At 46.5% G+C, this 139,160-nt stretch overlaps 18 protein-coding genes and 1 pseudogene across 19 annotated transcripts in view; 6 read left to right on the forward strand and 13 right to left on the reverse strand.

Annotated features, from left to right (window-relative positions):
* The first annotated feature begins 7,482 nt into the window (after positions 1-7,482).
* LOC108645225 (oocyte zinc finger protein XlCOF7.1-like) lies at positions 7,483-15,668 on the forward strand. Its single transcript, XM_018090163.2, has 6 exons — positions 7,483-7,585; positions 11,776-11,916; positions 12,027-12,164; positions 12,262-12,391; positions 12,835-13,013; positions 13,584-15,668. Exons 2-6 carry the CDS (start codon positions 11,800-11,802, stop codon positions 15,216-15,218), a joined length of 2,199 nt encoding a protein of 732 aa, XP_017945652.2. The 5' UTR covers positions 7,483-7,585; positions 11,776-11,799; the 3' UTR covers positions 15,219-15,668.
* Positions 15,669-24,070: 8,402 nt separating this feature from the next.
* Positions 24,071-24,842, forward strand: LOC100494727 (annotated as a pseudogene).
* Positions 24,843-25,901: 1,059 nt separating this feature from the next.
* Positions 25,902-26,740, reverse strand: LOC100494884 (histone H3). Its single transcript, XM_031893100.1, has one exon. The coding sequence runs from the start codon at positions 26,369-26,371 to the stop codon at positions 25,961-25,963; it is 411 nt and encodes a 136-aa protein (XP_031748960.1). The 5' UTR covers positions 26,372-26,740; the 3' UTR covers positions 25,902-25,960.
* A 1,807-nt stretch (positions 26,741-28,547) lies between these two features.
* LOC101730371 (histone H2A type 1) lies at positions 28,548-29,020 on the reverse strand. Its single transcript, XM_004914288.4, has one exon. It carries the CDS (start codon positions 28,995-28,997, stop codon positions 28,605-28,607), a length of 393 nt encoding a protein of 130 aa, XP_004914345.2. The 5' UTR covers positions 28,998-29,020; the 3' UTR covers positions 28,548-28,604.
* A 324-nt stretch (positions 29,021-29,344) lies between these two features.
* LOC116407589 (histone H2B 1.1-like) lies at positions 29,345-29,850 on the forward strand. Its single transcript, XM_031893110.1, has one exon. The coding sequence runs from the start codon at positions 29,404-29,406 to the stop codon at positions 29,782-29,784; it is 381 nt and encodes a 126-aa protein (XP_031748970.1). The 5' UTR covers positions 29,345-29,403; the 3' UTR covers positions 29,785-29,850.
* A 5,811-nt stretch (positions 29,851-35,661) lies between these two features.
* h1-6 (H1.6 linker histone, cluster member) lies at positions 35,662-36,426 on the forward strand. Its single transcript, XM_004913805.4, has one exon. The coding sequence runs from the start codon at positions 35,692-35,694 to the stop codon at positions 36,373-36,375; it is 684 nt and encodes a 227-aa protein (XP_004913862.2). The 5' UTR covers positions 35,662-35,691; the 3' UTR covers positions 36,376-36,426.
* A 609-nt stretch (positions 36,427-37,035) lies between these two features.
* On the reverse strand, positions 37,036-61,994 carry LOC100486653 (histone H3.v1). The gene is given in 6 exon segments (XM_031893309.1): positions 37,036-37,511; positions 39,358-39,866; positions 45,543-45,624; positions 45,749-45,815; positions 46,047-46,118; positions 61,525-61,994. Coding segments are annotated over 6 exon segments (1,596 nt in total). The 5' UTR covers positions 61,974-61,994; the 3' UTR covers positions 37,036-37,094.
* On the reverse strand, positions 39,136-39,942 carry LOC116407570 (histone H1B-like). 2 transcript variants are annotated; one of them, XM_031893073.1, is made up of 2 exons: positions 39,358-39,942; positions 39,136-39,318 (listed from the first exon to the last, which is right to left on the reverse strand). In XM_031893073.1, exons 1-2 carry the CDS (start codon positions 39,910-39,912, stop codon positions 39,187-39,189), a joined length of 687 nt encoding a protein of 228 aa, XP_031748933.1. In that variant the 5' UTR covers positions 39,913-39,942; the 3' UTR covers positions 39,136-39,186. The 2 variants fall into 2 exon arrangements, with proteins under 2 accessions (XP_031748933.1, XP_031748932.1); XM_031893072.1 differs by having other exon boundaries at positions 39,136-39,942.
* LOC116407586 (histone H2B 1.1-like) lies at positions 58,645-59,102 on the reverse strand. The gene has a single exon (XM_031893107.1). The coding sequence runs from the start codon at positions 59,038-59,040 to the stop codon at positions 58,660-58,662; it is 381 nt and encodes a 126-aa protein (XP_031748967.1). The 5' UTR covers positions 59,041-59,102; the 3' UTR covers positions 58,645-58,659.
* Positions 59,433-59,908, forward strand: LOC100493706 (histone H2A type 1). Its single transcript, XM_002945503.5, has one exon. It carries the CDS (start codon positions 59,459-59,461, stop codon positions 59,849-59,851), a length of 393 nt encoding a protein of 130 aa, XP_002945549.1. The 5' UTR covers positions 59,433-59,458; the 3' UTR covers positions 59,852-59,908.
* A 634-nt stretch (positions 61,995-62,628) lies between the features above and the next one.
* On the reverse strand, positions 62,629-63,378 carry LOC101731738 (histone H1B-like). Its single transcript, XM_004919123.3, has one exon. It carries the CDS (start codon positions 63,361-63,363, stop codon positions 62,680-62,682), a length of 684 nt encoding a protein of 227 aa, XP_004919180.1. The 5' UTR covers positions 63,364-63,378; the 3' UTR covers positions 62,629-62,679.
* Positions 63,379-68,229: 4,851 nt separating this feature from the next.
* LOC116407592 (histone H2B 1.1-like) lies at positions 68,230-69,060 on the reverse strand. The gene has a single exon (XM_031893115.1). The coding sequence runs from the start codon at positions 68,947-68,949 to the stop codon at positions 68,569-68,571; it is 381 nt and encodes a 126-aa protein (XP_031748975.1). The 5' UTR covers positions 68,950-69,060; the 3' UTR covers positions 68,230-68,568.
* A 286-nt stretch (positions 69,061-69,346) lies between these two features.
* On the forward strand, positions 69,347-70,504 carry LOC100487632 (histone H2A type 1). The gene has a single exon (XM_018089514.2). It carries the CDS (start codon positions 69,377-69,379, stop codon positions 69,767-69,769), a length of 393 nt encoding a protein of 130 aa, XP_017945003.1. The 5' UTR covers positions 69,347-69,376; the 3' UTR covers positions 69,770-70,504.
* A 10,443-nt stretch (positions 70,505-80,947) lies between these two features.
* LOC116407596 (gastrula zinc finger protein XlCGF53.1-like) lies at positions 80,948-82,076 on the reverse strand. Its single transcript, XM_031893123.1, has 3 exons — positions 81,993-82,076; positions 81,745-81,882; positions 80,948-81,647 (listed from the first exon to the last, which is right to left on the reverse strand). The coding sequence occupies exons 1-3, from the start codon at positions 82,074-82,076 to the stop codon at positions 81,507-81,509; spliced, it is 363 nt and encodes a 120-aa protein (XP_031748983.1). The 3' UTR covers positions 80,948-81,506.
* A 3,241-nt stretch (positions 82,077-85,317) lies between these two features.
* Positions 85,318-93,098, reverse strand: LOC101731620 (oocyte zinc finger protein XlCOF7.1). Its single transcript, XM_031892990.1, has 5 exons — positions 92,982-93,098; positions 92,734-92,871; positions 92,504-92,636; positions 86,216-88,448; positions 85,318-85,795 (listed from the first exon to the last, which is right to left on the reverse strand). Exons 1-5 carry the CDS (start codon positions 93,096-93,098, stop codon positions 85,648-85,650), a joined length of 2,769 nt encoding a protein of 922 aa, XP_031748850.1. The 3' UTR covers positions 85,318-85,647.
* A 6,696-nt stretch (positions 93,099-99,794) lies between these two features.
* LOC116407550 (oocyte zinc finger protein XlCOF7.1-like) lies at positions 99,795-104,278 on the reverse strand. The gene is made up of 4 exons (XM_031892992.1): positions 104,195-104,278; positions 103,947-104,084; positions 103,717-103,849; positions 99,795-102,463 (listed from the first exon to the last, which is right to left on the reverse strand). Exons 1-4 carry the CDS (start codon positions 104,276-104,278, stop codon positions 100,176-100,178), a joined length of 2,643 nt encoding a protein of 880 aa, XP_031748852.1. The 3' UTR covers positions 99,795-100,175.
* A 5,749-nt stretch (positions 104,279-110,027) lies between these two features.
* LOC105945441 (oocyte zinc finger protein XlCOF7.1) lies at positions 110,028-124,847 on the reverse strand. The gene is given in 6 exon segments (XM_031893130.1): positions 110,028-110,390; positions 110,393-111,154; positions 122,179-123,648; positions 124,256-124,385; positions 124,483-124,620; positions 124,731-124,847. Coding segments are annotated over 6 exon segments (2,820 nt in total). The 3' UTR covers positions 110,028-110,187.
* Positions 124,848-129,871: 5,024 nt separating this feature from the next.
* Positions 129,872-135,129, reverse strand: LOC116407555 (oocyte zinc finger protein XlCOF7.1-like). Its single transcript, XM_031893004.1, has 5 exons — positions 135,013-135,129; positions 134,777-134,914; positions 134,547-134,679; positions 133,204-133,435; positions 129,872-133,071 (listed from the first exon to the last, which is right to left on the reverse strand). The coding sequence occupies exons 1-5, from the start codon at positions 135,127-135,129 to the stop codon at positions 131,550-131,552; spliced, it is 2,142 nt and encodes a 713-aa protein (XP_031748864.1). The 3' UTR covers positions 129,872-131,549.
* h2ac14 (H2A clustered histone 14) overlaps positions 130,569-139,160 on the reverse strand; it is a 1,193,713-nt gene continuing 1,185,121 nt past the window's right edge. The window contains 1 exon segment of the mRNA NM_001004821.1: positions 130,569-131,595. The gene's annotated coding sequence lies outside the window, so the exon portion shown is untranslated.

Genomic DNA, 139,160 nt, shown 5'->3' on the forward strand with positions numbered 1-139,160 from the left:
GGGCTACGTCATCCCTAAGAAGAAGAGCCCAACTGTGGGTTTGGGGGCCCTGCATGCCCCTGGCTCCGTCATACAGAAGGAAAATGACAAGAAGATCCTGGAACTCATCTCCAACATCATCCAGCTGCTGACTGGAGAGGTGGGTGCGGCCCCCCAATCCCCCCTTATTGTTTAGTAACAGTGTATGATAATCCCTTTCTCTGGCTGGGGGATGACTGTAACATTGTGTGTGCCAGGTTGCCATAAGGTGTGAGGATGTTTCCATCTATTTTTCCTTGGAGGAGTGGGAGTATATAAAAGGAAACAAGGCCCTTTACAGGGAAGGGATAAAGGAGGAGGAGGAGCCCCAGCAGCTCCGCCCACTGGGTGAGTAATGGGTGCTTGAGGCATGGGGGATTTTTAACAATGAGGTTTATTTTATTTAACAGACTTCCATATAGGGTTACCACCTTTTCTGGAAAAAATAACGGCCTTCCTATATTTTTATCTTTCTCTTTATTAATAACATTGGCATTAAGCATCATCATTTTTACTGGCCAGGTGCCAACCATAAGGAGTCCATTTATTTAACACACATCAGAGACTCGCAAAGCAGACTTTGTTACCATATACTGCAGCTCTTCTTTAAGGAGACATATTGGATAAAAAACGTAATTTTGTAGGCAATTATGAATAATACATGGTGCTGGTTTCCCTTTGGGCTAAACATTAATCCTATCTGTAACAATGGCCCCTTTATTGGAGCTCCCTATAGATCCTCTCAGGTCCCTGTCTGGGTTTCACATGAGGGGTGGGCGTGTCCTAACGGTCCCTGCCAGAAGCACAGTAGGTCAATCAGGTCAGCCTAGCTGCTGATTGGTTCCTATCCTACAGTGCAGGGTACGGAGGGCCGCCGGCTCCCCAGCTCATCCAGAGAATTCAGCCAGCAGGAAGTGGAACAGATGGGCGGGGCTAGTGGGGGTTTGGGGGAATTTCTCAATAAATCAGTCAGAAACACAACTTTTTAAGCACAATCCTTCTATATCTAGAGGAGTATAATTCCCTGGTACATTCTTAATTTTTATAGGATATGTCTCCTTTAAAAACAGCACTTCCCACTTCGGTGTTGCAATTTCTGTGGTAAAAATTATTTTTAAAGCAGATAAATCTGTGATCAGCCATAAATAATAATCTCTATTCTTTGCCAGATGGTGAATATGAAGATAAGAGAGAGATTCCAGCTGATCTGGGAGGAACATTATGTTATAATAATGAGCCAAGCAAGATTGGGGCTGAAGGGGCAGATTTTTTTGCCGATGGAAATCTCACAAACCCTGATGTTTCTCCAGCGGAACAGCCGCCACCGGCCAATGGGATTAAAGAGGAGGCGGCTTCATGGGAAGAGAGAAACCAATCAGATTGCAGCATTAATCCCCTTACAGAACAGATACAGGGAACAGACACACATACTCCTATCATGGGGTGCAGCCTGGGTAGCAGCCTCTTTAAACCGAATGGAAATGAATATAATTAAAATTTCCATACGTCAACAGATAAATCTCACAGGACAAAAGATACATTGCATAGTAAATACAGCTGCAATGAGTGCCATAAAAATTTCAGTAACAAAAGAGACTTTAATAAACATCATAGAACTTGTACGGGGGGGAAACCATTTTCTTGTGAAAGATGGCATGCATATAAGTCAAGCTGCTTGGTCCATCAGGGAAAATATACTAGGAACATACAGGAACCTTTGTCTCATATTGAATCTGCTGATAGTTTTGTACTGAACTTTGACCTTATCAGACACAACAAGACTGATGCAGGTGAGAAGCCATTTTCTTGTTCTGAATGTGAGGAATATTTTCCATGTCGATCAGACCTAGGCAATCATCAGAGAATTCACTCAGGAGAGGAGAAACCATTTGCTTGTCCTGAGTGTGGGAAATGTTTTCCTTATCGTAGAAATCTCCGTTATCATCTGAACATTCATGCGGGTAAGAAACCCTTTGCTTGTTCTGAATGTGGGAAATGCTACTTCATCAAAACTCACTGTCCATCAACTAATCCACGCAGGGGAGAAACCGTTTCCTTGTTCCGAATGTGGCAAATGTTTTACTAGCTCAACAGAACTCACTGTCCATCGGAGAATCCACACAGGGGAGAAACCGTTTTCTTGTTCTGAGTGTGGGAAATGTTTTGCCTCTTCATCAGACCTTACTGTTCATCGACGAAGCCATACAGGAGAAAACCTTTTTTCTTGTTCTGAATGTGGGAAATGTTTTTTAAAGCAATATAAGCTTAAGGATCACCTCAGAACCCACACAGGGGAGAAACCTTTTTCTTGTTCTGAATGTGGCAAATGTTTTTCACATCGATTTCACCTTAATGGTCATCGAAAAACCCACACAGGGGAGAAACCATTCCCTTGTTCTATATGTGGGAAATGTTTTACACAGCAGTTTAAAAATACATTTCCAGAGTCACAAAAAAGAAAAACTATTGCTTGTTACATCTTAATATGCATTTTAGTGTTTACAAAGGAGTGGAACAGCTTTATCCAGGAGCAGAATGTATCTATAGAACAATCCTTAGACCAATCCTGTCCAGATGAAGAGTCCGGGGCCTGATGGACACTGGTGAATGACAGGTGCCCCATAATGCTCTTTTCTTTAGATCACAGGCACTGAAATATATCTCTGCCTCCCACCAACAGATAATATTCTGGGTTTTATGTGGTTGTGATGATGTGCCATACAGGGGCACAGATACGCAGGACTCTGTTATGCAGGGAACGTCACAGGGATAAACCACTGAGGAGCTTCAGTTTCCCTGTTTGCCCTGTTAAGCTCCAGAAATAACTTAAAACTATAGGTTGTGAGTAAAATAATGGCAAAATCTATGTTTAGCACAACTTCTGTAGATTGCCCTAGCCTGTGCTGAGGGGCGCTGGTCAGGAGATGGAACTGTACAAGAACTGATCTGTGGCCTCTGCCAATGATACACTGCTCTCCAGGTACTTCTACCCCCTCAGCCCAATGTTCTTTTCTTCTCCCGAGACTGATTAAACTTGGGTGAGAAACTGGCCGCACTGCCAGTATGAATCAGAGCATTCAACCAATCCCATATCATGAGGGAGATATGATCCACTCCAGGTATTTTTGAGACCTTATTTCATGTTATCATTTAATGTGAAGAGGAATTCAGGCCTAAAAAAATCAATTACCTTCCCTCTCCACCAAAGCAGCGCTATTGAATAAACCACAAGACAAGTAACCATAATAAAATATCATTTATTTAGGGACAACAACTTGCAGAAACGTCATAATTTTCAAATATATTTTACTAATTAAAACCTTTCTTCTATTGCTTTGTGAGGGATTTTAGATCATTTATCACTTTTGCATCTCACACTGTGATTGGTCTAGAACAGCGGGAACGATTTCATGAGATGATTAATGTTTATAACATTTACAAAAACTGACGTAACTTAGAAACGTTCAGATTCACTGATATTTTCTTATAAGATCTGGCTATAGAGGAATCTATAGATGCTGATTGTTATCCAGGTCTCCGTCTTTTCCTTCATGGTGAAATCTTCCCAATGGTGATTTGTATTGAACCACCACTCCCTGTTTGCTTGGCCGGTCAGTACTCGCTGCATTGGGTGCAGCTAGAAAACCATGCGGAGGATTCATGTGACCTTTACAATCCATTGTCCCCTCCCAGGTGGTCGCTGCACATAAGAACAACGCAGCTTTCTTTTTTTTCCTTTTAAGAAACCAGTTTAGTTGTCCTTGTACCTTCGGTCTATTCTGAAATAAATACCTGATAGACTTCGTGAGCCCCGGGATTCTCTGCCAGCTGCTCATTGTGCGCAATCTGCTCAGTCTCAAAGAAAGCAGCAAAAAAAACCCCAAAACTCAAAAAAAAATACAACTTTGGAAAAAATTATAAGTTGAATTACTTGGCGTGGTGAAAGCTGTCAATGAGCCTGTGATTGGTGGCTTGTGCAGGGCCATCAGTTATTGTGGCCACATGTTCAGATCTTAGTCTTCTGACGAATGTTCAGATATCGGTCGTAGGTTTAAATGCAACAATCTAAAACTCACATTCAGACTGATATTGTAGGATAAAGCCATAAACATAACCAATGGGAGGGTGTTCTGAACATGAAATAGTTACAGGCACCAATGGTAGGAAAGTGACTTTAAGGGAATACATTGTAGGTTCCCCAAGTATATCGGCAGATACACAGTAATGCGCAGATTTTATCCTTATCCGTCCGATCAACTAAACGACCGATCGCCATGGTACGAAAATTATTGTGACGATAATTCAGAGCCCACACATATTCCGAAAAGCGTATAATAGTTTTATCGGTGTGTGTATGGGCAGCTTTAATGGGAACAAGCATAAGGCAGACTTAGCCGTGCTCTCGCACAATGTACAGAAAGCAAGGATGTCAATGCCTGGTGATCGCACCCACATAATCTGTGGCCTGAATAGTACAGCCCCAAGTCCTACGTTGACAGGAGGTGAGAGTGATACTCAAAATACAGAAAGGATGTAAATAAGTTACTCACCAAACTCTTGTGGTGGTCCAGGTGCCATGAAAAAGCAATGAAATGCCAAAGGGGGGTGAGCCCCTTATATCAAATATATAAAATCACCTGAGGAGTCAAAAGTAATTCCCCCAAAAATGCACGGGATATTCACAAAGTATCAGCACCGCAAAATCAAGCAGCATGGAGACTTCATATCACAGTCAATAAATTCCCCCACAGCCCAATGGACATTTAGTCACTGCTTCCTCAAGGGCTGGGATTGAAGCAACAGAAATGTACCCCAATAAGTAGACCCTCAAATTCAAAATTCTCAGCCATTGGTCCCTTGGAATAATAATGAAGGTCATACTGGCAATGAGCTTATGGTTTGTGGCTGTGGAAGCCCTAAAATACACCTATGCAGTGTAGTGCAGATACTGAGGTGTGAGCTGTGATTGGTGGGTGCTGAACTTTTGAAATATGTTGGCCGCAGTTGGTTGGTGTATGTGGTCGGGGCCACGTGCAGCAGTGACAGTCAGACCTCCACAAACAAACAGGCCCCTGTGTCTTGGCCCTTAGGGTAACAGTATACATAATGGTGGCTGGAAAAGAGGGCTTTTGTGACTGCTGAAATTCCTCTATGCAGTTGGTTTATAAGAGTCATCGTGTAAATCATGATATTTGTCAATAAGGTGTTATTTCTGAGAACCATAATTCAGAAATACGCAGTTAGTTGCTTAGCTTTGCAATCCACAGAGGCAATATAGCACTGCAATGGCAAAATGTCAGGGCAGTGAGACAGCGCAATGTGGCACCATGGGGAGATGGTTATGGAAGTATAAAGAAGACCTATAAGGAAAACCCCTAACCCTGTAGGGTCCGGTGCCGTTATATCCGGTGCTGGTTTCCCTTTGGGCTAAACATTAACCCTATCTGTAACAATGGCCCCTTTATTGGAGCTCCCTATAGATCCTCTCAGGTCCCTGTCTGTGTTTCAAATGAGGGGTGGGCGTGTCCTAACGGTCCCTGCCAGAAGCACAGTAGGAGGGGGAGAGCCAATCACAGCCCTGCAGTCACACAAGCACAGACAGGCTTCAGTTCCCTATAAGGTCAGCCTAGCTGCTGATTGATTAAATCAGCCCAAAACACAACTTTTTAAAGCAAATCCCTTCTGGATTTAGATGAGTACAATTGATTGGTACAATCGTTTTTCACACAATATGTCCCCTTTGAAGGGGTGGTTCACCTATAAATTATCTTTTAGTAGGTTATAGAATGTCCTATTTGCAATTGGTCTTCATTGTTCATTTTTTATAATTTTTAAATTATTTGCCTACCTCTTCTGCCTCTATCCAGCTTTCAAATGGGGGTCACTGACCCCGGCAGCCAAACACTATTGCTCTGCGATCTTACAATTTTATTGTTATTGTTGCTTTTCATAACTTATCTTTCTATTCATTTCTTCTCTTCTTTCTAAACCACTTCCTGGTTGCTAAGGTAAACAAGACCCTAGCAACCGGATATCCAAACTGGAAAGCTGATGAATATCAGTATCTAAATCATACTAAAAGTTAATTGGAAGAAAGTAACAAATGGCAGCCCCCACATCTCAGTACAAAGTAGTGGTACAATCTCAAAGCAGACAGGCTGGGGCTGAGAGGTTAGAACAGCAGCAAATCAGAAAATGGATCTTTTTACTACGCCAGTCCCATTGCATGCTGGGTAATGTATTTTTACCTTAACCTTAGCTGTCGGATAATTGTGTAGGGACCCATAGGGTTAAGCTCCCTATGGTGTTATCCCTTATCTTTTCCTTATCTGTGCTGTAATAGGGCAGAGCCCTCTACACTCAGATTACAGTTATTAGGCTACCCCCTATAGGTTTAGCTCGGGTTGACCACTCCCCTTGGCAGACTATATAGTGTCTTGCACAAGGAAGTGTCTTCCTCTCTGGCTGCTGTTGTCTCAGACTTCACGTCATTGAGCCTGGAGGCATAAGGCCCCAGTAAAGAGTAACACCTATTTCTAAGTCGGGGACAGGGCCCCGTGAACGAGGAAAAGCCAGAACAGTCAGTACCATTTATAGCACCCTCTAGAAGTGGTGAGAACAGTTAGCTTATTTAGCAAGGGCAGTTAATAGCCCCATCCAGGAGATGTAAAAGGGTTTAGCCTACCCCGGCTCTGTTGTCGTTCTTTAGGGACCGGTTTTATTAGACGCCAGGTACCAGTGTTAGGAGCTCTCCCCTGGACCATAGTCGGCCGGAACACTCCCTACTGAAAGGTCTTCATCTCAGGTGTCAACTAATCCTCTGTGCATCCTCCAAGAGGGGTATTCTGTTCCTAAAGGTCACCTATGCATTCTCCATTGTGACCAACATCCTATACTGCTGTATCTGTGAGTATAAACCCTGCTGCACTATTCCATATGTGCCTTTGTCCAATAAAGTATCATCCAGTTATATCTGCAAGAGCTCCTGGCGTCCTATCAATTATTATAATGCACAACACCAGTGTGGGTTGTAGTTCAACCACACTATCTAGTCCCTGACATATAGCGGAGGCCCATCCTGGGAAAGGGGGTTGCATGTAACACATGCTCTATTGTCCACTAGCCTGGTAATAATACCCCTATTAAGCCAACTAAGTGTTACAATTGTTAAATACAAACTACATTACCCAACATGCACTGGGAGAGACATTCTAGGTACACTAGAGGAACAAAATCTTTCACTAGTTTTCAAAGTGCAAAAAAGTAGCCCAAATCCATACCTTGGTGGGATTGGGCTTCAGAAACCCGCCTGAGCTTTACATTAGTAGTTCAATTTGGTGGAAAAACCAACAACCTGGAAACCCTGTAGCAGCCATTGCTCATTTGTGCCCCAAACCTTCAATAAAGTTTTCCCTCTTCAATAAAAAAAAAAAGGCAGCAGAGAGTGGAGGGGGGCTGGGCGTGGCTTCCTGTGTGTGGGGGAGGGGCTGCTTGTGGCTGCCGGGAGGGGATTTGGAAGAGAGGAAAGTGGAAAGAGAAAGAGACAGACAGAGAGGAGGCGCAGAAGGTAATGACAGAAATGGGGAATGAAGGGATAAGCAGCACAGAATGTGCAGCAGCAGCAGCAGCAGCAGGAGAGAGAGGGGAGGAGTCTGGGAGGGAATCATGGGAAAGCATTTAGCACCAATGGCAGTGAGGGGAGAGTTGCCCATCTGCTCATATGTACAAGTGTCACACACCGTACTGTGAGGGAGACTCTGCCCTACAGGTTCCACTCAGGCTGCTGCTATTGGCTCTTTATCATTCTTATTAGTATATTCCTGCCCCACAGCCCCTCGCTGCCCCCGGGTAAGGCTCCTACTCACATGGCAGCAGCCTGTCTCCCTGTGTCCGGCCCTGAGTGGGGCCCTGAGTGGGGCCCTGAGTGGGGCCCTGAGTGGGGCTCTGAGTGGGGCCCTGAGTGGGGCCCTGAGTGGGGCCCTGAGTGGGACTCTGAGTGGGGCCCTGAGTGGGACTCTGAGTGGGGCCCTGAGTGGGGCCCTGAGTGGGGCTCTGAGTGGGGCCCTGAGTGGGGCCCTGAGTGGGGCTCTGAGTGGGGCCCTGAGTGGGGCCCTGAGTGGGGCTCTGAGTGGGGCCCTGAGTGGGGCTCATAGGCGGAGGGGAGGCTAAAGATGGCCCATACACAGACTGACCTACAGCTAATGTGACACTTAGTGGATTCGCTGCTGGTGTAAAAAATTAACCTCCCAACTACCTCTTGCCGTTCCCACTGACTCCCAGGGATACTGTGCAAAAGTGCGGGTGGGGGATTTTTTTAACCCTAAAATGCTTAGGATGTAAAAGCATTCATACATTCTGTTAGGGGTTCTCTATACATTTGTGTTCAGTTAAGTTAAAGGGGTAGTTCACCTTTAAATTAACTTTTAATATAATGTAGACATCGATATTCTGAGACAATTTGCAATTGGTCCTCTTTTATTTTTAATGGTTTTTCGGTTATTTAGCTTTTTGTTCAGCAGCTCTCCATTTGGTATTTCAGCGGCTATCTGGTTGCTAGGGTCTTATATACCAGGTAGTGGTTTAAACGAGATGGGAATATGAATAGTTAAGGGGCCTGCATGGAAAAATAAAACTGTAGCTTCACAGAGCAATACTTTTTGGTCAGTGACCCTCATTTGAAAGCTGGAAAGAGGCAGAAGAGAAAGGCAGATTATTCAAAAACTATAAAAAATTAACTAGGAAGACCAATTGCAAAGTTGCTAGGAATAGGCCATTCTATAACAAACTACGTTAACTTAAAAGTGAACCTCCCCATTAGATGTGTTTAAGTTAGCTTTATAGAAAGTGAGGCAGCAGGTACTGACATCCCAGACACGTTATATACAGCGAGATGCAGTCTTTATATACAAACCCAGCACATTATAGGCCGTGAGGAGCAGTGGGTACTGATGGCAGATATTCAGGCCCTGGCACTATTACACTGGCACTGATACACAGCATTGGCCCCACTGTAACTTACTATAAATGAAAAAAACAATGACAGAATGACAAAAGTGAAAAAAAAAATAGAATGTGCAAAAAACCATAACAAATATATAAAAGCACAATGAGCTTTGTCAGGGGGAAAAATTAACTTACCCTCCATCTGTTAGGGTAGGGCAGTGCTGTCCAACTTCTGCAGTGCCGAGGGCCGGAATTTCTCTAGCATACATGGTGGAAGGCCGCTAATGGAAGCCAGTTTGGCCACTCCCCTTTTTAACCACACCCACTTCAAACCACACCCATTTTATCACAATGGTGGTAGTGCAGCAAAAACCCAAATGCTTGGTCCTCACTGCAGGGATATCAACAGTTATTCATATATGAAAGAATTATATTATGTCATATTAAGACACACCCTAAAATCCATATGCCTCCTCCTCCCCTGTGGATAGCACAGCAACACAACTACACACCTTAGGGACCATTTAATGGCTGTTTCCAACTACTAACAAACTCCCAGAACAAACCCCTGCCAGTTCACCTCTCACAGGCAGCATAGGGCAGGTAGAGTATGGCACACACAGGCAGCACTCTGCCTCCCCTATGCTGCCTGTGTGTGCCATACTCTGCCTGCCAAATGCTGCCTGTGTGTTCCATACTTTCCCTGCCCTATACTGCCTATGTGCCATACTTTGCCTCCCCTATGCTGTCTGTGTGTGCCATATACACAGGCAGCATAGTCCAGGCACTACATACAATGTCTGAGGTGTGAACAGTTGAACAATGTGGGTGATTACAGTTTGAGCCTGAGGTGTGAACACAGCAGGGGTGAACAATGCAGAAACTAAAAGGTGTGAAAAACACAGGGGATTACATGTTTAAACAATACAGAGGGATTACAGCCTGAATCTGAGGTGAGAACCATGCAGGGGGGCAGTTAATCTCAGTACTGATACCATCTACAGCTTACACAAAGGTAAGCCATCAAAGCAGCCAGACAGGTGGGGGGCCACACAGAGGGGGGTCGCGGGCCGCAAATTGGACAGCACTGGGTTAGGGGATAGGGATATTATAAATGTCAGATGACAAAAAACAATTTTATTTCAGCTAGTGACTCAACCTTTAGAACATATACAGTATTGTACCTGTGTATAGTACCTGTGTATAGTACCTGGGTATAGTACCTGTGTATAGTACCTGTGTATAGTACCTGTGTATAGTACCTGGGTATAGTACCTGTGTATAGTACCTGTGTATAGTACCTGTGTATAGTACCTGTGTATAGTGCCTGGGTATAGTACCTGTGTATAGTACCTGGGTATAGTACCTGTGTATAGTACCTGTGTATAGTACCTGGGTATAGTACCTGGGTATAGTACCTGTGTATAGTACCTGTGTATAGTACCTGTGTATAGTACCTGTGTATAGTGCCTGTGTATAGTACCTGTGTATAGTACCTGGGTATAGTACCTGTGTATAGTACCTGTGTATAGTACCTGTGTATAGTACCTATGTATAGTACCTGGGTATAGTACCTGGGTATAGTACCTGGGTATAGTACCTGGGTATAGTACCTGGGTATAGTACCTGGGTATAGTACCTGGGTATAGTGCCTGGGTATAGTACCTGGGTATAGTACCTGTGTATAGTGCCTGTGTATAGTACCTGTGTATAGTACCTGGGTATAGTACCTGTGTATAGTACCTGTGTATAGTACCTGTGTATAGTACCTATGTATAGTACCTGGGTATAGTACCTGGGTATAGTACCTGGGTATAGTACCTGGGTATAGTACCTGGGTATAGTACCTGGGTATAGTACCTGTGTATAGTGCCTGTGTATAGTACCTGTGTATAGTACCTGGGTATAGTACCTGTGTATAGTACCTGTGTATAGTACCTGTGTATAGTACCTATGTATAGTACCTGGGTATAGTACCTGGGTATAGTACCTGGGTATAGTACCTGGGTATAGTACCTGGGTATAGTACCTGGGTATAGTACCTGGGTATAGTGCCTGGGTATAGTGCCTGCGTATAGTGCCTGGGTATAGTGCCTGTGTATAGTACCTGGGTATAGTGCCTGCGTATAGTGCCTGGGTATAGTGCCTGTGTATAGTGCCTGGGTATAGTACCTGGGTATAGTACCTGGGTATAGTACCTGGGTATAGTACCTGTGTATAGTACCTGGGTATAGTACCTGGGTATAGTACCTGTGTATAGTACCTGTGTATAGTACCTGGGTATAGTACCTGTGTATAGTACCTGTGTATAGTACCTGTGTATAGTACCTGGGTATAGTACCTGTGTATAGTACCTGTGTATAGTACCCGTGGGATGAAAACTGCAGCAAAGTTCAAAGCTGGTTCATGGGTAAACTTACAGTCTGCAGATTCTTCTTTTTTAAAGGAGACATATTGGATAAATGGGAAACCCCTAACCCTGTAGGCAATTATGAATAATATCCGGTGCTGGTTTCCCTTTGGGCTAAACATTAACCCTATCTGTAACAATGGCCCCTTTATTGGAGCTCCCTATAGATTCTCTCAGGTCCCTGTCTGGGTTTCACATGAGGGGTGGGCGTGTCCTAACGGTCCCTGCCAGAAGCACAGTAGGAGGGGGTGAGCCAATCACAGCCCTGCACTCACACAACTGGCAAGGTGACAGCTGTATTTATTATTCCCTTCCATGGTATTCAAAGGATCGGGTTTGTTTCAGGGGATGTTACTGGGAATAATCCCCTATAGAAATGTGTAAGTGCTTAATTCCACTTCCAGGCCAGTCCCTCCCACAAGGAGCCAATGGGAATGTGGGAGGAAGCGAGTGACCCAGTGATGGGGAAGAAGGATAAAAATGAGGAGCGGAAGGAGAGAATCCTGAATCTCACACTGGAGATTATCTATCTGCTGACTGGAGAGGTGAGGGGGGCACTGTGAGTGGCACAGTGAGAAGAGACTGTCTGTCTGTACAAAGGGGGTCTCTCTGCTGCGTTACACACTCATCATTCTCTCTCCCTCTCAATACATAGGGCTACGTCATCCCTAAGAAGAAGAGCCCAACTGTGGGTTTGGGGGCCCTGCATGCCCCTGGCTCCGTCATACAGAAGGAAAATGACAAGAAGATCCTGGAACTCATCTCCAACATCATCCAGCTGCTGACTGGAGAGGTGGGTGCGGCCCCCCAATCCCCCCTTATTGTTTAGTAACAGTGTATGATAATCCCTTTCTCTGGCTGGGGGATGACTGTAACATTGTGTGTGCCAGGTTGCCATAAGGTGTGAGGATGTTTCCATCTATTTTTCCTTGGAGGAGTGGGAGTATATAAAAGGAAACATGGCCCATTACAAGGAAAAGATAAAGGAGGAGGAGGAGCCCCAACAGCTCCGCCCACTGGGTGAGTAATGGGTGTGTAAAACATGGGGAATTTTTACGAACAGGATTCTTGTCTTGATACAAAAATCAGAGGTTTATTTGCAGAGCAGGGCAGGGGACTCTGTCTTTTCAATGGAAGAAATGTCAGTGTGGGAATGTATATACAGTCAGAGAGTCAGACAGCTTTTCAGTATCATTGAGATCTCTAAAAGTTGCTTGTGAGTTGTTCCTGTTTCATTGGTGCATAGCTAAAAACCATGTAATATATGTGCATTCTCACTGTTAGCCTCCTGTCTCCATAGGGGCAGTTAGTTCTACTATAATCCCTGTCTCCCACATTAGGTGTTTCCATCCCAACTTTGCCCCATATATAGGTAATTAAGGGGCAGTGTTAGAATCTCTGCAGTGAAATTACTGTTTAAAGCCGATAAACCATAAAAAAGTCTCTGTTCTGCTCTTTGCCAGACGGTGAATATGAAGATAAGAGAGAGATTCCAGCTGATCTGGGAGGAACATTATGTTATAATAATGAGCCAAGCAAGATTGGGGCTGAAGGGGCAGATTTTTGTGCCGACGGAAATATCTCAAACCCTGAAATTTCTCCAGCGGAACAGCCCCCACCGGCCTATGGGATCAACGAGGAGGTGGTTTTATGTGAAGAGGGAAACCAATCAGCTTGCAGCATTGATCTACTTACAGACCAGATACAGGGAACATACACACCTGCTCCTATCATGGGGTGCAGCCTGGTTAGCAGCCTCCTTAAACCAGCGGAACAGCCCCCACCGGCCAATGGGATTAACGAGGAATCAATGTCATGCAAAGTGGGACACCAATCAGATTGCAGCATTAATCCCCTTACAGAACAGATACAGGTAACAGACACACCTACTCCTATCATGGGGTGCAGCCTGAATAACAGCTCGGCAGAGGATTATACATCGGTTGTGGCTTCATGGGAAGGGGGAAATCACCTTGCGGAACAAAGACAAGAAGCAGAATCATCAACTCTCATGGGACAGAATTGCTTTCCTATGGATACATTAGATGTTAATAAGCAGAAATCTATTTTATTGAAAAACGACCATAATTTCAGCAACCTAAGTACAATTACAGGACAGATACAGGGAACAGATACATTAGCTCCTATCATGGGGTGCAGCCTGAATAACAACTCACCAGATGATTATGTCTCATTTGTTATTAAAGAGGAGGCGGCTTTATGTGAATGGGGAAACCAATCAGATTGCAGCATTAATCCCCTTACAGAACAGATACAGGGAACAGACACACCTACTCCTATCATGGGGTGCAGCCTGAATAACAGCTGGGCAGAGGATTATATATTTCAGAATATAAAAGAGGAGGCGGCTTCATCTGAAGAAGAAAACCTTTCTGATATCAGAATTATTACTGTTTCAGAATCAATACTGGTAACCAATACATCTGCTCCTGTGATGGGATGGAGCCTAAATACCAGCTTGTCACCATCATGTGAAGGGGGAAACCAATCAGATTGCAGCGGAACTCATGCTGAACAAGAACCTTTGTCTTGTGTTGAATCCGATGCAGGAGAGAAGCCGTTTTCTTGTTCTGAATGCGCAGAAAGTTTTTCATGTCGATCAGACCTTGACGATCATCAGAGAATTCACTCAGGAGAGGAGAAACCATTTGCTTGTCCTGAGTGCGGTAGATGTTTTCGTCATCGCAGATATCTCAGTTATCATCTTAATATTCATGCGGTAAATAATCAGGTTCCTTGTTCTGAATGTGGGGAATGTTTTGATACTCCTTTAGAACTTACTGTCCATCAACGAACCCACACAGGGGAGAACCCTTTTTCTTGTTCAGATTGTGGGAATTGCTTTACTAGCTCAGCGGATCTCACTGTCCATCAACAAATCCACATAGGGGAGAAACTTTATTCTTGTTCCGATTGTGGGAAGTGCTTCACTAGCTCAACAGAACTTATTGCCCATCAGAGAACCCACCCAGGGGAGAAACCATTTTCTTGTTCTGAATGTGGGAAATGTTTTGCCAAATCAACAGAACTTGCTGCCCATCGACAACGAATCCACACTGAGAAACCTTTTTCTTGTTCCGAATGTGGGAAGTGCTTTACTAGTGCATCAAAACTTACTGTCCATCTACGTATCCACACGGGGGAGAAACCTTTTTCTTGTTCGGAATGTGGGAAGTGCTTTACCAGCTCAACAGAACTTACTGTCCATCGACGAACACACACAGGGGAGAAACCCTATTCGTGCTCCAAATGTGGGAAATGTTTTACCACTTCATCACAACTTACTCTCCATGGACGAACCCACACAGGGGAGAAACCTTTTTCTTGTTCCGAATGTGGGAAGTGCTTTAGTTGCTCAAAAGGACTTACTGCCCATCAGAGAACTCACACAGGGGAGAAACCTTATTCTTGTTCTGAATGTGGGAAATGTTTTGTCAGATCATCAGACCTTACTGTTCATCGAAGAATCCACACAGGTGAAAAACCTTTTTCTTGTTCTGAATGTGGGAAGTGTTTTCCATGTTCATCGGACCGTAAAAATCATTACAGAATCCACACAGGCGAGAAACCATACTCTTGTTCTGAATGTGGGAAATGTTTTGGCTCTTCATCAGAACGTGCAGTCCATCGAAGAACCCACACAGGGGAGAAACCTTTTTCCTGTTCTGAATGTGGGAAATGTTTTTCATATTCATCAGACCTTAAGTATCATCGCAGAACCCACACAGGGGAGAAACCGTTGTCTTGTTCTGAATGTGGTAAACGTTTTACACAACACAGAAGTTTACGAATACATTTCCAGAGTCACACAGGAGTAAAACTATAAGCTTGGCACATCTTATTATGCATTTCAGCCTTTGCAGAGGAGAGGAACAACTTTTACACAATAGAATGTATCCATAGCACAATCCTTAGACCAATCCCGTCCAGCTGAAGACTCCGGGGCATGTGCCCCATAATGCTCTTTCCACGGCACTGGCGAGAGAGACATCATTTCATGCTTAGTTCCCAGACACTGGAATATATCTCCCCCTCCCCCCAACAGATAATATTCTGGGTTTTATTGAACAAGAAGGGACATATTCCAAGGGGTACGAGCCCCCCAGGGTATCACTTGGGCAGATGCTGTTCCCTAATGCTCACACAGTAGGTAACATAATGGGGATATACCCAGCTGGGAATGACTACTCGGTTACAAATGCTCTTACTATAACTTAGAAGGGGGGTTATAAATGTGTTCCAAGATGTACAAAGTAAATAAAAAAAATCATCTTTCTCCTGTGTCTGATCAGTTTTCTGAAAGGATGGGAGTGGCCTATTTTGAACCTGACACGCTGAGAACTTCCTATATGCTGACATCATCACTCCCAGGCTTTGCCCTTACTTGTTTCCTACGGGATATCAATACTGCCCTCCCCCTAGTAATTCATTGGTTGCTTGTGCACTTAAACCAGTTACATAGTTCAGTGGTCATTTTTCAATGTGTCCCTTCCATTGGCTGCAGTCTCTTATGCATAAGAGAATAGATAAAGACGTGGCATATCATAAATATAACATATTATTAGTATTATCTGCTGTGTGACAAATAACCACATGGTCACCTAGGCAGTCACTGATCATCCTGCAGATTAGGAAGAAGCCATCTTGTTCTTCCTTCCCCCCTCCTTGTGCTCTCATCCACCTCCTGCCTTCTGTATGGCTGAATGAACTGACATAGGTTTGCTGCTTTTTCTGGGAAAAAATACCGACCTAGGCCGTTCCACACCTGGGGCAGGAGTAGGTACTCGTGCATCTGATATAACTAGTGATGAGCGAATTTTTTCACCAGGCATGGATTCGCAGCGAATTTCCGCATTTCGCCAAATTTCTGTGAAAATTTGCATCAAAAAAATTTGTTGTGCAGAATTGTGTTTTGTTGCGCGTTAAAAAAAGGGCGCGGTTGCATAAAAAAGCAAAAAAAATTGCATTTCACAAATTTTTGGCCGGTACAGATTCGCTCATCACTAGATATAACCTAATGGGTATTATGTACAGGTGCTGAAATGTTTCACATTGAATAAATCTGTCTTTTATCGAGATAAGAACACTGTAGATCAGTGCTGTCCAACTTCTGTGGTACAGAGGGCCGGAATTTTTCTTGCCTACATGGTGGAGGGCCGATAATGGAAGCCAGTTTTGACCACTCCCCTTTTTTAAACCACACCCACTTCAAACTACACCCATGCTATCACAAGAGCTTTTAAGACCATCCCCACATTAATGGTGGCAACACAGCAAAAACCCAATGGTTGGTGCTCACTGAAGGGATATCACCCATCATTTATATATGAAAGTATTATATTATGTCATACACTTAAATTGATATGCCTCCTCCTCTTCTGTGGATAGCACAGCAACCCCCCAGCATATAATTATACCCCTTGGGGACCATATAATGACTATTTCCAAATGCCAAACTCCAGGAACAAACCCCTGCCAGGTTCACCTTCCACAGGCAGCATAGGGCAGGGAGAGTATGGCACACACAGGCAGCATAGAAAAGGCAGAGTATGGCACACACAGGCAGCATAGGGAAGGCAGAGTATGGCACACACAGGCAGCATAGGGGAGGCATAGAGCAGGCAGAGTACTGCCTGCCCTCCCCTTTCTATGTGTGCCATACTATGCTTGCCCTCCCCTGCCTATGTGTGCCATACTATGCTTGCCCTCCCCTGCCTATGTGTGCCATACTATGCTTGCCCTCCCCTGCCTATGTGTGCCATACTATGCTTGCCCTCCCCTGCCTATGTGTGCCATACTATGCTTGCCCTCCCCTGCCTATGTGTGCCATACTATGCTTGCCCTCCCCTTCCTATGTGTGCCATACTATGCTTGCCCTCCCCTGCCTATATGTGCCATACTATGCCTGCCCCCCCGCCTATGTGTGCCATACTATTCCTGCCCACCCCTGCCTATGTGTGCCATATTATTCCTGCCCTCCCCTGCCTATGTGTGCCATACTATGCTTGCCCTCCCCTGCCTATATGTGCCATACTATGCTTGCCCTCCCCTGCCTATATGTGCCATACTATGCTTGCCCTCCCCTGCCTATGTGTGCCATACTATGCTTGCCCTCCCCTGCCTATATGTGCCATACTATGCCTGCCCCCCCTGCCTATGTGTGCCATACTATTCCTGCCCACCCCTGCCTATGTGTGCCATACATTTCCTGCCCACCCCTGCCTATGTGTGCCATACTATGCCTGCCCTATTGCACACACAGGCAGCATACAGTGACACAATGCTGGATGTGTCAGAGGGAATGTCTGAGGTGTGAACAGGGGAACAATGTGGGTGATTACAGCCTGAGCCTGAGGTGTGAACACTGCAGGGGGAAAACAATGAAGGCATTAAAAGGTGTGAACACCACAGGGGATTACATGATTAAACAATACAGGGGGATTACAGCCTGAATCTGAGGTGTGAGCAATGCACGGGGGCAGTTAATCTCAGTACTGATACCATTTAAAGGTAATACACAAAGGTAAGCCATCAAAGCAGCCAGACAGGTGGGGGGCCACACAGAGGGGGGTCGCGGGCCGCATGCGGCCCGCGGACCGCCAGTTGGACAGCCCTGCTGTAGATTAAAGGTAGGTAAAGGGAGGTAAATTCAGGGATATTAGAAGACCACCGCTTTTCTGCTGCCCGAAATGGTTTTGGTTCCGTTACCATCAGATTTTGGTAGATGTTAATTTAGTGGGAGAGATCTTTTGGTTATCATAGGGCCACACTTGAAACGATCATTTAAAAGTATGATTTGTCCGTCAATGAAAACGACCATTATGAGCAAAAGCTAGGAAACCTACCTGCTTGGTCCTGCAAATGATATGACAATAGGCAAATTTCATTGTTAAGAATCAAACCTGGCCGACTGGTTTTTTTAAAAGGAGTTGTGGTTTCTGGGTCTTATCTTGGATTTGCAGATAGGTTGGAAGGGCAGAGTGGTTCAGGGAGGTCCCTTAGGTATTTAATATGATTTCTGGGCCAGAAAATAAAATCTATACTTAGGGGCTGATTTACTAAGACACGAATTCGAATTGGAAAAATTCCGATTGGAAAACGAACATTTTGCGATTTTTTCGGCGACTTTACGACTTTTCGGAAATTATCGCGACTTTTTCGTTGCCAATACGATTTGCGCGAAAAAACGCGAGTTTTTCGTAGCCATTCCGAAAGTTGCGCAAAATCTGGCGATTTTTTCGTAGAGTTAAAACTTGCGCGAAAAGTCGCGCCTTTTTTCGTAGCATTAACTTAAAAGGCGCGACGTTTCACGCAAGTTTTAACGCTACGAACAAAATCACGATTTTGCGCAACTTTCGGAATGGCTACGAAAAACTCGCGTTTTTTCGCGCAAATCGTATTGGTAACGAAAAAGTCGCGACAATTTTCCAAAAAAAAAACAGCAAAATACCGATCATTACGAAAAAAACGCAATCGGACGCATTCGGCCCGTTCATGGGTTAGTAATTGTGCCCCTTAGAGATGCCTCTGCTATAGAAACAGTTATCGTTCAGGGCTGAAACAGGCAGATAAAGAGGTAGAAACAATAAGATTTCTACCTCCTTCTGCCGATTCAGCGCTGAAGGCAGATTTTGGTCAGACGCCTTCTATGGCTCCCGATCAAAATCTTTTAACTGGCCCGATCGGCGAGTCGACCGATATCAGCAGTTTCCTGCAATATCGGTCGACTCGCCGACTTGCCATACACGCACCGAATATCGTACGAAATGAGGTTTCATGCGATATTACCGGTGCGTGTATGGCCAGCTTTAGCTGCTACTGGTAGCTCTGTGTGTCTTCACCCTTAGGTGCCTATTTATTAAAGTATGACAGGTACAAAATACAAAAAAATCTTATTTGTTCGGACTGTGAGTATTTTTTGCGACTCTTTCGTATATTTGCGCGACTTTTTCGTACTTTGCCACAAAATTTGTGCGACAAAATCGTATTGTCGGGCCGAGTAGGAAAGTTTCGGATTCATTCAAGCTTCGTTACCGTGACTTTCCTTGGGCCAGGTTGGAGCTGCAGAGTGCCATTGAGCCCTATGGAAGACTTTCCTTGGGCCGGGTTGGAGCTGCAGAGTGCCATTGAGCCCTATGGGAGACTTTCCTTGGGCCAGGTTGGAGCTGCAGAGTGCCATTGAGCCCTATGGGAGACTTTCCTTGGGCCAGGTTGGAGCTGCAGAGTGCCATTGAGCCCTATGGGAGACTTTCCTTGGGCCGGGTTGGAGCTGCAGAGTGCCATTGAGCCCTATGGGAGGCTTTCCTTGGGCCGGGTTGGAGCTGCAGAGTGCCATTGAGCCCTATGGGAGACTTTCCTTGGGCTGGGTTGGAGCTGCAGAGTGCCATTGAGCCCTATGGGAGACTTTCCTTGGGCCGGGTTGGAGCTGCAGAGTGCCATTGAGCCCTATGGGAGGCTTTCCTTGGGCCGGGTTGGAGCTGCAGAGTGCCATTGAGCCCTATGGGAGACTTTCCTTGGGCCGGGTTGGAGCTGCAGAGTGCCATTGAGCCCTATGGGAGACTTTCCTTGGGCCGGGTTGGAGCTGCAGAGTGCCATTGAGCCCTATGGGAGACTTTCCTTGGGCCGGGTTGGAGCTGCAGAGTGCCATTGAGCCCTATGGGAGACTTTCCTTGGGCCGGGTTGGAGCTGCAGAGTGCCATTGAGCCCTATGGGAGACTTTCCTTGGGCCGGGTTGGAGCTACAGAGTGCCATTGAGCCCTATGGGAGACGTTCCTTGGGCCGGGTTGGAGCTGCAGAGTGCCATTGAGCCCTATGGGAGACTTTCCTTGGGCCGGGTTGGAGCTACAGAGTGCCATTGAGCCCTATGGGAGACTTTCCTTGGGCCGGGTTGGAGCTGCAGAGTGCCATTGAGCCCTATGGGAGACTTTCCTTGGGCCGGGTTGGAGCTGCAGAGTGCCATTGAGCCCTATGGGAGACTTTCCTTGGGCCGGGTTGGAGCTACAGAGTGCCATTGAGCCCTATGGGAGACGTTCCTTGGGCCAGGTTGGAGCTGCAGAGTGCCATTGAGCCCTATGGGAGACTTTCCTTGGGCCGGGTTGGAGCTGCAGAGTGCCATTGAGCCCTATGGGAGACTTTCCTTGGGCCGGGTTGGAGCTGCAGAGTGCCATTGAGCCCTATGGGAGACTTTCCTTGGGCCGGGTTGGAGCTGCAGAGTGCCATTGAGCCCTATGGGAGGCTTCCAAAATCTGCACTGAAGGATCAAAGTCGGAAAGGTTTTCCCGGATACAAAAATTGTGTGACTTTTGGATCGCCAATACAATATTAATGTGACTAATACGATTTTTTCGTAAGCATTTTCCTGATATTTGCGATCATCAGAAATGATCAAATCTAAACTCTATGGGGCCTATTCATCAAAGTAGGAGTTTGAATCCCAAATTAGGTAAAATTCAGGATTCAAACTCGTACTTTTATGAATAGGCCCCATTGAGTTGTATGGGTAAGGAGCAAAGCACCAGTGTAGATAGTGTATTTGTGATGCTCAATAATAAATTCTTAAGTGGGGATGAGCTACGCCCCCTGCAGCAAGTGGGGCAACAAGCTTTGTCCAAGCGGCTCTGGGTGGTTTGTTGCTTCATATGAAGGGTATTAGGATTTGATTGATCTGTTTAAAAAGGAAGAGAAATCGTTTCCTGAATTGTACCGAATGTTAGGCCTCAAATCTGAGGGGAATGTCTGATGCATGTGGCAAGTGGTTCAATGGCCAAAGCAAATAAAATCAGGAATAGAGGGCATCCCTGTCTCGTGCCTCGTCAGGGGGAATGGGGGAGAAGTCAGTCCACTGGCCCTAATTCCGACTGTGGGGTTTCGGTAGAGTAGTTTAATCCAAGTTAGTGTTCTTGGGCCAAGGCCAAAGTGGCACAGGTAGCCCCATTCCTCCCAGTGAAACACCCGCAGGTAGCCCCATTCTCAGTGAAACGCCCGCAGGTAGCCCCATTCCCCCCAGTGAAACGCCCGCAGGTAGCCCCATTCCCCCCAGTGAAACGCCCGCAGGTAGCCCCATTCCCCCCAGTGAAACGCCCGCAGGTAGCCCCATTCCTCCCAGTGAAACGCCCGCAGGTAGCCCCATTCCTCCCAGTGAAACACCCGCAGGTAGCCCCATTCCTCCCAGTGAAACGCCCGCAGGTAGCCCCATTCCCCCCAGTGAAACGCCCGCAGGTAGCCCCATTCCTCCCAGTGAAACGCCCGCAGGTAGCCCCATTCCTCCCAGTGAAACGCCCGCAGGTAGCCCCATTCCTCCCAGTGAAACGCCCGCAGGTAGCCCCATTCCTCCCAGTGAAACGCCCGCAGGTAGCCCCCATTCCTCCCAGTGAAACGCCCGCAGGTAGCCCCATTCCTCCCAGTGAAACCCCCGCAGGTAGCCCCATTCCTCCCAGTGAAACGCCCGCAGGTAGCCCCATTCCTCCCAGTGAAACCCCCGCAGGTAGCCCCATTCCTCCCAGTGAAACGCCCGCAGGTAGCCCCATTCCTCCCAGTGAAACGCCCGCAGGTAGCCCCATTCCTCCCAGTGAAACGCCCGCAGGTAGCCCCATTCCTCCCAGTGAAACCCCCGCAGGTAGCCCCATTCCTCCCAGTGAAACGCCCGCAGGTAGCCCCATTCCCCCCAGTGAAACGCCCGCAGGTAGCCCCATTCCTCCCAGTGAAACGCCCGCAGGTAGCCCCATTCCTCCCAGTGAAACGCCCGCAGGTAGCCCCATTCCTCCCAGTGAAACGCCCGCAGGTAGCCCCATTCCTCCCAGTGAAACGCCCGCAGGTAGCCCCATTCCTCCCAGTGAAACCCCCGCAGGTAGCCCCATTCCTCCCAGTGAAACCCCCGCAGGTAGCCCCATTCCTCCAGTGAAACGCCCGCAGGTAGCCCCATTCCTCCCAGTGAAACCCCCGCAGGTAGCCCATTCCTCCCAGTGAAACGCCCGCAGGTAGCCCCATTCCTCCCAGTGAAACCCCCGCAGGTAGCCCCATTCCTCCCAGTGAAACGCCCGCAGGTAGCCCCATTCCTCCCAGTGAAACCCCCGCAGGTAGCCCCATTCCTCCCAGTGAAACGCCCGCAGGTAGCCCCATTCCCCCCAGTGAAACGCCCGCATGTAGCCCCATTCCTCCCAGTGAAACGCCCGCAGGTAGCCCCATTCCTCCCAGTGAAACGCCCGCAGGTAGCCCCATTCCTCCCAGTGAAACGCCCGCAGGTAGCCCCATTCCTCCCAGTGAAACGCCCACAGGTAGCCCCATTCCTCCCAGTGAAAGCCCGCAGGTAGCCCCATTCCTCCAGTGAAACACCCGCAGGTAGCCCCATTCCTCCCAGTGAAACGCCCGCAGGTAGCCCCATTCCCCCCAGTGAAACGCCCGCAGGTAGCCCCATTCCTCCCAGTGAAACGCCCGCAGGTAGCCCCATTCCTCCCAGTGAAACGCCCGCAGGTAGCCCCATTCCTCCCAGTGAAACGCCCGCAGGTAGCCCCATTCCTCCCAGTGAAACGCCCGCAGGTAGCCCCATTCCCCCCAGTGAAACGCCCGCAGGTAGCCCCATTCCTCCCAGTGAAACGCCCGCAGGTAGCCCCATTCCTCCCAGTGAAACCCCCGCAGGTAGCCCCATTCCTCCCAGTGAAACGCCCGCAGGTAGCCCCATTCCTCCCAGTGAAACCCCCGCAGGTAGCCCCATTCCTCCCAGTGAAACGCCCGCAGGTAGCCCCATTCCTCCCAGTGAAACCCCTGCAGGTAGCCCCATTCCTCCCAGTGAAACGCCCGCAGGTAGCTCCATTCCCCCCAGTGAAACGCCCGCAGGTAGCCCCATTCCTCCCAGTGAAACGCCCGCAGGTAGCCCCATTCCTCCCAGTGAAACGCCCGCAGGTAGCCCCATTCCCCCCAGTGAAACGCCCGCATGTAGCCCCATTCCTCCCAGTGAAACGCCCGCAGGTAGCCCCATTCCTCCCAGTGAAACGCCCGCATTATGGGTTATAATATTTTAGCATCTAATGTTCCCTCTCCCTGTGCCCATGTTGGGGGATCAGCAAGTGATCAGTCACTAGAATGGAACCAATAACCCAACCCAATCCGGTCAGTGGGACCGACCCCTCCCTGACTGCTGCAGCCAAACTCCCCCAGCAATGGCTCCCTGTACTGTGCTACTTGCCTGGGACTCCGACCCCCCCACACTCCCTTTATAGCCTCCCCCTCTCTCACTCACCTGCCCATATTATACCCAGGGCCCCCTTATTTCTCTGGGGGAACAGCGGGAGGGGAAGGATTTCTATTCATCCCCAACAATTCCCACAAATGGGAAGGAGAGAAATGAAGCGGAGCCTTTCCGGGGAGCGGGACTGAGTTCCCAGGAGCTGCTCTGGGCAATATATGCAGCCAATAGAATGGGAATTAGTGGCACAGACCCGGGCACTTACTGGGGCAGCTGATCCCATACAGACTGGGCACATTTATACTCAGAGCCGAGAGAAACAGCACAATATTCCGTCTCTGGAAACACACGGACACCGGGCTACAGGGGAGAGAGGGAGAGAGGGAGTGGGCGGGGAAATAGAGATCAGCCAATAGGAACAATGTTTCAGCAAAAGAATGAACCAATCATAGCAAAGGAGATATGTATATAAAGAGGATGGGAAAGTGTAACATTTATATTATTCTGTGTGTAGTTGACTGATTATCGGTTAGAATGGCAGAAACATCCGTAGCTGAGACCGCTCCCCCGGCAGAACCCGCCGCTGCCAAGAAGAAGCAGCCCAAGAAGGGAGGCGCTAAAGCCAAGAAACCCGCCGGGCCCAGCGCGGCCGAACTGATCGTTTAAGCCGTGTCCGCCTCTAAGGAGCGCAGCGGGGTGTCCCTGGCCGCTCTCAAGAAGGCTCTGGCTGCCGGAGGCTACGATGTGGAGAGGAACAACAGCCGCCTCAAGCTGGCTCTCAAGGCCTTGGTCACTAAGGGGACTCTCACCCAAGTCAAGGGGAGCGGAGCCTCCGGATCCTTCAAGCTGAACAAGAGGCCGCTGGAGAGTAAGGAGAAGGCGGCCAAGAAGAAGCCAGCGGCGCCCAAAGCCAAGAAACCAGCGGCGGCGGCAAAGAAGGCGCCCAAGTCTCCTAAAAAGCCCAAGAAGGTCTCGGCAGCAGCAAAGAGCCCCAAGAAGGTGAAGAAACCGGCAAAGGCCGCCAAAAGCCCCAAGAAGCCCAAAGCTGCCAAACCCAAGAAGGTGGCCAAGAGCCTGGCTAAAAAGGCCGCCAAGCCCAAAGCTGCCAAGAGCCCGGCTAAGAAGCCCACCAAGCCTAATGCTACAAAGAGCCCCGCAAAGGCCAAGGCAGCCAAACCCAAAGCGGCTAAAGCAAAGAAGGCGGCGCCTAAGAAGTAATGTGGCCCCGGGGCCCCTGCGCATCGCACCAAAGGCTCTTTTCAGAGCCCCCACCTCCTTCATCTAAAAGGAGACATATTGGATAAATGGGGAGCAACGCTAATTTTGTAGGCAATTATGAATAATATCCGGTGCTGGTTTCACTTTGTGCTAAAAATAAATTCTCTCTGTAAAAATGGCCCCTTTATTGGAGCTCCCTATAGATCCTCTCACTTCTCCCTCCAGTGTGAAATGGAGAGTGGGCGTGTCCTAACGATCCCTGCCAGAAGCACAGTAGGAGGGGGAGAGCCAATCACAGCCCTGCACTCACACATGCACAGAGAGGCTTCAGTTCCCTATCAGGTCAGCCTAGCTGCTGATTGGTTCCTATCCTACAGTGCAGGGTACGGAGGGCCGCCGGCTCCCCAGCTCATCCAGAGAATTCAGCCAGCAGGAAGTGGCACAGATGGGCGGGGCTAGTGGGGGTTTTGTGGAATTTCTCAATAAATCAGTCAGAAACACAACTTTTTAAGCACAATCCTTCTATATCTAGAGGAGTATAATTCCCTGGTACATTCATCATTTTTATAGGATATGTCTCCTTAAAGAGCCGGTACCTGTGTTTATTACTGACTGACCGCACTATACGGGCCCTATGAGCCGAGCAGCAAGCGCCGCGCCCTACAGTGCAGGTCATTTCCAAGCGGAGCTGCTGTGTAACTGACTGGCAACCGCGCTCAGCCTGGAGTCTCTGATTCTACAGGAAATGGCCTGAGTATAGATCAATGGAATGGAACATTCCCAGAATCTGTTAAAGGGAAAACTACCAACCCCCTGACAGTGAGACAGTTCTGCAGGATCTGCTGCAAAGGTCTCTCCATATAGTGTTCTATAGAGGAACCTTTACTGTACCGTGCTCACCCTGCCACTTGGCGGCGCTGTTTCTTTACATTTTTTCCTCACCTATTTATTTGAATGTATGTATACACACCCACCAGGAAAGTATGGGGAATGTAGAGGAGAAAATATAAAATTCTGTGAAATATATTTAGTACATTCGCCCCCCCTCACAGTTCCCATACACAGGATTTACACGAAAATAAAATAAGATTCAGCTCATTTGATTGGGGATTTGGTGGCTCTGAAAAGAGCCTTTGTGCTGTTGGGGAGGAAGGTTCTGCGGGTTGGATCTAAGCCCTCTCGCCTCGGATCCTGCGGGCCAGCTGGATGTCCTTGGGCATGATGGTGACCCTCTTGGCGTGGATGGCGCACAGGTTGGTGTCCTCAAAGAGACCGACCAGATAAGCCTCGCTGGCCTCCTGCAGAGCCATGACGGCTGAGCTCTGGAAGCGCAGGTCGGTCTTGAAGTCCTGAGCGATCTCCCGGACCAGGCGCTGGAAAGGCAGCTTGCGGATGAGCAGCTCGGTGGATTTCTGGTAGCGGCGGATCTCCCGGAGAGCGACTGTGCCGGGCCGGTATCTGTGAGGCTTCTTGACGCCGCCGGTGGCTGGGGCGCTTTTCCTGGCTGCCTTGGTAGCCAACTGCTTGCGGGGAGCTTTCCCTCCGGTGGATTTACGGGCGGTCTGCTTGGTACGGGCCATTGTAACTACAAAACCTCTCTGAGTAACACACTCAAACTGAAACAAACTGCTGCTGGTTTCTGCTTATATTGGCGCCTCCTCCCTGTGATTGGGTGATTATAAGCACGCCCCTACCGCCTCCGCAAATCCACTTCGGTTTCTTGAATCCCGCCTAAAATATCCCGTGTTATTTGCTGATTTAAATAGATCCCGCCTCTATGTTTGATAACAGCCAGGTTTAATTTGGCCGCAAAAATAAACCATGGTTCTCTCTAGCAGCCGCCCCACAGGAATATATATATATTTACAGTTTAGCGGTTCGGTTTGATTTATTAGCGGTGATATATTGGTACCGGGCGTATGTAAATGCATCGCGCATTATACACAGTCAATATCCCTCTTTTATGTGTAAAATGTTATCGAAACCTAAAACCTCTGGCTTTTTGCTAACAAACTGTCCAGCCAAATCCCACTGCCGTCTCCTCTGAATCGGAAGCCCCACTGGGCCGCGTATAACTGGCAACTGGAAAAGAAACCACGGAACCAGTCTCCACTAATCTAACGCCCGGCACTGATTGTTACACTGTTCCTTGGTGCTCGGGCGACACCTAGTGGCAGTTTGGATCTCACACAAATCCTATCCCAGGGAACTTGCTGAGGTCACATCCCTACTACAAAGCAGCCGTTTGGGGGGGACACTAAAGGCTTTACCTTTTTTTCAATTAGATTTATAGACAATGTGAATAGAGCCAGGCATGTCCCAAGCAGTTACTTCCAGCAAAACGATCCCTAAATATAATGACCCTACAGGGTAAGAATAAATAACAGATAAGGGACATTTCAGGCTGCACATAAAGTCTCACTCAGCCGCGACGTCAGCAACGCAAAATAAAAATAATCCCCTCTCCCCGTATCCTGTAGCAACGGATTTGGATTCAGTTCGTTACTTCGAGCGGGCTGTTTTGGCGGGTCATTTGAAACTGAAATCGATGTGTCTGGAGCCAATCGGAGATGAAGGATTTTGGCGGTACATTAAACCCCGCCCGAACTCTGTTGGCTCCTCCTTCTCAGTTGTGTATAAAAGAGCGGCCAGAGAGACTCGGTTACAGACTGATTCTATCAGAGCCAATAGCAAGATGTCCGGACGCGGTAAAGGCGGGAAGGGTTTGGGGAAAGGAGGCGCCAAGCGGCACAGGAAGGTGCTGCGGGATAACATCCAGGGCATCACCAAGCCCGCCATCCGCCGCCTGGCACGGAGAGGGGGAGTCAAGCGCATCTCTGGCCTCATCTATGAGGAGACTCGGGGGGTCCTCAAGGTTTTCCTGGAGAATGTCATCCGGGACGCCGTCACCTACACCGAGCACGCCAAGAGGAAGACCGTTACCGCCATGGATGTGGTGTACGCTCTCAAGCGCCAGGGCCGCACTCTCTACGGCTTCGGGGGCTGAATCTGACTGCTGATTCGCTCATAAACCCAAAGGCTCTTTTCAGAGCCCCCACTCGGTCAGTCTCAGAGCTGTTACTGCTTCTTTTATGTATCGCTTTGTACCGTGAGGGCTAAACTCAATGGCAGAGCAGTTCGTATTATTTGGAGTTATCCCGCCACATCTAATAGTGCCTGTACCCCCTGCCATAAAATCAGCCCACACGTACAATGTCGGGGTACAACTCGCTGGGCCAGAGAAACTTGATCTAAAGTAAAAGATCGCATCGCTCCCTGTCTGTTCTACACGGGACACAGTGGGTTTCGGTCTCCGCACCGGTACTTGGTACTCACTGAGCAGCACAATCTCCCACAGTCCCGGCCCCACACTGACCGCTACAGTTCGGTCTCCAGCAAATCCATAATAAACCCAGATCTGTTTGAAAACCCTCAGTGCTGGGGAGTTAGAAATAGAACAGGAGACTCCCCGGAACCCTGACAGAGCTGCGCATTGAAACAGAAGCGCCGGGTTTCACAGGATTCTCTCTGCAAAGAAATAGAGGTTTCCCAACATCTTTCCCTAATGAGTTATTACATGCCCACAGCCAGTTTATATATCCGCACTACGGACTGACCTGTCTAATACCACTGGGGATGCTTAAAAACGCCTCCACCGCCTTCTGTCTGTACTAACGGGCTTGTAAGGAACTATAATGATCAGTAGGAATCCCCTCCCCCCCCCTGTGTGCGCCATGCAGCCCTCTTTAGCCGGTGTGGGGGCTCTGAAAAGAGCCTTTGTGTTTCCTGATGGGGGCGCTGTGACCGGGCAGCTCACTTGCTCTTGGCCGCCTTGGAGCTCTCGGTTTTCTTGGGCAGCAGCACGGACTGGATGTTGGGCAGAACCCCGCCCTGAGCGATAGTGACTCCTCCGAGCAGTTTGTTCAGCTCCTCATCATTGCGCACAGCGAGCTGCAGGTGCCTGGGGATGATACGGGTCTTCTTGTTATCCCGGGCAGCGTTCCCGGCCAACTCCAGGATCTCAGCGGTCAGGTATTCGAGCACTGCGGCCAGATAGACCGGAGCTCCGGCTCCCACCCGCTCAGCATAATTGCCCTTTCTCAAGAGCCTGTGAACTCGGCCAACTGGGAACTGCAGCCCAGCCCGGGATGAGCGGGTCTTGGCCTTAGCCCGAGTCTTCCCGCCTTGTTTGCCTCTTCCAGACATACTCTCACGAATAAGACCTCACGCTCAAAGACAAAGATATTGCAGAATATAAAATTACCGGCGGGTTCTGCTTTTATAGGCAGCTCTGGACACACCTCTCTTCTCCAATTGGGTAAGTTGCAATGCAACCAATCACCGTATAGGTTTTGAAAGCACCAATCAGTTGCTCTAAATATAGTCCCCCCATTTAATGGGCGGGATTGAGTGCAACCAGTCACACAGTTGCTTTCAGGTACACCAATCCATTGCTGTAGATGGGAGAGCTTTATACCATGTGACAAAGCTGACCAGTTAGAATCAATTGTATCAGGCTGCCTTATTTGCATGGGAGGGCCATAAAAGCAGCAGCCGGGGAGGCGGAGGAAACAAATTTATCGGTTATCGGAAAGCGTAAGGATAGTTGATCATGCCTGATCCAGCCAAGTCCGCTCCAGCCGCGAAGAAAGGCTCCAAGAAAGCGGTGACCAAGACCCAGAAGAAAGATGGGAAGAAGCGCAGGAAGACAAGGAAGGAGAGTTACGCCATTTACGTGTACAAGGTGCTGAAGCAGGTGCACCCCGATACCGGCATCTCCTCCAAGGCCATGAGCATCATGAACTCCTTTGTCAACGATGTGTTTGAGCGCATCGCAGGGGAAGCCTCCCGCCTGGCTCATTACAACAAGCGCTCCACCATCACCTCCCGGGAGATCCAGACCGCGGTCCGCCTGCTGCTGCCTGGGGAGCTGGCCAAGCACGCCGTGTCCGAGGGCACCAAGGCTGTCACCAAGTACACCAGCGCCAAGTAACTGCTGCCCCATCTCCTGCCCTACTCCCAGCAACACAAAGGCTCTTCTAAGAGCCACCCACCCCCTCCCTATAAGGTCTGTAACTGGCTCTGAGGGAACAATAATCCGGGAAGCGCAGCTGCTGTAATATACGGGGGTGCCCCCCCTCTAAATTCTGGCACTAAACGTACCGAAGGGTTAATCGGTTCCGATTAACCCTTCAGTAGCAGGTCCGGTTATGGGAGCTGCCGGGCCACGACGTGGGGTTTCCTTGCAGTATTTCCCGGCCCTTCCCTGGATATACAGTGCGAGTTATTAGTAACGGGGGAGGGGCTATAGGAGCGCAGGGAAGGAAAGCAAAGCCGCTGCACTGGGATGATGCAATAGGACAAAAGATTTTGGAGGGATTTTTCGAAATTCCCAAAAGTGGTTGCTCTGCCAATCAGAATGCGATGGGGCGGGGCAGTGCGTTGGACTGTACATTGGGAGTGTGGCTGCCATGGTTCAGCTATAATAGTGAATTGCAGCCATTAGTGATGAGCGAATCTGTCTTCTTCGCTGCCAAATTCTTGAAAAATGGCAATGTTGCACGTTTTTGTCCCGCATCATTTCTATTTTTATGCGCAAGAATTCTTTTTTGACCCTCGTTTTGTGACAAATTCAGCCAATAGAGTCCAGAGTACCGGAAGAAGGAGGTAATAGTTGCCATGGGGAATTTTACTGGTGACTAAGCAGCTAGGCTGACCTGATATATGTAAATAAAAGAGACTAGGAGTTGGGTGAGGAAAAATAGTTTGGGGAGTGGGCCTAGGGTCTAAGGTTTGTGGTGGGGCCCTGGGGTCCCAGTCTGACACTGCAGTACTCACACGTGAGGTGGTGATGCCCGTCTCCTCTGCCCAGAGGTAACAGGTTTCCCGGGTTTAATAACTCACCAAGGTAATAACAAAATATCTTTATTGTGTGGAGTTACAAATTATATGCAAAGTACAAACAGCCAGTCACACATACCGTATATACTCGAATATAAGCCGAGTTTTTGAGCACTAAAATGTGCTCAAAAAGTAACCCTCGGCTTATACTCGAGTATGATATTTTGTGCTGACTGTGCCGATCCCCCAGATGGACTTGTGTCCGTGCACCTGCGCTCTCCCTATGTCAGCTTCCCAGAACCGCCATCCTGCTACCTGATCTTACAAGGTCTAAGATCAGGCCATGAGTAACTGAAGGGGGCGCGTGACGTCACTGGCGCGACTGCGGCGCCAAGCAGAGCAGATGAGCACACAGGTAGCAGGATGGCGGTTCTGGGAAGCTGACATAGGGAGAGCGCAGGTGCACTGACACAAGTCCGTCTCATTCCCCTCCTATCCTTTCCTTTCTGGTCCTGGTCTGTGTTGCAAATGAGCAGTATTGATCTGCAGATTGGTACATTGCCCCCTTAGTTCCCACAATCATTGCATCTTATCAGTTTCTCTATTTATATATCTTATGTGCATATTTCTGGGAAGCTGGCATAGGCAGAGAGCGGGACTGAGGGAACTTTAAAGGAGACATATTGGATAAATGGGAAAACCCTAATTTTGTAGGCAATTATGAATAATATACGGTGCTGGTTTCCCTTTGGGCTAAACATTAATCCTGTCTGTAACAATGGCCCCTTTATTGGAGCTCCCTATAGATCCTATCTCTTCTCTGTCAGAGTTTGAAATGGAGAGTGGGCGTGTCCTAACGGTCCCTGCCAGAAGCACAGTAGGAGGGGGAGAGCCAATCACAGCCCTGCAGTCACACAAGCACAGACAGGCTTCAGTTCCCTATCAGGTCAGCCTAGCTGCTGATTGGTTCCTATCCTACAGTGCAGGGTACTGAGAGCCGCCGGCTCCCCAGCTCATCCAGAGAATTCAGCCAGCAGGAAGTGGAACAGATGGGCGGGGCTAGTGGGGGTTTTTGTGGAATTTCTCAATAAATCAGTCAGAAACACAACTTTTTAAGCACAATCCTTCTATATCTAGAGGAGTATAATTCCCTGGCACATTCATAATTTTTATAGGATATGTCTCCTTTAAGTCGCCTGCCATACAAGTCATTATGGATGTTACAAGCTGAGGCATGGGCATTTATATAAAGTTATATTTATAAAGTAGTGATAAGAATTCAATATATTCCTGGTATTAGCAATGTAAATGCTATAATGTTGAGTAGGGAATTATCTAAATGTTCCGTCCTGCTTTTGTCTGTCCTGTTTTATGCCTGTTCCAACTTGCTCCTACCTGTCCCGCACTTGTCAGGCCAGTTGGTCCTGTTCTTTTCCAGTCTCTCCTGATCTTTGCCCACTCCACCTTGTCTAGTCCCTTTCTAGTACCTTTCTTAGGCCACCGCTGTCTAAAACACTCTATACCCTATATATATTTCTTAGGATAGACAGGGGGCAATTTTTGGGATAATCAACTAAACCAAAGTTTGAGCACACTTTGTGTGCTGGCTCACTCGCACCAGCCCTACTGGTGACACCCTAGGCTTATACTCGAGTCAATAGGTTTTTCCAGTTTTCTTAGGTAAAATTAGGTACCTCGGCTTATATTCGGATCGGCTTTTACTCGAGTATATACGGTACACATGACAGCTCACAGGAGTAATCTGTACAATTAATGCATATAAATATAATGTTAAAGGAGACATATTGGATAAATGGGGGGCAACGCTAATTTTGTAGGCAATTATGAATAATATCCGGTGCTGGTTTCCCTTTGGGCTAAACATTAACCCTATCTGTAACAATGGCCCCTTTATTGCGGCTCCCTATAGATCCTCTCAGGTCCCTGTCTGGGTTTCATATGAGGGGTGGGCGTGTCCTAACGGTCCCTGCCAGAAGCACAGTAGGAGGGGGAGAGCCAATCATAGCCCTGCAGTCACACAAGCACAGACAGGCTTCAGTTCCCTATCAGGTCAGCCTAGCTGCTGATTGGTTCCTATCCTACAGTGCAGGGTACGGAGGGCCGCCGGCTCCCCAGCTCATCCAGAGAATTCAGCCAGCAGGAAGTGGCACAGATGGGCGGGGCTAGTGGGGTTTTTGTGGAATTTCTCAATAAATCAGTCAATTTTTATCCTATAAAAATTAAGAATGTACCAGGGAATTATACTCCTCTAGATATAGGATTGGGCTTAAAAAGTTGTGTTTCTGACTGATTTATTGAGAAATTCCCCCCAAACCCCACTAGCCCCGCCCATCTCTGCCACTTCCTGCTGGCTGAATTCTCTGGATGAGCTGGGGAGCCGGCGGCCCTCCGTACCCTGCACTGTAGGATAGGAACCAATCAGCAGCTAGGCTGACCTGATAGGGAACTGAAGCCTGTCTGTGCTTGTGTGACTGCAGGGCTGTGATTGGCTCTCCCCCTCCTACTGTGCTTCTGGCAGGGACCGTTAGGACACGCCCACCCCTCATGTGAAACCCAGACAGGGACCTGAGAGGATCTATAGGGAGCTCCAATAAAGGGGCCATTGTTACAGATAGGGTTAATGTTTAGCCCAAAGGGAAACCAGCACCGGATATTATTCATAATTGCCTACAAAATTAGTGTTGCCCCCCATTTATCCAATATGTCTCCTTTAAGAAGGGACCTCGGAGCAGAGAGAGAAAAGAGAGAACTGGCGGAAGGGTGTATGGACTGACACCCAGGTGAAGAATTTTAGCGTTATAAAAAAACGCCTGCACTACCAACCAGGACAGGAAAAAAGACTGGGGGGAGGGATAGTTTATATGCATTTTTAATTTGGAAGGTAGAGGTGGCGGCCTGTCCTATCAACTGAAGGGGTGGGGATAATCCATGGTATATGCTGTTTCAAGGAGTCCAGGAAATGTGTGTGTGTGTGTGTGTGTGTGTGTGTGTGTGTGCCTGGGTGTGTGCCCATCTCTCAAGAAAAGAGGTCTGTCTGTCCCTCCTGGGAAGAGAGAGAGACTAACCCCCCAAGTATCTATAAAAGGTTAATTCCCAAATTAACTTACAAGTATGTGTGAATGGCAGGTATACACATTTCATATGCTGTGGAATTATAATTCTGTGAAAATATCTTACACTGCCTATGAAGTAACTGGGATGTGCTGCCAGGAAGCCAACAGAAAAAATTATTTGCCTGGTTTGTAGGATTTAACCTCTTCCCTGCATGTTATTGGCAGATAGAGATGTAGCGAACTGTTCGCCGGCGAACTAATTCGCGCGAACATCGGGTGTTTGCAAGTTCGCGGACTTTTCGCATATGTTCGCAATTTGGGTTCGCGTGGCGTTTTTCCACTGCGTTTTTTCTCGGCCTAAAAACGCCGCACAAGCCGCACATGGCGTTTTTCAGCAAATCCCGTTTCCATGGTGCTAATAGTGCGAAATAGCAAAAAACACTGCGTATTTCCGCTAGGTCTGCCAGCTGCCTTTGCGGTTTTACGCAACGCTGTGTCAACAACGTATTTTTCAGAGAAATTTTTTCCCTTGATCCCCCTCCTGCATGTCACTGTCCAGGTCGTGGCACCCTTTAAACAACTTTAAAATCAGTTTTCTGGCCAGAAATGGCTTTTCTAGGTTTTAAAGTTCGCCTTCCCTTTGAAGTGTATGGGGTTCGCAAAGTTTTTTTGAGGTTCACTACATCCCTACTGGCAGAGACCGACTGGTAAACATGAAATTGTGTAAGCAAAACAGTTTGTTATAATTTCAAATAAATAAGTTGTGGCTATGGATGAGCGAATCTGTCCCGTTAAAAAGATTCCTGAAACTGCCAGAATAATGTGCGTCAAAAAAAATATTTTTGGACATGCGGCATTACTTGATGCGCAACAACTTAATTTTGTTTCACAAAATGACCCGCCAATGGCAAACATACATTTTCATGAAAAAAAATCCCCCATGGCAAACTGCTTGTCATGTCTGGTAACAAAATTCACTAGTCAGTAATTCCGCTCCCCCCACAGCAGCACAATGTATCCCCCTGGGGCCCATGTTCCCTATAGGGCCCTGTGTGTCAGTGAGTCGGAGGCTGAATGGGCTTCTCCTGCCCAACACAGACACCATTTCCCTTTGGGCATCTTGGTACCAGTCTGGGTTTCTCACTTTATTTACCCCAGCGCTGAGCCAGTGGTTCTACCCTTCCTGCCCCCCAGTTTGGCTCCCCCCCATATTCCTTATGATAAGATTCAGTGCAGGGCTGGGATTGGTCCCATATACTGATAATACAGATCTGGATCCAGTGCAGCATCTAATGTTCCCTCTCCCTGTGCCCATGTTGGGGGATCAGCAAGTGATCAGTCTCTAGAATGGAACCAATAACCCAACCCAATCCGGTCAGTGGGACCGACTCCTCCCTGAGTGCTGCAGCCAAACTCCCCCAGCAATGGCTCCCTGTACTGTGCTACTTGCCTGGGACTCCGACCCCCCCACACTCCCTTTATAGCCTCCCCCTCTCTCACTCACCTGCCCATATTATACCCGGGGCCCCCTTATTTCTCTGGGGGAACAGCGGGAAGGGAAGGATTTCTATTCATCCCCAACAATTCCCACAAATGGGAAGGAGAGAAATGAAGCGGAGCCTTTCCGGGGAGCGGGACTGAGTTCCCAGGAGCTGCTCTGGGCAATATATGCAGCCAATAGAATGGGAATTAGTGGCACAGACCCGGGCACTTACTGGGGCAGCTGATCCCATACAGACTGGGGCACATTTATACTCAGAGCCGGTAGAAAATACGAATGTTTTTGTCTATAGAAACACAGAGACTTTCGCACTACAGGTTAGAATGGAAGAGAGTTTATGGGCGGGGAAATGAAAATCACCCAATAGGAAGGAAAGATTAACCAGAGAATGAACCAATCGGGGAAAAGGAGGGATGTATATAAAGAGGACTGGAAACCACATCGCAATTATTGCTCTCTGTGGGTTTGACTGATATCGGTTAGAATGACAGAAACTGCAGCTGAAACCGCTCCCGCCCCTCCCCCGGCAGAACCCGCCGCTGCCAAGAAGAAGCAGCCCAAGAAGGGAGGCGCTAAAGCCAAGAAACCCGCCGGGCCCAGCGCGGCCGAACTGATCGTGAAAGCCGTGTCCGCCTCTAAGGAGCGCAGCGGGGTGTCCCTGGCCGCTCTCAAGAAGGCTCTGGCTGCCGGAGGCTACGATGTGGAGAGGAACAACAGCCGCCTCAAGCTGGCTCTCAAGGCCTTGGTCACTAAGGGGACTCTCACCCAAGTCAAGGGGAGCGGAGCCTCCGGATCCTTCAAGCTGAACAAGAAGCCGCTGGAGAGTAAGGAGAAGGCGGCCAAGAAGAAGCCAGCGGCGCCCAAAGCCAAGAAACCAGCGGCGGCGGCAAAGAAGGCGCCCAAGTCCCCTAAAAAGCCCAAGAAGGTCTCGGCAGCAGCAAAGAGCCCCAAGAAGGTGAAGAAACCGGCAAAGGCCGCCAAAAGCCCCAAGAAGTCCAAAGCTGCCAAACCCAAGAAGGTGGCCAAGAGCCCGGCTAAAAAGGCCGCCAAGCCCAAAGCTGCCAAGAGCCCGGCTAAGAAGCCCACCAAGCCTAAAGCTACAAAGAGCCCCGCCAAGGCAGCCAAACCCAAAGCGGCTAAAGCAAAGAAGGCGGCGCCTAAGAAGTAATGGGGCCCCGGGGCCCCTGCGCATCGCACCAAAGGCTCTTTTCAGAGCCCCCACCTCCTCCATCTAAAGAGCCGGTACCTGTGTTTATTACTGACTGACCGCACTATACGGGCCCTATGAGCCGAGCAACAAGCACCGCGCCCTACAGTGCAGGTCATTTCAAAGTGCAGCTGCTGTGTAACTGACTGGCAACCGCGCTCAGCCCGGAGTCTCTGGTCCCACAAGAAATAGGCTAAATAACCGATTCTGCTTGAGAATGTTCTGTTCACATGAAATGCCACCTGGGGCGCTGTTGCTCTAATCATATTGCAACGCTACATAGCCTACTGTAGTGGGTTACATTGATATATAAGGGGAAAACTACCAACCCCCTGACAGTGATACAGTTCTGCTGCAAATGTCTCTCCATACAGTGTTCCATAGAGGAACCTTTACTGTACCGTGCTCAACCTGCCACTTGGCGGCGCTGTTTCTTTACTCACCTATTTATATGTATTTATGTATACACACCCACCCGGAAGATATGGGCGGGGGGGAGAAAGAATAAATGCAAAGTTTTATATGGAATATATTCAGTACATATCCCCCCCCCCTCACAGTTCCCATACACAGGAGGATTTACACAAAAATAAAATGACGTTCAGCTCATTTGATTGGGGATTTGGTGGCTCTGAAAAGAGCCTTTGTGCTGTTGGGGAGGAAGGTTCTGCGGGTTGGATCTAAGCCCTCTCGCCTCGGATCCTGCGGGCCAGCTGGATGTCCTTGGGCATGATGGTGACCCTCTTGGCGTGGATGGCGCACAGGTTGGTGTCCTCAAAGAGACCGACCAGATAAGCCTCGCTGGCCTCCTGCAGAGCCATGACGGCTGAGCTCTGGAAGCGCAGGTCGGTCTTGAAGTCCTGAGCGATCTCCCGGACCAGGCGCTGGAAAGGCAGCTTGCGGATGAGCAGCTCGGTGGATTTCTGGTAGCGGCGGATCTCCCGGAGAGCGACTGTGCCGGGCCGGTATCTGTGAGGCTTCTTGACGCCGCCGGTGGCTGGGGCGCTTTTCCTGGCTGCCTTGGTAGCCAACTGCTTGCGGGGAGCTTTCCCTCCGGTGGATTTACGGGCGGTCTGCTTGGTACGGGCCATCTCTTCTCAGCGAAGTATAGAATTGTTATAGACCAGTGCTGTCCAACTTCTGTTGTACCGAGGGCCGGAATTTTTCCGACCTACGTGGTGGAGGGCCGATAATGGAAGCCAGTTTTGACCACTCCCCTTTTTGAAACCGCACCCACTTGAAACCACACCCATGTTATCACATGACCATACCCATATTAATTGTTGTAGTACAGCAAAAACCTGCCATACTCTGCCTGCCCTACCCTGCCTGTGTGTGCCATACTCTGCCTTCCCTACCCTGCCTGTGTGTGCCATACTCTGCCTTCCCTACCCTGCCTGTGTGCCATACTTTCACTGTGTGTGCCATTCTTGGCTGGTTTGTGCCATACTCTGCCTGTGTGTGCCATACTCTGCCTTCCCTACCCTGCCTGTGTGTGCCATACTCTGCCTGCCCTACCCTGCCTGTGTGTGCCATACTCTGCCTGTGTGTGCCATACTCTGCCTTCCCTACCCTGCCTCTGTGTGCCATACTCTGCTTGCCCTATGATGCCTGTGTGTATGGCACACACAGGCAGCCTACAGTGACACAATGCTGGCACTGCTCCTACAGTCTGCACAATAACTATATATTAAAAAACTTTTTAATTGCAGTACCACCTCAGTATATGTTCTTTTTGTAGTATGCAGGGATTATTTGTGGGTTTCTACTGCTCCTGAGGTGTGAACAGGGGAACAATGGGGGTGATTACAGCCTGAGCCTGAGGTGTGAACACTGCAGGGGGTGAACAATGCAGAGATTAAAAGGTGTGAACAACACAGGGGATTACATATTTAAACAATACAGCCTGATTACAGCCTGAATCTGAGGTGAGAACCATGCAGGGGGGCCAGTTAATCTCAGTACTGATACCATTTAAAGCTTACACAAAAGTAAGCCATCAAAGCAGCCAGGCAGGTGGGGGGCCACACAGAGGGGGGTCAAGGGCCGCATGCGGCCCGCGGGCCGCCAGTTGGACAGCACTGTTATAGACTATAAGAAGCAATGCGCGGGCTTTTATTTGCGCTGCTTCAATGGGATTGGCTTACCATAAACACGCCCCTGCTTCTCCAGCTAATCCACGTCGCCTTCATTTATCCCGCCTAAAAAAAATCAATTCTATTGGCCAATTCCATTTCTCCTCTAATGTCCGTATTACTCTTTGTTAGAATCCAGACTGCGAAGCACCGCCCGCTGAGCCCCAACATCTCAGGTTACCGGGAGGCGCTTCCGCCTGATTTCATTGCTGTTATTTCGGTACCGTATCTGTATCATAGTTCTGAGTTACAGAATCCGAATTGATTGCACTGAGCCGGGCACAATGGCCCCAGAAACTAATTAGGAAACATTTATCACTTGTGTCGGGGCAGAAAGTCTATTACAAACGATTCACAGACCGGATTGGGCGCCACCTAGTGGGGGGTTGGGGTCTCACATATTTTATGGGCACATTTATTCCCGCGGAGGGGAAGTTACAGGGACCGCACAGACCGGGCTTTATATCTGTACGTGTAGGGATTATATATGGTTTGGCTTCCCCTATACTCAATACGTTATAAGATCAGAACATTCCCAATGTATCTGGAGGAAACACAGGTACCGGCTCTTTAGATGGAGGAGGTGGGGGCTCTGAAAAGAGCCTTTGGTGCGATGCGCAGGGGCCCCGGGGCCACATTACTTCTTAGGCGCCGCCTTCTTTGCTTTAGCCGCTTTGGGTTTGGCTGCCTTGGCCTTTGCGGGGCTCTTTGTAGCTTTAGGCTTGGTGGGCTTCTTAGCCGGGCTCTTGGCAGCTTTGGGCTTGGCGGCCTTTTTAGCCGGGCTCTTGGCAGCTTTGGGCTTGGCGGCCTTTTTAGCCGGGCTCTTGGCCACCTTCTTGGGTTTGGCCGCTTTGGGCTTCTTGGGGCTTTTGGCGGCCTTTGCCGGTTTCTTCACCTTCTTGGGGCTCTTTGCTGCTGCCGAGACCTTCTTGGGCTTTTTAGGGGACTTGGGCGCCTTCTTTGCCGCCGCTGGTTTCTTGGCTTTGGGCGCCGCTGGCTTCTTCTTGGCCGCCTTCTCCTTACTCTCCAGCGGCTTCTTGTTCAGCTTGAAGGATCCGGAGGCTCCGCTCCCCTTGACTTGGGTGAGAGTCCCCTTAGTGACCAAGGCCTTGAGAGCCAGCTTGAGGCGGCTGTTGTTCCTCTCCACATCGTAGCCTCCGGCAGCCAGAGCCTTCTTGAGAGCGGCCAGGGACACCCCGCTGCGCTCCTTAGAGGCGGACACGGCTTTCACGATCAGTTCGGCCGCGCTGGGCCCGGCGGGTTTCTTGGCTTTAGCGCCTCCCTTCTTGGGCTGCTTCTTCTTGGCAGCGGCGGGTTCTGCCGGGGGAGGGGCGGGAGCGGTTTCAGCTGCAGTTTCTGTCATTCTAACCGATATCAGTCAAACCCACAGAGAGCAATAATTGCGATGTGGGTTCCAGTCCTCTTTATATACACCCCTCCTTTTCCCCGATTGGTTCATTCTCTGGTTAAGCTTTCCTTCCTATTGGGTGATTTTCATTTCCCCGCCTACAAACTCTCTTCCATTCTAAGCTGTAGTGCGAAAGTCTCTGTGTTTCTATAGACAAAAACATTCGTATTTTCTCTCGGCTCTGAGTATAAATGTGCCCCAGTCTGTATGGGATCAGCTGCCCCAGTAAGTGCCCGGGTCTGTGCCACTAATTCCCATTCTATTGGCTGCATATATTGCCCAGAGCAGCTCCTGGGAACTCAGTCCCGCTCCCCGGAAAGGCTCCGCTTCATTTCTCTCCTTCCCATTTGTGGGAATTGTTGGGGATGAATAGAAATCCTTCCCCTCCCGCTGTTCCCCCAGAGAAATAAGGGGGCCCCGGGTATAATATGGGCAGGTGAGTGAGAGAGGGGGAGGCTATAAAGGGAGTGTGGGGGGGTCGGAGTCCCAGGCAAGTAGCACAGTACAGGGAGCCATTGCTGGGGGAGTTTGGCTGCAGCACTCAGGGAGGGGTCGGTCCCACTGACCGGATTGGGTTGGGTTATTGGTTCCATTCTAGAGACTGATCACTTGCTGATCCCCCAACATGGGCACAGGGAGAAGGGAAATCTGTATTATGTTCTGGGGTTCAGAGGGGCCTTCGTTCTCTCTCTGGCCATTTTGTCTTTTATCAGTAACTGGGCTGCTCTATATCAGCTCTGCTTTGCATGTTGACTCCTGTTTACTATTATAATTAGTGAAGAGTGAATTTTTTTGCCAGGCATGGATTCGCAGCAAATTTCCACATTTCGCCATTGGAGTATTGTTTCTCGAAAATTTGCCTGGAAAAAAATCATCACACATCTAATTGGGCACAGTCGCGCCAAAAACTCCTGTGTTCGACAAACGCATTTCATAGATTTTTCGCCGTTTGGTGAATTTTTCAGCAAAGCAAAATGGGACAGTTTCGCTCATCACTAATAATAATAGTCATATTTGCGCTTTGGTAATGGTGGTGACTTGCACATGGGGTGGGGGGGCCTTGCACATGGGGTGGGGGTGCCTTGGATGCCTGACAGATAAGACAGTATTTTTGTTTATTGAAGGGAATATCCTCATGACACCATAGGCACCGACCTTCTCCTACACTTTCCGTATATACTCGGGTATAAGCCGATCCGAATATAAGCCGAGGTGCCTAATTTTACCTAAGAAAACTGGAAAAACTTATTGACTTGAGTATAAGCCTAGGGTGGGAAATGCAGCCACTACTGCTAAGTTTAAGTAATCAAATTATTTAATAAAAGGACACTCACAAGTGCTTACATGACTACCATATTAATAAACACAAGGTATGGGCTGGAAAATGAGGCGCATCCAACATAAGATAACCACATGCAAGGTTGTACAGGTTAATATCTCAATTTAATTGCAACATTTTTGCACACAGGCACCCGGCACCACACACATACACAACTACACACAGGCACCCGGTATATAGCCCACAGTATAGCCCACAGTATAGCCCACAGTATAACCCACAGTATAGCCCACAGTATAACCCACAGTATAGCCCACAGTATAGCCCACAGTATAGCCCACAGTATAGCCCACAGTATAGCCCACAGTATAGCCCACAGTATAGCCCACAGTATAGCCCACAGTATAGCCAAAGTATAACCCACAGTATAGCCCACAGTATAGCCCACAGTATAGCCCACAGTATAGCCAAAGTATAACCCACAGTATAGCCCACAGTATAGCCCACAGTATAGCCCACAGTATAGCCCACAGTATAGCCCACAGTATAGCCCACAGTATAGCCCACAGTATAGCCCACGTATAGCCAAAGTATAACCCACAGTATAACCCACAGTATAGCCCACAGTATAGCCCACAGTATAGCCCACAGTATAGCCCACGTATAGCCACAGTATAGCCCACAGTATAACCCACAGTATAGCCCACAGTATAACCCACAGTATAACCCACAGTATAGCAACAGTATAACCCACAGTATAACCCACAGTATAACCCACAGTATAACCCACAGTATAGCCACAGTATAACCCACAGTATAGCCCACAGTATAACCCACAGTATAGCCCACAGTATAGCCCACAGTATAACCCACAGTATAGCCCACAGTATAACCCACAGTATAACCCACAGTATAGCCCACAGTATAGCCCACAGTATAACCCACAGTATAGCCACAGTATAACCCACAGTATAACCCACAGTATAACCCACAGTATAACCCACAGTATAACCCACAGTATAACCCACAGTATAGCCCACAGTATAACCCACAGTATAGCCACAGTATAACCCACAGTATAACCCACAGTATAACCCACAGTATACCCACAGTATAGCCACAGTATAACCCACAGTATAACCCCACAGTATAACCCACAGTATAGCCCACAGTATAACCCACAGTATAGCCACAGTATAACCCACAGTATAACCCACAGTATAACCCACAGTATAACCCACAGTATAACCCACAGTATAGCCCACAGTATAACCCACAGTATAGCCCACAGTATAACCCACAGTATAACCCACAGTATAGCCCACAGTATAGCCCACAGTATAGCCACAGTATAACCCACAGTATAACCCACAGTATAGCCCACAGTATAACCCACAGTATAACCCACAGTATAGCCCACAGTATAACCCACAGTATAGCCACAGTATAACCCACAGTATAACCCACAGTATAGCCCACAGTATAACCCACAGTATAACCCACAGTATAGCCCACAGTATAACCCACAGTATAGCCCACAGTATAACCCACAGTATAGCCACAGTATAACCCACAGTATAACCCACAGTATAGCCCACAGTATAGCCACAGTATAACCCACAGTATAACCCACAGTATAACCCACAGTATAGCCACAGTATAACCCACAGTATAACCCACAGTATAGCCCACAGTATAGCCCACAGTATAGCCACAGTATAACCCACAGTATAACAGTATAGCCACAGTATAACAAACTGAGTTAACTGAATAATTAAATAATCCTGGTTTTTAATTTTATTAAATAAAAATAATCATACCATGTAGCAGACAGGTAAACACATTTCATGCATGCACCACTGTCGCACCGCCGCACGTCACACGTAGCACCGGCCGGACCCTGCCTGGGCACTGCAGTACTACTCGTCACAGCAGTGTATCCGGCGCCCGAGTGCGCAGTGTGCACCCCTCCCCAACACACGAACGAGAGGCGCCAAATTAAAAACCTGCCACTAACCGGTTTCAAGCAAAAACGAGTGATCGGTAGAAAACAGAACAGGAGATGATGTTTTACAACTCGTCACAGCGGCGGATCCGGCGCCCTAGCGCCGTGCGCTACCTCCCCCAGTCGCACGAATGAGAAGCGCCGTGTATGCATGCTTGGCCGAGGCTCGGGCGCCGGATCCACCACTGTGACGAGTTGTAAAACATCATCTCCTGTTTCTTTTCTACCGATCACTCGTTAGAATAGTTAGTGCACTAGGGAATATTTGTTTCATTATTTATTTATAACCACTTCCTGATACCTAAACCCGCCACTGTCATGAGTAGTCCTGCACTGCCTGGGCCGGGCAGCGCTATGTGGGACGTTGGGGTGAAGGTGCGACATGCGTGTGTACCTGCCTGCTACATGGTATGATAATTTTTATTTAACAAAATTAGTTGCCTCGAGTATAAGCCGAGGATTCCTTTTTTAGCACATTTTGAGTGCTGGAAAACTCGGCTTATACTCGAGTATATACAGTATTTAAAACAAGATATAGTGCAATTAGGCTGGTGGGGTTGGTATTTTTGATGGGGGCCCTTAGTTATTGTAATGTTCTAGGTTATTGGCTTTCTAGGAGCACTAATATGGCATCTGATTGGCACCCAGGTGAGTATCAAGATGGCGCCTCTTGGCTGCAGTAGATCTGGTATCTGAGTTACATTAGGTGTAAATAAAGAAGCCACCTTACACCCCGCCCCCCCCCCCTTTCCTGGTGAAAGATGAAGAAGCTGCGGTGGCAAAATGCATATTGGGGCTGATGGTGAGTAAATCGTAGGCAAAGCTTCTCTGTCTTTTTACACTTGTGCCTTCAGGGATCATAATGAGCAGACGGGCAGGAAAAGAGACAGACGCAGTGTGGGACTGAGATGCCAGGGGCCCCACTCTCATTATTATAATTCCTCCTCTCCTCCCTCAAACTCTTTATTATCCAAGTCTCTTTCCTCTACATACTATTCTCTATTCTTCCATCTATCAAGCTTCCTTGTTCCCATACAGACATAGGGGATGACCATGAAACAGGCTGAATAGATAGAAGCACTGACACCTGGGCCCACCGGGAGTTTTCCTGGTTTCCTGCTGGGCCGGTCCGACACTGGGCAGAAGGAAAAGATGATGGAGAATAAGATTTGATGATGGCGGCCGGGTGCTCTGAACCTCGAGGGTCGGCCCTGTGTGGCGCCATCATGCTGTGAGGCTGCCTGTCATCAGTACGGTCTGGGCATCTTGCTGAAGTAGAAGGAAGAATTGTGCAAAATACACCAGTGGGGTCCCTAACCAAGGGCTCGGGGGGAACATGTTGCTCCCAGTGGCCTCAAACCCGGTGTGATGCCAAACACAGACACCTTTAGGCTCCCATTCCACAAAGGGGCTACCCAATAACCAGTCACTGCTAAAAAGGGTTGGGGCCCCTAAAAACACACCAATCAAACACAGGGACAGACGCATTGCAGTTCTCTGTGAGGTCCCCATGCTGCTGCCGCCATACTACTGGGAAGATACTGGGGCTTTTGCCTGTGAGACCAGTCAGGGGGGAATGGGGGGGCTGGGGGGCACTGATAGGACGGGGTAAGGGGGTCAGTAAAGCAGCACAAAAGGTACATTTTAAAAGCACAATTCTTCTATTTCTAGAGGTACATAATGTAGTGTTAAAGGAGACATATCCTATAAAAATGATGAATGTACCAGGGAATTATACTCCTCTAGATATAGAAGGATTGTGCTTAAAGTTGTGTTTCTGACTGATTTATTGAGAAATTCCCCCAAACCCCACTAGCCCCGCCCATCTGTGCCACTTCCTGCTGGCTGAATTCTCTGGATGAGCTGGGGAGCCGGCGGCCCTCCGTACCCTGCACTGTAGGATAGGAACCAATCAGCAGCTAGGCTGACCTGATAGGGAACTGAAGCCTGTCTGTGCTTGTATGAGTGCAGGGCTGTGATTGGCTCTCCCCCTCCTACTGTGCTTCTGGCAGGGACCATTAGGACACGCCCACTCTCCATTTCAAACTCGGGCAGAGAAGTGATAGGGGCCATTGTTACAGATAGGGTTAATGTTTAGCCCAAAGGGAAACCAGCACCGGATATTATTCATAATTGCCTACAGGGTTAGGGGTTTTCCCATTTATCCAATATTTCTCCTTTAAAGTACATGTAAACCTTGGGGGTGCAGGGTCCACTGGGGTTTCTGCCTCAGGGGCTTCACACACCTCCCCACAGGGCCCCCCACCCGTCCAACCCCGAGAGCGCGTAAATTAAACTTACCAGCAGAGCGTCCGAGGGAGGCCGGAGGGTCGGTGGAGCGCCCTGTGGGGATCGGGTCAGGCAGCCCAGTCCGACCCAGTTCCTACCATGTATAAAAGTTGAGCACATTTCCCCACCTGCATCATTTGCGCTGTATCTATCCCCTCTGTTCCCCGGCACCCTCACATCTTCCTAAAACAAATAGCAGCTTTAGGGGCGTGACTGACCATGTAGCTGAATGGCAGCAGAGTAGACGAGCTCCACAAACTTATAGACACTAAAGCTGACCCGATCCTAGAAAGCATGGGGAAAACTCAAAAACAAACCTGAACGTGAGAAGCAAACAGCGGAAAAACTTTTATCATCAGAAAAAGGCATAGCGCCGATATTTAAGTAATCTAAAGCTGATCGTGAGGTACACAAGATGGCGCCCGCGACTGAAACTGATGAATCCACCTATGATCAACAGGCCCAGGACTCCTCCGACCCTGAAAGCGATAGTGATATACCTCTCTCCAGACTTACCTAAGAGCTCTACCAACGAAAGAGGACATCAAATCTCTCCTGCGCGAGTCGACCGATAGTCTGAAAGCTGAGCTGCAAGAGATAAAAACAGATCTTTCAAACATGGCGGACAGAACCTTCGCATTGGAACAAAAACAAGGTACTGTTATACGCAATCAAAAAAGACTATGGGGAATAATTCACAATCAAAAATGTCAATTAGAAGAAGCCAATCGTCATATAGACGACATTGAAAATAGGAGCAGGAGAAATAACATACGGGTTAGAGGGGTCCCGGAAACCGTTATCGAGGAGGAAATCCATACAGCCTTATTGCAAATATTTAATGGCGTTCTGGGAAGGGACACCCAAGCTGAAATAAAAATCGACCGGGAACACAGGGTCATTAAACCCAGAAATGCCCCTCCGGAAGCCCCACGCGACATATTATGCTGCATCCATGATGCAGGATGGATAGAAGAAGATGAAGAGCCTGCATAGCAAGATCTCGATACTGACAACGAATGGAGAGATGTACCTCCCCAGAGACGTGCCCCGAGGACAACGAAACATAGACTTTTAAAAGACTATAACTTAAAAGCAACACCAAAGAGAACAAAAGAATGACCTGAAAGAGAGTCTAAGCTGATCCCTATTGGTTTATAACCAAATAGGTAACGGTATATCACCCACGCAAACCCATGTTTAAACGTTTAAATGCTTAAATGTTGAAATGTTATGATTTAATTATTTGTAAATTAATTGGTCATGCTATATATAGTGTCTACTACCGCTATCCACACCTGCTATAACCACTCAGCCAGTACGATCACCACTAAGCCCCCCCAAAATCATAGTAAACCATATAGCTCTTACTATGTGGGGTAAGCATCAAACCCCCCACACCCCAAAGAGCGATTTCAAAGAAATTGCTTAAGCTAAACAAAAAACAATGAATATAAGTTATATCCCCAAGTTTACAAGTTCAACCTATCCCTCACTATGTGCTCTCTCACTTCCAAAAATACCAGGGTTTTTACTATACTATGATATATATATATGGTAAAAGATTGGTTTAAGCCGAACTTTTTATTTATACTAGATATACCATGACCTGGATGAATGAAAATCTTCATAGACATATGTCACCTAATGCAACTTGTTCCCTTATCTCCTACAATGTCAATGGGATTAATGAACCGGTTAAAAGAGCACAGGTCCTACGTGAATGTAATAGGCTGGGCACAAAAATCGTTTTTCTGCAGGAAACACATTTTAAAACAGGGAGACAACCCTATTTTACTCCCAAAAATTATACACAAATGTATACCAATAACAATCCTGAAAAGAAATCTTTAAAGGAGACATATCCTATAAAAATTAACAATGTACCAGGGAATTATACTCCCCTAGATATAGAAGGATTGTGCTAAAAAAGTTGTGTATTGGACTGATTTATTGAGAAATTTGCACAAAACCCCACTAGCCCCACCCATCTGTTCCACTTCCTGCTGGCTGAATTCTCTGGATGAGCTGGGGAGCCGGCGGCCCTCCGTACCCTGCACTGTAGGATAGGAACCAATCAGCAGCTAGGCTGACCTGATAGGGAACTGAAGCCTGTCTGTGCTTGTGTGACTGCAGGGCTGTGATTGGCTCTCCCCCTCCTACTGTGCTTCTGGCAGGGACTGTTAGGACACGCCCACCCCTCATTTGAAACACAGACAGCCAAATGATGGGAGCTCCAATAAAGGGGCCATTGTTACAGATAGGGTTAATGTTTAGCCCAAAGGGAAACCAGCACCGGATATTATTCATAATTGCCTACAAAACTAGGGTTTTCCCATTTATCCAATATGTCTCCTTTAAGAGTCATGATACTGATTCATAAAGATGTCCCCTTTGTACACATTGACACCGGGAAAGACAACAATGGAAGGTATCTATTTGTAAAAGGTAAATTAGCTAATGTTAAGGTCACATTAGCAAATATTTATCTACCTAACCAAGGCCAGCTAAACTTACTGGCAGAAATAGCTTGAAACACTCACGGAAGGCCTGCTACTAATAGGAGGAGATCTGAACCTTCCTTTAAACCCACTTATAGATTCCTCCTCCAATAAATACAATATTTCATTTAAAACCTTAAAAAAGGTAAAATCTATCTTTCATAACCTAAACTTGGTTAATACTTGGAGATGTTTGAATCCTAAAGAAAGAGATTACTCACACTTTTCAAATGTCCATAATAGTTATGCTAGAATAGACTACATTTGGATGTCACAAAATTGGTTACATCACTTAAGACATATCCTATAAAAATGATGAATGTACCAGGGAATTATGAAATGAAGAGTGGGCGTGTCCTAATGGTCCCTGCCAGAAGCACAGTAGGAGGGGGAGAGCCAATCACAGCCCTGCACTCACACAAGCACAGAGAGGCTTCAGTTCCCTATCAGGTCAGCCTAGCTGCTGATTGGTTCCTATCCTACAGTGCAGGGTACGGAGGGCCGCCGGCTCCCCAGCTCATCCAGAGAATTCAGCCAGCAGGAAGTGGAACAGATGGGCGGGGCTAGTGGGGGTTTTGTGGAATTTCTCAATTAATCATTCAGAAACACAACTTTTTTAAGCACAATCCTTCTATATCTAGAGGAGTATAACCTATTGAAAAGCAGACAAGACAAAGCTCATATCGCAGCCATAAAAGATAAAAATCAGAAACCACAACATAGCACAAAACAAATAGCTGCCTCCTTTCAAGAATTCTACCAGAACCTATACAGAGTTAAACCAAAACCCAATTCCATCTTAGACACCGACAAAGTTAAACAATTCATATCCTCAGCAAACCTACCACAACTCTCAAGACTACAAATGCAGTCTTTAGAAGAACCATTTGCCACCATTATAACAGATCTGCCTAATAATAAAAGCCCTGGTCCCGACGGGTTCAGAGCTGCTTATTATAAACAGTTCCAAAAAGAACTAACTATCTTACAAAATACTTCAACTCAATCAACTCTGAACAGACATTGCCAAGTCAAGCAACTGAAGCACACAAATCTATTATAGCAAAACCCAATAAAGACCCATTACTATGTGCCAGTTATAGGCCAATCTCTTTAAAGGAGACATATTGGATAAATGGGAAAACCCTAATTTTGTAGGCAATTATGAATAATATCCGGTGCTGGTTTCCCTTTGGGCTAAACATTAAAGGAGACATATCCTATAAAAATTATGAATGTACCAGGGAATTATACTCCTCTAGATATAGAAGGATTGTGCTTAAAGTTGTGTTTCTGAAGTTGTGTGGAGAAATTCCACAAAAACCCCACTAGCCCCGCCCATCTGTGCCACTTCCTGCTGGCTGAATTCTCTGGATGAGCTGGGGGGCCGGCGGCCCTCTGTACCCTGCACTGTAGGATAGGAACCAATCAGCAGCTAGGCTGACCTGATAGGGAACTGAAGCCTGTCTGTGCTTGTGTGAGTGCAGGGCTGTGATTGGCTCTCCACCTCCTACTGTGCTTCTGGCAGGGACCGTTAGGACACGCCCACTCTTCATTTCAAACTCGGACAGAGAAGTGAGAGGATCTATAAGGAGCTCCAATAAAGGGGCCATTGTTACAGATAGGGTTAATGTTTAGCCCAAAGGGAAACCAGCACCGGATATTATTCATAATTGCCTACAGGGTTAGGGGTTTCCCATTTATCCAATATGTCTCCTTTAACCCTATCTGTAACAATGGCCCCTTTATTGGGGCTCCCTATAGATCCTCTCAGGTCCCTGTCTGGGTTTCACATGAGGGGTGGGCGTGTCCTAACGGTCCCTGCCAGAAGCACAGTAGGAGGGGGAGAGCCAATCACTGCCCTGCACTCACACAAGCACAGACAGGCTTCAGTTCCCTATCAGGTCAGCCTAGCTGCTGATTGGTTCCTATCCTACAGTGCAGGGTACGGAGGGCCGCCGGCCCCCCAGCTCATCCAGAGAATTCAGCCAGCAGGAAGTGGCACAGATGGGCGGGGCTAGTGGGGTTTTTGTGGAATTTCTCAATAAATCAGTCAGAAACACAAGTTTTTAAAGCACAATCCTTCTATATCTAGAGGAGTATAATTCCCTGGTACATTCATAATTTTTATAGGATATGTCTCCTTTAATCAATATTGACCTCAAAATTTATGCAAAACTTTTAGCCAATAGGATTAAGAAATATATCCCAGATTTAATTCATTCCGACCAATCAGGTTTTGTCCCCCTAAGAGAAGGAAGAGATAACACCTCAAGAATACTCTCCCTAATCTATCATGCACAAAAGAAAAAAATACCTAGTATGCTCCTAACCACAGATGCCGAAAAGGCCTTCGATAGGGTTTCATGGCATTTCCTTAAACACACTCTACTAGGTTTCGGCCTAGGCGAACAAACAACAGGGAAAATTCTAGCATTATATACCAACCCTACAGCTAGAATTAGAATAAATGGTACTCTTTCCCCAATAATACATATCTGCAATGGAACCAGACAAGGTTGCCCCCTTTCTCCTATTTTATTTATTTTAGTCATGGAAACATTACTGTCACATATTAGATTAGAAAGAAACATAACTGGATTACAGGTTGACCAACAAGATCATAAAGCAATAGCATTTGCAGATGACCTATTACCGTATATACTCGAGTATAAGCCGATCCGAATATAAGCCGAGGTACCTAATTTTACCTAAGAAAACTGGAAAAACTTATTGACTTGAGTATAAGCCTAGGGTGGGAAATGCAACCGCTACTGCTAAGTTTCAATAATCAAACAAATAACAGATAAATAAATAGATAACTTTAGGGAAAGAAAAATGCTACAGCAGCAGACAAAAGCAAGTTTGGGAAGGCTAAGGAAGCTGCCATACTAATTATCAAGTACTTGGACTCCAGTGTACAAGTCCCACCACAGTACTACAATAGTAGTTACAAGGGCAAAATAATTCATTTATTATCCTATCCATAAAATTGTCAGTTATTCAGCTTGTTTCCTTCTTACTTCCTGCAATGGGTTGTATGGGGGTGCTATGTTTTACCAAAAAAAACTACCTACATCCCACTGAAATAAAATATGCATCCTTCATTTCAGGAACTGGGCAACACCTATATAAGATATACCAAAAATATAGTAAATATTAGCTGTAGGGATGTGGTGGTTTGCCCATGACCACATACTATGGAACCTACATAAGGGATAGTGTTTCTCTGCAGTCAGTGTATCCCAGTAATGTCAGATGATCCCTGGCCATATTTTACTTGGAACATCTTAAAGGAGACATATTGGATAAATGGGAAAACCCTAATTTTGTAGGCAATTATGAATAATATCCGGTGCTGGTTTCCCTTTGGGCTAAACATTAACCCTATCTGTAACAATGGCCCCTTTATTGGGGCTCCCTATAGATCCTCTCAGGTCCCTGTCTGGGTTTCACATGAGGGGTGGGCGTGTCCTAACGGTCCCTGCCAGAAGCACAGTAGGAGGGGGAGAGCCAATCACAGCCCTGCACTCACACAAGCACAGACAGGCTTCAGTTCCCTATCAGGTCAGCCTAGCTGCTGATTGGTTCCTATCCTACAGTGCAGGGTACGGAGGGCCGCCGGCTCCCCAGCTCATCCAGAGAATTCAGCCAGCAGGAAGTGGCACAGATGGGCGGGGCTAGTGGGGGTTTGGGGGGAATTTCTCAATAAATCAGTCAGAAACACAACTTTAAGCACATTCCTTCTATATCTAGAGGAGTATAATTCCCTGGTACATTCATCATTTTTATAGGATATGTCTCCTTTAATGAGAAGTCAGAAGAAGGGAATACATGATCGAGCACTAGCTGCAGGCTGGTTTCTAGGTTCATACCTCCCTCACTCCACTTGTGTGCATACTTGCCCTTGCGCCTCTACCCCCCCATGCCTGGACACACCTCCCCCCTGAGACCTCCCTCCCTCACTCCACTTGTGAGCATACCTGCCTCTGCCGCTGACTCTGACAGACTTTGACTCTGAACTCGCGCACATCCCCTTGATGCCGGACATAAGTGCATGCCTGCCGCAGACTCTTGCAGATGATTACTCTTGCGCGCTAAACGAGCATCTGACACAAGTGAGTGAGGGCACATTTGCACGCCGGTATGCACGGCCACGCGCACCTCCTCTCGATGCCGGACACAAGTGAGTGAGTGCGTCCCTGCCGCAGACCCTTACACGCGCTTACTGTGGCGTGCTGAATGAGCCCCGGACACAATTGAGTGAGTGCGCGTGCCCTGATATGCACGGCCATCCACGGGGAGATGCGCGCAGTGAGCCAGAGTCATCCCGAGTGCGCGCAATGGCAGGTATGCAGACACATATACTCGAGTATAAGCCGAGGGTTACTTTTTTAGCACATTTTCAGTGCTGAAAAACTCGGCTTATACTCGAGTATATACGGTACTATTCATCACCAGACCACACATTACCCTCCCTAACCTAATGAATCTACTGAAAAAATTTTGAGAAGTCTCTAATTTTAAAATCAATGCTAGCAAATCCGAAGCATTGAACATAAATTTACCTAACAAACAACAGAAGCAAATTGAAGGTAATTTCCCCTTTCAATGGGCCAAATCCTCAATCAAACATCTAGGGGCAAACATAGTAAAGGACCACCCCTCTCTATACAATCACAACTTCATACCTCTCCTAACGGAAATTGAAAAATCACTAAAGAAATGGGAAAATAACAACAAACTATCCTGGTTTGGCCGAATTCAAGTGATCAAAATGATAATTACTCCCAAAATTTTATACCTCCTTCAACTATTACCAATAAAAATACCCAAATCCTTTTTCTGCAAAACAATAATAAAAGGAGGACAATCAGGAGGAACAAACTGAGCTCCTTAGAGATGAAATAAAAGGATCAATAAAGGTAAAGAGCACATTTTCCCTTTTCTTTGCCGGCAGAACGCTGGGATGTAGCTATGAGAAGGTGGGGGGGAGGGGGGCATTAGGGTGGGAACAGGTTTCTATTCAGGGCCTTTATTTTGCTGTTTGGTATCAGAGTGATTCCCCCACCCCCGCCCTTTCCTCTGAACATTCCTTTGGGTGTCAGTTTGTTTGTAGCCACAGTTGTTGTTTTGTTGCAGTTACAGCTGTTTTGGTCTCTCAGAGCCACGTCTGGCTCCCCCCAACAGTCGAGTTTAGTTCCCTGCTGACTCGACTCTATTTCCGGGTGACTTGTGACAGCCGGATCTTTATATAAGTGGAATATTTATAGAGGGAGAGGCAGGGTCGGACTGGGGGGCCAGTGAAACACGTCAGGGAAGGACACCGGCGGCCGGGGGAGGGGCAACAGGGTCAGGTCTGGGGTGGGGGGGCCCACTGGGTACTTTCCCGGTGTCCCAGTCCAACCCTGGGGAGAGAAAAGTGTCCAACAAACAACAAACTACAGACACAGCTCTTTATATACGTGAGGGGAACCATTCATCTGAGCAGAACCCACACTACTCTATTCCCAGGACAGTCCCAGCCAATCAGGTCAGAGTTTGTTGTGTTTAGGGCGATTCATCTCTGCAGTCAGAAGGGGAGTTGGATCAGATAAGGTTTCCCTGTAGATCAAATCCTATTGAGTCCAAAGCTCCAGGTGTCTCTTTGTTGGAGCAGCTTAGACTTTTTGTATTGAGAAATATGATTAATTCTCCCGCCCCCTGCGCCAGAGTCTCCGCCCATTTACATCTCTTTGGTGGGGGCTGCACTGTAGCTGCAGGGACTGTTATGTAGTTTTATGGCAGGAAACCCATTGTCCCGGGTTACACCTTCATAGTTACCCCATAATGGAAAGGTGAGATATCTATTAACCCATTGTGTGTCTGGGCTCACAGTGGAACATACCAAATGCAGCCCCACATTCTCCCAGCGGATACAGAGGAGGCTTGAGAGTCATTGCATTTCATGAGAGGCCATTGGCCTTGGGCAGGAGGGGCGGGGCCATAAGGGACATAAATAAAAGAGCTATTTACAAAGGAGGTTACAAGAAATTTAAGGCCAAGTGACTACAACTTGAAATCATTCACATCTAAATTAGTAACAACACAGAACTGTACCAGGCGGCACTGAGGTCCGGCAGTTGTGCTGAGAAATGTTCTTGTTTATTGGGATCTCTGCACATAATGTTCCTGGGGGCTCCCCCTCCCCAGTGCTCCCACAAACACTACAAATGGAGACCCTTTGGGCTAAACATTAACCCTATCTGTAACAATGGCCCCTTTATTGGAGCTCCCTATAGATCCTCTCAGGTCCCTGTCTGGGTTTTACATGAGGGGTGGGCGTGTCCTAACGGTCCCTGCCAGAAGCACAGTAGGAGGGATCTCCTATTTGTGTAGGTACAAATGTAATTAATAGATGTGTCTGTTTTAATGGGAAACAGGGGCACAGAGTCCGTGTATAGAGGGGCCGGATACAGATCATGTGGGGATGTGGGGGGCCTCTCTTGGCCTTTGTGTTGCTGAGAGTTGGGGCACAATTTGTTTAGTGGGTCGGGAGCCAAACCAACAATTGCTAAATTATACAGCGATTAACATTTACAACGGCCAACAAATGTTTTGGGGGAATTCCTTTATCCTTACAGGTAAAATGGGCCGAGTGCCCCGGTGCTGGGGAGAGACACTCAGGGTAACGGGAACAACGGGAATTGAATGTAAATATGATCATTTCTCCCTGTCAGTGAGCGATTATTCTCCGATTCTGGAGTACCGTATATACTCGAGTATAAGCCGAGTTTTTCAGCACGCAAAATGTGCTAAAAAATTAACCCTCGGCTTATACTCGAGTCACGGACCCTCCTGACCCCCTGCTGGTGATTCCCGCTGCCCCCGCCAATATGACAGCCTACCCTCAACCAACTCTAAAGCCCCACACTGAACGGACAAAAACTCCTGCAAAAGTCGCAGTATTACTTACCGGCACCTGCGATTAAAGTTCCCTCAGTCCCGCTCTCTGCCCATGCCAGCTTCCCAGAACCGCCATCCTGCTGTGAGCTCTTCTACTGTGCTGGGCGCGCTTCTGCTCTGCTGGGCGCCGCAGTCACGCCAGTGACGTCACGCGCCCCCTTCAGTTACGCGCCCCCTTCAGTTACTCATGGCCTTATCTTACACCTTGTAAGGTAAGGCCATGAGTAACTGAAGGGGGCGCGTGACGTCACTGGCGTGACTGCGGCGCCCAGCAGAGCAGAAGCGCGCCCAGCACAGTAGAAGAGCTCACAGCAGGATGGCGGTTCTGGGAAGTTTTTGTCCGTGCAGTGTGGGGCTTTAGAGTAAGGCAAGATGGTATTAGAGGGATGGGCTGTAACTATACACATAACATTACTGTATTGACTTCTAATTAACAGTGGAGAGTAAGTGTTCTTTCTGATAAGGCCTATATTTTTCTAAAGCAAAGCAGTGCTTCAGTTATATCTTCCACGTACAAATGACAGATGGTCTATTATTTTTCACAGCTATGGTTGAACATTTCCTCAAAACATTTCACACAAACCGAAAAATAAACAAAAATAGAAAAGAAAATTAGATAAATGACAAAGCTGAAATAAATATACAGTCACCATCATGTTTATTCATGCCCTCTTAAAGTGGAAATTAAATTATCACGACTCATAGAGACTGGTAAAGGAATGTTTTATGTTTTCCCAAATAAACTCATTTCTTATGAGATTATCCTGCTGTACTTCTTGTGCTTTGTGTTCTGGCTCACTCACACCAGCCCTACTGGTGACACCCTAGGCTTATACTCGAGTCAATAGGTTTTTCCAGTTTTCTTAGGTAAAATTAGGTACCTCGGCTTATATTCGGGTCGGCTTATACTCAAGTATATACGGTAGATTTTTTATACTCTAAATAGAATAAAACAGAACCAACAGTAACGGCTCTCAGACTGACCGAGTGGGGGCTCTCAGACTGACCGAGTGGGGGCTCTCAGACTGACCGAGTGGGGGCTCTCAGACTGACCGAGTGGGGGCTCTCAGACTGACCGAGTGGGGGCTCTCAGACTGACCGAGTGGGGGCTCTGAAAAGAGCCTTTGGGTTTATGAGCGAATCAGCAGTCAGATTCAGCCCCCGAAGCCGTAGAGAGTGCGGCCCTGGCGCTTGAGAGCGTACACCACATCCATGGCGGTAACGGTCTTCCTCTTGGCGTGCTCGGTGTAGGTGACGGCATCCCGGATGACATTCTCCAGGAAAACCTTGAGGACCCCCCGAGTCTCCTCATAGATGAGGCCAGAGATGCGCTTGACTCCCCCTCTCCGTGCCAGGCGGCGGATGGCGGGCTTGGTGATGCCCTGGATGTTATCCCGCAGCACCTTCCTGTGCCGCTTGGCGCCTCCTTTCCCCAAACCCTTCCCGCCTTTACCGCGTCCGGACATGACTTTACCTTCCTACTAACTCTGTCAGAGAATGATTTCTGTAGCGCAGCCACCCGCTTATATACACAGACACCGGACCTGAGCGGGAACTTGGGTGGGGGCGGAGTTTAGAACATCTGGGTAATTAGGCTCTTGATTGGACAATTCAATTGTTCCTTTGGATTCTAAAAACCAATGGCTGAAGCTTAAATTAAACCGTTAATAATTTCAAATCGCCCGCCAAAATAATTAGCTCCGACCTCCTACAAAATATTGGGAGTGTATTAGTTACATTATTATTACTATATGATCGGCCCGTATATAATCTATACTGTGGCACCGTGTCTATTGGTCTAGTCCCCCCCTATACCGAACGGTGGGGTTTAACACTTTCCTGTCTGGTTCATAATACAGAGATAAGGGGAAAATCACTCGGAAACTCGAAGAAATAATCCCTATTGCGGTTCTATAGCGCTGTTTGTCTGAAACAGAATAACATCGATGTAACCCGTGTGTCAGCCAATCAGCTCTCAGATTGCTACATATCAGCAAATCCCTGGGACTGGGGAAAAACCTATGGGAAGCACCGAAACGTCCCTGTATATTGTACCCACAGCCCAACCGCTCTCCGCGCGTTAGAGCAGCTCCAGCCCCTGCCAGAAATTATACCCCATTTTCTACCCGGTGCCAATGTTATCGACCGTTTCCTCATAATATTTACGTTCATTTATATCAGTGCTGTCCAACTTCTACGGTGCCGAGGGCCGGAATTTCTCTAGCATACATGGTGGAGGGCCGCTAATGGAAGCCAGTTTTGACCACTCCCCTTTTTGAAACCACACCCACTTCAAACCACACCTATTTTATCACAATGGTGGTAGCACAGCAAAATCCCAAATGCTTGGTCCTTACTGTGGGGATATCAACCATCATTCATATGTGAAAGAATTATGTCATATTAAGATATACCCTTAAATTCCATATGCCTCCTCCTCCCCTGTGGATAGCAGAGCAACCCCCAGTACATAATTACACACCTTAGGGAACATTTAATGGCTATTTCCAACTGCTAACAAACTCCCACAACAAACCCCTGCCAGGTTCACCTCCCACAAGCAGCATAGGGCAAGCAGAGTATGGCACACACAGGCAGCACTCTGCCTGTCCTATGCTGTCTGTGTGTGCCATACTCTGCCTGCCCTACCCTTCCTGTGTGTGCCATACCCTCCCTGACCTATGCTGCCTGTGTGTGCCATACCCTCCCTGACCTATGCTGCCTGTGTGTGCCATACTCTGCCTACAGTACCTATGTCTGAGGTGTGAAGAAGTGAACAATTGGAGTCATTACCATCTGAGCCTGAGGTTTGAACACTGCAAGGGGTGAACAATGCAGGTATTAAAATGTGTGAAAAACACAGGGGATTACATTTTTAAACAATACAGAGGGATTACAGCCTGAATCTGAGGTGAGAACCATGCAGGGGGCCAGTTAATCTCAGTACTGATACCATTTAAAGGAGACATATCCTATAAAAATGATGAATGTACCAGGGAATTATACTCCTCTAGATATAGAAGGATTGGGCTTAAAAAGTTGTCTTTCTGACTGATTTATTGAGAAATTCCACAAAAACCCCACTAGCCCCGCCCATCTGTGCCACTTCCTGCTGGCTGAATTCTCTGGATGAGCTGGGGAGCCGGCGGCCCTCAGTACCCTGCACTGTAGGATAGGAACCAATCAGCAGCTAGGCTGACCTGATAGGGAACTGAAGCCTGTCTGTGCTTGTGTGACTGCAGGGCTGTGATTGGCTCTCCCCCTCCTACTGTGCTTCTGGCAGGGACCGTTTGGACACGCCCACTCTCCATTTCAAACTCGGACAGAGAAGTGAGAGGATCTATAGGGAGCTCCAATAAAGGGGCCATTGTTACAGATAGGGTTAATGTTTAGCCCAAAGGGAAACCAGCACCGGATATTATTCATAATTGCCTACAGGGTTAGGGGTTTCCCATTTATCCAATATGTCTCCTTTAAAGCTTACTCAAAGGTAAGCCATCAAAGCAGCCAGACAGGTGGGGGGCCACACAGAGGGGGGTCGCGGGCCGCCAGTTGGACAGCACTGATTTATATTATAGAGCCCCTATAGCCAATAACCAGTTACAGACCTTATAGGGAGGGGGTGGGTGGCTCTGAGAAGAGCCTTTGTGTTGCTGGGAGTAGGGCAGGAGATGGGGCAGTAGTTACTTGGCGCTGGTGTACTTGGTGACAGCCTTGGTGCCCTCGGACACGGCGTGCTTGGCCAGCTCCCCAGGCAGCAGCAGGCGGACCGCGGTCTGGATCTCCCGGGAAGTGATGGTGGAGCGCTTGTTGTAATGAGCCAGGCGGGAGGCTTCCCCTGCGATGCGCTCAAACACATCGTTAACAAAGGAGTTCATGATGCTCATGGCCTTGGAGGAGATGCCGGTATCGGGGTGCACCTGCTTCAGCACCTTGTACACGTAAATGGCGTAACTCTCCTTCCTTGTCTTCCTGCGCTTCTTCCCATCTTTCTTCTGGGTCTTGGTCACCGCTTTCTTGGAGCCTTTCTTCGCGGCTGGAGCGGACTTGGCTGGATCAGGCATGATCAACTATCCTTACGCTTTCCGATAAACGAGAAAACTGTTCCCTCCGCCTCCCGGGCTGCTGCTTTTATAGCCCTCCCATGCAAATGAGGCAGCCTGATATTACAGATTCTAACTGGTCAGCTTTGTCACATGGTATGAAATCCGTCCTCCTTCAGACTCTAGCAGCAAATGATTGGCGTTTGCTAAAGCTTCTTTTAATTGGCTGCAGTATAATCCAGCTTGAAAAAAAAAAAAAAAAAAAGATATGGCGTGTCGGTTTCTTAGTCACCTATTGGTGTTTTCTGAACCAGCTATGTGATTGGTTAAATTGAGAATCAGCCAGTGAGAGAAGAGAGGCGGGCCACTTACTGTCTATAAAGTGTGGGAAATAGGAAGGTTTCGGTACTGTTTCGTCTATTTGAACACAAAAGCTGAGATGTCCGGAAGAGGCAAACAAGGCGGGAAGACTCGGGCTAAGGCCAAGACCCGCTCATCCCGGGCTGGGCTGCAGTTCCCAGTTGGCCGAGTTCACAGGCTCTTGAGAAAGGGCAATTATGCTGAGCGGGTGGGAGCCGGAGCTCCGGTCTATCTGGCCGCAGTGCTCGAATACCTGACCGCTGAGATCCTGGAGTTGGCTGGGAACGCTGCCCGGGATAACAAGAAGACCCGTATCATCCCCAGGCACCTGCAGCTCGCTGTGCGCAATGATGAGGAGCTGAACAAACTGCTCGGAGGAGTCACTATCGCTCAGGGCGGGGTCCTGCCCAACATCCAGTCCGTGCTGCTGCCCAAGAAAACCGAGAGCTCCAAGGCGGCCAAGAGCAAGTGAGCTGCCCGGTCACAGCGCCCCCATCAGGAAACACAAAGGCTCTTTTCAGAGCCCCCACACCGGCTAAAGAGGGCTGCATGGCACATACTTTATACACGATAACTTTACAGTAAAAAAAAATCTTATGACGCAGATCAAAATCTCGTTAGTTTGATTGGTTATAAGATTTCATGAGGATTGTGTTGTATTGGCCCTATAAATATCGATCAAGCAGCGGTGTGAGTGGGATGATAAAGGGACACGGAATCTCTAATACCGATAACTAAAATTCCTTTATTCAGTCGCGGTTACGTCCCATTGCAGTATCTGGCAGTGCGGATCTATTAATGTTGTCTGGCACTGAAGGGTCTATAATCCCAGTTACTCAGAGGGGCAGCTTTACAGAATATAGAAACGTCCGCTATTGTGTCAGCAAAAGGGAAATATTCAACGGTTTCATCGCAACGACCATTTCATGTTCCAATTTGAAAATAGCCAATAGCGCGGAAGCATTTTTGCGGGATTTCTGTATTCATAACTGATTGGCCAGAGAACACTGGGTGGGTTTTTAGCGAACCAATTATTGGGAGTATTTGCTCGGGGGTTTAAACGCAATACTGATATCTTCAGCTGATTAAAGTGACGTTTCTTCCGTAATCAGTAAACTGGGAAAATTAAATTAACTGGAACTTCCATCATTCCCCTGAGAAATAGAGCGGGGGGGGGGAGATGGAGCCGTTTCCTAACTCTGCTCTGGTGCAAAGGGAGTCAGTGAATTGCCCGTGGGGGTCTGAGTGCAGGGGAAGTAGAACTAGAGAATCACTACATACAAACCCATAACTACATATAACGGCTACAAATTAGATCAAGCAGTAACAGTTCTGAGACTGACCGAGTGGGGGCTCTGAAAAGAGCCTTTGTGTTTATGAGCGAATCAGCAGTCAGATTCAGCCCCCGAAGCCGTAGAGAGTGCGGCCCTGGCGCTTGAGAGCGTACACCACATCCATGGCGGTAACGGTCTTCCTCTTGGCGTGCTCGGTGTAGGTGACGGCGTCCCGGATGACATTCTCCAGGAAAACCTTGAGGACCCCCCGAGTCTCCTCATAGATGAGGCCAGAGATGCGCTTGACTCCCCCTCTCCGTGCCAGGCGGCGGATGGCGGGCTTGGTGATGCCCTGGATGTTATCCCGCAGCACCTTCCTGTGCCGCTTGGCGCCTCCTTTCCCCAAACCCTTCCCGCCTTTACCGCGTCCGGACATTCTCACTGAAGCTTTCTCGAATATAACGTGACCCTAGACCGGTTCCACCGCTTTATATGCAGCTGGAGAGGACCTGAGAGAGAACTCAAGGAGTATGGGCGGAGTCCACCAGTGGCGTGTTAGTCGCGTAATTTATGATTATGATTGTTTTGAATTGCTAAAAGCTCTAGGCGTCATCTTCAAGGCTTTTTGTTCTGTTCCCCTTTATGTCACGCACATATTTTCCTTACATACATTTATCAGATAAGGACAGAAACAAACTCGGGGCTCTGCATTCTGATTGCTATTCAGTAGGATCGCGCCTTCCCCCCCACTCCCATTGAGTAACCCTTGTACGGCCGCTGTTACTGGGAAAGGAGAGGGTTTCAGGGAATTGTTGGATAAAATAAGAGATTCAGCCCATTTGATTGGGGATTTGGTGGCTCTAAAAAGAGCCTTTGTGCTGTTGGGGAGGAAGGTTCTGCGGGTTGGATCTAAGCCCTCTCGCCTCGGATCCTGCGGGCCAGCTGGATGTCCTTGGGCATGATGGTGACCCTCTTGGCGTGGATGGCGCACAGGTTGGTGTCCTCAAAGAGACCGACCAGATAAGCCTCGCTGGCCTCCTGCAGAGCCATGACGGCTGAGCTCTGGAAGCGCAGGTCGGTCTTGAAGTCCTGAGCGATCTCCCGGACCAGGCGCTGGAAAGGCAGCTTGCGGATGAGCAGCTCGGTGGATTTCTGGTAGCGGCGGATCTCCCGGAGAGCGACTGTGCCGGGCCGGTATCTGTGAGGCTTCTTGACGCCGCCGGTGGCTGGGGCGCTTTTCCTGGCTGCCTTGGTAGCCAACTGCTTGCGGGGAGCTTTCCCTCCGGTGGATTTACGGGCGGTCTGCTTGGTACGGGCCATCTCAAATTCGACTCTTCTCAGCGAAGTATAGAATTGTTATAGACTATAAGAAGCAATGCGCGGGCTTTTATTTGCGCTGCTTCAATGGGATTGGCTTACCATAAACACGCCCCTGCTTCTCCAGCTAATCCACGTCGCCTTCATTTATCCCGCCTAAAAAAAATCAATTCTATTGGCCAATTCCATTTCTCCTCTAATGTCCGTATTACTCTTTGTTAGAATCCAGACTGCGAAGCACCGCCCGCTGAGCCCCAACATCTCAGGTTACCGGGAGGCGCTTCCGCCTGATTTCATTGCTGTTATTTCGGTACCGTATCTGTATCATAGTTCTGAGTTACAGAATCGGGGCAGAAAGTCTATTACAAACGATTCACAGACCGGATTGGGATTTATAAAACCCGATTCACTGCTCAGATGCGATAGTTAGAATTCACCTAGGGATTGGGCGCCACCTAGTGGGGGGTTGGGGTATCACACACATTTTATGGGCACATTTATTCCCGCGGAGGGGAAGTTGCAGGGAACGCACAGACCGGGCTTTATATCTGTACGTGTAGGAATTACATTGTTTGGCTTCCCCTATACTATGTTGGGAGATTAGAACATTCTGTATCTGGAGGAAACACAGGTACCGGCTCTTTAGATGGAGGAGGTGGGGGCTCTGAAAAGAGCCTTTGGTGCGATGCGCAGGGGCCCTGGGGCCACATTACTTCTTAGGCGCCGCCTTCTTTGCTTTAGCCGCTTTGGGTTTGGCTGCCTTGGCCTTTGCGGGGCTCTTTGTAGCTTTAGGCTTGGTGGGCTTCTTAGCCGGGCTCTTAGCAGCTTTGGGCTTGGCGGCCTTTTTAGCCGGGCTCTTGGCCACCTTCTTGGGTTTGGCCGCTTTGGGCTTCTTGGGGCTTTTGGCGGCCTTTGCCGGTTTCTTCACCTTCTTGGGGCTCTTTGCTGCTGCCGAGACCTTCTTGGGCTTTTTAGGGGACTTGGGCGCCTTCTTTGCCGCCGCCGCTGGTTTCTTGGCTTTGGGCGCCGCTGGCTTCTTCTTGGCCGCCTTCTCCTTACTCTCCAGCGGCTTCTTGTTCAGCTTGAAGGATCCGGAGGCTCCGCTCCCCTTGACTTGGGTGAGAGTCCCCTTAGTGACCAAGGCCTTGAGAGCCAGCTTGAGGCGGCTGTTGTTCCTCTCCACATCGTAGCCTCCGGCAGCCAGAGCCTTCTTGAGAGCGGCCAGGGACACCCCGCTGCGCTCCTTAGAGGCGGACACGGCTTTCACGATCAGTTCGGCCGCGCTGGGCCCGGCGGGTTTCTTGGCTTTAGCGCCTCCCTTCTTGGGCTGCTTCTTCTTGGCAGCGGCGGGTTCTGCCGGGAGAGCGGTCTCAGCTACGGATGTTTCTGCCATTCTAACCGATAATCAGTCAACTACACAAAGAATAATATGTTACGCTTTCCCGTCCTCTTTATATACATATCTCCTTTGCTCCGATTGGTTCATGCTTTGGCTAAAACATTCTTCCTATTGGCTGATCTCTATTTCCCCGCCTACCCACTCTCTCCCTTTCTAACAAGTATCGCGGATGTCCCTGTGTTTCCAGAGGCTGAAAAACTGAATATTTCTACCGGCTCTGAGTATAAATGTGCCCCAGTCTGTATGGGATCAGCTGCCCCAGTAAGTGCCCGGGTCTGTGCCACTAATTCCCATTCTATTGGCTGCATATATTGCCCAGAGCAGCTCCTGGGAACTCAGTCCCGCTCCCCGGAAAGGCTCCGCTTCATTTCTCTCCTTCCCATTTGTGGGAATTGTTGGGGATGAATAGAAATCCTTCCCCTCCCGCTGTTCCCCCAGAGAAATAAGGGGGCCCCGGGTATAATATGGGCAGGTGAGTGAGAGAGGGGGAGGCTATAAAGGGAGTGTGGGGGGGTCGGAGTCCCAGGCAAGTAGCACAGTACAGGGAGCCATTGCTGGGGGAGTTTGGCTGCAGCACTCAGGGAGGGGTCGGTCCCACTGACCGGATTGGGTTGGGTTATTGGTTCCATTCTAGAGACTGATCACTTGCTGATCCCCCAACATGGGCACAGGGAGAGGGAACATTAGATGCTGCACTGGATCCAGATCTGTATTATGTTCTGGGGTTCAGAGGGGCCTTAGTTCTCTCCATCTGGTCATTTTGTCTTTTATCAGTAACTGGGCTGCTTTATATATCAGCTCTGCTTTGCATGTTGTATCCGGTTTACTATTATAATTAGTGATGAAAATATTTTTTCCAGACATGGGTTTGCAGCGAATTTATGCATTTCGCCATTGGAGAATTGTTTCACGAAACTTCTGCGAAAATTTGCCTGGGAAAAATCCCTCACACATCGAATTGGGCACAGTCACTGCCAAAAAATCCTGTGTACGACAAACGCATTTCATAGATGTTTTGCCGGGACAGATTCGCTCATCACTAATAATAATAGTCATATTTGCGTTTTGGTAAAGGGGGCGCCTTGCACATGGGGTGGGGGCGCCTTGCACATGGGGTGGGGGCACCTTGGATGCCTGACAGATAAGACAGTATTTTTGTTTATTGAAGGGAATATCCTCATGACATTATAGGCACCGACCTTCTCCTGCGCTTATTTAAAACAAGAAATAGTGCAATTAGGCTGGTGGGGTTGGTATTTATGATGGGGGCCCTTAGTTATTGTAATGTTCTAGGTTATTGGCTTTCTAGGAGCACTAATATGGCATCTGATTGGCACCCAGGTGAGTATCAAGATGGCGCCTCTTGGCTGCAGTAGATCTGGTATCTGAGTTACATTAGGTGTAAATAACGATTTCCCCCCCAGGGAAGGGATTTGGTGTAAGTTTGTGGGGATGGAGCAAGTGAAGTTCCCTGTGGTTTGGGATTTGGTGTTTCTTTGGGCAGAAGTTTAAATGCTATTGAGTAGCGATGAGCGAATCCGTCCTGTTTCACTTTGCCGAAAAGATTCATGAAACGGCAGAAATTGTGCCCTTCAAAAAAAATTGTTATTTATCAAAAAAATTATGCACCCAACAATTTTTTTTGAGGCAGGTAATTTTTTCTGATGCGGGTGTCACACAGTGAATTCCTGGCGAATAATTTTGCACATCACTACTATTTACCCTCCTGCAGGCAAAATGCATATTCTTCCATCTATCAAGCTTCCTTGTTCCCATACAGACATAGGGGATGACCATGAAACAGGCTGAATAGATAGAAGCACTGACACCTGGGCCCACCGGGAGTTTTCCTGGTTTCCTGCTGGGCCGGTCCGACACTGGGCAGAAGGAAAAGATGACGGAGAATAAGATTTGATGATGGCGGCCGGGTGCTCTGAACCTCGAGGGTCGGCCCTGTGTGGCGCCATCATGCTGTGGGGCTGCCTGTCGTCAGTAGGGTCTGGGCATCTTGCTGAAGTAGAAGGAAGAATTGATGGTGCAACAGTGGGGTCCCTAACCAAGGGCTCGGGGGGAACATGTTGCTCCCCAATTCCCCTGGATGTTGCTCCCAGTGGCCTCAAACCCGGTGTGATGCCAAACACAGACACCTTTAGGCTCCCATTCCACAAAGGGGCTACCCAATAACCAATCACAGCCCTTATTTGGTACATACAGGTATAATTTAATGTTTGTGTTGCTCCCCAACTCTTTTTATATTTGAATCTTGGTCACTGCTAAAAAGGGTTGGGACCCCTAAAAATACACCAATCAAACACAGGGACAGACACATTGCAGTTCTCTGTGAGGTCCCCATGCTGCTGCCGCCATACTACTGGGAAGATACTGAGGCTTTTGTCTGTGAGACCAATCAGCAGGGAATGGGGGGGGCACTGATAGGAAGGGGTAAGGGGGTCAGTAAAGCAGCACAAAAGGTACATTTTAAAAGCAACAATTCTTCTATTTCTAGAGGTACATAATGTAGTGTTAAAGTACATGTAAACCTTGGGGGTGCAGGGCCCACTGGGGCTTCACACACCTCCCCACAGGGCCCCCCACCCGTCCAACCCCGAGAGCGCGTAAATTAAACTTACCAGCAGAGCGTCCGAGGGAGGCCGGAGGGTCGGTGGAGCGCCCTGTGGGGATCGGGTCAGGCAGCCCAGTCCGACCCAGTTCCTACCATGTATAAAAGTTGAGCACATTTCCCCACCTGCATCATTTGTCCTGTATCTATCCCCTCTGTTCCCCGGCACCATCACATCTTCCTAAAACAAATAGCAGCTTTGAGCCAATTTTTCCCTTTGACTTCATCAGTGACATTTACATCTGCAAACAGCTGTGCGCTGTAAAGTTCATGCAATGAAGAATGCAGGCTTACACGGGCAGAACTCACTTACAGAGTTTATTCCTCTGCAAAACTATGGAGTTTGTGTAAGAAAAGGAGCACAATCAGGAGGAACAAACTGAGCTCCTTAGAGATGAAAGAAAAGGATCAATAAAGGTAAAGAGCACATTTTCCCTTTTCTTTGCCGGCAGAACACTGGGATGTAGCTATGAGAAGGCGGGGGGGGGGTGTCAGTTTGTTTGTAGCCACAGTTGTTGTTTTGTTGCAGTTACAGCTGTTTTGGTCTCTCAGAGCCGAGTCTGGCTCCCCCCAACAGTCGAGTTTAGTTCCCTGCTGACTCGACTCTATTTCCGGGTGACTTGTGACAGCCGGATCTTTATATAAGTGGAATATTTATATATTTCATTGTTCAATGTTTGAAAATAGCCAATAGCGCGAAAGCATATTGGCGGGATTTCTGTATTCATAACTGATTGGCCAGAGAACACTGGGTGGGTTTTTAGCGAACCAATTATTGGGAGTATTTGCTCGGCGGTTTAAACGCAATACCGATATTTTCAGCTGAATAAAGTTACGTTTCTTCCGTAATCAGTAAACTGGGAAAAATAAATTAACTGGAGCTTCCATCATTCCCCTTGGAAGATCTTAGTTGGTTTGGCGCATTATTATCCGATAGGGGATTCCCGGGGGTAACAAGTACAGGGGCTGAGAGCTCGGAGGAACCTACAGCTCAGTCCGTGTATAAATAGGGATCAGTAATGAGCCGGTTCCTATTACAGAGCCCGGGGGAGATGGAGCCGCTTCCGAGCTCTGCTCTGGTGCAAAGGGAGTCAGTGAATTGCCCGTGGGGGTCTGAGTGCAGGGAAAGTAGAACTACCAGAGAATCAATACATACAAACCCATAACTAAATATAATGGCTACAAATTAGATCAAGCAGTAACAGCTCTGAGACTGACCGAGTGGGGGCTCTGAAAAGAGCCTTTGGGTTTATGAGCGAATCAGCAGTCAGATTCAGCCCCCGAAGCCGTAGAGAGTGCGGCCCTGGCGCTTGAGAGCGTACACCACATCCATGGCGGTAACGGTCTTCCTCTTGGCGTGCTCGGTGTAGGTGACGGCGTCCCGGATGACATTCTCCAGGAAAACCTTGAGGACCCCCCGAGTCTCCTCATAGATGAGGCCAGAGATGCGCTTGACTCCCCCTCTCCGTGCCAGGCGGCGGATGGCGGGCTTGGTGATGCCCTGGATGTTATCCCGCAGCACCTTCCTGTGCCGCTTGGCGCCTCCTTTCCCCAAACCCTTCCCGCCTTTACCGCGTCCGGACATGATTTTACCTTCCTACTAACTCTGTCAGAGAATGATTTCTGTAGCGCAGCCACCCGCTTATATACACAGACACCGGACCTGAGCGGGAACTTGGGTGGGGGCGGAGTTTAGAACATCTGGGTAATTAGGCTCTTGATTGGACAATTCAATTGTTCCTTTGGATTCTAAAAACCAATGGCTGAAGCTTAAATTAAACCGTTAATCATTTCAAATCGCCCGCCAAAATAATTAGCTCCGACCTCCTACAAAATATTGGGAGTGTATTAGTTACATTATTATTACTATATGATCGGCCCGTATATAATCTATACTGTGGCACCGTGTCTATTTGTCTAGTCCCCCCCTATACCGAGCAAAGCGTCACTGCGCTACTCTGTGGGGGGAAGAGAGAAGCGGCGCCGGGCTGTGACTGATCCCATCACATTCGTTGCTGCATTTCCACACAAGCCCCTCCCGGAATATTATTTTTACACTGGTCGTGTTGAACGGTGGGGTTTAACACTTTCCTGTCTGGTTCATAATACAGAGATAAGGGGAAAATCACTCGGAAACTCGAAGAAATAATCCCTATTGCGGTTCTATAGCGCTGTTTGTCTGAAACAGAATAACATCGATGTAACCCGTGTGTCAGCCAATCAGCTCTCAGATTGCTACATATCAACAAATCCCTAGGACTGTCGGGTTTGTTACTAAGGGTAAGATGTATTCGAACTGGGAAAAACCTATGGGAAGCACCGAAATGTCCCTGTATATTGTACCCACAGCCCAACCGCTCTCCGCGCGTTAGAGCAGCTCCTGCCCCCGCCAGAAATAATTATACACCGGATTCTACCCGGTGCCAATGTTATCGACCGTTTCCTCATAATATTTACGTTCATTTATATTATAGAGCCCCTATAGCCAATAACCAGTTACAGACCTTATAGGGAGGGGGTGGGTGGCCCTTAGAAGAGCCTTTGTGTTGCTGGGAGTAGGGCAGGAGATGGGGCAGCAGTTACTTGGCGCTGGTGTACTTGGTGACAGCCTTGGTGCCCTCGGACACGGCGTGCTTGGCCAGCTCCCCAGGCAGCAGCAGGCGGACCGCGGTCTGGATCTCCCGGGAGGTGATGGTGGAGCGCTTGTTGTAATGAGCCAGGCGGGAGGCTTCCCCTGCGATGCGCTCAAACACATCGTTGACAAAGGAGTTCATGATGCTCATGGCCTTGGAGGAGATGCCGGTATCGGGGTGCACCTGCTTCAGCACCTTGTACACGTAAATGGCGTAACTCTCCTTCCTTGTCTTCCTGCGCTTCTTCCCATCTTTCTTCTGGGTCTTGGTCACTGCTTTCTTGGAGCCTTTCTTCGCGGCTGGAGCGGACTTGGCTGGATCAGGCATGATCAACTATCCTTACGCTTTCCGATCAACGAGAAAACTGTTCCCTCCGCCTCCCGGGCTGCTGCTTTTATAGCCCTCCCATGCAAATGAGGCAGCTTGATATTACAGATTCTAACTGGTCAGCTTTGTCACATGGTATGAAATCCGTCCTCCTTCAGACTCTAGCAGCAAATGATTGGCGTTTGCTAAAGCTTTTTTTTTCTTTTAATTGGCTGCAGTATAATCCAGCTTGTAAAAAAAAAAAAAAAAAAAAGATATGGCGTGTCGGTTTCTTAGTCACCTATTGGTGTTTTCTGAACCAGCTATGTGATTGGTTAAATTGAGAATCAGCCAGTGAGAGAAGAGAGGCGGGCCACTTACTGTCTATAAAGTGTGAGAAATAGGAAGGTTTCGGTACTGTTTCGTCTATTTGAATACAGAAGCTGAGATGTCCGGAAGAGGCAAACAAGGCGGGAAGACTCGGGCTAAGGCCAAGACCCGCTCATCCCGGGCTGGGCTGCAGTTCCCAGTTGGCCGAGTTCACAGGCTCTTGAGAAAGGGCAATTATGCTGAGCGGGTGGGAGCCGGAGCTCCGGTCTATCTGGCCGCAGTGCTCGAATACCTGACCGCTGAGATCCTGGAGTTGGCCGGGAACGCTGCCCGGGATAACAAGAAGACCCGTATCATCCCCAGGCACCTGCAGCTCGCTGTGCGCAATGATGAGGAGCTGAACAAACTGCTCGGAGGAGTCACTATCGCTCAGGGCGGGGTCCTGCCCAACATCCAGTCCGTGCTGCTGCCCAAGAAAACCGAGAGCGCCAAGGCGGCCAGGAGCAAGTGAGATGCCCGGTCACAGCGCCCCCATCAGGAAACAACACAAAGGCTCTTTTCAGAGCCCCCACACCGGCTAAAGAGGACTGCATGGCACATACTGTTCAGAAGTTACACGATAACTTTACAGTTCAATACTTTCTGCCGTAGAACCAGATCTCGTTACTTTCAGATTGGTTATAAGAATTCCTGAGGATTGCGTTCTATTATACAGGCCCAATAAAATCAATGAAGTAGCGGTGTGACTGGGATATAATAAGCGACTCGGAGTCTAATACCGATAACTAAAATTCCTTTATTCAGTCGCGGTTACATCCCATTGCAGTATCTGGCAGTGCGGATCTATTAGAATGTTGTCTGGCACTGAAGGGTCTATAATCCCAGTTACTCAGAGGGGCAGCGGGGATCCCATAGCAGCCAATCAGGGAGCAGAACAAAGCGGCTGCTTTACAGAATATAGATACGGAGCTACTTCGCCCGCAGCAAAAAGGGAAATATTCAACTGTTTCATCGTAACGACCATTTCATTGTTCAATGTTTGAAAATAGCCAATAGCGCGCAAGCATTTTGGCGGGATTTCTGTATTCATAACTGAGAACCCCTGGGTGGGTTTATAGCGAACCAATTATGGGGATTATTTGCTCGGCGGTTTAAACGCAAAACTGTTTTCAGCCGGATAAAATCACGTAAATTATGAGAATATAAACTGAATAAAAATAAATTAACTGGAGCTTCCATCATTCCCCTGAGAAATTGAAAAATCTTAGTTGGTTTGGCGCATTATTATCCGATAGGGGATTCCCGGGAGTAACAAGTACAGGGGCTGAGAGCTCGGAGGAACCTGCAGCTCAGTCCGTGTATAAATAGGGATCAGTAATGAGCCGGTTCCTATTACAGAGCCCGGGGGGGGGGGAGCCTGTATGAGCCGCTGGCAGAGAGAGGGTTACACGCCAGGAGCCCGAGTTAGTTGTGCTATTCACTTAACATGCCACTTGGAGGCGCTGTTACCACACACTGCGGCTTATAGAGCCAATGCCGGACTCTCCTTATACCGCAGTGTTCGGCTGAGACACAGGGAGTGAGTGCAGCAGTTTCCTTATTTGTACATTGGGGCTGGGGGAGTTGCTGCAGGTCGGGCACTGGGGGGAGAAGGCTACAATAAAGGGGAAGGAAATTGTATTTCTATTCAGCCCCTTTTTTTATCTGGTTGCTAGGGTCTCATTTACCTTAGTAACCAGGGAGTGGTTTAAGAGAGTGACTGATATATGAATAAAAAAGGGGCTGAATAGAAAAAAAAAGTGTTTTAAACTAACAAAAAAAATAACTATAAAACTGTAGCTTCATGGGAGGGAAATGGCGTATAAATCCCGGTGTATCTGGAACGTGAGGCTCTGTGCGTCAGTATGAAGGCAGGGATGGAGCTGGAAGCCATGTTGGTACCTGGTTTTGGAGTTGGTGGCACCATAAACTGAGGAGTCGGAGTTAAAAGATTTATGCACCAACGTCACAGCCCTGTGTGAAAGGCGCGGCCTACACCGTGAGTTGAACTGCCCGCGACTCCATGGGAAGGAGAGGGAAAAGCACAGGGGATGGATAGAAGGGCATTTCCACTAATAGGAGGAGTCTAACACTAATCTACCAAGAACAGACCAGCCACCCAATAGGAAGCGAGTGTGCAAGGAGATTAGTAAGGGAGCCATCTAACGTGAGTGATGTGCAGGGCGGCCAATGACCATGGCTTGGGTGGGTTCAGGTTGAGCTTATCCGCCTGCTCTCTCCACCTGTGACCTTATACTGCCGGCTTCTGGCTCTCTGATTTGTAGGTGTGTGGGTGGGTCGGGCGTGGGTCTATAAATAGGGGGGACTAGCCGGGTCTCGTAGGGTTCGGGCTTGGAGCGGGCGCGTCGGGTTGAGACTTGAGTGTGCAAGAAGGTTAGAGAGGGAGAGATGGAGGCCACCAGGAGAGACTATAAAGCTGGAGAGCTACGAGCCTCACTGACTGGGACTGAGGAGACTATAAAACCAATCTTTCACTACAACGGAAATTGGTCTCCACAGTTCAGCACAGTATCCTTGTACCTCAGGGAACTGGCAATTTGTGTAGCTAATTGAGATCTCTCGAAGACAATTCTGTCGTTTTCATGAGCTTAAGAACAACTTCTAGAACCTTCAGCAGCTGCACCCAGTCACCTCACCAATAACCTGAGGGGGGGCATTCAGATGTACGTAAGTATATTCTTATTTACATGGCGCTATTTATGTACACAGCGCTGTAACAGAGGGTCATTACAATAATACAAAGTACAATAATGAATACAAAAAAATAAAAAGTGCAGTTGCACGAAAGACTCCACAAAGCTACGTGGCAAAGAGACAAGAGGATGGAGCTCCCTGCCGAGTGAAGCTTACAATCTATATGACTTGAAAACAAAATTCTGGTTTATCTTCCTATATGATCCAAGCTTGGCCGGAGGGCTTAATTCAACGCCCAACTTTCTAATACTCTAAAACCTGTGGGTCGGGACCCCTATGGGGGTGGAACGACCCGTTCAAGGGGGTCACCTAAAACCATCGGAAAACACATATTTCCAATGGTCTTAGGAATAATTTTATGATTGGGGGTCACCACAACATGAGGAACTGTATTAAAGAGTCGCGGCATTAGGAAGAGAAGCACTGGTCTAAAACATACAGTGGAGGAAATAATGATTTGACCCCTCACTGATTTTGTAAGTTTGTCCAATGACAAAGAAATGAAAAGTCTCAGAACAGTATCATTTCAATGGTAGGTTTAACAGTGGCAGATAGCACATCAAAAGGAAAATGGAAAAAAGAACTTGAAATAAAAGATAGCAACTGATTTGCATTTCATTGAGTGAAATAAGTTTTTGAACCCTCTAACAAAAAAAGACTTAATACTTAGTGGAAAAACCCTTGTTTGCAAGCACAGAGGCCAAACGTTTCTTGTAATTGATGAGCAAGTTTGCGCCCATTTTAGGAGGAATGTTGGTCCCACTCCTCTTTGCAGATCATCTCTAAATCCCTAAGGTTTCTGTCTCTGTGCAACTCTGAGCTTGAGCTCCCTCCATAGGTTTTCTATTGGATTAAGGTCCGGAGACTGACTAGGCCACTCCATGACCTTAATGTGCTTCTTCTTGAGCCACTCCTTTGTTGCCTTTGCTGTATGTTTTGGGTCATTGTCGTGCTGGAACACCCATCCACGACCCATTTTCAGTTTCCTGGCAGAGGGAAGGAGGTTGTCGTTCAGGATTTCACGATACATGGCTCCGTCCATTTTCCCGTTAATGCGAATAAGTTGTCCTGTGCCCTTAGCAGAAAAACACCTCCAAAGCAAAATGTTTCCACCCCCATGCTTGACGGTGGGGACGGTGTTTTGGGGTCATAGGCAGCATTTTTCTTCCTCCAAACACAGCGAGTTGAGTTAATGCCAAAGAGCTCTATTTTGGTCTCATCAGACCACAGCACCTTCTCCCAGTCACTCACAGAATCATTCAGGTGTTCATTGGCAAACTTCAGGCCTGCACATGTGCCTTCTTGAGCAGGGGGACCTTGCGAGCCCTGCAGGATTTTAATCCATTGCGGTGTAATGTGTTTCCAATGGTTTTCTTGGTGACTGTGGTCCCTGCTAATTTGAGGTCATTAACTAACTCCTCCAGTGTAGTTCTAGGATGCTTTTTCACCTTTCTCAGAATCATTGACACCCCACGAGGTGAGATCTTGCGTGGAGCCCCAGAGCGAGGTCGATTGATGGTCATTTTGTGCTCCTTCCATTTTCCAACAATCGCACCAACAGTTGTCACCTTCTCTCCCAGCTTCTTGCTAATGGTTTTGTAGCCCATTCCAGCCTTGTGCAGGTCTACAATTTTGTCTCTGACATCCTTGGACAGCTCTTTGGTCTTTCCCATGTTGGAGAGTTTGGAGTCTGCTTGATTGATTGATTCTGTGGACAGGTGTCTTTTATACAGGTGACTAGTTAAGACAGGTGTCCTTAATGAGGTTGACTAATTGAGTAGAAGTGTCTAACCACTCTGTGGGAGCCAGAACTCTTAATGGTTGGTAGGGGTTCAAAAACTTATTTCACTCAATGAAATGCAAATCAGTTGCTATCTTTTATTTCAAGTTATTTTTTCGATTTTCCTTTTGATGTGCTATCTGCCACTGTTAAACCTACCATTGAAATGATACTGTTCTGAGACTTTTCATTTCTTTGTCATTGGACAAACTTACAAAATCAGTGAGGGGTCAAATAATTATTTCCTCCACTGTAAGGTACCCACACACGGGCCGATTCTAGCTGCCGATATGGGTCCCTTAGACTGATTGGGCAGCTAATCGGTCTGTGTATGGGGACTAACGACAGGCCTGCCTGACCCATATCTGGCCTGAAATCAGCCAGAACTCGATCAGGCATGTTAAAAACTTGAGCCGGATCCTTGATGCGGTCCTTGAACTGACTGCCCCACTGCCACCAAAATAATTTGATCATTTGGCCCCAGGGCCAAACTATTGAATTAGCCTACACACTCCCCGATATCGGCCACCCGTAGGTCTTGCCAAGCAAGTGAATCTGAATCTGATGAGGCGACCCAGCCAAAGGAGGGATAGCTGTAGATAGCCGACCTCAACGTGACCACACATGCACAAATGACTGTACAACTTTAAGTGAATCCGACTGTATAAATTTGAAAACGGTGAGTCTGGTTGACGGATCCCACCTCTGCAGAAACTGTATCTGGCGATGCCCCATGTTGGCGAGTTTGTGGGACATCAGCAAATGAGGACGTTAAGAAGAACCAGAGCTCCTCTCCATTTCCTGCTGCTCTGATTTCTTGCCCTGTCAGTCTAAATCAGGGGTGGCCAATACATCGATTGCGGCCCACCAGTCGCTCCCCTACGGATTTCTGGTGGACCACAATGAAGCCGGGGAAGCCACACTTCCGCATTAATTTTTTGTATTCGGACCTGTCGTACTTTGATTAATCTGCCCCTAGGAGTTTGGCATTAACAAGCTAATAGTTTTATGACAACAGACAAAAATATTGAGTCCCCCAAACATACGTATATATTTAAATATAGAAGGAATGTGCGGAGAAAAGTTTTTTTTTGATTTGTCACTGACTTTACTGAAACACATTGATTACACTTACAAATTATTGTTCCCACTGAGGATGAAATGAGGTCCCTTGGAATATGTCCCTTCTTGTTCAATAAAACCCAGAATATTATCTGTTGGGGGGAGGGGGAGATATATTCCAGTGTCTGGGAACTAAGCATGAAATGAGGTCCCTCAGTTCCCAATGGGGAGCCAGTGCCGTGGGAAGAGCATTATGGGGCACCTGTCTGAGCATCACCTGTGTCCATCAGGCCCCGGAGCCTTCGGCTGAACGGGATTGATCTAAGGATTGTCCTATGGATACATTCTATTGTACATGAAGTTGTTCCTTTTCTCTGTAAATATACTGAAATGCTTGCCTGATGCCTGATTTAGAAAACATTTCACCCACTGAAAAAAACTTATGGTTTTACTCCTGTGTGACCTTTAAAATGCTTCTTTAGATTAGCTTTATGAGAAAAACATTTCCCACATTCAGAACAAGAAAATGGTTTCTCTCCTGTGTGAATTCTGTGATGATCAGTGAGGTGAAATCGATTTGCAAAACATTTCCCACATTCAGAACAAGAATAAGGTTTCTCCCCTGTGTGAGTTCTGTGGTGTCTCTTTAGATCTGATTGTTGTTTAAAGCATTTCCCACATTTAGAACAACAAAAAGGTTTCTCTTCTGCATGGGTTCGTATATGGACAGTAAGATCCGATGATCTGGGAAAACATTTCCCACATTCAGAACAAGAAAAAGGTTTCTCCCCTGTGTGGGTTCGTCGATGGAGAGTAAGTTCTGATGAACTAATATAACATTTCCCACATTCAGAACATGAAAATGGTTTCTCCCCTGTGTGAGTTCGTCGATGGACAGTAAGTTCTGATGAAGAGGCAAAACATTTCCCACACTCAGAACAAGAATAAGGTTTCTCCCCTGTGTGAGTTCTGTGGTGTCTCTTTAGATGTGAATGTTGTTTAAAGCTTTTCCCACATTCATTACAACAAAAAGGTTTCTCTTTCGCATGGGTTCTTCCATGGGCAGTAAGATCTGATGAGCTGGTAAAACATTTCCCACATTCAGAACAAGAAAAAGGTTTCTTTCCAGTGTGGGTTCGCCGATGGACAGTAAATTCTGATGATCTGGCAAAACATTTCCCACACTCAGAACAAGAAAATGGTTTCTCCCCTGTGTGAGTTCGTCGATGGAGAGTAAGTTCTGATGATCTGACAAAACATTTCCCACACTCAGAACAAGAATAAGGTTTCTCCCCTGTGTGGGTTCTTCGATGGATGGTAAGTTCTGATGATCTGATAAAACACTTCCCACACACAGAACAAGAATAGGGTTTCTCCCCTGTGTGGCTTCTTCGATGGACAGTAAGTTCTGATGATCTGGCAAAACATTTCCCACACTCTGTACAAGGAAACTGTTTCCTACCTGCAAGATGATTATATAGAGATCTGTGATGAGAAAAGTGTTTCTCTTCTGTATGGGTGTTTTGATGTCTATCAAGGTCTCTTTTTTGAAGAAAATGTTTATCGCACTGATTGCAGCGATATTTCTTATAAAGGATTTGTTTTGTTTCTTGAAATTCCTGTGCTGAAGTTTTAACATTTTCATCATTTATGTTATTCATAATTTGTAAGAGGTCGTTATTCAGGCTGCTTTCCATGATAGGAGCTGTCATATTTGTTCCCTGTATCTGTTCTGCAAGTTGATTAATGCTGTAGTTTGATTGGTTACCCCCTTCCCATGATGCCGCTTCCTCTTTGATTCTTTTATAAGTGTTGTTATCCTGGCTCCACCCCATGAGAGCCGACGTATCTGTTCCTTGTATCTGATCTGCAGGATTGTGTTCTTTCTCAGACAAGGCGGGTTCCTCTTTAATGAAAAACAACACATAGTTAGTTGCCGAGCTGTTATTCAGGCTCCGCCCCATGATAGGAGTAGGTGTGTCTGTTCCCTGTATCTGTTCTGTAAGGGGATTAATGCTGCAATCGGATTGGTTTTCTCCTTCCCATGAGGCCACCTCCTCTTTTATATCATCTAATATAAAATAATCTGCCGAGCTGTTATTCAGACTCCGCCCCATGATAGGAGTAGGTGTGTCTGTTCCCTGTATCTGTTCTGTAAGGGGATTAATGCTGCAATCGGATTGGTTTCCCTCTTCACATGAAGCCGCCTCCTCTTTAATCCCATTGGCCGGTGGGGGCTGTTCCGCTGGAGAAATTTCAGGGTTTGAGAGATTTCCGTCGGCACAAAAATCTGCCCCTTCAGCCCCAATCTTGCTTGGCTCATTATTATAACATAATGTTCCTCCCAGATCAGCTGGAATCTCTCTCTTATCTTCATATTCACCGTCTGGCAGAGAGAAGAATAGAGATTAGTATTTATGGTTTATCACAGATTTATCAGCTTTAAAAAGAAAATATTTTGTAGGATAAGTTATATGATGAGCACATGGGTAATTAAAGCATCTGGTAAATAACTTTGAGAAAAAAGGAAAAACAAATTAGGTACAGGAGACAATGAGATAATCTGCCCAAGGGGACAATACAGCATTGGGGGCGTGGCCTAAAGCATGCAGGTAAGTGAGCCAATAGATGAACACAATACAGTAAAGGTTCCCATATAATATCGGTGCATTTACGCCCACGTCTACAGAAGTTGAAGGAGCTGGAAAAAAGATTTCCATGGTTTTCATAATTTTCCAAGATCCATGAGTTATGGCAAAGTAGAGTTTCCAGTATAAACTGAGAAATCATTGGAAGTCTAGGGGGCAGATTTATCTAAACAACAGTTCGAATCCCGAAATGGGAAAAATTCGGATTGGAAACGAAAATTCATGAAGATTGCAAATATCACAAAAATGCTTATGAAAAAATCATATTAGTCACGATAATATCGTATTGGCAATCCGAAAGTCACAAAATTTTCGTACCGAATGGTTGTAAACAGCAGCAAAACCGATTCGATTTTTTCACGCTAAAAATACGAAAAAGTCGCAAAAGCGCATAAAAAGTCATGGAAGCGTCAAAAAAGTTGTGCAAGGTACGAAAAAGTTGCGGAAAATATGATTGGACCAATCAAACGAACGCTCAGAGCGTTCGTGGATTGTAAGCTCTTTTGGCCAGGGCTCTCTTCACCTCTTGTATCGGTTACTGGTTGCTTTATATGTTACTCCTTGTAGAGTGTAAGCTCTTTTGGGCAGGGCTCCCTTCCCCTCCTGTATCGGTTATTGATTGCTTTATATGTTACTCCTTGTAGATTGTAAGCTCTTTTGGGAAGGGCTCTCTTCCCCTCTTGTATCGGTTACTGATTGCTTTATATGTTACTCCTTGTAGAGTGTAAGCTCTTTTGGGAAGGGCTCTCTTCCCCTCCTGTATCGGTTACTGATTGCTTTATATGTTACTCCTTGTAGAGTGTAAGCTCTTTAGGGCAGGGCTCTCTTCACCTCTTGTATCGGTTACTGATTGCTTTATATGTTACTCCTTGTAGAGTGTAAGCTCTTTTGGGCAGGGCTCCCTTCCCCTCCTGTATCGGTTACTGATTGCTTTATATGTTACTCCTTGTAGAGTGTAAGCTCTTTTGGGCAGGGCTCCCTTCCCCTCTTGTATCGGTTACTGATTGCTTTATATGTTACTCCTTGTAGAGTGTAAGCTCTTTGGGGCAGGGCTCTCTTCCCCTCTTGTATCGGTTACTGATTGCTTTATATGTTACTCCTTGTAGATTGTAAGCTCTTTGGGGCAGGGCTCTCTTCACCTCTTGTATCGGTTACTGATTGCTTTATATGTTACTCTGTATGTCCAATGTATGGAACCCACTTATTGTACAGCGCTGCGGGATATGTTGGTGCTTTATAAATAAATGTTAATAATAAAGTAAATGTGCCCCTATGGATTTCAATCTTGGTTCTAGAGCAAGTCCATAAAGGAGAAGGAAAGGCTAATAAAGAGTTAATCTCAAAATGCAGGCATACCTTCAGTTGTCTCAATAGTGCCCTTAAGTCTCCCCATATATCTCCAGTTCAGATGATCAGAAGCAAAACAGGAAAAAAAACCTCTGAGCTGGGTAGAAAGATTCCCATAATGCATCACTCTTTTCCAAGACTTGGAGACTTACTTTTAAAGGCGACGCATGCGCACAAGCAGGCACGCTCCCCCTAGCGTCTGGTTATGAGACGCTATTTGCCATTAGAACCAGCAGCTGGGGACATTACAGGACGCAGCCGGCAGGTGCAGAGGCGGAGAGGCAAGCAAGGAGCGGAGACGAGAGGACGCAGGTACAGGGAGGGGGAGAGGTGAGCAGGGGTGAGCAGGGGTGAGGAACCATGTCGGCTGGCGGTGCTGGGGCAGAGATGCGAGCGGGGACCAGAGGACGCAGGTGCTGGGAGGGGGAGAGGTGAGCAGGGGTGAGGAACCGTGTCGGCTGGCGGTGCTGGGGCGGAGCGGTGAGCGGGACAAGAGGACGCAGGTGCAGGGAGGGGAGCGGTGAGGACGGACAGGTGTCAGCTGACAGGTGCTGGAGCGGAGAGGCAAGCGAGAAGAGGAGCAGGGATGAGAGGACGCAGGGAGGGGAGAGGAGCGGTGAGGAATGGTGACAGCTGACAGGTGCTGGGGGGGAGAGGCAAGCGGGGAGGCTAGTGGAGCGCCATGTTTAAAACATGGCTGCGCAGACAAGGAGAAATAGTGTGTACTTCGGGAGGACCGTATTGGGCAAAGGAGCATTTTTAGAAGAAATGATTTCAGCGTTCAGGTAGGGGCAGGGCCCCTCTATTACATACTAAAAAATGAGTAAAACCCTTTCCTTCTCCTATAAGGGAAGAGGACGTGTATATAGTATTGCAATTCAGCTGGTTGGTCGGATGTGGGGAGATTCCCAGCAATGCGATGGCGGGTCAGGAGATCACTGAAGATCAGCAGTTTTCTCAAATGAAAAAATCTGTAATTTTTGGGCAATTTCCCCATATGTGCAACAGAGAACCCTCTTGGCCACAGTTTCACCAACATGTTTTTGTAGAGCCTTCGTAGATTTTTGCAAAATTTCGACAGTACATAATCTATCTGTAAATACTTTTTTGAGGTCTCTATGGGTTGTTAGAATTTTGAGTATTTTTTTTTGTAAACTTTGTTTTTATTGTTTTTTTACATGTTTCGTTGGTACATTTATTTCACATGTTACATGTATATCGTTTTGTTTATTATAGAAAAGAATGAAAAGGTTAGGGGAGATGGGAAGAGGGGGGAAAGGGGAGGGGGAACGGGGAGGGTATAAGGGTCAAAAAACATTTTGCGCTCTAGGTCTCTAAGCTGGTACTTATCATCCCTTACTAGCATTTCAGTTTCACCTTCATTTATTTTTTACTTTTATCCGTTTTATTTAGAGGGGGTCCTACCTATTGCAGTGTGTTCGAGAGAGATTGTCCTTATTTAGTATCCAGGTGTCCCATATCTTTAGGTATAGGTCAGTTTCGTTGTCCAATTGATATTTGAGAGCTTCGTTGGCGTGTATATATTCTATTTTGTCCAGGACTTTTTCTATGGATAGTAGATTTGATTTGGAATTTTGAGTATTTTTTGATGGAAGTTACAGCGGCTTCCCGTTCCTTGGAACTATACGTTGTTTTTCCTACTGGGTGAGAGATTTCCATGTTGAAATTGATGGGAGGTTCTTTAAGGATTTTGTGTTTTTATAGAGCACAGATCCAAAAAATTTTGTAGAACATTTGTAAATTTTTGCAAAATTTCTACCATACGTATTTTATCTGTACTTTGTGGTCTCTATAGGTTGTCTGAGGATTTTTTGATGGGAGTTATAGCGACCTCCCTTTGCATTCAGCTATATGTTCTGTATGTTGTGTGCAAGTTTTTTCCCACTGGGTGAGAGATTTAATGGGCTTATTTATCAATTTTTGAGTTTGTGAATTCGAATTTGTTTTTCTAAATTGACTAAACGCCGTATATTGAATGCTCATTTACCATTGATTTCTATAGAAAACTCGCAAGCTTTTAGATGGCAAAGTTTTACATTCGATTTTTTGTTTTTTTGCACTTAATAAATATCAGACATTCAAGTTTTTGAACCAAAACCGAAAAAAATCTAACTTTGATAAATCACCCCCTAAATGTTCAATCTGATGGAAGTTCTTCGAGAATTTTGCATAGTTTATTAATATTCTTGGGTTTCCCATGATATTTATAGCTCACAGATTCAAAATCGGTTGTTTTATTTCAGCTCCTCTGTTTGTGAGAACTCATAAAATATCGATATTTATTTGACGATAGTTTGACGATAATTTAGGACCCAGGAAATGATGTCACTAGAAGAGCCACAAGGGGGACCAATAGATGGTGTGGCGGCTTCTAGCTATCAACCTGGTGTTACCATTGTGTGGGGTTTTTGGTTTTTTTTAGTTACTTTGATGGGCATGCCAGGAGGCAGTGAGCCCAAGGGTTAAATTGGCTCTAGTCCTTTCCTAGGAGTGTTTATTACTGAGGCCAATTTTTCTACAAAGACTTTGTATGTTCTACATGTTCTACATAGCCTAAATAGATACTCAGTTTGACATACATGTCCCTCTTAATTCACATCTGTATAGATTCTATGCTCTGCATATAATAGAAACTATTACTTACCCAGTGGGCGGAGCTGCTGGGGCTCCTCCTCCTCCTCCTTTATCCCTTCCCTGTAAAGGGCCTTGTTTCCTTTTATATACTCCCACTCCTCCAAGGAAAAATAGATGGAAACATCCTCACACCTTATGGCAACCTGGCACACACAATGTTACAGTCATCCCCCAGCCAGAGAAAGGGATTATCATACACTGTTACTAAACAATAAGGGGGGATTGGGGGGCCGCACCCACCTCTCCAGTCAGCAGCTGGATGATGTTGGAGATGAGTTCCAGGATCTTCTTGTCATTTTCCTTCTGTATGACGGAGCCAGGGGCATGCAGGGCCCCCAAACCCACAGTTGGGCTCTTCTTCTTAGGGATGACGTAGCCCTATGTATTGAGAGGGAGAGAGAATGATGAGTGTGTAACGCAGCAGAGAGACCCCCTTTGTACAGACAGACAGTCTCTTCTCACTGTGCCACTCACAGTGCCCCCCTCACCTCTCCAGTCAGCAGATAGATAATCTCCAGTGTGAGATTCAGGATTCTCTCCTTCCGCTCCTCATTTTTATCCTTCTTCCCCATCACTGGGTCACTCGCTTCCTCCCACATTCCCATTGGCTCCTTGTGGGAGGGAGGGGCCTGGAAGTGGAATTAAGCACTTACACATTTCTATAGGGGATTATTCCCAGCAATATCCCCCAAAACAATTCCAAGCAGGGAATAGAATAACTAGTCTAGCCATGGGCTGAACTACCAATCCCACAATCCCCTGTTAAACTTCCCTCTAATGATGCAATGTCTGCCAATCAACACTTTCCCTTTCCTGCCAAGAATGGGCCCCTCAGTGCTTCCCCTCAGGCTGCAGGGGGGCCTTGGTACCAAATGGGAGAGGAATTCACTTATGGTGGGTGGGTTGGGCTTGGAGCTGCCACAGAAACTGCACTGACTCAGTAGCAAAGTGTCCCTGGGAATCAGCTCATGTGTTGGGAACAACAAGGTAACACTGCTCCTTTAGTGCCACCATTAGTGCAGCCCCGCTCCCTTACTCACCTCTTTCCCACACTGCTCTGCTGCCTGTAGCTGTGAGGGAGGGAACTGAGGAGCTGGGACACTCACTCATTGGCTGGGAGGGGAATGTGGGCGGGACAGAGAGCGGCGGAGAAGAATGATTGGGTCAGTGAGCACAAGGGCGGGACACAGAGTTAGGGACAGAGGGAAAACTCACAGACTGCAGAGTTAGGGACAGAGGGAAAACTCACAGACTGCAGAGTTAGGGACAGAGGGAAAACTCACAGACTGCAGAGTTAGGGACAGGGGATAAAGATCATGATTTTTCTGTACGAATAAAACCATAGGGAACACAGACGCCAGATCTCCCATGATTACATGTAATACCTCACTGAGGGTTGTGAGTTACACATTAGGGCTCAGAGGCTGCGTCACTACAAGACTAATATCAGATCTTTAGTGGGTGACAAACCTGCGGGTGAGTGGGTGCGGGCGCTTATATCAGGGGGAATATATATGGAATCCATTTACTGAATGACTAATTAGCAGTTAATCTTGATACATTAGATGGGCAAAAGTACATTCCTGTCCCCTCACATGACCCAGACCTCCCAATTGGGACGATTTTCGGGGGACAGTCCTTCTTTTGACAGCTCAACCCGCAGTCCCGGATTCTTACTGGAAAGTCCCTCATTTCCCTCTGATCTCCTGCACTGAAGCTAAATAAGATACAAATATAATTAAAAGTAGCTTTTGGCAGAGCCCAGAAACCTTAACAAGCGTCACCTGCACTTAGATACAGTGCTTCTCAGATTTAATTAAATAAGTGGCTTTTGGCAGAGCCCAGAAAGGTAAAAGCCCCCCTGCACTGAGATACAAGTGTAACTAATAAACAGGTCTCTTGGGGGAACTGAGACTCGCAGCTTAAAGGGCAACTTCACCTTCATCAGCAAAACTGTAATAACACATAAAACAGGGCCCAAGAAATGTGTTCAAACTTTAAATAACCTGCCAAATTTAGTCAAATGGGAGTGGCATTTAGGGGTGTGGTTGCCAAAATGGGCGTGGTCAAATGTATTTATTTTTGGGGGGGGGGTTTTGGTCCCTCTTTCCATTTTCAAAATGTTGGGGAGGTATGCCTGACCCATGACCCCCTCGCAGTTCTAGTATTATTGCTATGCCTGCTCCCAGAGCCATTGGGTTCCCCCGGGTGCTGGCGTATGCAGTTTAGCTCCACGTACAGGCACATCAATGAGCTTTTTCAAAGCGCAGGGGGCGGAGTCTGAGAATCTACCCATTGTGAAACCGGCCAAATGCTCCGTAAAAGTGGGATATTCCGTTAGACTGGGGTGCAATTCCATGACTGAGGGGGCCAAGCTTACTCTCATAGAGACACACTAAGGCTACGGAATAAAAATAAATAAATATAAATTGTTTGATTCACACGACTTGGTAATGTGTTTTATGAGAGCGCCAACTCTAGGTTAAGATAAGGCTACGGAATATAAATCTGTTCATTGCGCACATTAGAGGAGGCATTTACTAAGGCACAAGGTTATTCCGTAAAACCAACGTTGGTGATTTTATTCAAACCAGTAACCGACTGGCCAGTAGTAGCCTATTGGCTTGCATGGACTTCAACATGATGGCCCCCTCACCAATAACCTGAGGGGGGGCATTCAGATGTACGTAAGTATATTATTATTTACATGGCGCTATTTATGTACACAGCGCTGTAACAGAGGGTCATTACAATAATACAAAGTACAATAACGGATACAAAAAAATAAAAAGTGCAGTTGCACAAAAGACTCCACAAAGCTACGTGGCAAAGAGACAAGAGGATGGAGCTCCCTGCAGAGTGAAGCTTACAATCTATATGACTTGAAAACAAAATTCTCGCTGGTTTTGCAGAGTTTATCTTCCTATATGATCCAAGCTTGGCCGGAGGGTTTAATTCAACGCCCAACTTTCTAATACTCTAAAACCTGTGGGTCGGGACCCCTATGGGGGTAGAACGACCCATTCAAGGGGGTCACCTAATACCATCAGAAAACACATATTTCCAATGGTCTTAGGAATAATTTTATGATTGGGGGTCACTCACCACAACATGAGGATGTTGTGGTGACCCCCAATCATAAAATTATTCCTAAAACCATAGGAAATATGTGTTTTCCGATGGTATTAGGTGACCCCCTAGAACGGGTCTATATTAAAGGGTCGCGGCATTAGGAAGGCTGAGAAGCACTGGTCTAAAACTAAAGGCCCCCATACACGGGCCAATTGTAGCTGCCGATATGGGTCCCTTAGACAGATTCGGCAGCTAATCGGCCTGTGCATAGGGACTAACGACGGGCCTGCCCGACCGATATCTGGCCTGAAATCGGGCAGATCTCGATCGGGCAGGTTAAAAAATCTAGTCGGATCGGGGACCGTATCGGCTTGTTGATGCGGTACCCGAACCGACTGCCCCATCGCTGCCAATAGCCCCAGGGCCAAACGATCGAATTAGCCCCCGATATCGCCCACCCGTAGGTGGAAATGGATCCAGGCTCAAATAAGGCATAAAACTGTGACACACGCCCTGTTAGTTGCCAGGAACATTCTGGAGTTAATGCAGAAAGACCTACATTAGGTGTTTGGCCTTAATAGATAATAATAAATTAATAGTTTTATGACAACAGACAAAAAGTCCCCCAGACATACGTATATATTTAAATATAGAAGGAATGTGCGGAGAAAAGTTTTGTTTCGGGCTGATTTATTGAAAATTTCTACAAAAACTTGACTGGGAGCTCCAATAAAGGGGCCATTTTTAAATATAGTATTAATTTTTAATTTGTCACTGACTTTACTGAAACACATTGATTACACTGACAAATTATTATTCCCACTGAGGATGAAATGAGGTCCCTCAGTTCCCAATGGGGAGCCAGTGCCGTGGGAAGAGCATTATGGGGCACCTGTCTAGCATTCACCTGTGTCCATCAGGCCCTATAGCCTTCGGCTGGACGGGATTGGTTTAAGGATTGTCCTATGGATACATTCTATTGTACATGAAGCTGTTCCTTTTCTCTGTAAATATACTGAAATGCTTGCCTGATGCCTGATTTAGAAAACATTTCACCCACTGAGAACAAACTTATGGTTTTCCTTCTGCGTGCCTCCGAAAATGCTTCTTTAGATTAGCCATACGAGCAAAACATTTTCCACATTCAGAACAAGAAAATGGTTTCTCTCCTGTGTGAATTCTGTGATGATCAGTGAGGTGAAATCGATTTGCAAAACATTTCCCACATTCAGAACAGGAAAAAGGTTTTTCCCCTGTGTGAGTTCTGTGGTGTCTCTTTAGATCCGAATGTTGTTTAAAGCATTTCCCACATTCAGAACAACAAAAAAGTTTCTCTTCCGCATGGGTTTGTCCATGGGCAGTAAGATCTGATGAGCTGGTAAAACATTTCCCACATTCAGAACAGGAAAACAGTTTCTCCCCTGTGTGGGTTCTGTGGTGTCTCTTTAGATCCAAATGGCGTTTAAAGCATTTCCCACATTCAGAACAAGAAAAAGGTTTCTCTTCCGCATGGGTTCGTCTATGGACAGTAAGATCTGATGAACTAATATAACATTTCCCACATTCAGAACAAGAAAATGGTTTCTCCCCTGTGTGGGTTTGTCGATGGAGAGAAAGTTCTGATGAAGTGGCAAAACATTTCCCACATTCAGAACAGGAAAAAGGTTTTTCCCCTGTGTGAGTTCTGTGGTGTCTCTTTAGATCCGAATGTTGTATAAAGCATTTCCCACATTCAGAACAACAAAAAAGTTTCTCTTCCGCATGGGTTTGTCCATGGGCAGTAAGATCTGATGAGCTGGTAAAACATTTCCCACATTCAGAACAGGAAAACAGTTTCTCCCCTGTGTGGGTTCTGTGGTGTCTCTTTAGATCCGAATGGTGTTTAAAGCATTTCCCACATTCAGAACAAGAAAAAGGTTTCTCTTCCGCATGGGTTCGTCTATGGACAGTAAGATCCGATGAGCTGGTAAAACATTTCCCACATTCAGAACAAGAAAAAGGTTTCTCCCTTGTGTGGGTTTGTCGATGGACAGTAAGTTCTGACGAACTAATATAACATTTCCCACATTCAGAACAAGAAAATGGTTTCTCCCCTGTGTGGGTTCGTCGATGAAGAGTAAGTTCTGATGAAGTGGCAAAACATTTCCCACATTCAGAACAGGAAAAAGGTTTTTCCCCTGTGTGAGTTCTGTGGTGTCTCTTTAGATCCGAATGTTGTTTAAAGCATTTCCCACATTCAGAACAACAAAAAAGTTTCTCTTCCACATGGGTTTGTCCATGGGCAGTAAGATCTGATGAGCTGGTAAAACATTTCCCACATTCAGAACAGGAAAACAGTTTCTCCCCTGTGTGGGTTCTGTGGTGTCTCTTTAGATCCGAATGGTGTTTAAAGCATTTCCCACATTCAGAACAAGAAAAAGGTTTCTCTTCCGCATGGGTTCGTCTATGGACAGTAAGATCTGATGAGCTGGTAAAACATTTCCCACATTCAGAACAAGAAAATGGTTTCTCCCCTGTGTGGGTTCGTCGATGGACAGTAAGTTCTGACGAACTAATAAAACATTTCCCACATTCAGAACAAGAAAAAGGTTTCTTTCCAGTGTGGGTTCGTCGATGGACAGTAAATTCTGATGATCTGGCAAAACATTTCCCACACTCAGAACAAGAAAATGGTTTCTCCCCTGTGTGGGTTCGTCGATGGAGAGTATGTTCTGATGATCTGGCAAAACATTTTCCACACTCAGAACAACAATAAGGTTTCTCCCCTGTGTGGGTTCGTCGATGGACAGTAAGTTCTGATGATCTGACAAAACATTTCCCACACTCGGAACAACAATAAGGTTTCTCCCCTGTGTGGCTTCTTCGATGGACGGTAAGTTCTGATGATCTGACAAAACATTTCCCACACTCGGAACAAGAATATGGTTTCTCCCCTGTGTGGGTTCTTCGATGGACAGTAAGTTCTGATGATCTGATAAAACACTTCCCACACTCAGAACAAGAATAGGGTTTCTCCCCTGTGTGGGTTCTTCGATGGACAGTAAGTTCTGATGATCTGGCAAAACATTTTCCACACTCCGTACAAGGAAACTGTTTCCTACCTGCAAGATGATTATATAGAGATTTGTGATGAGAAAAGTGTTTCTCTTCTGTATGGGTGTTTTGATGTCTATCAAGGTCTCTTTTTTGAAGAAAATGTTTATCGCACTGATTGCAGCGATATTTCTTATAAAGGATTTGTTTTGTTTCTTGAGATTCCTGTGCTGACGTTTTAGCATTTTCATCATTTATGTTATTCATAATTTTCAAGAGGCTGTTATTCAGGCTGCTTTCCATGATAGGAGCTGTCATATTTGTTCCCTGTATCTGTTCTGCAAGGGGATTAATGCTGCAGTTTGATTGGTTTCCCCCTTCCCATGATGCCACTTCCTCTTTGATTCTTTTAGAACTGTTGTTATCCTGGCTCCACCCCATGAGAGCCGACGTATCTGTTCCTTGTACCTGATCTGCATGATTGTGTTCTTTCTCAGACAAGGCTGGTTCCTCTTTAATGAAAAACAACACATAGTTAGTTGCTGAGCTGTTATTCAGGCTCCGCCCCATGATAGGAGTAGGCGTGTCTGTTCCCTGTATCTGTTCTGTAAGGGGATTAATGCTACAATCTGATTGGTTCCCCCCTTCCCATGAAGCCGCCTCCTCTTTAATCCCATTGGCTGGTGGGGGCTGTTCCGCTGGAGACATTTCAGGGTTTGTGGGATTTCTGTCAGCACCAAAATCTGCCCCTTCAGCCCCAATCTTCCTTGGCTCATTATTATAACATAATGTTCTTCCCAGATCAGCTGGAATCTCTCTCTTATCTTCATATTCACCGTCTGGCAGAGAGAAGAATAGAGATCAGTATTTATGGTTTATCACAGATTTATCAGCTTTAAAAAGAAAAGATTTTGTATGATAAGTTATATGATGAGCACATGGGTAATTAAAGCATTTGGTAAATAACTGTGAGAAAGAAGAAAAAGGAAAAACAAATTAGGTACAGGAGACAAGGAGATAATCTGCCCAAGGGGGCAATACAGCACTGGGGGTGTGGCCTAAAGCATGTGAGTGGAACTGACTGATAGTACAAATGGCCCAAGCCAGTCTTCTCTTCTGATTGGCTAAACTACTGGACTAAATAAATCAGACCGTCCAAAAGTACAATTAAAAGTTTAGAAATTAAAAGTGCATTGAAGGTGCCCATACACCTTACAATAACTATATTTCCTGCGACCATTGGTCGTTCGTTCCCTCCACTGATGTTCAGGGCTGAATCTACCTACACCTGACGGTCCAGCCCTAAATGCAGATTTTGCTCTGGCGCCTTCGATCTTTTAACCCGTCCGACGAGACGACCGATATCCGCCGCTCCTGCGATACTGGTTGTCTCGCCGATCCGCTATACTCGCACCAAATATCATACAAAACTAGGTTTCGAACAATAATATCGGTGCATGTGTGGCCACTTTTGAGTCTACAGAAGTTGAAGGATCTGGAAAAAAGATTTCCATGGTTTTCATAATTTTATGGCAAAGTAGAGTTTCCAGTATAAACTGAGAAATCATTGGAAGTTCTAATGAGTTTGTGAATTCAAATTTGTTTTTCTAAATTGACTAAACACCGTATATTGAATGCTCGTTTACCTATTAATACAGTAGCATTGAATAGGATTGAATAAAAAAAAAAACTTGAATACCTTGAATTTTCGAGTTTACAAACTCAAATACAACTCAAATATCTTGAAATTGAAAATATGACATGACTTTGCCAAACACTACTCCCATTGATTTCTATAAAAAACTAAAACTAAAATAAAATATCTATATTTATTTGACGATAGTTAAATAATTTAGGACCCAGGAAATGATGTCACTAGAAGAGCCACAAGGGGGACCAATAGATGGTGTGGCAGCTTCTAGATATCAACCTGATGTTTCCATTGTGTGGGGTTTTTTTAGCTACTTTGATCGGCGTGCCAGGAGGCAGTGAGCCCAAGGGTTAAATTAGCTCTAGACCTTTCTTAGGGGGGTTTATTATTTATTTCTACAAGGACTTTGTATGTTCTACATGTTCTACATAGCCTAAATAGATGCTCAGTTTGACATACAGGTCCCTCTTAATAGACATCTGCATAGATTCTATGCTCTGAATATGATAGAAACCATTACTCACCCAGTGGGCGGAGCTGCTGGGGCTCCTCCTCCTTTATCCCTTCCTTGTAAAGGGCCTGGTTTCCTTTTATATACTCCCACTCCTCCAAGGAAAAATAGATGGAAACATCCTCACACCTTATGGCAACCTGGCACACACAATGTTACAGTCATCCCCCAGCCAGAGAAAGGGATTATCATACACTGTTACTAAACAATAAGGGGGGATTGGGGGGCCGCACCCACCTCTCCAGTCAGCAGCTGGATGATGTTGGAGATGAGTTCCAGGATCTTCTTGTCATTTTCCTTCTGTATGATGGAGCCAGGGGCATGCAGGGCCCCCAAACCCACAGTTGGGCTCTTCTTCTTAGGGATGACGTAGCCCTATGTATTGAGAGGGAGAGAGAATGATGAGTGTGTAACGCAGCAGAGAGACCCCCTTTGTACAGACAGACAGTCTCTTCTCACTGTGCCACTCACAGTGCCCCCCTCACCTCTCCAGTCAGCAGATAGATAATCTCCAGTGTGAGATTCAGGATTCTCTCCTTCCGCTCCTCATGTTTATCCTTCTTCCCCATCACTGGTTCCTCACCCCCTCCGTGTAGCAAGCGTTCCCTATGGCCTGGAACCAACTCCAGCCTGCCGCAGAGCTCCACCGCAGTGCAGAGGTTTCCAATTTCTCCTGAACTTTCTCCTTCAGGAGAGAGTATGGACAGAATTAATAGACACTGGAGCCACAATAAAAAACAGAGAAACAAAACTTGACTGAGTGGTTTTCCTGACCCATAGCCAGTCATAATTCCACCATAGAAGAACGTCAGTACCTAGCAGTCCCACCCAATACATCAGTCGGTTTGGGGGAGTCTCGCAACCCCAGAACAGTAAGGAGGATCCTGTTCCCCAATACAGACACATATTGTTCAGAGTTGAACCCATTCCAGGAATGCAGGATGAAATAACTGCCTCTCTACACACAATTTCTTCCTTAAAGGGGACCTGTCGCCTTAAGAAATAATTCCAAATTGTTTTCTATTGTGTTTGTCAAGCAAAATAAACTTTACTTAAGGTCCCCATACACTATAAGATCTGCTCGCTTGGCGATGTCACCAAGCGAGCGGCTCTTCACCCGATATCCCCACCTACGGGTGGGTGATATCGGGTAGCAAGTAGCTTTAAAAAAAAAATAATCCGATCTTTTGGCCCTGTGGCCAAAGGATCGAATTACATTTGCAGCCATGGGGCAATTGGTTCGGGGACCGTATCAACAAGCCGATGCGGTCCCAGATCCGACTGGATTTTCTAACCTGGCCGATCGAGATCTGGCCAATTTCAGGCCAGATATCGGTCGGCCAGGCCGCTCGTTTCTGCCCATACACGGGCCAATTAGCTGCCGAATCGGTCCAAGGGACCCATATCGGCAGCTACTATTGGCCCGTGTATGGGGACCTTTACAATATATACATTATTTTCATCTTATTTTCTTCAGCCTTGGAATTCACAATTAGAGCAAGCAGGCAGGGGCCATTTTGTGGACACTTATCAAAGCGGGCATTGCATCCTGCCAATATCTTGTTTCTGTGCCAGTATGGGGGGGCCTGATGCCCATGTCTATTCACTGGTTACACAATTAGATGGTGAGGAGGGAGGGGGAGTGTGAGGAGAGCAGCAACATCTAAGAATTTCTGAATTGAAAGTGAAAGTAACTCTCTGCCCCGCCCCTATGCTAAAGGCCCCCATACACGTTGAGATTTGCTCACTTGGCGATGTTGCCAAGCGAGCGGATCTTCACCTGATATCCCCCACCTACAGGTGGGCAATATCGGGGAGTGTTTAGGTAAAAAAAAAATTTGATCGTTTGGCCCTGGGGCCAAAGGTTTGGATTATGTGGGCGGCAATGGGGCAGTCGGTTCAGGGACTGCATCAATGAGCCAATACGGTCCCCGATCCGACTGAATTTTCTAACCTGCCCGATCGATATCTGCCCAATTTTAGACCAAATATCGGTCAGCCAGGCCCCTCAGTTCTGCCCCTACACGGGCCAATAACCTGCCGAATCAGTCCAAGGGACCCATATTGCCACCTACTATCAGCCCGTGTATGGGGACCTTAAGGCATTGAGGCGGGGCAGGCAATATATGATTGACAGCTGGGATTTTTAAATGCTTTCATAATGGGTATGGATGTGTTAATAAAAAAATGATTTGAGGTTTCTTGTTTAATTTGAAAAGGGCTTTTATTATACAGCTTTTTATGTCTGGGTGACGGGTCCACTTTAAGAGGAGACAGTACCCATAATTCCCAGCTTCCACATCATTTCTTTGGGGGACCTACACCCAGGGCTGCCCCGGGAGGTCTCTGCCTCATTGTTAGTATGAAAGTAGCCTTGTGGGTTTCTTCCAGAACCTAAAACACTGTACAATTGCAGCCTAGCAACAGCGCCCACCCTTGTCCCGCCCTTAAATTGTAACATGTAATTCCTCCCAGAATCCCACCAAATTTTTTTTTTTTTTTTTAAAAGAAGATTCTTTCTTAAAGCAAGAGTCCAACCCAAGGAGAACTGGAAATGGCACTAATGTCATCATTGTGTAACTGCCGAACGAGTCTTCCTGCTTCAGTTAACCCTATAGTGAATGTTATGTTACAGATAGTTACACGTCATACTTTGTCATATTATTTCTACTGCAGACTCTTCTGTTACTTCCAGGGGTTCTGATGTTTTGTGCCCTGTGCCCATTACTCACCCAGTGGGCGGAGCTGCTGGGGCTCCTCCTCCTCCTCCTTTATCCCTTCCCTGTAAAGGGCCTTGTTTCCTTTTATATACTCCCACTCCTCCAAGGAAAAATAGATGGAAACATCCTCACACCTTATGGCAACCTGGCACACACAATGTTACAGTCATCCCCCAGCCAGAGAAAGGGATTATCATACACTGTTACTAAACAATAAGGGGGGATTGGGGGGCCGCACCCACCTCTCCAGTCAGCAGCTGGATGATGTTGGAGATGAGTTCCAGGATCTTCTTGTCATTTTCCTTCTGTATGACGGAGCCAGGGGCATGCAGGGCCCCCAAACCCACAGTTGGGCTCTTCTTCTTAGGGATGACGTAGCCCTATGTATTGAGAGGGAGAGAGAATGATGAGTGTGTAACGCAGCAGAGAGACCCCCTTTGTACAGACAGACAGTCTCTTCTCACTGTGCCACTCACAGTGCCCCCCTCACCTCTCCAGTCAGCAGATAGATAATCTCCAGTGTGAGATTCAGGATTCTCTCCTTCCGCTCCTCATTTTTATCCTTCTTCCCCATCACTGGGTCACTCGCTTCCTCCCACATTCCCATTGGCTCCTTGTGGGAGGGAGGGGCCTGGAAGTGGAATTAAGCACTTACACGTTTCTATAGGGGATTATTCCCAGCAATATCCCCCAAAACAATTCCAAGCAGGGAATAGAATAACTAGTCTAGCCATGGGCTGAACTACCAATCCCACAATCCCCTGTTAAACTTCCCTCTAATGATGCAATGTCTGCCAATCAACACTTTCCCTTTCCTGCCAAGAATGGGCCCCTCAGTGCTTCCCCTCAGGCTGCAGGGGGGCCTTGGTACCAAATGGGAGAGGAATTCACTTATGGTGGGTGGGTTGGGCTTGGAGCTGCCACAGAAACTGCACTGACTCAGTAGCAAAGTGTCCCTGGGAATCAGCTCATGTGTTGGGAACAACAAGGTAACACTGCTCCTTTAGTGCCACCATTAGTGCAGCCCCGCTCCCTTACTCACCTCTTTCCCACACTGCTCTGCTGCCTGTAGCTGTGAGGGAGGGAACTGAGGAGCTGGGACACTCACTCATTGGCTGGGAGGGGAATGTGGGCGGGACAGAGAGCAGCGGAGAAGAATGATTGGATCAGTGAGCACAAGGGCGGGACACAGAGTTAGGGACAGAGGGAAAACTCACAGACTGCAGAGTTAGGGACAGAGGGAAAACTCACAGACTGCAGAGTTAGGGACAGAGGGAAAACTCACAGACTGCAGAGTTAGGGACAGAGGGAAAACTCACAGACTGCAGAGTTAGGGACAGAGGGAAAACTCACAGACTGCAGAGTTAGGGACAGAGGGAAAACTCACAGACTGCAGAGTTAGGGACAGGGGATAAAGATCATGATTTTTCTGTAGGAATAAAATCATAGGGAACACAGGCATTAGATAAGACCCCGGGGGCCTGATTCACTAAAGTGCGCTAAAAATTATCGCACGCTTTTTTGCGTTAAATTTGTCGCGATAATTAGCGCGCGATTCACCATTGTATTATCGCGTGCGATAAGTCGCCATATCGCATGCGCTAGTTTTAACGCATGCATTAATTTCCGCGCTGAAAAGAATACGATCGCATGATTCACTATAACTTTTGCGCGCTAAATATCGCTTTCGGCTGTGCGAAAATTAACCCCTACTACAGGCAGGCGAAAAATTATAGAATAGTACAGTAAATGAGTTTTTGGCAATAAAATATGGACTTACAGTGTTATTTATTCAGTCTGTGTCTTTTTACTCAATTTTACTAAAGTCTTGGCATGTATGGAATTTCCCTACTAATATACAGTACTATAGCGGTGAATATTTTGTCGCACAAAATACATTACTATGTATATTTTGGCGATTTTTTTTATCGCGATTTTGTAATCTCACGACTTGCGGACATTTTGTGACGATTTTGTAATCTCGTGACATGTGCGACATGGGGCCATTTTGTGTCATTGAGCCTGGAGCCACCAAACTGAGAGGAGATGCCTGGGGTTTCCGACTTGCTACCAGGGGGGGGCGCTATATTATCAGCGTGCTCCTGCGTGCAGGATATGACCACCCACCGCCGGGGGACTTATGGGTCCACGAGAGGAAGAGGGCAATCCTGCCTAAGAGAGGGTTTGCTCGCCGGGTTTGCCCTTGATGTGGGCCCCCGCCAGCTCCGGCGGCTGTGGTCCGACCTTAAGCGCAGGAGCCCAGATCTGGTGGCTGAAATTGCGGAAGGTAATTATTGTACTTTATTATGCTGTTACAGTATACGTTCAGTAAAAGATTTAGCAAGTAATTTGAACTAAAGGTACAAATGTAAGAAATGTCAGGGATGATGAAAGTAACATAGTAACATAGTAAGTTGGGTTGAAAAAAGACATACGTCCATCACGTTCAACCATAATGCCAGTGAGGAACTGAAACGTTGGTCACAATAAACCTCTGAATATTATTTCACATCTTTGTGACTCCTTGTGAGAATCCTGTGTGTGCTGTCACCCCATGCCTGTCTAGATTTGGTTTTGCCACAGGCACCCAGGTGTTATTGTTCCTTATGGTGTGCAGCTTCCCAGCACTTCCTATTGTATATATATATATATACACACACACACACACACATATATATATATATATACACACACACACATATATATATATACACACACACACACACACACACACACACACATATATATATACACATCTATTTTCAAATACATATGCATAAATAAGTTTAAAGCAGGGGGGAAGCAGCAGGGAGTGGCCCATAGTGTGAGTCATTTGGGGAAGGGCCACGAATGCTTTAGGGGGCCCTGGCTAACAATGTCTGTGTGTCCTTTGTATTGATGTGAGGGTTCACAGGGGGAGGGGCCATTGGGGTCGTGGGAGGAGGGGGGCCCAAAAAATGTTGTTGTGAGGGGCCCCATTATTTATGATGGTGTATGAATGTATATATATATAATATATTACACAAAATAACATCTTGCAATACTATTTCACAGAACTTCAGCTGGCGCCTCCTCCCCAGGCCCAACCCCAGGCCCTCCAGGCTCATGTGGCTCACCGGCGCCAGAGGCCCGACCACCGGCCCCCGAGGCCCGACCACCATCCCCCGAGGCCCGACCTCCGGCCCCAGAGGCCCGAGGACCCAGCAAGGCCCCAGGACCAAGCCAGGCCCCAGACTCTGATGAGGGGGAGGAGGCCCCCGAGGCCGAGGAGGCCCCAGACACCCCCCCCCTTTACTCCTCCCCCAGTTTGACCCCAGTTTCCCTGGCCCTTGGGTTCCCCCCCCAGCCCCCCGGATCCCAGCCACCAGGTTCTCCTGCCGACGAAGGCCCATCACGTCGGTCCATGCAGGAGGACCTGGACAATATGAAGGCCGAGCTGGCCCAGCTCCGGGGGGAAGTTGCTGAACTCAGGAGGGACATGGAGGAACTCAAGGGCAGCAAGCCCTAAGTTTTTTTTCCCCCCTTTTTTCTCTTAGTAAAATTTTATACTTTTCTACTTTTGAACTGAGTAATGTGTCATTATTTATCCTTCCTTGATATGGTATTCTATACTTTCATGTAGTTTCCCCTACACTCTTACATTTATCAGTAACACATCAATATGCTATATGGGTTAAATGTTTGCAAATATTCTGCCAACAATTTTGCCTTTAGCCCATTTTGCTGAATAGTAAAACTTGCGCTAATTAGTACGTAGCGTATTTTCTGGCGAGTGGGATAACTGCCAATCCAATGTTTTGTTACCAGAATAATTGCAATATTATATTTGTCCCTGTTTAATAAAGTGCCCATAACATATTTGCCATTTATTCTGTGTCTAAAATCTCCCACTTAATTTACGCCACTTTAGCAAAAGGACCCCTAAGTATTTGGCTAAATATTCTTAAATGCCCCCCCCCCCACCCATTTTATTATCTCTAGCACTTCTTTTTTTTTCTTACTTATATTTTTAGTTTTTTGGGGGGTTTTTTGGCAAATAAACTTTTATACAGCACCTCTCTAGCACTCTGTGCTCTCCCAGGGCAAAATGTCGCCATTTTTATGCTGCCGATTGTAATGTCGCGACAATTAGCGCATGCGATAAATAGCGTACATGCGGAAAATACCGCTCATGCTATTTATCGCGACAAACCTATCGCATGAAATACCGCGCGTAAAATAGCGCGAGTATGCTTATAGTGAATCGTGCGAAAAGTCGTGAAAATTAAGACGCGATAAAATTTTTAACGCACGCTAAAAATAGCGCACGTTAAATCGCACTTTAGTGAATCAGGCCCCGGATCTCCCATGATTACATGTAATACCTCACTGAGGGTTGTGAGTTACACATTAGGGCTCAGAGGCTGCGTCACTACAAGACTAATATCAGATCTTTAGTGGGTGACAAACCTGCGGGTGAGTGGGTGCGGGCGCTTATATCAGGGGGAATATATATGGAATCCATTTACTGAATGACTAATTAGCAGTTAATCTTGATACATTAGATGGGCAAAAGTACATTCCTGTCCCCTCACATGACCCAGACCTCCCAATTGGGACGATTTTCGTGGGACGGTCCCTCTTTTCACAGCTCAACCCGCAGTCCCGGATTCTTACTGAAAAGTCCCTCATTTCCCTTTGATCTCCTGCACTGAAGCTAAAAAAGATACAAATTTAATTAAAAGTAGCTTTTGGCAGAGCCCAGAAATCTTAACAAGCGTAACCTGCACTTAGATACAGTGCTTCTCACATTTAATTAAATAAGTGGGCTTTTGGCAGAGCCCAGAAAGGTATAAAGCCCCCCCTGCACTGAGATACAATTGTAACTAATAAACAGGTCTCTTGGGGGAACTGAGACTCACAGCTTAAAGGGCAACTTCACCTTCATCAGCAAAACTGTAATAACACATAAAACAGGGCCCCAGAAATGTGTTCAAACTTTAAATAACCTGCCAAATTTCATCAAATGGGAGAGGTATTTAGGGGGTGTGGTTAGAAGTGGTAAAAATGGGCCTTGTCCCTCTTTCCGTTTTCAAAATGTTGGGGAGGTATGCCTGACCCATGACCCCCTCACAGTTCTAGTATTATTGCTATGCCTGCTCCCAGAGCCATTGGGTTCCCCCGGGTGCTGGCGTATGCAGTTTAGCTCCACGTACAGGCACATCAGGCAGGGGGCGGAGTCTGAGAATCTACCCATTGTGGCACCGGCCAAATGCTCCATAACAGTGGGATATTCCGTTAGACTGGGGTGCAATTCCATGACTGAGGGGGCCAAGCTTACTCTCATAGAGACACACTAAGGGGCTGATTTACTAACCCACGAATCCGACCCGAATTGGAAAAGTTCCGACTTGAAAACGAACATTTTGCGATTTTTTCGGCGTCTTTACGAATTTTTCGTTACCAATACGATTTTTGCGTAAAAACGCGAGTTTTTCGTAGCCTTTACGAAAGTTGCGTAAAATCTTGCGATTTTTCCGTAGCGTTAAAACTTACGCGAAAAGTTGCGCCTTTTTCGTAGCGCTAAAACTTAAAAGGTGCGAAGTTTCGCGTAAGTTTTAACGCTACGAAAAATCGCAAGATTTTACGCAACTTTCGTAATGGCTACGAAAAACTCGCGTTTTTACGCAAAAATCGCATTGGTAACGAAAAATTCGTAAAGACGCAGAAAAAATCGCAAAACATACGAAAAAATCGCAAAATACCGATCTTTACGAAAAAAACGCAATCGGACTCATTTCGACCCGTTCGTGGGTTAGTAAATCAGCCCCTAAGGCTACGGAATATAAATCTGTTCATTGCGCACATTAGAGGAGGCATTTACTAAGGCACAAGGTTATTCCTAAAAACCAATGTTGGTGATTTTATTCAAACCAGTAACCGACTGGCCAGTAGTAGCCTCTTGGCTTGCATGGACTTCAACATGATGGCCCCCTCACCAATAACCTGAGGGGGGGCATTCAGATGTACGTAAGTATATTCTTATTTACATGGCGCTATTTATGTACACAGCGCTGTAACAGAGGGTCATTACAATAATACAAAGTACAATATTGAATACAAAAAAATAAAAAGTGCAGTTGCACGAAAGACTCCACAAAGCTACGTGGCAAAGAGACAAGAGGATGGAGCTCCCTGCCGAGTGAAGCTTACAATCTAAACGACTTGAAAACAAAATTTATCTTCCTATATGATCCAAGCTTGGCCGGAGGGCTTAATTCAACACCCAACTTTCTAATACTCTAAAACAGCGGTTCTCAACCTGTGGGTTGGGACCCCTTTGGGGGTAGAACGACCCGTTCAAGGGGGTCACCTCAAACCATCGGAAAACACATATTTCCAATGGTCTTAGGAATAATTTTATGATTGGGGGTCACCACAATATGAGGAGCTGTATTAAAGGGTCGTATTAGGAAGAGAAGCACTGGTCTAAAAAAGGAGACATATTGGATAAATGGAAAAACCCCTAACCCTGTAGGCAATTATGAATAATATCCAGTGCTGGTTTCCCTTTGGGCTAAACATTAACCCTATCTGTAACAATGGCCCCTTTATTGGAGCTCCCTATAGATCCTCTCAGGTCCCTGTCTGGGTTTCACATCACAGCACAGTAGGAGGGGGAGAGCCAATCACAGCCCTGCACTCACACAAGCACAGACAGGCTTCAGTTCCCTATCAGGTCAGCCTAGCTGCTGATTGGTTCCTATCCTACAGTGCAGGGTACGGAGGGCCGCCGGATCCCCAGCTCATCCAGAGAATTCAGCCAGCAGGAAGTGGCACAGATGGGCGGGGCTAGTGGGGTTTGGGGGGAATTTCTCAATAAATAAGTCTGAAATACAACTTATTTAAGCACAATCCTTCTGTATTTAGAGGGGTATAATTCACTGGTACATTATTCATTTTTAAAGGATATGTCTCCTTTAAGGTCCCCATACATGGGCCGTTTGTAGCTGCCGATATGGGTCCCTTAGACTGATTCAGCAGCTAATCGGCCCGTGTATGGGCACTAACGACGGGCCTGCCTGACCGATATCTGGCCTGGAATCGGCAGATCTCAATCGGGCAGGTTAAAAAATCTAGTCGGATCGGGGGCTGCATCGGCTTGTTGATGCGGTCCCCGAACCGACTGCCCCATTGCGGCCAATAGCCCCAGAGCCAAACGATCGAATTAGCCTACACGCTCCCCGATATCGCCCACCCGTAGGTGGAAATGGATCCAGGCTCAAATAATGCATAAAACTGTGTTGTGTTTGTTTCGGGCTGATTTATTGAAAATTTCTACAAAAACTTGATTGGGAGCTCCAATAAAGGGGCCATTTTTAAATATAATATGAATTTTTAATTTGTCACTGACTTTACTGAAACACATTGATTACACTGACAAATTATTATTCCCACTAAGGATGAAATGAGGTCCCTCAGTTCCCAATGGGGAGCCAGTGCCGTGGGAAGAGCATTATGGGAACCTGTCTAGCATTCACCTGTGTCCATCAGGCCCCGGAGCCTTCGGCTGGACGGGATTGGTTTAAGGATTGTCCTATGGCTACATTCTATTGTAAATGAAGTTGTTCCTTTTCTCTGTAAATATACTGAAATGCTTGCCTGATGCCTGATTTAGAAAACATTTCACCCACTGAGAACAAACTTATGGTTTTCCTTCTGCGTGCCTCTGAAAATGCATCTTTAGATTAGCCATACGAGCAAAACATTTTCCACATTCAGAACAAGAAAATGGTTTCTCTCCTGTGTGAATTCTGTGATGATCAGTGAGGTGAAATCGATTTGCAAAACATTTCCCACATTCAGAACAGGCAAAAGGTTTTTCCCCTGTGTGAGTTCTGTGGTGTCTCTTTAGATCCGATTGTTGTTTAAAGCATTTCCCACATTCAGAACAAGAAAAAGGTTTCTCTTCTGCATGGGTTTGTCCATGGGCAGTAAGATCTGATGAGCTGGTAAAACATTTCCCACATTCAGAACAGGAAAAAAGTTTCTCCCCTGTGTGGGTTCTGTGGTGTCTCTTTAGATCCGAATGGTGTTTAAAGCATTTCCCACATTCAGAACAAGAAAAAGGTTTCTCTTCCGCATGGGTTCGTCTATGGACAGTAAGATCTGATGAGCTGGTAAAAGATTTTCCACATTCAGAACAAGAAAAAGGTTTCTCCCCTGTGTGGGTTCGTCGATGGACAGTAAGTTCTGACGAACTAATATAACATTTCCCACATTCAGAACAAGAAAATGGTTTCTCCCCTGTGTGGGTTCGTCGATGGAGAGTAAGTTCTGATGAAGTGGCAAAACATTTCCCACATTCAGAACAGGAAAAAGGTTTTTCCCCTGTGTGAGTTCTGTGGTGTCTCTTTAGATCCGAATGTTGTTTAAAGCATTTTCCACATTCAGAACAACAAAAAGGTTTCTCTTCCGCATGGGTTCGTCCATGGGCAGTAAGATCTGATGAGCTGGTAAAACATTTCCAACATTTAGAACAAGAAAAAGGTTTCTTTCCAGTGTGGGTTCGTCGATGGACAGTAAATTCTGATGATCTGGCAAAACATTTCCCACACTCAGAACAAGAAAATGGTTTCTCCCCTGTGTGGGTTCGTCGATGGAGAGTATGTTCTGATGATCTGGTAAAACATTTCCCACACTCAGAACAACAATAAGGTTTCTCCCCTGTGTGAGATCGTCGATGGACAGTAAGTTCTGATGATCTGACAAAACATTTCCCACACTCGGAACAAGAAAATGGTTTCTCTCCTGTGTGGCTTCTTCGATGGACGGTAAGTTCTGATGATCTGACAAAACATTTCCCACATTCGGAACAAGAATATGGTTTCTCCCCTGTGTGGGTTCTTCGATGGACAGTAAGTTCTGATGATCTGACAAAACACTTCCCACACACAGAACAAGAATAGGGTTTCTCCCCTGTGTGGGTTCTTCGATGGACAGTAAGTTCTGATGATCTGGCAAAACATTTCCCACACTCCGTACAAGGAAACTGTTTCCTACCTGCAAGATGATTATATAGAGATCTGTGATGAGAAAAGTGTTTCTCTTCCGTATGGGTGTTTTGATGTCTATCAAGGTCTCTTTTTTGAAGAAAATGTTTATCGCACTGATTGCAGCGATATTTCTTATAAAGGATTTGTTTTGTTTCTTGAGATTCCTGTGCTGACGTTTTAGCATTTTCATCATTTATGTTATTCATAATTTGTAAGAGGTCGTTATTCAGGCTGCTTTCCATGATAGGAGCTGTCATATTTGTTCCCTGTATCTGTTCTGCAAGTTGATTAATGCTGCAGTTTGATTGGTTTCCCCCTTCCCATGATGCCGGTTCCTCTTTGATTATTTTGTTGTTATCCTGGCTCCACCCCATGAGAGCCGACGTATCTGTTCCTTGTATCTGATCTGCATGATTGTGTTCTTTCTCAGACAAGGCGGGTTCCTCTTTAATGAAAAACAACACATAGTTAGTTGCCGAGCTGTTATTCAGGCTCCGCCCCATGATAGGAGTAGGTGTGTCTGTTCCCTGTATCTGTTCTGTAAGGGGATTAATGCTGCAATCTGATTGGTTTCCCCCTTCAAGTGAAGCCGCCTCCTCTTTTATATCATCTGATATATAATTATCTGCCGAGCTGTTATTCAGGCTGCACCCCATGATAGGAGTAGGTGTGTCTGTTCCCTGTATCTGTTCTGTAAGGGGATTAATGCTGCAATCTGATTGGTTCCCCCCTTCAAGTGAAGCCGCCTCCTCTTTTATATCATCTGATATATAATCCCCTGCTGAGCTGTTATTCAGGCTGCACCCCATGATAGGAGTAGGCGTGTCTGTTCCCTGCATCTGTTCTGTAAGGGGATTAATGCTGCAATCTGATTGGTTTTCCCCTTCCCATGAAGCCGCCTCCTCTTTAATCCCATTGGCCGGTGGGAGCTGTTCCGCTGGAGAAATTTCAGGGTTTGTGAGATTTCCGTCAGCACCAAAATCTGCTCCTTCAGCCCCAATCTTGCTTGGCTCATTATTATAACATTCCCCCAGATCAGCTGGAATCTCTCTCTTATCTTCATATTCACCCTCTGGCAGAGAGAAGAATAGAGATTAATATTTATGGTTTATCACAGATTTATCAGCTTTAAAAAGAAAAGATTTTGTATGATAAGTTATATGATGAGCACATGGGTAATTAAAGCATCTGGTAAATAACTTTGAGAAAGAAGAAAAAGGAAAAACAAATTAGGTACAGGAGACAAGGAGATAATCTGCCCAAGGGGACAATACAGCACTGGGGGTGTGGCCTAAAGCATGAAGGTAAGTGAGCCAATAGATGAACACAATACAGTAAAGGTGCCCATACACTTTACAATAACTATCTTTCCTGTGACCATTGGTCGTTCGTTCCCTCCATTGACGTTCAGGGCTGAATAGTCAAATATGGAGGTAGAAACGATAGGGATTCTTCTTCCACCTGACAGTTCAGCCCTAAATGCAGATTTTTCTCTGGCGCCTTCGATCTTTTAACCCGCACGACGAGACAACCGATATCCGCTGCTCCTGCGATACTGGTTGTCTCGCCGATCCGTTATACTCGCACCAAATATCGTACAAAAGTGCATTTATAAATATCAGACATTCAAGTTTTTAAACCAAAACTTGAATCGCAAAAAAAAATCTAACTTGAACTTTGATAAATCACCCCCTAAATGTTCAATCTGATGGAAGTTCTTCGAGAATTTTGCATAGTTTATTAATATTCTTGGGTTTCCCATGATATTTATAGCTCACAGATTCAAAATTGGTTTTTTTATTCCAGCTCCTCTGTTTAAAATAAAATATCGATATTTATTTGACGATAGTTAAATAATTTAGAACCCAGGAAATGATGTCACTAGAAGAGCCACAAGGGGGACCAATAGATGGTGTGGCGGCTTCTAGCTATCAACCTGGTGTTACCATTGTGTGTTTTTTTTTTTAGCTACTTTGATCGGCATGCCAGGAGGTAGTGAGCCCAAGGGTTAAATTGGCTCTAGTACTTTCCTAGGGGTGTTTATTACTGAGGCCAATTTTTCTACAAGGACTTTGTATGTTCTACATGTTCTACATAGCCTAAATAGATGCTCAGTTTGACATACATGTCCCTCTTAATAGACATCTGTATAGATTCTATGCTCTGTATATGATAGAAACCATTACTCACCCAGTGGGCGGAGCTGCTGGGGCTCCTCCTCCTCCTCCTTTATCCCTTCCCTGTAAAGGGCCTTGTTTCCTTTTATATACTCCCACTCCTCCAAGGAAAAATAGATGGAAACATCCTCACACCTTATGGCAACCTGGCACACACAATGTTACAGTCATCCCCCAGCCAGAGAAAGGGATTATCATACACTGTTACTAAACAATAAGGGGGGATTGGGGGGCCGCACCCACCTCTCCAGTCAGCAGCTGGATGATGTTGGAGATGAGTTCCAGGATCTTCTTGTCATTTTCCTTCTGTATGACGGAGCCAGGGGCATGCAGGGCCCCCAAACCCACAGTTGGGCTCTTCTTCTTAGGGATGACGTAGCCCTATGTATTGAGAGGGAGAGAGAATGATGAGTGTGTAACGCAGCAGAGAGACCCCCTTTGTACAGACAGACAGTCTCTTCTCACTGTGCCACTCACAGTGCCCCCCTCACCTCTCCAGTCAGCAGATAGATAATCTCCAGTGTGAGATTCAGGATTCTCTCCTTCCGCTCCTCATTTTTATCCTTCTTCCCCATCACTGGGTCACTCGCTTCCTCCCACATTCCCATTGGCTCCTTGTGGGAGGGAGGGGCCTGGAAGTTGAATTAAGCACTTACACATTTCTATAGGGGATTATTCCCAGCAATATCCCCCAAAACAATTCCAAGCAGGGAATAGAATAACTAGTCTAGCCATGGGCTGAACTACCAATCCCACAATCCCCTGTTAAACTTCCCTCTAATGATGCAATGTCTGCCAATCAACACTTTCCCTTTCCTGCCAAGAATGGGCCCCTCAGTGCTTCCCCTCAGGCTGCAGGGGGGCCTTGGTACCAAATGGGAGAGGAATTCACTTATGGTGGGTGGGTTGGGCTTGGAGCTGCCACAGAAACTGCACTGACTCAGTAGCAAAGTGTCCCTGGGAATCAGCTCATGTGTTGGGAACAACAAGGTAACACTGCTCCTTTAGTGCCACCATTAGTGCAGCCCCGCTCCCTTACTCACCTCTTTCCCACACTGCTCTGCTGCCTGTAGCTGTGAGGGAGGGAACTGAGGAGCTGGGACACTCACTCATTGGCTGGGAGGGGAATATGGGCGGGACAGAGAGCAGCGGAGAAGAATGATTGGATCAGTGAGCACAAGGGCGGGACACAGAGTTAGGGACAGAGGGAAAATTCACAGATTGCTTTTCAGAGAATTCAGATCCTTAACTGTGAGCCATAGTGTTGCCAGACTGGCCAGTAAAAATACTGCTTGATGGCAATGTTATTGTTAGAGAAGGAAAAAAAAACATAGAGCAAGACCAGTATAATTTCCCAGAAATGTCAGAGCACATTGGGCAGAGCGGCACTTGAGTGTAGATGGGAGGCAGGCAGGACTGGGCTACACCGGATACAGATACACACGGAAGTGGAAAGAGCACTTTGTGCTGCAAGTACAGGGTCGGACTGGGCCTCCCACCCCTCGGCCCCCTGATAAAGCTTTCTGTAGAAGAAATATAGGGTTCCAGGTGGCACTAATGTGGCAAATCTGACTGTTGTCCAGCGAAAACAGTTAGGAACCCCAAATGCCCATGAAGAACTTTTGGGAGCAATAAAATGTTCCCCTGCTGGTAGAAGCCCGGGGCCAGAAGGCTTCCCAATACAGTATCATAAGGAACTGTGGGGTCCCGGTTAAAGCAGCGATCCCTAGGAGCCCATATCGCCCTATTACTGAACCCAATATAAACACAGAAAACCCCAGCGGCTATAGACCGCTATTATCTCTTATCAAAGCAGATATGACGCTTCTTTCTAAGCTTATTGAGATCTAATAGATATGGATGAAATTAATTTTGGACCCAAGAGGGAACCCAGAACTCAATATTCCAAGCTTTACTAAATTCCCCTGTTACTCTCAACCAAGACGACTTTTGAATTATTATAAATGGGACGTGACAAGGCTGCCCCCTTTCATCTTCATTCATTTCCCCCTTGCATTAGAAACTTGGTTTAGCTCAAATATGGGCACAACCAGATGTTAGAGGAAAAAACACCCACTGATTCCAAAGTGGTTCAAAATGACCATTGACTGCAATGCTTTTGGAAAGAAGCACGGTGGAAAAACACCCATTGACTACAGTGTATTTTGCCTGAAAAAAAGCCCAAAACAAAATGCTGTGTGTTCCTTAATTTAAACACTAAAGCCGGACACACACGCTCAGATTTTAGTCTGCTTGTGTGAGTGCAGGGCTGTGATTGGCTCTCCCCCTCCTACTGTGCTTCTGGCAGGGACCGTTAGGACACGCCCACCAATAAAGGGGCCATGTTACAGATAGGGTTAATGTTTAGCCCAAAGGGAAACCAGCACCGGATATTATTCATAATTGCCTACAGGGTTAGGGTTTCCCATTTATCCAATATGTCTCCTTTAAATGCAACGATCTAAAACTCACATTCAGCCTGATATTGTAGGATAAAGCCCAAAAAACTACTGAACTTCTGAACATGAAATAGTTACAGGCACCAGTCGTACAAAGTGACTCCCACCGTAGCCCCCAATGGTATCGGCCGATACACAGTAATGCGCAGATTTTATCTTTATCTGATTATATCATTATGGACTAATGTAGCTCTCGATTTATTGGCCTTTCCCTCCTTTCCCCTCTCCAGACAATAATTACAATTATAATACTGCCAGGTTCATACACCTCAGCTACTGCTTCTCTGCCATGTAAGAGTCCACTAGCTGCCCCACCTACATCCCTTAACTTATCGCTAGATACCAACCAACCCGCTTGTTACCCCCCTACTGCTCCCCAACTCCTCTCTCATTCCCCCCTCACACACTCGCATTCAAGACTTTGCAAGGGCTGCCCCCCTTCTCTGGAATTCTCTCCTATGGTCTTTCACCCAATCTCTCTGCCTTCAAAGGTCTCTAAAACTCATTTATTTAGAGAAGCTTCCCCTCATTTAGTTTATTATAACTGCAGTGTTCTTCTAAATACTCTATGCTACAGCGCTGACTTCTGATCTTGCCCATTCCTTCACCTTGTGTGTCTCAATCCCTTTTAGATTGTAGGTAGTGATGAGTGAATCTGTCCCATTTCGCTTTGCCGAAAAATTCAAGAGTCACGGCGAAAATGTCGCACATCAAAAAAAATTTCGCCCGCGGTTATTCTTTTGTCGCCCGTGGCTATTCTTTTGTCGCCCGCGGTTATTCTTTTGTCGCGTGGCTATTCTTTTGTCGCCCGCGGTTATTCTTTTGTCGCGTGGCTATTCTTTTGTCGCCTGCGGCTATTCTTTTGTCGCCTGCGGCTATTCTTTTGTTGCGTGGCTACTCTTTTGTCGCGGGTAACAATTTTTTGGCTCTTTTGGGCAGAGCCCTCTTCACCTCTTTGGTGAAGAGGTGCTTTGTATATAATGCTTTGTATGTAATTCTGTATGTACAATGTATAAAGCCATTTATTGTACAGTGCTGCTGTTGCTGCTTTATAAATACATTTTAATAATAACAAAACATTTTAATAAAAACAAAATATAGTGATACCCTGGAGGGCTCGTACCCCTTGGAATATGTCCCTTCTTGTTCAATAAAACCCAGAATATTATCTGTTGGTGGGAGGGGGAGATTTATTCCAGTGTCTGGAAACTAAGCATGAAATGAGGTCCCTCAGTTCCCAATGGGGAGCCAGTGCCGTGGGAGGAGCATTATGGGGCACCTGTCTTAGCATCATCTGTGTCCATCAGGCCCCGGAGTCTTCAGCTGGACGGGATTGGTCTAAGGATTGTCCTATGGATACATTCTATTGTACATAGACCTCCTCTCCTCTGTAAATACTGAATTGCATATAAAGATGCAATCAGTGTCCACAAGAAATAGCCAGTATATTTGCAGCACATTTCAAAGAAATATACACACAAAAAAACACAGCAACACAAAACAGCATGAAGGAATACCTAGACAACATCCCTAACCCAAAGCTAAGCAGACAGCAAAGACAGTCTATGGAATCCCCTATCACCCCACAAGAAATCGAAGCAGTTATTAGCGGACTACCAACCAACAAAACTCCTGGGCCAGACGGCTTACCTGCAGCTTGGTACAAGCTCTTAGAAAAACAAGTCACCCCCCCACTAACAAAAATATTTAACGAAGCACTAGATACCCACTCTCTCCCAGACACGTTCTACGGTGCAATTATAACCCTAATCCTCAAACAGGGCAAGGACCCAACAAACTGTGACTCCTACCGGCCAATCTCATTAATTAATACAGACGCAAAAATCTTGGCAAAAGTGTTAGCTAACAGACTCCTCAAATTTATCCCGGAACTGATACACATTGACCAAAGTGGATTTATGCCACACAAAACAACATCCATAAACCTAAGAAGGGTATTCACGCATGTACAGAACGCAAAGCAGATGCGGGGGGGGACTTCTGGCATCCCTCGATATAACCAAAGCGTTCGATACAGTTAACTGGGACTTCCTCTGGGCAATACTGGTAAAATTCGGGTTCGGCCCTAACTATATTACATGGATTCAACTACTGTACAAAAAGCCCAATGCTCGGATCCGGGTAAACACTACATTGTCAGATAAAATAAAACTGCATAACGGAACTAGACAGGGATGTCCGATGTCCCCCCTGCTCTTTGCGCTGGTTATTGAACTGCTGGCCATCGCAATTCGCATGGACCCAGCAATCAGAGGCTTACAAGTGGGACAAATTGAGGAAAAAATAGCGTTATATGCGGATGACCTAATCCTGTTTTTGGCAGACCACAATAACTCGCTCATACAAGCCCTCAAAACCCTAGATACATACAGCAATTATAGTGGTCTCAAAATAAACAGACAAAAATGCCATCTCCTTGCATTATCAGGACCAGAACATGAAGGCACGCTACAAGGTCTGCAATGGGTTCGGCAGTTCAGATACCTAGGTATTGAGGTCACCAGAGACTTGTCCAAATATCATGATATAAACCTAGAACCAGTCCTGAATAAGTTCAAAAAAGATGTGGTACATTGGGTAAAACGACCTCCGGTACACATTGCAAACAAGTTCTTTAATCAAGTGAATAAGGTATTACGCTCCTTCATATGGGCCAACAAAGCTCAGAGAGTGGGCTGGCACACACTTACAGCACCATACCAACTAGGAGGACTAGCACTCCCCAATATGCAGCTATATTATATAGCCAGCCAACTAACTTACTTACACAATTGGTTTAACCCAAACCCAGACAACCCACTCACAGCACTACATGGGAACATAATTGGCTCATTGGAAGCACTCCGCAATGCGCCATACAGAAAAAGGAGTGATATCACTCCTCTCCCAGAAGTACTTACTGCCCCAATGACAGCCTGGGCCAAACTGGGGAAGCAGAATAGGGCAAATACACAGGGTCACTGCAAATGCCGCTGTGGAACAATGCCAATCTACAACACTTCAAGGAACTGTCTGATGTTCACTACTGGCCAGCCAATGGGGTGAAATGGCTTTCAGACGCGGTAATGGATGGTATATTTGCACAATTTAACGCACTCAAAGAAAAGCTGGAAAAGCCAGACTTACAATTCTTTAGATATTTTCAATTGAGGCATGCATTTAGAGCACAATTTGGTTCCTTAACAATTGAAACAGGCTCAACTCCATGGGAAATTAGGTTATGGGACTCGGGAGGGAAGAAACTCCTGTCCCAATTGTACAAGGCTATACTGAAAATAACACCCACCCCTTTTGATAAAGCCAAAGAGAAATGGGACAAAATACTCCCGCAGCTAAGTGATGAACAGTGTGAAGAAGCAACGGACCATATATATGACTTCCTCATAGCCACCAGGGACAGTGTCATACAATTCAAATTCTACCACCAAGTATATATCACCCCAGCCAGACTCAAAGTGATAGGTAGATCACCAAACGCAGAATGCCCCAAATGTCATAACAACAATGCAGGATTTATCCATATGGTAGGAGAATGTACCCACATAGCTAGCTATTGGTCTGGAATCATGCGATACCTGGATGAGCACCTGGCCCTCCCTAGAGTTAAGACTCCAGAAGTATGCCTCCTAGGCGTATTGTACAAAACTATGTACTATACCTTACACTGAGACTGCTAAAGTTACCAGCTACACTGTTGGTAGCTAAAGTTTTGTATGTATTGTTTGTCTATCAAAATGAAAAAATAAACATCTTTACAAAAAAAAAAAAGATGCAATCAGTGTGCAAGAAATGTCAGGTTGATTTGTAAAACATTTCCCTCATTCAGACAAAAGAAATGGTTTCTTTCCTGTGTGGGTACTTCGTCGATGGAACTAAGGTCTAAACAAGTGATAAAATATTTCAAACATGTATATCAAGATATAACTGATGTCAAAGAGATGTTTGCTGGAGGCCTGTTTTATAAAACATTTCACACATTAAGTTTTAGGGTTTTTTTTTGTGAATTATAAAGTGTGATTTGCAAAACATTTCCCACATTCAGAACAAGAGTATGGTTTCTCCCCTGTGTGAGTCATTTGATGACGAGTAAGGGATTGTTGAGTTGTAAAACATTTTGTGCATTCAGAACAAGAAAAACCTTTCTCTCCTGTGTGGCTTTTTCGATGATTAGTAAGTCCTGATGAACGGGTAAAACGTTTCCCACACAAAATGGTTTCTCTCCTGTGTGAATCCTTTGATGACGAGCAAGATCACCTCGATTTGAAAAACATTTCCCACATTCAGAACAAGAGTATGGTTTCTCCCCTGTGTGAGACTTATTATGACGAGCAATGTCACCTTGATTTGTGAAACACTTCCCACATTCAGAACAAGAGTAAGTTTTCTCCCCTGTGTGAGACTTATTATGACGAGCAATGTCACCTTGATTTGTGAAACACTTCCCACATTCAGAACAAGAGTAAGTTTTCTCCCCTGTGTGAGACTTATTATGACGAGCAATGTCACCTTGATTTGCGAAACACTTACCACATTCAGAACAAGAGTAAGGTTTCTCCCCTGTGTGGGTTCTCCGATGGACAGTGAGTTTTGATGAAGTGGCAAAACATTTCCCACATTCAGAACAAGAAAATGGTTTCTCTCCTGTGTGGGTTCTCAGATGGACAGTGAGTTCTGATGAAGTGGCAAAACATTTCCCACATTCAGAACAAGAAAATGGTTTCTCTCCTGTGTGGGTTCTCAGATGGACAGTGAGTTCTGATGAAGTGGCAAAACATTTCCCACACTCAGAACAAGAAAATGGTTTCTCCCCTGTGTGAGTCATTTGATGACAAGCAAGATGACCTTGATTTGTAAAACATTTCCCACATTCAGAACAAGAGTAAGGTTTCTCCCCTGTGTGGGTTCTCAGATGGGCAGTGAGTTCTGATGAAGTGGAAAAACATTTCCCACACTCAGAACAAGAAAAACATCAGGGAGAAACATCAGGGTTTGTGAGATTCCCATCATTATTACAACATAAAGTTGCTTCCGTATGTGCTGTAACATCGCTCCCATCTTTATACTCACAGGCTGCTAAAGGGAAGGGTAGAGACTGTTATTTATGGCTGATCAGAGATATATTTGATTTTCAACAAACAAATAGAATTACAGGATGAGCACTACAGTGAGCCAATAGATGACAAGAATACAAAGAACAGGTGAAATTCATCGCAAGGGTTGTGCACCTTCAAATTATACTTTGGTAGGTTCTAGAACGGCTAATTCTATCAACTTTTCAATTTTATTCAATTTTTTTTTAATGTTTTGTTAATTATTTGCTTCCTTCTGCCCTTTTCCAGCTTTTCAGTGGGGGATTCCAGCAGCAAACAAAAGCTATTGCTCTGTGAGGCTACAATTTTACTATCACGATTACTTTATATTATGGCTGCTGTGCCAGGGGGACCCTGTATCCAGATCCTGAGGCCCTTCTCCAGGGAAGTGTCTCACTCACACATCCTACTTGGGTGATTGGGGGGTTTAAATGCTCACAGCCCTCACTCATCCAATCGGGGACACACACATATACCCATTTTGGACTTGTCAGAATATGCAGTTTTCAAAAATGTAGCAGATAACAGATAGCTCCGTAAAATATAATGGTGTTTTACATAGTTGATCAGCTATGTAACCTGAGCCTTTTCTCCTTATTTATAAACTATATATAGTTTCACCAGTGCAGGGCTTCCTAGAGAAGGTACTGAACATAACTGAACAACCAAAAAAGCTCAGTCACTTAAGAACTAATAAGAACTAGGGATGCACCGAATCCACTTTTTTAGGATCCGGCCAAACCCAGAATCCTGTCTGAAAATTTTTTTACTCCTTATCTTTCTATTCAGCCCCTCCCCTATTCATATACCTGTCTCCCATTGCAACTCTACCTTAGAAAGTCCCTGGTTGCTACGGTAATTTACACCCTAGCAACCAGATAACAGCTAAAATGCCAAACTGGAGAGCTGCTGAACAAATGGTAAAATAAATAAAAACTAGATAAACTAAATAGAAACCATTACTCACCCGGTGGGCGGAGCTGCTGGGGCTCCTCCTCCTCCTTTATCCCTTCCCTGTAAAGGGCCTTGTTTCCTTTTATATACTCCCACTCCTCCAAGGAAAAATAGATGGAAACATCCTCACACCTTATGGCAACCTGGCACACACAATGTTACAGTCATCCCCCAGCCAGAGAAAGGGATTATCATACACTGTTACTAAACAATAAGGGGGGATTGGGGGGCCGCACCCACCTCTCCAGTCAGCAGCTGGATGATGTTGGAGATGAGTTCCAGGATCTTCTTGTCATTTTCCTTCTGTATGACGGAGCCAGGGGCATGCAGGGCCCCCAAACCCACAGTTGGGCTCTTCTTCTTAGGGATGACGTAGCCCTATGTATTGAGAGGGAGAGAGAATGATGAGTGTGTAACGCAGCAGAGAGACCCCCTTTGTACAGACAGACAGTCTCTTCTCACTGTGCCACTCACAGTGCCCCCCTCACCTCTCCAGTCAGCAGATAGATAATCTCCAGTGTGAGATTCAGGATTCTCTCCTTCCGCTCCTCATTTTTATCCTTCTTCCCCATCACTGGGTCACTCGCTTCCTCCCACATTCCCATTGGCTCCTTGTGGGAGGGAGGGGCCTGGAAGTGGAATTAAGCACTTACACATTTCTATAGGGGATTATTCCCAGCAATATCCCCCAAAACAATTACAGGGGCTCAGACCCACAGAATCCCATTAAATCTCCCTACAGGGGGGCCCCAATAAGCCGTATATTATACAAAGGTTTCTCAGTGGATCAAGTTCAGGGAATGACCCCCCCCCCCACTCTGTTTACTCTCAAGCAAAAAGCATTTGTGGGGTTACACTGTTACCCCCAGTATCTGCCATTGCCAGGGAAGAGTGGGCTCCTCCTAAAATGTGCTCTGTTATTAATATTAATAAAATTAATAATGTCCCCCTCTGAGTGGCGTCACCAGCACTGGGTTCTGTCAGGGTCTGGTGGGGGAGCCTCAAATAATGAGAAACTGCCTCCGAACTTGAAGGGAAACTAAACCCTGCGGCTCAACCAAACGTTACTCAGCTGTTGCTGGACTACAAATCCCAGAATAATGTAACATATAATGAAGAGTGAGGCATTCTGGGAGCTGTAGTCCAGCAACATCAGGGCTGTATTCTTAAAGCAATATTGCCCAATAAAACTTTCCCCCATTAAAATGCAAGAAATCCCCCAATGAGAATCCCAGCTGATGTGAGTAAATCCGGCTCCCTGTTCTCTGTTCCTGCAATTGGAGTTGGGAGCAATAAGCACAGTTTCCCAGCACTGAACAAGTCTGTCCCTTTATCCCCATGTCTGATTCCTGTGCCATATAATGACGGGAAAATGCCATCATTATCTCTATATGTAAGGTACCAGCAAGGGGCCTGACACAGGGAATCAGCATTCTCATTGGTCACTTCTCTTGCATCTATAATGAAGTTTTGGGTCAGTAGAATTCTCATTGGGGAATTGGTTTCCATGTGTAATTAGGTTTTTTTTATCAACTTCTATAGAGCACTAGGGGGCGCAGTGGGGCAGCTTTACGGTTGGGTTTAGTGTCCGTTTAATGGCAGTTCCCAGAGCCAATTATAATGGCGACACCAGACTTTCCTGACAGAACCGGGTTCTTTAGTGATATCAGCCAATGAGAGCAATAATCCCTGATCGCTTATAGGAGGAACATGTATTTTACCCCTTTTGCCCTTGTTACCCGAGGGGGCTGTCGGCACTGCTTTGGGCTGAGCTCAGACGTGGGAACACAAAGATTGCTGCACCGATATCTACTGGGTGCAAATAGGCGGGCGCTTTGCTGTACGTATATTTTGTCCCACTTGGGGCTCCTTAGTGTCGCCGGCTCTGTCACTCACTGAGGGTGGGAGTCAGTTTCTGCAATAGTATCCCAAACACGGATCCACTCATAATAAATATTATTATTATGAATAATAAGATATTCAATTTCTTTTTTTTTTTTTTTTAACATTTCTTTTATTGAGCATTCAGAGGTAATAGTCATTTACAATACAGTTTCCATTGTTAACATTTTGTTATTTTATACCCAAATAAAGTAAAAATAAAGTAACATTTAACATAACATTAAACCGGTGTGGTACTTTCTTGCATTGTGCTTATATTCTGTAAATTATGTGCTGTAACACTTACATAACCCATCTGTAGGTCAGTGGGGACTCTTTTACATTCATTCTTTGACTGTGCAGTTTTCCCTTTACCTGGGGCGAGGGGGGGGGGGAGGTATCTCAGATGGGGCTACTGTGCCGTAAGTTACTGGGTCCACGTCAATCCATTTATCCCAAATTTTGTTGAATTTTTCTGGGCAGCCTCTTCTCAGGTAAGTAATTTTATAGAGGGGGATGTTTTTTTCTATTAATCGCTCCCAGGACCTTAAGGTAGGTCTTGATTGGGATTTCCAGTTTATAGCTACCGTATATACTCGAGTATAAGCCGAGTTTTTGAGCACTAAAAATGTGCTTAAAAAGTAACCCTCGACTTATACTCGAGTACATACGGTAGTTGCCTATGGATTCGCTGATGCAATGCGCTCCTTGCGCGCAAAGCGCCTCCCGTGTATGGTTGTGCGGCCAGACGCGTGCGCGCAGCGTCATACACGACGTAGCGCCGCTACCATTACGAGCTGAGGATCAGCAGGGAAGAGATGTGCACACGCGTAACATCAAACGCGCCATAACATCGCTTCCATTCCGAGACGCGCCGCTGCTTCGTTAAGGTATAACCGCTGCATCAGTAAGGGATCAGCAAGGAACAGATAAGATACGAGTTACATTTCAGGCAATCCTTGGCTTATGGTTCAGCATCTCAATATTCCTGCAAGGCTGCAAGCTGTCCTGGTCATTGCTTTTAAATGAATTGTGGTTTCTCCTTTCAGTTACATGTGTGTGCCCACAATTTGACTTGCGCATTAATCCCCTTGTAGTGTAAAGTCTGTTTAAAATACATTTTTCTTTATTTCACTGCTATGAAGCACTGCTATTGCCACTTGATTTGTCACTGTGAGCCTTGAATGCCCTTTCTATGCTAGGTCCCAGAGAGTTTGATGGTGGGGATTAGTGAGGTTTTTTTATACACAACATATCAAGTAAATTTTAAAGGAATACTGTCATTATTTTTATGGTATACTTTTAGTTCTAAATTACACTGTATACATAGCAAATAATTTAAAATTGTGTTCTTGAACCAACAAATGTATTTTTTTGGTTGTAATATAGGTGTGTAGACGCCATCTCAGTGCATTGCTACACATTAGAACTGCTTTCAGGTTGTTTCTCCTACTCCCATATAACTGGGGGAGTCCCAAGCCGGACTTGGATTTTTTACTATTGTGTGCTATTCTGATATATACTGGGAGCTGCTATCTTGATGCTTTCACATTGTTCTGCTAATTGGCTGCTGGGAGGGGGGTGATATCACTTCAACTTTCAGTAGTGGCTGCACCCTAGGCTTATACTCGAGTCAATAAGTTTTTCCAGTTTTCTTAGGTGAAATTAGGTACCTCGGCTTATACTCGGATCGGCTTATACTCGAGTATATACGGTATATTCTTTTTGGCGTAGAGACACAGAATTGATATTAGGGTTCGGTCTGCCCTGTTAGGTGTAACATCCTCCAACTGATTCAGTAATAATACCATGGGATCTAGTGGTAGTTGTATATCAGTTTTGGCTTCGATACAACGTATTACCTTTTTCCAGAATACCTGAATTTTTGTGCAGGACCATACCATATGTATATATCCCGCCTTGCTGTGATTGCACCGTGGGCATTTTGGGCTTTGGGCTGGGTTCATTTTGTGTAGTCTTAATGGAGTGAAGTATACCCTGTGCAAGAAGTTTATTTGGGTCAATTTGTCCTTGCTGCTTATTACCCCTTCAAAGGCGGAGTCGAGTATGTCTACCCAGACCTCATCCGTGAGCTGAGGGAGGTCTTGCTGCCATTTTGCATATAGTTTACTCAGAGAATTGTTTCCCAGCTGTGACAGTTGCCTATAAAAGTGTGACAGAGGTTTCTTAAGGTTGGCATCGTGAAGTTTCTATTCCCTTGGGGTTTGTGTCAATTGGTTGGTTGTTAAATTGGGCAGCTGTTGCATGTCTCATCTGCAGGTATCGAAACAACATTCTATTGGGAAGGGTATATTTTTGTTTGAGGTCCGGGAATGACAGTAGATTACCATTTCCTATTATGTCGGCAAGGTATTTTATGCCATATTGCGCCCATAGTTGGGGGTCTGGTATGGTATTAAAATGTTGTAAGTGTGGGTTACACCAGAGTGGGGTATGGGCCGAGCAATGCTGCTGATTTTTCGGGTAGCGCTGGAGCACTTGCTGCCAAACCTTCACTGTTGCTTTCATTAGGGGGGAACACTTTATGTTATACTTAGTACCCCTATATAGTAGGTTTTTCAGTTCCTCAAGGGATCCCACTATTTGCGCTTCCAGCAGTGTAGCTGCGTTTGTCAGGGTTGGGATAACCCAATTGTGAGCTACTGAAAGTTGGGTTGCCTGATAGTATAGGTACAGGTTTGGTGCTGCTAATCCACCCTGGTCTGTGGGGAGTTGCAGCGTTCTCAGAGCTAGTCTGGGGAGGTTTTTGTTCCAGAACAAAGTTAACATTAGGCTCTTTAGTTTAGTAAAGAGTCCTTTTGGTAAGAGTAGCGGGGCTTGTCTAAGTATGTAGGTTAGCTTTGGTAGTATTATCATTTTGAATATATTTATTCCGCCTATTATGGAGAGCGGAAGATGGGCCCACGATTCTATTTTAGTTTCCATGTATCTTATAATTGGTTGTATGTTGAGTTCTGCAAATTTTCTTAGGTCGGCGTGGATCCAGACCCCCAGGTATTTGAAAGCTTGTACCCATTGTAGTCCTTGTATGTGTGTTGGGGTGTTGATCGGGAGGGTGTCTATTGGGAAGATTACCGATTTGGACCAGTTGATTTTTAACCCTGAGTAATCCGTGTGTGTATTTATCACTTTGAGTGCTAGTGGTAGGGCTTGTTGGTGGTTTGCTAAATATAATAATGTATCATCCGCATACATTGATATAATTTCTTCCCTGGGGCCCAATCGCAATCCGTTGTTTGTAAGTGTTTGTTTAATCCGGCTGGCCATGGGTTCCATGGCCAGTGCAAATAATAGTGGGGAAAGCGGGCAGCCCTGTCTTGTTCCCCTGCTAATTGGGAAGGGATCCGAGACTCTGTTGTTAGCCCTTACTTTTGCTACTGGAAGGTGATATAGTTCTCTCACCCAATCTATATATGGCTGGGGAATTCCCATTACCCCCATTGTGGCCCAGAGATACTCCCACTCCACCGAGTCAAAGGCCTTCTCATTATCAAGTGAGGCGATTAGTCTGGTACCTATGTTATCGTGTTGTGTGGCTAAGTTGGTATATAGTCTCCTAATATTGATATCTGAGATATTCAATTTCTGCCTAATTAAGCACATTGGAATTAGTATTTACCATGGGCTGAACTACCAATCCCAGAATCCCCTGTTACCCAAATCATGCAAAGTCTGCAAATCAAAAAGTTCATGTTACTTTCCTTTTAGAGACAAATGACAGGAAGTTGTGTTTATTGACTCTCTGCTCTATAACCAGAGCCTTGCACTCGTATCATTAAGGTCCATGTCGGCTGGTTCTGGTGGGAGCAAACTCAGAGCCTATTTATATAAAGCAGCCAATCAGAGCTCTTGTTGTACTACAACTCCCAGCAGGAACCCCAGATACCCTTCAGCTGTTGGGCGCTGGGTGCAAGTGATTGGCTGCAGGTCGGGCACGGGGGGTATAAAGTGTCTCCATCTTGCCCAGTGGGTAACACAGCAGGTAAGGGCAGGGGCAGTATTACTAATATAGCAGCAATGTACTTACCCTTACATTTCTATTCCCCTCTGCCCACTTACACCCCAATCTGCCCCAATCCCCCACTCCCATCCCAGCCTGCCCCCCCAACCCACCCCCTTATGTCCCCCCAGGGTCACCAACCCTTATCCCTACTATTCCCCCACTCTCCCTACCTGCCCCTGCTGCCCCCCAGTATGTATAGCTGCCCAGCTGCCCCTATTTGCCCCCTGCACTCACTCAGCTCTGGGCTTTATCTGGGGCAATTATCAGCCCAGCTGCCCCTATTTGCCCCCTGCACTCACACAGCTCTAGGCTTTATCTGGGGCAATTATTAGCTTTATCTTGGGCAATTATTAGCCCAGCTGCCCCTATTTGCCCCCTGCACTCACACAGCTCTGGGCTTTATCTGGGGCAATTATTAGCCCAGCTGCCCCTATTTGCCCCCTGCACTCACACAGCTCTGGGCTTTATCTGGGGCAATTATTAGCCCAGCTGCCCCTATTTGCCCCCTGCACTCACACAGCTCTGGGCTTTATCTGGGGCAATTATTAGCCCAGCTGCCCCTATTTGCCCCCTACACTCACACAGCTCTGGGCTTTATCTGGGGCAATTATTAGCCCAGCTGCCTCTATTTGCCCCCTGCACTCACACAGGTCTGGGCTTTATCTGGGGCAATTATTAGCCCAGCTGCCCCTATTTGCCCCCTGCACTCACACAGCTCTGGGCTTTATCTGGGGCAATAATTAGCCCAGCTGCCCCTATTTGCCCCCTGCACTCACACAGCTCTGGGCTTTATCTGGGGCAATAATTAGCCCAGCTGCCCCTATTTGCCCCCTGCACTCACACAGCTCTGGGCTTTATCTGGGGCAATTATTAGCCCAGCTGCCCCTATTTGCCCCCTGCACTCACACAGCTCTGGGCTTTATCTGGGGCAATTATTAGCCCAGCTGCCAAGGGCATTTCCATTATACTTTCCTGCCAAGAATGGGCCCCTCAGTGCTTCCCCTCAGGCTGCAGGGGGGCCTTGGTACCAAATGGGAGAGGAATTCACTTATGGTGGGTGGGTTGGGCTTGGAGCTGCCACAGAAACTGCACTGACTCAGTAGCAAAGTGTCCCTGGGAATCAGCTCATGTGTTGGGAACAACAAGGTAACACTGCTCCTTTAGTGCCACCATTAGTGCAGCCCCGCTCCCTTACTCACCTCTTTCCCACACTGCTCTGCTGCCTGTAGCTGTGAGGGAGGGAACTGAGGAGCTGGGACACTCACTCATTGGCTGGGAGGGGAATGTGGGCGGGACAGAGAGCGGCGGAGAAGAATGATTGGATCAGTGAGCACAAGGGCGGGACAGAGAATTAGCGAGGGAAAACTCACAGACTGTTGTGTAAGTTTAAAAATAACGGATCCTTTCAGGATTTTCAGCCCATTAGTTGCTCAGACAGTGAGCAGAGAGGAAATAACAGAGCTCATTAACTGACAAAGTTGCACAAAACCAGTAACTATGGAACCAATCAGCACTGGCCGGCTAGTTCAAGGCGCACTGATACACATATTATAACTACAAACTGGTTACAGCAGGGAAACTTTCCCACATGTGCCACAGGAAACATCTGTAGAGATTAAAGCATTCTGGGAAATGTAGTTTTTTCTCATTTCAGACTTTACAGGGGCCCTTTATGTCCACAAGTGCAGTTTTGAGCACAATCCTTCCCATAATGCAGTTTTCTCCTCAGAATTCCAGTATTGCTATGGTTACAGTGGGGGTGAGCCCCTGACGCACTGATGCGCTGCACTACTGATGTGCCTGCCGGGGGGGGGGGGTACCCATGGGTCATGGGTGGGTTTGGGCCCAACTCTTCCTGCAGCCCTCCCACCTGTGGCTATTTATATATGTACACCTGCTTGCCCCGCCCCCTCCATGACATCAGCAATGGGGTGCAGCAGGCCGGGTCGGATGCAGGTCGGGTTAGGATTGCCTTCCCCAGAATGCAGTTTGGGGCTCTTGGTGTCAGCGTGGGCTAAAATGACCCCTTAGTTGGTCAAGTCCGAATACTCCTTGCCCCGCAGTACAGTAGGAGACATGCAGCCAATCAGAACCCTTCCCTAAATAGATGTAGGATGCTCCAGCTTTAACACTACATGAACATGCCCACTTATCCCACATTTAAAAGGTGCCCCCTCGCCCACACTTCATGACCTACTCCTAAACAAATTATTTGGATAAATCCCAAAACAAAATGGAGTACACAGAAAATGGCCGACCATATACCTTGTACTTGTGTGTGTGAATCATTAAACCATGGGGATCTTTAGATAATACTATCCAGTCTGCCTAATAGAGCCGACAACTCCTGGTCAATATAAAAACTTCAGAAAACAATATAAAAGCAGCATTAAAACAAGCAGTGGCCAAACTGCAAGCGGAAATCTCCTCACTTGCCCACTGACTGGGGGATTCACAGGTCTCCATCCGTTTTTGGACATCGAAATAAAAAGGGACTTAAAAAAACAACCTTTACCCTGGAAAGATAGAATCAGCGCCACGATGAATGTAACTAATTTTATATGGGATCACTAGCCACACAGAATTAGAACAACCATCTTGCCCAGGAAAAACAAAATGGAGGTCGAACACTTTCCTGAACAAAGATTACAGCAGGGAAGGGAGGGGGAGGTGGGAGAAGGGAGGGGGAGAGAGGAACAAGCTGCTCCCTGTTTAAACTATAGAAGCCAAAGGCGGTCTTTCTTTTCACCAAGGAACTGGCCATACACATAAATTATTTTTCTTTACTTAATGACCAATTTCAGTGTGATCCAACTAAACCGAAATGTGTCTATTGATGAGCGGCGGTGATTAGATGATGAATTGATAACAGGTGTCAATGAAACGGCATGAACATTTGTTTTCTATATGGATGCTCAATAAAGAAAGGAATCACAGATATAAAAGTTAAATTTTTTTACTTTTTTTTTTTTTTTAAATTTACAACAATGAGAAACTGAAAAAATACAAAAATTATATAAATCACATCCTCTTCCGGTTTGTGCTTCAATTAGACAATATTGCTTGAAATGGTCGTTTCCGTTAGTCATACTGACCATTTTATGGTAACCACGGTCGTACTATAATGCGACAGCATTTCTGCCAAAGCCAGTTATATTGAAAGAGCGCCTCTTCTGGGCAAAGGGTGCCACCTCCCAAAGCATGTCCTGTCAATCAAAACCTGACTCCACCTACTGCATGAAGAGAGACAGATGAGAAGATGGGAAGAGTGAGGAACAACTTAGTTATTTAAAAAACAGGGCAGAATATTTAATTGAATATATTGAGTTTCTTATTTCAGTCAGATGAAGCTTATATTTAATTTTTGCTAATTTTATATTTAATTTTGATGATTTTAGTTAATGCATATAAATTAGAAAAATGCTTGGTATGTTCCCAGAAATCAGTGTACTATTGATGTGCGGAATGGCCAAAAACCCACCAGACCTGTGGGTCGGGCAGGATCGGGCTGACATCCACACATTAGAAGCAGGTTGTGGGCGTGGAGGGAGGCAGAATAGCTAGGCCCGAATCTGCTCGTGATCCAATTTAAATGAGCCCTCTCTTCTTACTGTCTATAACAGCGTATCTTGCTCATTAGTGAAGTGCAAGTTGACAAACAGTCAACCTGAACTCAAACTTGCCCCTTCTAAATCTGCACGCAACCCAACTCTGACATCACAGAGGGGGCCTATAAAAAATATGCCACCAGAACCAGGACTTGGTTACATCGCGGGAAGGAAGGGAGGCAGGCAGAATAGCCTTACATTTGGAACCCCCAGAGTTTATAACTTTTCTTCTCCTTTAGGGTTTGATGAAGTGGCAAAAGATTTTCCAAAAGAAACTGGTTTCTCCCGTGTGTGAGTCCTTTGATAATAAGCAAGGTAAGCTCAAGTACAGGAAAAAGGATTCTCCACCATGTGGGTGAATCATCAATGGACAGTAAGGTCTGATGAAGCAGAAAAACATTTCCCACATTCAGAACTAGAAAAAGGTTTCTTCACCGTGTGGGTTTGTGTGACTCCTTCGATGACGAGCAAGATCGGATGGAATTGAAAAACATTTCCCACATTTCGCACAGGAAAAAGGTTTCTCCACTGTGTGGGTTCGTCGTCGATGTAGAGAAAGTTCTGATGAAGTGACAAAACATTTCCCACATTCAGAACAAGGAAATGGTTTCTCTCCAGTGTGAGTCCTTCGATGACGAGCAAGGTCGGAACGAATTGAGAAACATTTCCCACACTCAGTACAGGAAAAAGGTTTCTCCTTCATGTGGGTTCGTCGTCGATGGGCAGTAAGGTCTGATGAAAAGGTAAAACTTTTCCCACATTTCAGACAGGTAAAAGGTTTCTCCTCCATGTGGATTCGTCGTCGATGGACAGCAAGTTCTGATGAAGTGGCAAAACATTTCCCACATTCAGGACAAGGAAATGGTTTCTCCCCTGTGTGGGTTCTGTAATGTGCAGTAAGGTCTGATGAAGTGGCAAAACATTTGCTGCATTCAGAACAAGAATATGGTTTCTCCCCTGTGTGAGTCCTTCCATGACGAGCAAGGTTGGATTGATGTGAAAAACATTTCCCACATACAGAACAAGAAAATGGTTTCTCCCCTGTGTGAGTCCATCGATGACGAGCAAGGTTGGATTGATGTGAAAAACATTTCCCACATACAGAACAAGAAAATGGTTTCTCCCCTGTGTGAGTCCATCGATGACGAGCAAGGTTGGAACCATCTGAAAAACATTTCCCACATACAGAACAAGAAAATGGTTTCTCTGTTTTGTGGGTTCGTAGATGTTTATATAAGTCTTTCTTATTACTAAAATGTATATGACACTCATTACAGCTGTATTTCCCACTTAATGTATTTTTTGTCATGTCAGATTTATCTGGGGACCAGTGGGCATCTTCATGATTTTTATTACCCCTCATTTTAAAGAGGCTGCTAATTATGCCGTATCCCATGATAGGAGTAGGTGTATCTATTCCCTGTATCTGTTCTGTAAGGGGATTAATGCTGCAATCTGATTGGTTCCCCCCTTCCCATGAGGCCACCTCCTCTTTAATCCCATCTGCTATATAATTGGCTGAAAAACTGTTATTCAGGCTGCATCCCATAATACTAGTAGGTGTATCTGTTCCCTGTACTGGTTCTGAAACTGTAATAATATTATAATCTGATTGGTTTTCCTCTTCGCAGGAAGACGGTTCCTCTTTAATACCCTCCGATATATTCAGGCTGCACCCCATGATAGGAGTAGGCGTGTCTGTTCCCTGTATCTGTTCTGTAAGGGGATTAATGCTGCAATCTGATTGGTTTCCCCCTTCCCATGAAGCCTCTTCCTCTTTAATCCCATTGGCTGGTGGGGGCTGTTCCGCTGGAGAAACATCAGGGTTTGTGAGATTCCCATCATTATTACAACATAAAGTTGCTTCCGTATGTGCTGTAACATCGCTCCCATCTTTATACTCACAGGCTGCTAAAGGGAAGGATAGAGACTGTTAGTTATGGCTGATCAGAGATATATCCGAGTGAAAAACTTTATCTAATAATAAGAAAATAGCGTTATAGGTTCTACTGTAGAGGAGAAAGGAAACAACCCCAGAACCTAACTGCTGACTGGTTCCTATCCTACAGTGGCGCCGCCCCCCCTGCACAGCCTGGGAAAGGAGGCAGCAGGAAGTGGCACAGATGGGCGGGGCTAGTGGGGTTTTTGAAGGAATTTTTTTTAAAAATCAGCCTAAACACTACTTTTTAGAGAACATTCCTTCTATATTTAGAGTAGTATAATGCACTGGCACACACAAAATGTCCTCTATAACTCTACCATTATACCCCCAGCTTCCTCCTCTCCTCCTATAAACCCTTTATTAACTCTTCTCTTTTCTTCTTATTAACTCTGTCCTTTTTTATATGTCCTTGATCTGCATAAAATGTTGCATTTGTTTATCAAATGATTAAAAAAAAGATCTGCATGACAGCTCGGTGTCTCTGCTATAATTACATTCTTCTGGGTCTCTCTAAAAAGACATATTATACTGTATAGACTCTATGCTCTGTATATGATAGAAACCATTACTCACCCAGTGGGCGGAGCTGCTGGGGCTCCTCCTCCTCCTTTATCCCTTCCCTGTAAAGGGCCTTGTTTCCTTTTATATACTCCCACTCCTCCAAGGAAAAATAGATGGAAACATCCTCACACCTTATGGCAACCTGGCACACACAATGTTACAGTCATCCCCCAGCCAGAGAAAGGGATTATCATACACTGTTACTAAACAATAAGGGGGGATTGGGGGGCCGCACCCACCTCTCCAGTCAGCAGCTGGATGATGTTGGAGATGAGTTCCAGGATCTTCTTGTCATTTTCCTTCTGTATGACGGAGCCAGGGGCATGCAGGGCCCCCAAACCCACAGTTGGGCTCTTCTTCTTAGGGATGACGTAGCCCTATGTATTGAGAGGGAGAGAGAATGATGAGTGTGTAACGCAGCAGAGAGACCCCCTTTGTACAGACAGACAGTCTCTTCTCACTGTGCCACTCACAGTGCCCCCCTCACCTCTCCAGTCAGCAGATAGATAATCTCCAGTGTGAGATTCAGGATTCTCTCCTTCCGCTCCTCATTTTTATCCTTCTTCCCCATCACTGGGTCACTCGCTTCCTCCCACATTCCCATTGGCTCCTTGTGGGAGGGACTGGCCTGGAAGTGGAATTAAGCAGTTGAATATTTAAAAACAAAAACAAAAGCCTACTGTTCCCTGCAAACAGAGCCCAGGAAACAATTTTTTGAGTAACACTTGCCCTTTAAGAAACAAACACTGAAGTCTAGTTGTGAGCACAAAGGCAGAGACCCAAGCAGAATAACTAGTCTAGCCATGAGCTGAACTACCAATCCCAGAACCCGTTACCCAAATTCTAAGTCTAATAATGCAATGTTTTCAAACTCAGAGCCTGTAGAAGTTGCAGCACCTATTTATTTATATAAAGCAGCCAATCAGAGCTCTTGTTCCACTACAACTCCCAGCAGGAACCCCAGATACCCTTCAGCTGTTGGGCGCTGGGTGCAAGTGATTGGCTGCAGGTTGGGCACGGGGGGGTATAAAGTGTCTCCATCTTGCCCCCTGCACTCACACAGCTCTAGGCTTTATCTCTGGCAATTATTAGCCCAGCTGCCCCTATTTGCCCCCTGCACTCACACAGCTCTGGGCTTTATCTGGGGCAATTATTAGCCCAGCTGCCCCTATTTGCCCCCTGCACTCACAGCTCTGGGCTTTATCTGGGGCAATTATTAGCCCAGCTGCCCCTATTTGCCCCCTGCACTCACACAGCTCTGGGCTTTATGGGGGCAATTATTAGCCCAGCTGCCCCTATTTGCCCCCTGCACTCACACAGCTCTAGGCTTTATCTGGGGCAATTATTAGCCCAGCTGCCCCTATTTGCCCCCTGCACTCACACAGCTCTGGGCTTTATCTGGGGCAATTATTAGCCCAGCTGCCCCTATTTGCCCCCTGCACTCACACAGCTCTGGGCTTTATCTGGGGCAATTATTAGCCCAGCTGCCCCTATTTGCCCCCTGCACTCACACAGCTCTGGGCTTTATGGGGGCAATTATTAGCCCAGCTGCCCCTATTTGCCCCCTGCACTCACACAGCTCTGGGCTTTATCTGGGGCAATTATTAGCCCAGCTGCCCCTATTTGCCCCCTGCACTCACACAGCTCTGGGCTTTATCTGGGGCAATTATTAGCCCAGCTGCCCCTATTTGCCCCCTGCACTCACACAGCTCTGGGCTTTATCTGGGGCAATTATTAGCCCAGCTGCCCCTATTTGCCCCCTGCACTCACACAGCTCTGGGCTTTATCTGGGGCAATTATTAGCCCAGCTGCCCCTATTTGCCCCCTGCACTCCCACAGCTCTAGGCTTTATCTGGGGCAATTATTAGCCCAGCTGCCCCTATTTGCCCCCTGCATTCCCACAGCTCTAGGCTTTATCTGGGGCAATTATTAGCCCAGCTGCCCCTATTTGCCCCCTGCACTCCCACACTCAGTAGCAAAGTGTCCCTGGGAATCAGCTCATGTGTTGGGAACAACAAGGTAACACTGCTCCTTTAGTGCCACCATTAGTGCAGCCCCGCTCCCTTACTCACCTCTTTCCCACACTGCTCTGCTGCCTGTAGCTGTGAGGGAGGGAACTGAGGAGCTGGGACACTCACTCATTGGCTGGGAGGGGAATGTGGGCGGGACAGAGAGCGGCAGAGAAGAATGATTGGATCAGTGAGCACAAGGGCGGGAGAATGAGTTAGGGACAGAGGGGAAACTCACAGACTGCAGAGTTAGGGACAGAGGGAAAACTCACAGTTTGCTTTGTTAGTGTAAAAATTTCTGATCCTTTCAGTATTTTTCACCCAGTAGTCATTCAGAGTGGAAATAGCAGATAAAGTTGCATAAAATCACTAACTATGGAACCAATCAGCACTGGCTGCCTAATTCTAGGTGCCCTGATACAGGCGGGGTAGAACTTGTGCAATAGGAGGTATTATGGCTGCGCACTTATTACAGAGCTGCTGACCCAGAGGTTATCCTGCAGGGGGCACTATATTTAATGTTGGAACTGGGCCAGGGAATTGGGGCTCTCCCCTCTGGCTCTGCTGTGTATATAGTTACAGTAGTTCTAATTTTCTGTATTTCTGGACTTCCACAAGGTGCTTGTTGGCAGTGTAAGGGGTTCTTTATATCCACAGGGGCAGTTTTGAGCACAATATTTCCCATAATGCAGTTTTCCCAAGTGGGGACACAGGCAGGAAGCGAACCCTGGCGCTACTGACTGGGCTGGGGGCGGGGGCAGCGTAGGCCAACTGGCCAGTATTCTACCTGTAAAAGTGATGCTTGATGCCAATGTTATTAACAGGGGAAAGGTAGAAATATAGGGGAGGCCGGTATTTTTCCACAGAAAAGGTGGCAACCGTATGGCAGCGCCAGGGATCCCCTGCATCAATAGGCACAGCAGCGCCTGGTTCTGAATAAAAAATTAAAGGAGACATATCCTATAAAAATGATGAATGTAGCAGGGAATTATACTCCTCTAGATATAGAAGGATTGTGCTTAAAGTTGTGTTTCTGACTGATTTATTGAGAAATTCCCCCCAAACCCCACTAGCCCCGCCCATCTGTTCCACTTCCTGCTGGCTGAATTCTCTGGATGAGCTGGGGAGCCAGCGGCCCTCCATACCCTGCACTGTAGGATAGGAACCAATCAGCAGCTAGGCTGACCTGATAGGGAACTGCAGCCTGTCTGTGCTTTTGTGACTGCAGGGCTGTGATTGGCTCTCCCCCTCCTACTGTGCTTCTGGCAGAGACCGTTAGGACACGCCCACTCTCCATTTCACACTGGACAGAGAAGTGAGAGGATCTATAGGGAGCTCCAATAAAGGGGCCATTTTTACAGAGAGGATTAATTTTTAGCCCAAAGGGAAACCAGCACCGGATATTATTCATAATTGCCTACAAAATTAGCCATTTTTCCCATTTATCCAATATGTCTCCTTTAAGACCAACTGCAAATTGTCTCAGAATATGTGAGGTGAACATGCTCCCAACTCCAACTGCAGGAACAGAGAACAGGGAGCCGGATTTACTCACATCAGCTGGGATTCTCATTGGGAGATTCTTTTGCATTTCAATGCTGCCAATGCGGGCCCTAGAGAGCTGGGAAAGTTTTATTGGGCAATATTGCTTTAAGAATCCAACCCTGATGTTGCTGGACTACAGCTCCCAGCATGCATCACCCTTCATTATAAGTTACATTATTCTGGGATTTGTAGTCCGGCAGCAGCCGAGTAACGTTTGGTTGAGCCGCGCTGTGCAGCAGGGTTTAGTTCCCCTTTAAAACAGCTTATTTTCAGCTCCAGATGTTGCAGGATCCAGGAATTGAATTATAAGATCCTGGTGCCCCAGAAGCTAAAGCAGAGCTTCCCCAATGCAAACAATCATTGCTGGATCTGTTTTAAAGAAATAGGAACCCTCCTGTATGCTTTTCAGTACGGGCATCAGGGCCGCCATCAGAAATCATGTGGCCCCTCCTCCTCAGACATCCTGCCCCCAATGCCCCTCCCCCAGTGACCCTTCCCATCAGTACAAAGGATACACAGACATTGGTAGCCAGCATCCCCCAGTTACCCCCCCCCGCCAGAGCATCCTCCAGCTCTCCCCCAGTGACACACGGGGGGAGAGCTGGCCACCAATGACAGGGCCCGTAGTTCTTTAAAGGGAGCCCGAGCTAGAAAAAAAACTGTATCATGGCCGGGCCCCCTTTAAAGCGACGATCATCTGGGCCCGTGACAACTGTCCCCCCTGTGCCCCCATATGGCGGCCCTGACGGGCATTAAGGCTGACAATCATGTGCCGCCGAACCGTAGCAGTGTTATTGTTTTGGGATACAGACGCCAGTTCTATTATGCCCCATATCACTTTGGAGAGACATCTTTTTATTGCCACTCAGCTACTTATCCCCCAAGGTGGCAGTGACTAAGCAATGGCTGGCTATCTATTATCTACTCAAACAGCCAAACAAATAAAACCAGAGCTATGGTGGGCCCTATATAAAGCTACGGATGTATATATACATACACTTTGCCAGTAATCTGTTTGGGGACTGTGCATACATACCTGCAAGTGTATTAATATCATTTAATTGTATGAAGGTACATAGGTGAGACAGCTCCTTATGGGAACTGCCTGACTGACTAACACAATAATTATGGTACCTGATTATCTTGTCAGCCAATCAGAACACATCCCTACTTTGGTCAGTGAGATTCTAAGGGTATAACTTCTGGGATATGTAGCTTATTTACCCTCCCCCTCACACCTGAGCTTTCAGCGGTGCTTATTAGTGATATAATGTCTGTACTGGGCTTTGTTACTGCCGCTTCTCCTTCCCTGGGCTCCATTTTATTCTTACACGGGCTGTATAGAAGCTACAGAAGTGTAATGTAGTAGAATTCTACTGACTGAAAACTTCATTATAGATGCAGGAGAAGTGACCAATGAGAATGCTGATTCTCTGTGTCAGGCCCCTTGCTGGTACCTTACATATAGAGATAATGATGGCATTTTTCCCATCATTATATGGCACAGGAATCAGACATGGGGATAAAGCAGGGGGCTCAAACTCAATTTACCTGGGGGCCGCAGGAGGCAAAGTCAGGATGAGGCTAGACCGCATAAGGGATTTCACAAAAAATTGGCTTTCAAGGGATAATGCAAGGCACGGCGGGCGGGAGCTGCTGATTGCAGAAATGTGCACAATTAGCTCCTAAGCAGCTAATTGTGCACACAGAACGTCTTCCCATAATAACTGTTATGATGGCATAACGTCATTTCTGCAATCAGCAGCTCCCGCCCGCCGTGCCTTGCATTATCCCTTGAATCGCAATCCATTCATTGCTTTTGAGAAGGCGTTGGTGCGGGCCACAAAATATTGTACCGAGGGCCGCAAATGGCCCACGAGTTTGAGACCCCTGGGATAAAGGGACAGACTTGTTCAGTGCTGGGAAACTGTGCTTATTGCTCCCAACTCCAATTGCAGGAACAGAGAACAGGGAGCCGGATTTACTCACATCAGCTGGGATTCTCATTGGGGGATTCTTCTGCATTTTAATTGGCCCAGGGCTCTCACACACATGCACATAATGATACCTTTGCATATTAATAAAATTTTATTTTTAAAAATTTCAAAAAAAGCAATTGAAAACAATACAGAAACAGAATCTAAAGGGAAACCTAAGTGAAATCTAAAATTCATAAAATTATAAAAGTGACCGTATATCACAGGCAATAGTGAAATTATTTTTTATTTTGCTCCATTAGTTCCCTTAAATTAAATCTATTTGAATTAATTATACTAGAAACCGAGGTCATTCAGCTGATCAGATTGGACGTTCATGTACGACGTGCATTTGTTATTACCGTGGGTTCTCTAGAAACTGGTTCATTATCAGAGGAGACAAATATATATATAATGAGGTATAAAATGCTGGGGGGGGGGGGGGGAATCTGAAACAGGGTCAGCGATACCGTCTGTCTGAGAGACGTTAATGGAGAAGGCAAGTTACTGATGCAGTTTCGTCCCAATACATTAGTCACACTAGTGCAATCTAGAACCCTATATTTATTCTGTAGAATGCTTTACCATACTTGAGTAACTGCCCTAGAACTTCTGTTTGTTTGAAGATAGCAGCTGCCATATTAGTTTGGTGCAATGTCACTTCCCTCTCCTCCTGCCTTGTGTCTCTCCCTGCCCACTCATAGCTCTAAGCTTAGATTACAACAGGGAGGGGAGGGGGAGAAGGGAGAAGGGAGGGGGAGAGAGGCGCAAGCTGTGCCATGTATAAACAATAGAAGCAAAGGAATGCTGTGTATCTTTTCACCATACACATTAATGATTTGCCTTTATTTAACGACCCAATTTCTGTGTGATCCACTGAAATGTGTCCAATGATGTGAATGAAAACAGCTGGGGGGTGGGGCTTAGATCACAAATATGACAGGTGTCTGTAAGATTGGGGGAACGTTCGTTTCAATAAATAACAGCAGTAAATAACACGGATATATAAAGGTAAATATGTTTTACTTTTTCTCACATCGGTACAGTGGTTTTAACCTATTCTATTCTCCGTTAATGCCGTTGAGTTTTCAGGTTAAAGGGAAACTAAAAAAAAAAAGAAAATTAAAATGTAATCTAAGCTTTGTCTCATGGAAATATGAAACTTTCTAAATACAATAATCAAGTTACTCTTCACTGTCCCTCACTCTCCCAGTCTGTCCTTCTTTATTCTATCTTCATGCAGAAGTCTGGGTCAGATTTTGATGTGTGGAGGTCGGCCCGAACCTGCCCGACCTGTATGTCCCGTGGATTTCAGGCCAGTCTGCATAACTACCGTGCATGAGCATCAGGTCCTCCGTTCTCACATCAACAGGCCCCGGATCTGCGGCGAGGCCACAGAGGCCCGGGCCTAGGGCCGCCCCGCCACACCACACCAGGATAATTTGAACACATGCCGAGTAATTGGGAGAGGATGCGCAGAAACTTTAGCGCGTCCTCTCCCCTCGGCTCCAAATGAATGAAGTGGCGCGCATGCGTGCAGCTTGGGTGCGGAGGTGGGCGCCAAAAGGGGGTGGCCTCGGGGCGCCCTATTGAGAAATCCGGCCCTGCACATCAAAGCTTATATTGATAACAGTTTCTACAAAATGGCTGCCGCTTCCTTGCTGTCATTTAGAACAGGAAAAAGATTTCTTTGCCATGAGCTCATCTGAAAAGACCAGGTTGAAAAAACATTTTCCGTATTCAGAACAGGAAAAAGGATTCTCAGCTTTGGGATCTTCATTGATGGGTCTCCCCTGTGTGGGCTCGTTGTTCATGGGCAATAAGTTCTGATGAAACGACAACATTTGAAGAATCATCAGAAGAAGAAAATGGTTTCTCATCTCTGTGAGTCCTTTGATGATGAGTAAGGTAAATTCTACGTGAAAAACATTTCCCACATTCAGTACAGGAAAAAGGCTTCACGTGGGTTCGTTGATGGGTAGCAAGGAGTGGAGCAGTGGCAAAAGATTTCCCACATTTCAAACAGGTAAAAAGTTTCTCCGCATGCATTCGTCGTCGATGGGCAATAAGTTCTGCTTTAGTGGTAAAACATTTGCCACATTCAGAACATGGATATGGTCTCTCCCCTGTGTGGGTTCTGTAATGGACAGTAAGTAGTGATGAAGTGGAAAAACATTTGCCACATTCAGAACATGGAAATGGTTTCTCCCCTGTGTGGGTTCGTCGGTGATGGACAGTAAGTGCTGACGAAGTGGCAAAACATTTGCCGCATTCAGAACAAGAAAATGGTTTCTCCCCCGTGTGAGTTCTGTAATGGACAATAAGTATTGATGAAGTAGCAAAACATTTCCCACACTCAGAACAAGAAAATGGTTTCTCCCCTGTGTGGGTTCGTCGGTGATGGACAGTAAGTTCTGATGGAGTGGCATAACATTTGTCGCATTCAGAACAAGAAAATGGTTTCTCTCCCCTGTGAATCCTTCGATGACGAGTAAGGTTGGATGGATGTGAAAAACATTTCCCACATTCAGGACAAGAAAAAGGTTTTTCTTTTGTGTGAGTCCTTTGATGACGAACAAGGAAAGCTTCAACTGAAAAACATTTCCCACATTCAGTACAGGAAAAAGGTTTCTCCTCCGTGTGGATTTGTCGTCGATGGGCAGTCAGGTCTGATGAAGAGGCAAAACTTTTCCCACATTTCAAACAGGGAAAAGGTTTCTCTTCCATGTGGATTTCTTGTTGATGGAGAGTAAGTTCTGACGGAGTGGCAAAAATTTTCCCACATACAGAACAAGGAAAAGTTTTCTCCCCTGTGTGAGTCTTCCGATGACGAGCAAAGTTGAATGGATGTGAAAAACATTTCCCACACTCAGAACAAGAATATGGTTTCTCCCCTGTGTGAGTCCTGAGATGACGAGCAAAGTTGGATCGATGTGAAAAACATTTCCCACATTCAGAACAAGATAATGGTTTCTCTCTTTTGTGGGTTCGTAGATGTTTATCAAAGTCTCTCTTACTACTAAAATGTATATGGCACTCATTGCAGCTGTATTTCCCACTTACTGCATTTTCTGTTATGTCAGATTTATCTGGGGACCAGTGGGCATCTTCATGATTTTTATTACCCTTCATTTTAAAGAGGCTGCTAATCGTGCTGTATCCCATGATAGGAGTAGGTGTGTCTGTTCCCTGTATCTGTTCTGTAAGGGGATTAATACTGCAATCTGATTGGCTTCCCCCTTCACGTGAAGCCGCCTCCTCTTTAATATCATTTGCTATATAATTGGCTGACAAACTGTTTTTTAGGCTGCATCCCATAATACTAGTAGGTATATCTGTTCCCTGTACTGGTTCTGAAACTGTAATAATATTATATTCTGATTGGTATTCCTCTTCGCATGAAGACGGTTCCTCTTTAATACCCTCCAAAATGTTCAGGCTGCACCCCATGATAGGAGTAGGTGTGTCTGTTCCCTGTATTTGGGGATTAATGCTGCAATCTGATTGGTTTCCCCCCTTATTTGAAGCCTCCTTAATCCCATTGGCCGGTGGGGGCTGTTCCACTGGAGAAACATCAGGGTTTGTGAGATTCCCATCATTATTACAACATAAAGTTGCTTCCGTATGTGCTGTAACATCGCTCCCATCTTTATACTCACAGGCTGCTAAAGGGAAGGGTAGAGACTGTTATTTATGGCTGATCAGAGATATAACTTTATCTAACAATAAGCAAATAGGACAAGTTCTACAGTAGGGAAGAAAGAAAACAACCACAGTTTAGATACAGGAGACACAATGGAATAATCTGCCCAAGGGGACAATACAGGACGGGGGGGAATGGCATGAAGGTAAAGTTGGCCATAAACGAGCACGCAATTCAGGACTCCTTATCTGCCCGTGTATGGGCACCCCCCACGGCCTGCCCACCCTATATCTGGCCTAAAATTGCCCAGGTGTTGACTGGGCAGGTTTGAGTTTCCCATTGGATCAGGGACCACATAGGCTTATTAATCTGATCCTCGCTCCGACGTGTCCTGTTCCTGTCACTGTAATTCAATCGTTTGGCACGAGGGCCGGATCATTTCAAATCACCCACCTTATTTGGGCATATTGGTGGAAAGTTCTGTCATTTTGCACGTGGATCTTATAGTGTATGTATTGAGCCAATAGACAACACAGATCAACCAACGACAATCATTACCTGCTGGTCATGTTGTACATCATAAATTCTATCATCTATGGCTCCCTCTGCTCTCTCTTCCTACGTCTAGGCAATAAGCATTGGGGCAAGAAGCATTGGGGCAAGAAGCATTGGGGCAAGAAGTGGCCCCTATAGCATCATTACCACAAGGGCCCAGGACAACAGCAGATGTGTGTGTTTCAGTTTACCCTTCCTGGATCAGCTGAAACACGACTTTTTAGAGAATATTCCTTCTATATCTAAAAGAGTGTAATGCACTGGCACATTCTTGTTTTTCACTCTACCATTATACCACCAGCTTCCTCCTCTCCTATAACCCCTTTATTAACTCTTCTCTCTGTCCTTTTTTTATATGTCCTTGAACTGCATAAAATGTTGTATTTGTTTAGCCTCTTAAAAGATAAAGCATCAATTATTAAAAAAAAAATCTGTATGACAGCTCGGTGTCTGTGCGACTGGTTATTAATTGGGTGTAAATAGGTGTCATAATTACATTCTTCTGGGTCTCCCTGAAAAGACATATTATACTGTATACATTCTATGCTCTGTATATGATAGAAACCATTACTCACCCAGTGGGTGGAGCTGCTGGGGCTCCTCCTCCTCCTCCTTTATCCCTTCCCTGTAAAGGGCCTTGTTTCCTTTTATATACTCCCACTCCTCCAAGGAAAAATAGATGGAAACATCCTCACACCTTATGGCAACCTGGCACACACAATGTTACAGTCATCCCCCAGCCAGAGAAAGGGATTATCATACACTGTTACTAAACAATAAGGGGGGATTGGGGGGCCGCACCCACCTCTCCAGTCAGCAGCTGGATGATGTTGGAGATGAGTTCCAGGATCTTCTTGTCATTTTCCTTCTGTATGACGGAGCCAGGGGCATGCAGGGCCCCCAAACCCACAGTTGGGCTCTTCTTCTTAGGGAAGATGTAGCTCTATGTATTGAGAGGGAGAGAGAATGATGAGTGTCTGTACAAAGGGGGTCTCTCTGCTGCGTTACACAGACAGTCTCTTCTCACAGTGCCCCCCTCACCTCTCCAGTCAGCAGATAGATAATCTCCTGTGTGAGATTCAGGATTCTCTCGTTCCGCTCCTCATTTTTATCCTTCTTCCCCATCACTCGGTCACTCGATTCCTCCCACATTCCCATTGGCTCCTTGTGGAAGGGACTGGCCTGGAAGTGGAATTAAGCAGTTAAGACATTTCTGTAGGGGATTATTCCCAGCAATACCCTCCAAAAGAGTGTATATGTGCAGAGCCCCTTTCCCCCTGAAAATCAACACTTTCCCTTTCCTGCCAAGAATGGGCCCCTCAGTGCTTCCCCTCAGGCTGCAGGGGGGCCTTGGTACCAAATGGGAGAGGAATTCACTTATGGTGGGTGGGTTGGGCTTGGAGCTGCCACAGAAACTGCACTGACTCAGTAGCAAAGTGTCCCTGGGAATCAGCTCATGCGTTGGGAACAACAAGGTAACACTGCTCCTTTAGTGCCACCATTAGTGCAGCCCCGCTCCTGCACTAAGACCCCTGTACATGCGTAGTTAGTAAGACTGAGTCTAAGCTTCCTGCTGATTGGCTCAGATCCACATTCCCAAGGGGGAGGGGGAGTGAGTTCTTAGCATTCTTGTGGGAGGGTGAGGCAGGAATTAACAAAAAGGAGACATGAAATCCTGTGTTTCTTTGACGCAGTGCAGCGTTTCTGTGAGTGCTTATGGCTATATTTACATAGACCTTTCTGATAAAGCTACTGAGTTTGTACCTTTAAGGACCAACTGCAGAACTGCCCCACATCCCAGTAGAAAGTAACAGTACAATCACATACCCTATAGAGCAGGGGGTAGAACTGCCCCACATCCCAGTAGAAAGTAACAGTACAATCACATACCCTATAGAGCAGGGAGCAGGGGGTAGAACTGCCCCACATCCCAGTAGAAAGTAACGGTACAATCACATACCCTATAGAGCAGGGGGTAGAACTGCCCCACATCCCAGTAGAAAGTAACAGTACAGTCACATACCCTATAGAGCAGGGAGCAGGGGGTAGAACTGCCCCACATCCCAGTAGAAAGTAACAGTACAATCACATACCCTATAGAGCAGGGGGTAGAACTGCCCCACATCCCAGTAGAAAGTAACAGTACAATCACATACCCTATAGAGCAGGGGGTAGAACTGCCCCACATCCCAGTAGAAAGTAACAGTACAGTCACATACCCTATAGAGCAGGGGGTAGAACTGCCCCACATCCCAGTAGAAAGTAACAGTAGAATCACATACCCTATAGAGCAGGGAGCAGGGGGTAGAACTGCCCCACATCCCAGTAGAAAGTAACAGTACAATCACATACCCTATAGAGCAGGGGGTAGAACTGCCCCACATCCCAGTAGAAAGTAACAGTACAATCACATACCCTATAGAGCAGGGGGTAGAACTGCCCCACATCCCAGTAGAAAGTAACAGTACAATCACATACCCTATAGAGCAGGGGGTAGAACTGCCCCACATCCCAGTAGAAAGTAACAGTACAATCACATACCCTATAGAGCAGGGAGCAGGGGGTAGAACAGACAGGCTGAGCCTGAAAGAGCAAAAAGGAATACAAAATAGAGTCTCTCCAATTGCATGCTGGGTATTGTAGTTTTATACTAAACATAGCTGTAGGCTAATTGCTAGATACAAACTACATTAACCAGCATGCACTGGGACAGGCACACTAGGGACAAAAAAAAACTTTGGCTAGTTTTCAAACTAAAAACCCGCCAAGGCTCCAAAATACAGCCCAAAACTGTACCTTGCCCAAAGTACAAACCCACAAAAGGCTTTAAATTAGTAGGAAGGAAAACCGCCAGCCTGGCAACCCTGCCCGCTCCCTTACTCACCTCTTTCCCACACTGCTCTGCTGCCTGTAGCTGTGAGGGAGGGAACTGAGGAGCTGGGACACTCACTCATTGGCTGGGAGGGGAATGTGGGCGGGACAGAGAGCAGCAGCGAAGAATGATTGGATCAGTGAGCACAAGGGAGGGACACAGAGTTAGGGACAGAGGGAAAACTCACAGTTTGTTTTGTAAATGTAAAAACAATGGACCTTTTCAGGATTTTCAGCCCATTAGTTGCTCAGACAGTGAGCAGAGTGGAAATAGCAGAGGTCATTAACTGACAAAGTTACACTGGCTGCCTAGATGACGTTACACTGACAGACACAGGGTTAAAGCTTTTACTTCATACTGTGACTGCACCTCAGTTTCCTGCATGCACAGAGGGATTCTGGGAAGAATTCAGGAAAAATGCAAGGAATTCTGGGATATGTAGCTTATTTACCCTCCCCCTCACATCTGAGCTTTCAGCGGTGCTTATTAGTGATATAATGTCTGTACTGGGCTTTGTTACTGCCGCTTCTCCTTCCCTGGGCTCCATTTTATTCTTACACGGCTGTAAACCCCTATAGAAGCTACAGAAGTTGCCACAAATGTAATGTAGTAGTAGAATTCTACTGGCCCCTTGCTGGTACCTTACATATAGAGATAATGATGGCATTTTCCCGTCATTATATGGCACAGGAATCAGACATGGGGATAAAGGGACAGACTTGTTCAGTGCTGGGAAACTGTGCTTATTGCTCCCAACTCCAATTGCAGGAACAGAGAACAGGGAGCCGGATTTACTCACATCAGCTGGGATTCTCATTGGAGGATTCTTTTGCATTTCTGCCAATGCGGGCCCTAGAGAGCTGGGAAAGTTTTATTGGGCAATATTGCTTTAAGAATACAGCCCTGATGTTGCTGGACTACAGCTCCCAGCATGCCTCACCCTTCATTATATGTGACATTATTCTGTGATTTGTAGTCCGGCAACAGCTGAGTAACGTTTGGTTGAGCCGCGCTGTGCCGCAGGGTTTAGTTTCCCTTTACATGGCCATAAAGCCCATTTGATATCAAGGCCATGAGTTGTCCTGGGCCCGGAGGGTTTTGGTGGCCCGGCCCCCCTGCTGTCAGTGAGCAGCAGATTCGGGAAGGGAGGGCAGGAGATCCGGATTATTATGGTGTATACACAATGGGTACAGCACTGCGCAATATGTTGGCAGTTTATAAATACGTGTTAATAATAAAAATATCCCTTCCGTGTGGGTGGCACTGGCTTGAGATATCTAATGTTCTCCCTGCTACTGGGGCAGAGGGTTAGGAGCAATGACAGCGCCCAAGGGGGCAGCCATGTCAGCCCTGTGACCCCGATTATCACAACCACGTCTTCTGTTTAAGCCACTCCCACACCCTGCTCCGCCCACTCACTTCCTGCTTCAACCCCTCCAGTAATGCAGGGGGCCCTCCTGCCCATTGTGACCTTTGTTTACACACAATTTACTAAAATTGCCTTTTCTTCTTTTGCATTCTCACAGTTCACTTACAAGCTGATTATTTGGCAGTGTGGCTGTTGGATCAGTTCTGTTATTTTATTGCTTTGCCGATGTTCTTTGATTTTCGTGATTTCTTCGCATTTTCATCCCTGCATTATTGTTCATTAAATGGCTTTACAGCTTGGAGTAGAAAGACATATTTACCCATTTTGGATTTTTAGGCACAAAAATATTGAAAATTTAGTCTTACAAAGGTGAGCCACCCCCATCCCCCTATAGGAATATAGAAGCTTAATTAGGCACATTATAATATACAGTCGGGTCATTTCCCTATGGGACCAAACCGTAAATGATATCCTTATAAATGGTGCTTAGTGGGAGGGGTTACTGTGCTTCCTTTCAGACTAAAGAAAAGTAACATTTCAATCACGGAAGGTTCCGCATCCCTAGCTGGACTGCCGGGAGGCGAGGGATCCGGAGATGGTTGGTGTTGCGCGTCGGCGCCATTTTGAGTAGGATTTTCCTTCCTTGCATATTTCTTCAGTTGCACTGCTGCCTTTGTGCTTTGTTCATCCCCACTTTATTTAGTAGTAATAGTGACTATGTTCCCCTGAAGGTAAATGTAGGACCCGAGCAGCAGAGCCCTAGTGGAAAGCGACTGCTCACATCAGGCAGGTAGCCACGCCCCCCACAAGTTTTGTATTTACCTTGTATATAAAAACATTTGTACCCGGCAAGTCATTCCCAGCTGGGTATATCCCCATTGTTACCTACTGTGTGAGCATTAGGGAACAGCATCTGCCCAAGTGATACCCTGGGGGGCTCGTACCCCT

Source organism: Xenopus tropicalis, chromosome 9 (assembly GCF_000004195.4).
Source record: "Xenopus tropicalis strain Nigerian chromosome 9, UCB_Xtro_10.0, whole genome shotgun sequence".
Lineage (NCBI taxonomy): Eukaryota > Metazoa > Chordata > Amphibia > Anura > Pipidae > Xenopus > Xenopus tropicalis.

Excerpts from the sequence above, each read along its gene's own strand:
- LOC116407589 (XM_031893110.1), top strand. The coding sequence starts at position 29,404 with ATGCCTGATCCAGCCAAGTCCGCTCCAGCCGCGAAGAAAGGCTCCAAG.
- LOC100487632 (XM_018089514.2), top strand. The coding sequence starts at position 69,377 with ATGTCCGGAAGAGGCAAACAAGGCGGGAAGACTCGGGCTAAGGCCAAG.
- LOC101730371 (XM_004914288.4), bottom strand. The coding sequence starts at position 28,997 with ATGTCTGGAAGAGGCAAACAAGGCGGGAAGACTCGGGCTAAGGCCAAG.
- LOC116407555 (XM_031893004.1), bottom strand. The coding sequence starts at position 135,129 with ATGGGAATGTGGGAGGAATCGAGTGACCGAGTGATGGGGAAGAAGGAT. Across the intron at positions 134,680-134,776 it reads TCCAGCTGCTGACTGGAGAG|GTTGCCATAAGGTGTGAGGA; the intron begins GTGGGTGCGGCC and ends TGTGTGTGCCAG. Across the intron at positions 133,072-133,203 it reads ATGGGGTGCAGCCTGAACAT|CAGTTTGTCAGCCAATTATA; the intron begins TTTGGAGGGTAT and ends CAGCCTAAAAAA.
- LOC100494884 (XM_031893100.1), bottom strand. The coding sequence starts at position 26,371 with ATGGCCCGTACCAAGCAGACCGCCCGTAAATCCACCGGAGGGAAAGCT.
- LOC116407570 (XM_031893072.1), bottom strand. The coding sequence starts at position 39,912 with ATGACAGAAACTGCAGCTGAAACCGCTCCCGCCCCTCCCCCGGCAGAA.
- LOC116407586 (XM_031893107.1), bottom strand. The coding sequence starts at position 59,040 with ATGCCTGATCCAGCCAAGTCCGCTCCAGCCGCGAAGAAAGGCTCCAAG.
- LOC116407596 (XM_031893123.1), bottom strand. The coding sequence starts at position 82,076 with ATGGGGAAGAAGGATAAAAATGAGGAGCGGAAGGAGAGAATCCTGAAT. Across the intron at positions 81,883-81,992 it reads TCTATCTGCTGACTGGAGAG|GGCTACGTCATCCCTAAGAA; the intron begins GTGAGGGGGGCA and ends CTCAATACATAG. Across the intron at positions 81,648-81,744 it reads TCCAGCTGCTGACTGGAGAG|GTTGCCATAAGGTGTGAGGA; the intron begins GTGGGTGCGGCC and ends TGTGTGTGCCAG.
- LOC100493706 (XM_002945503.5), top strand. The coding sequence starts at position 59,459 with ATGTCCGGAAGAGGCAAACAAGGCGGGAAGACTCGGGCTAAGGCCAAG.
- LOC101731738 (XM_004919123.3), bottom strand. The coding sequence starts at position 63,363 with ATGGCAGAAACATCCGTAGCTGAGACCGCTCTCCCGGCAGAACCCGCC.
- h1-6 (XM_004913805.4), top strand. The coding sequence starts at position 35,692 with ATGACAGAAACTGCAGCTGAAACCGCTCCCGCCCCTCCCCCGGCAGAA.
- LOC116407550 (XM_031892992.1), bottom strand. The coding sequence starts at position 104,278 with ATGGGGAAGAAGGATAAAAATGAGGAGCGGAAGGAGAGAATCCTGAAT. Across the intron at positions 103,850-103,946 it reads TCCAGCTGCTGACTGGAGAG|GTTGCCATAAGGTGTGAGGA; the intron begins GTGGGTGCGGCC and ends TGTGTGTGCCAG. Across the intron at positions 102,464-103,716 it reads CCAGCAGCTCCGCCCACTGG|CGGAACAGCTCCCACCGGCC; the intron begins GTGAGTAATGGT and ends AAATTTCTCCAG.
- LOC108645225 (XM_018090163.2), top strand. The coding sequence starts at position 11,800 with ATGGGAATGTGGGAGGAAGCGAGTGACCCAGTGATGGGGAAGAAGGAT. Across the intron at positions 12,165-12,261 it reads TCCAGCTGCTGACTGGAGAG|GTTGCCATAAGGTGTGAGGA; the intron begins GTGGGTGCGGCC and ends TGTGTGTGCCAG. Across the intron at positions 13,014-13,583 it reads CCTATGGGATCAACGAGGAG|GCGGCTTTATGTGAATGGGG; the intron begins GTGGTTTTATGT and ends ATTAAAGAGGAG.
- LOC101731620 (XM_031892990.1), bottom strand. The coding sequence starts at position 93,098 with ATGGGAATGTGGGAGGAAGCGAGTGACCCAGTGATGGGGAAGAAGGAT. Across the intron at positions 92,872-92,981 it reads TCTATCTGCTGACTGGAGAG|GGCTACGTCATCCCTAAGAA; the intron begins GTGAGGGGGGCA and ends CTCAATACATAG. Across the intron at positions 88,449-92,503 it reads CCAGCAGCTCCGCCCACTGG|ACGGTGAATATGAAGATAAG; the intron begins GTGAGTAATGGG and ends TCTCTCTGCCAG.
- LOC116407592 (XM_031893115.1), bottom strand. The coding sequence starts at position 68,949 with ATGCCTGATCCAGCCAAGTCCGCTCCAGCCGCGAAGAAAGGCTCCAAG.